The 121,896-nt window shown below is 39.4% G+C and overlaps 1 protein-coding gene across 1 annotated transcript; it reads left to right on the top strand.

Moving 5' to 3' along the window:
* Positions 1-744: 744 nt before the first annotated feature.
* On the top strand, positions 745-83,314 carry Pah (phenylalanine hydroxylase). The gene is made up of 13 exons (XM_020181087.2): positions 745-1,001; positions 5,092-5,199; positions 39,683-39,866; positions 55,546-55,634; positions 65,718-65,785; positions 68,585-68,781; positions 71,010-71,145; positions 71,679-71,748; positions 74,534-74,590; positions 75,932-76,027; positions 76,562-76,695; positions 80,271-80,386; positions 82,405-83,314. The coding sequence occupies exons 1-13, from the start codon at positions 942-944 to the stop codon at positions 82,446-82,448; spliced, it is 1,359 nt and encodes a 452-aa protein (XP_020036676.1). The 5' UTR covers positions 745-941; the 3' UTR covers positions 82,449-83,314.
* The last annotated feature ends 38,582 nt before the right edge of the window (positions 83,315-121,896 follow it).

Here is a 121,896-nt window from a genome sequence, read left to right as displayed (position 1 = left end):
TATTCTCCATAAGTTTTAGCCCTACCTAAATGTATCTATTTCATCTGCCTACTAGAATGGCAGCATGACAGAGAGACAGGGTCTTCTATTTTGTTCCCTGCTGTATCCTCAATGCTTAGAACACCACCAGACACATAATATACGTCCTCAATAACTATCTGTTGTCACATGTATGAGGACAAACTTTTGAAAAATGTCTTCCATTGACTAAGCATTCAACTATGTAGCAAGAACTGTGACAAATGTTTAAGGCCATGCCTCATTCCTATAACATTCATACTTCAAACACCCCTGCAAGGTAGCTCTACTACTCTTTGTTCAGCGTCCCCATCTCAAGAACCGATGGCGTGATTTCAACCCAGGTGGTTCTCATCCTTGCTCCATTTCTGCTGTCCTCAGCTTCACAACATCATCACGTGTGCTTTTCTAAAGACAGTGTGTGCCAAGGCATTGTGCGTTTGTGCTGCTTCTATTGGCGAAGCGGTAATTATTCACATAACTTATTATTAGGTTGTCCCAGGTTGACTCCAATTGCAAAGAGTTCACATGCCAAGCTCCTGAGAGTCCTGGAAGTGCCAAACTTATCTAATTGCCAGAGCGCAGGTGGCCCTGTCCTCTCTGGATTTTTCCCTCTATCCAGGGTGTTCAGGGCAAGCTGCCAAGCATGTACTCCTGTGTCTGCCAAGCATGTACTCCTGTGTCTGCCACATCCTTCCTGACTCCTCTCCTCAGAACAAGCAAGGACAGGTGACCTGGAGCTGGATGCTAGCTGCTCTGGCCCACTGCATCAGGACAACGCCCACTGGAGGCGTGACAGAGCCAGCTACTCTGCAGGAGACACCCTTTGGAACCTCTGCTCCCTGATGCCTGGTTAAAATCTTCAGCCCCATATGCTAGCACCTGCCATCTAGACTGAGAGATCTCACTTGCTGGGTGCCAGCATGTCAGCTGTGATCTTGGAGAACCGAGGTGTGGGCAGAAAATTTTCTGACTGTGGACAGGTGAGCCAGGGTGGGTCTCAGCTACTCAGGAAGATTTGGCTCCCCAGCTCTGAAAGAGATCTGAGAAATACTGACGTTTCCAAGTTTCATAAGCCCAACAAGAAGGCTGAATTTATTTGAAATGATGAGAATGTGCTGGAATCAACAGATAAGATTGTCCTCAGCCAGTGTTTCCAGGTGGAAGCACATCTCTCCTGTGTGTTTTTCAGGGGGCAAGAAACCTACTTAGGGGGTTGAAGATCTGACTTCCAGAGCTACCACCAACTAGCTGTGTATTTTGGATAAATCACTGTCTTTCTGCTATCTGTTTTGTCTTCTATATATTGAAAGGATTGGTCCTTAATGATCTGAGGTGGGAGATGGGGATCCTTCTAGATCTCTTCTGCGATATTTATTCAACACTCTCAGCTGGTTATGGAAATGGCAAACTTGTAAGAAAACTGGATCAGACTTTCTCTTTGGGGAAGAAGATGAGGTATGAATAGAATTGGGAGACTTATTCAGATCTGGGCAGGTAGAAACTAAGCAGAGAGGAAAATAAACAAGAGTCACCCCTAAATGTGCCAGAGGGGAATCCATTCTCCAGGATTTGCTGACCTCTTGAACAGTTGAGGATCACATTCTTTAACTTGATTTATGTACTCATCCAGGGCAGAAAATCATGCTGCTAGACTCTGAAATTCGGACCTTGCAAGTGAGCTAAGTCTGCAGGCACCTGTCAGCTGTAGGACTAGGGAGGCCCTTGTCTGTAGAAAACAGGATGTGTGGAAAGAAGAGAAGAGTTGATGGTAGAGTTAGTATAACTGAAGGGAATACAGAACTCTGGACTGGCTCTTTTTAGATCCTAAGAGAAAGACTTCTGAAAATAGTGTATGTTACTTGGGAGTGAGGAGAACTTCATATTGAAGAGGGGTGGCAGGAGAGGTAGATAGGTTCCAGAACAGATCCTGACTGTATCCTCCATTGAGCTCCTGGCTGCTGGCAATGGGATCCCCACAGCTATGAAATGGGGTCAGGGTGGCAATCTAGTGGGAGTGCCATGGGGGCTGAAAGTTTTATTTATAGAGCACTTAGATGATCGAGAACCCACAAACTGTCATTACCACTGATAGGGTCATGAGTAAAGAGCATTCCTTGGTACAATCTCAGCATCAAAAGCAGAGTATTTCACTTGCAGAGTCTTGGATTTGTTCATTTGCAAAATAGGAATAAAAATATCTATGTCCTAGGGTTGGTATGAGAATTAAATGAAACAATGTCTACAAATACCTTAGTACAGTTCCCGGAGCATCAGTGTATGCCAAGTCAGAACTGATTTGTTTGATCAACAAAATGCATCTCAGACAGAGGCAGGAAGAATGGGCAAGGAGGCGGGGACTATGCCAGATGTGGCCTAGTCATGGAAAGTCTGCTGGACACCTGAGTTTCCATCTTTGATCTACCTAAGCCATATATTGAAAAGTCACTTGATTGGAATGAGGAGGCCTAGTTTGGTATCTGTAAAATTGTAAAATCTTGTATGGTTCCGAAAATAGTGGGCGCCTAGTCAGTGGCAGATCCTAGTGTGGACACTAATAACAACACAGGTAATAAATGTGAATTTGCAAATATCTTTTGGGAAAGTCATAATTTAAAAACATAGACTGCACATTTATCAGTGTTTTTGAAATTTCCTATGGGAAAAATTATCTAGGATAGTTTTGAAAATGCAGAAGGACTTGGCAAGTCTCTGTTAAGGCATGTTTAATACAGACCACTGTGAACAAAAAAAAAAGAACCAGATTTCAAGGTTATCTATGGGGAGGATGGCATTGGACTTGGTGATTGACTAGACACACACAGAAGTGGGGTGACGTTGGGGGTGATGACTGGCTTTCAACTCAGGTGCATTCAGGTTTGAACTGCTCTAGTACAAGGTGGCATCTATTGAGATGTGTTGGGAATTCATTACTTTTCTTGGAGGTCAACAGGAAAAGGAAACTTGCCAAGTGAACTAGAAACAGGGAAATCCTTTGTCATTTCAAGACAACTGGAAAGGGCTAAGGGCTCAATGTTCTCTGGTAGGAAGAAGAGACTAAGGTCAGAGCCTACCATCTCTGGCAGGGTTTAGAAGAGAGAGGGGGAGGGTCTGCAACAGGCTGTGATTTATACCTAGTATACAGGATTTAATGTATGGTTCAGATACTAGCTCCATTACTAACTGCATAATGATGGGCCAGTTACTTTGCCTCTCTATGCCTTAATCTTGTCACCAGTAAAAGGGGGAACTTGGTACATAATAAAACCTGTCTTCTAATTGTTTTCAAAGTTGAATGAGATAATCCAAATCAATACCTAAGACCTTTTAGACTCTTAATAAATGCTACATTAATTTTTAAAAGAAAGATAGCATCATGGTCCAAACAGGGATATATAACAGTTCAATCTTCTAATTTATTAGAAATTCTCTATAATCCCACATGCTGATAAATTTGATTCTTCCCCCATGCTCCTTTTTCATGTGAGATTCTGGGAAAATTTGAATTTTCTGAATTGAAAGAATTTTGTCCTAAAGGTCATCAGTATCATGCAAGGTTTATTAGTTCAAATCACTGATAAGAATCTGTCCAACACAGCTTCTTCTCACGGAGATGATGTAATACCCATTTCATTAATGTCATTCACTTGCTTACAAGAGAGGAATTGTTCTGCAGTTTCTTCTTCCCAGTTTTAGGAATATGATATATACTGGTGGGCACACATATAATTTTATTTTATTTTATTTATTTGCATTTTTAGTCGGTACCTTTGGACCTATGGACCTGACTTTTTTTTTTTTTTTGTGATGAGTGGGGGTACATTGTGGCATTTACGAAAGTTCTTACCATGTATCAAATATATCATAGTTGAATTCATCCCCTCCATCATTCTCCTTTGTTCCCCACTCCCCCATTCCTGGATTAGTTTCATTAGGTATCCTTTTTCTATTTACATACATGTGTACTCAGTATTTGAACTATATTTACCCTACCACACTCTTTCCCCACATCCTCTCCCTACCAACTGAAAACAACCCCCCAGACCGGACATGTTCTGTCCTTTTGTTCTCCAATTTTGTACATTATTTTAAGACATAGGAAATATTTTAGCAAACTCTGGAGTGCCCACCCTAATCCCACCTTAGTTTGCTGTTACATGCATGAGCTATGTGCTAGATCTTTGACATTCTTTACTATTTAGTTAAAGACATCCATCTTCTGATAGGTTATGTGTGTACATTTATATATTTGGAACTCTTTTTCAGCAATTACATATCTCAGGTCCCAGAATATTGGAACAAATTATTTCTTAAGATTTTTTTCCCAAGGTTGAGAGATCATTTGCATACTATTTAAAAATCACTTTTATATACTTTCCTTAACATTCTATTTAATTGCATATTTTTCTTTTCTTATCATCTGACTATTGTTTTGTCAGGGCTTATTATTGGCATGATTTTACAGGTGAGAAGATTAAGAAGGCTAAGTGGTTGGCCCAAAGTGGTGCAGGTGGTAAATGGAAAAGAGGATTCAAACTCAGGTCTTTGGACTCAAAAGCCTTTGGATGTTCTATTGATCTGTTTTTAGTACTTTGAACAGTTTATGTCTCAATGTTCTACTGAGACACTTTTGTACCATATTATATCACCTCAGGATCTTTTGTTTTGTTGTATGTGTGTCTGTTAATTCAGGATTTTGCTTCCTACAGGATAAGGGGCCTTGGCCTATTCATATTTATATCTCTTAAAGATACAATGTGAATAGTGCCTGGCATTTAGTAGGTGCTCATTACAAGATATGAGATCTATAGGGTTGACTGGTGGCTAATCAGTGAATAATTGAAGCTTCTTAAAATTGAAAATTCACCCAGGAGTATCCTTGATCATTTCATTGCCTTTGGCTTACTGATTTTCCACCACATAACCTACATCTATATAGAACTCATGTAACTCATTATATTCCAAGGCTTAATGAGAAGAAAAATTTCATGCTTGCCTCTTTCTTGGACGTTTCATGGGAATGAATTGCTAAACTGAGGGAAAAAATTTACCCAAATGCATGTAATCCTGTAGGAAACAAGCTACATTGAAGATAACGGCAATGAAAATGGTGCTGTCTCCTTGATATTCTCACTCAAAGAAGAAGTTGGTGCACTGGCCAAAGTCTTACGCTTATTTGAGGTAAGTGCTCTGTTAATGTCTGTCTTGGATAATGGCAGAGAAAACTGCTGTGGTGTTTTCTAGTTATATGTAGCAAAAAGAACACAGATCTAGAATTGGAATGATTTAACAAAACTACACAGATCTAGAATTGGAAGACTTGATTTTTTTTCAACCACGGTTCTTACATTAACCAACAGTGTAGCTTTGTTAAGTCATTTAATCTCTCTGAGTTTGGGTTTCTCCATTCGTAATATGCTACTGATGACTCCTGCCTTGTCAGCTTCAGCTGGGCCTTTGTGATGAGATCATGTGTTTTGTAAAATGCTGGGACATGTGTTACGGATGATTACAGTTAAAGACTAGGTTAAAAAAAAAGAAAGTCATTAATTCTTTAATTTGCTAAATTCTATGACTAGACATAAGGTAATAATAATAAGACACCATTGCTTTCTTCAAACAGTTTAACCACAAACTTTGTTCTAGAAAACAGCTAAATTTCTTGAGGATATTGGTAGATGTCTTACGATTAAAGTGGTTCCACGATCAATGTGATAGAGAAACTTGAGGTTGCATCATTTCATGTGATTTCTTTATTTTAGAAATTTTAGTCTATAAAACTCAATGTATAGTAGATCATTCTAAATGGGGAATGTGTGTACTATTTTCCAAGTTTATTACTTTAAACTCCCTTAACTTAAAGAACATTTAGTAGCATCTTCAAATAGAATTTAGGAAATACTGATTTGGGTTTTAGCTAGACATGGTTTTCTAATCCAGATTCCTCCCAAGTCTTTTGCTAATGTTTTAGCCTGGAGCTTGCTGTTTGAGCATGCATTCCTCTATGTTTCCACAATGTCTCCAGCAGATGGGTTGTCATGAGCAACATATTGGCCAGGGTGGCACAAACAAGGTGTTTTTGTTCATGTAATCAACAAATTCAACAAATCTCAAGGATGGGCCTGGGTATAGTGAGATATCTCATGAAAACCTATGATGCACTGGAAGCATGACTGAAGTGGAAGAGTGCTTGCCTTCAAGGCTTTGAGTTCAGTCCTTGGTGCCACCACCAAAAAACCCCAAGCCAAACAAAAATCTATGATGTTCTCAGAACTTGGGAAGGGGTGGGGGAATACACAGAAGTTGTAAGGAAGAGAAGCTGTCTCTTTTAGGATTTAACAGATCTTGTTCTTAGCAACTGTGGAACAGGGGTGGAGCACAGGGAAGTCTCTGAATGATGGTAGACTTATAGACAAGACTCATTTAATCTTATAAAAATAGCATGAGATAGGAGCTGCTTCTGCTTCTGTTCCTGATATTCAGAGAAAAAAAACTGAAGCTTAGAGAAGTTAAGTAACTTTCCCAAGGTCACACAGCTGTACTACTGGAGATACTATTTGAACCCAGCCATTCTGATTCTAGAATCTTTCACATTTAGCTGTTATTCAATACTGCCCCAGACGACACTGGATTTATTTACAATTGGGTGGGGATGAAAAGTGCTGTTAAAAGCACTAAGCTCTAAACCTTTTTTCTTCTGCAGTCTCTCTTGTCTGGTCATGGGGTTTTTGTTGGCTATTTAATTGTCTTTCGTTTTCTCAGGTACTGTGGCCCCCTAGTTGCTGGACTGATAGCCATGTTCCTATCAAGGGTGGCAAGTCCATTTCTCCTTCTATGGTCCTGCTACAGCATCCCACAGAGTGATTCCGCCAAGAGATTGTAACCTCTGGCTGGGGGTTGGAAGAGAAGCTTATGCTTGGCCAAGTCATTCACCAAATCACCTGCTCAATCTGCAGGTGGAGACAGTGCTGGCAGAACCTGGGCCTCCCCACCAACTTCGTGGCCCCTAGTCACAGCTCTGGGAAGATGGTGAGGTGAGCCCAGGGAGAGTGAGGTTAAGTGGGGCCACAGTGCTAGGGAGCTGGGAGCAAGCTCCTTGGACCCCATGCTGAGAAGTGAGAGGGGACAGAAGGTGGGGTTACACAGGACACAGCCAGCACATGCTTCAGCTTTCCATTGGCTTTGGCTTACCAAGCATTAATTCAAAGATACATTATTGAGAATTTCAAGAAGGCTGCAAAGAGCCTTAAAACATACACATTATGAAGTGTGAGCCCCATGGGACTTCACGGAGGTTGTGCATCCAGGAAGCTGGCCTAGTCTCAGACCTCTTGCATCAGGCCTTCCTTGACTGAGTTACTGTCCTCTCTGTTGCTTTTGATAGCAGCAGGACCGACTTGCTTTGCTATGCGTATGTGTTTCTGTTTGGCTGTGAGGATGATTTCTCAGGAAAGGAATTTTGTCTCAGCCATCTTTATATCCTTAGTAGACCCAGAATCTTATATATACCAATTATTCAAGTAAGAATAAAATTACATTTAAATATAAGCAAAGAAAATTAGAATATCTTTACTCTTTTATCCTACATTTTAAGAAGGAATATTTTAAGCCAACTAATTTTTACTCTAAGTTCTTTTCTTTCCCTTTTTCCCTCCCCTCCCCTCCCCTCCTCTCACCTCCCCTCCTCTCCTTTCTTTTCTCAGTGCTAGGTATCACAGCCAGGTCTTATATATGCTAGGCAAGAACTCTACTATTAAGATACAATCCAGCCCTATTACTTCAATTTCATGTTCCTCTAAAATTGTTCTAGAAAATGAAGACTGTTAAAAAAAACTGTTAAACCTGGTTGTCTGGAGTGGTGGTGATGCCGGGTAAATGGATGCCTGAAGGAGAGCAAACAGGGCATGTGCAAAAGATAGACAGTACTTTCTGAGTGACAAACTGCTCCTGAGAAGGAGTGTGTCTATAAAAATGCTCTGCTGCAAATGTTTAGCCTTTGTATTACACAGTTCATCATATTTTGTCCTCGAGAGGTTGCCCCTTGGGCTGAGGTCAGAGTTAATAGATTAAGTAATAGTAAATGAAGGGGATATTTGCAATCTAATAGATAAGCCACAAGTAATACATTAGCAGAACTGGATGGAGAAAGAGAGGGAGATGGAGGAAGGGAGGGAGGGAAGGAGGGAAAAAGGGAGGGAGGAATAGATTGAAAGAGAATTCTTTCAGACATAATCTAAAATCTCAATTGCTCCAGTCATTGAGTGATGTTACTGCATCCATTTTACAAAGAAGGAAACAGAGCTCACCGTACTGGATAATTTGTGAAGGGTTGTTAGCGTGTGTTGTTTTTCCTCTATTTCAGAAGTTGTCCTAGAACTTACATAGGCCAGCACACCTACCCTTGTCAACAGCCTGGCAAAACTCAGGAGTTAAGTTGTAGTCATTCAAAGTGCTGAACAAAAGGAGAAAACAAATTCTAGTATTCGTGGAACCACATCATATGACAAGTCAGGTCCATCAGGTTCTTGATTTGATCCTCACTAAACTCAGTGCAGGAGGCAGTGCTCTTGCTTTTAGGGTGAAGGAACTGAGGTTCTGAGAGGTGAGGTAACTCTCTCAAGAGCCCACAGCTACTATGAAGTGGAGAAGGGTTCTTATCTCTATCACACCCACATCTCTGCCAAATATAGTTGTCCCTGCATTTCTGAATCATGTCTGGAGTTTGTAAAAAAAAAGTTCTTATTCTAGTCATTTCCCCCATTTTTGTGTGTGTTTAAGGGTGTCTATCTACAGATATTCTTTCTTTGAATTGAAAACTGTATCAAAAGTACAAAAGCACTAACTGCCCATATTCTCCCTACTCACCAACAACCACTGTTAACATTTTGACATATTCATTTTCATTTTTTCATGTGTGATCATGATTTCAAAAATTATGTTAACATATTGCTCCTTAAGGAAGGCATTTACAAGACTTTCAGATCTTCCTTCAATTCTGACCATCTAGCATCTTCCTGGCCAAGGCAACGTTGTTATGAGTTTGGTATAGTTCTTTCCAGCCCTTTAAAACATCATGCTGATACTGACAGGTGTCATGGCACTTACTGCTCTCTGACCTCTGAGTCAGCCAAGTGGAGCGACAAGGCTGTGGTTTTGAGAGTCTCTTACCTACTCTGTGTTTCAGTTCCTCATCTGTAAAATGGGAATAGAAATGGTGTCTGTTTAATAGAGTAATTCTGAAATTTAAATGACTTAATGCATATAAAAGCCTCAGAGAGATTACTTATTAACTGTTCAGTAAGAATTACTAGATATATATTTCTGAATGCAATGTTGTTTTACATATATACATGTTATTATGTATATGTGTGTAACATTTTCATAGCAGTTCTGTAACATAGGCTTATTACTACTTTCACTTTAAACCAAGCCACCAAGAGGTTAAATAACTTTCCTATGGCCATTTAGCTCATAGGTGGTATAACTGCTTTTGCATTCAGTTTGGTTCTAAATAGTAAATCCTTAACCCCAGCATTGTTCTACTCAGTATCTCAAACCCAGGCTATCACTGATAGTTTGGAGCTTACGACTCTAAGCCCACTTAAGTTTGGTAGAACATTAATATTAGAAGATATTAAAGGTCTTTCCTAGATAAGGTCACCTGGTCAAATATGTTTGGGAACTGCTGAGTCTGATAATAGTGAATAGGTTTCCCCCTACAGGCTTCTCAGTCGTTAATATGTTCATATGTATGCATGATTGTCTAAAACATAGATATGGAATTGATTCTTGGAATTCTCTGATAAAACACATCCTAACAATGTAGAAGTTGATAGCATATTGTTTAGGAAACACTGCCCTACAATTCAATTTAGATTATTCCATTTGTTTTACCATTTATTTCTTTTGATTTTATTTTATATGGTCCAAAAATTTAGTCAACTACACAACTTAAAGGGTTTTTTTTTTTAGTATTTTCATCTAAATGCTCACTTCCCCATTTGATTTTCACAAAGATACCATGAGAGATATAAACACAAATGCACTCTGACTACCACAATTCCCCAGTTCTACCAAGCTATTTTGTTTCTGATTAATGGCTTCACTTCAACTCCTGGTCACAGCACTTGCCTGTATAAGTGTTCACAAATGATGTAAGTAATTCATTCTAGATTTATACAGTTTCAAAATAATTAAACCAAGGCTTTTGATTCTCCTCTGCCTTCTCACGTCTTTCTCACTTTCATACTTTCACAGATTCCTGACAATACCTTGGATTTAACAGGTCCATTTTAAGGATTGCCCTCTTTACAAAGACACATGTAAAATTATTATCATGTTGTTCTGCTTTTTCATGAAGAATTGATTTTTCTCAGATAAAAATTGTAAACCTGGGGGCTTTAGAATCATGACCTAGACCAATTTCTGAGTTCTACTGCATTAAGTGCTTGCCTCAGGCAAACTTCCTCATCTTTAAAATAAGTCTGATATCTCCTCTGCCCTCAACACAATGCTGAGTATTAAATGTGATTTAACTTCTGTAAAGCAGCGAGCACAGACCCTGATGCACAGCAAGAATCCTTCCTGGGTGAGAGGTTAGAACAGTGGCTCGTTCTCATGACATCAGTTACCAAAGGAATTTTTTTAAAATCAAGGAAAAACATTCCAAAGCCCATGAAATAAATGACTGAAAACACTGATTACATAATAAAATTTAATACTTATATATTTGTGTTCATATATATATATATATATATATATATATATATATATATGTATGTATATATGTGAAAATAGTGCAATGAAGCTCACCAAGCACTGTTTGAAAAAGGGGGAGGAAGAAAGGGCAGTGAAGGAATAGGAGGGTGAACTGGTTCAAAGCACACTGTATGCAGCCATGGAATTATTACAATGAACCCCCCTCATACTATCAATGTATGCTAATTAAAAAGTAAGATAAAATTTTATAAAAGGAGGGAAACAATACAAAAAGAATTTAACATTTCAGTATGACAAAGGATACCATAAACTAAAGTACAATGGAATAGCCTGGGAGAAAATACTTATAACACACATTTCAGCCTACAGAAAATGTCAAAACTCAGAAAGAAAAAGTCAAATATGCATAAGAAAGAAATGACAATCTGAGTGAATAGTCCACAACTTTCAAAAGAAAAAGCTAATGAAATATGAAGAGACACCTTCTTCTCACTAATAATCATGGAAATGAAAATTAAAACAATAAGTATCATATGTAACTGATTATATTATCCAAGAGTAAAATCAATAATAAGCATTCTTAAAGGTACAGAGAAATGAATATTTCTATATTGAACTGGTGGGAGCATAAATTGTTACAGGATATTTGGAGAACAACTTAGTAGCTGGTGTTAAAATTTAAAATACCCTTTCCCTATGATTAGCAAGTTCATTTCTAGATATCAATCCTAGATAAATACTTGCATATTACATATAAAAATAAATGAATAAAAGAACACAATAAGCGCTGCAGAATTTTCTGTGACTACACATGTAGGAAACCTTGTGGAACTCAAAACAAGAGGGCTGACAAGTAAAATATACATACATGTTAAGAACTACGCATCAGAAGTTAAGTTATTAACTCAACATAGGTAATTAGGACAGTGTCTGGCACATAGAAAGATGTCCCTAAATGTTCATTTTAATTATTTCTGTGTATCATATCTTTAGAGGCTCACAGAGTGTCAAGGTCTCTTAAATTCTTGTCCATAGGAAACAATAGTTGAAGGGTAAGTTTTATTTGGCTTGAAGAGGGAAGACTTGGTATGGGGATGTAAAGACCCATCCATCATGGAAGAAGGATCCAAGTCATTTTCTCTAGCTTCAGAGGCAGAAGGTCAATGAATAGAAATTACAGCGAACATATTTCAAATAATTTACAAGCAACTTCTCTACTATAGAAAGGTGCTAGGAGACATTGATTGCAAGCATTACTTCCCTCAAAATAGCCAGCAAATAGCAGGAGAGAATCAAAGCAAAAATTGTGGTATAAATATACATATCTTTTCTTAATAAAGACAAGATAAAAAAAATCCAGATCCTTCAAGATTGGCAATAGGGAGAGAAGCATCACATATGGGGAGAATCACCCATGCCTGTGGTTTTCTTGCTAAAAACTACTACTGCAGCAATTCTATGCTTAATAGCAGGACTATCCATCACCATCCTATTGCAGAGTAGGGACACAATTGGGACATTTAACAAATCCTTACTAAGTGCTCAGAGTAATAAATGATAGATAAACAGTAATGTGAATCTGTATCATCCAGTCCCCTAACCTGACTCCATGTAGTGGAAATTTTCTTAGCCTCTACCTCATAGTAGCATCTAACAAGACATCTGTGTTCCTCAAAGAAAAAGTTAGGTCTGCAATATGTTACTAATAGAACTCTGTTAGTAACTACATAAGAATGCTACACAGTAAGAGTAATATTTACAAAAGAGATATGGGTCACTGTATTTTTACTTGTTGGTTCAGTGGTAGTGGGGATTGAAATAGATATTCTAGTGACTTAAGGCCAGATGACTAGGAATATAACAAAACCCTTATCTACTAATCTGTGAACATCCCCACTACACTCAGTAGATAGTTTTAACTCTTATTTCTGTATGCATTTATTTGAACACATTCCACAGCTCTATATATTTCTGGCCCCTACTAGCTCATGCCCATGCTTTTTGAGGAAAATGGCCTCTCGAGAGTCTTTACTGCAAGAGGCATAGTAATGAGCTGTAAAATTAGAAGCAGGCTCTCCATGAAAGTGGCAAAGAAAAGGTCTCCCTCTTCCAACACTCCACTAATCACTTTCCCACATATTCTCCAGGGAAGGGAACAAGCAAAAAAACAGATATACATACAGAGCTCTGAGTTTGAGGCTATCTCAGAAATACTGCACGTCCTCAATTAGCGCCATTTAAATTGGCAGAGACACAGAGCTTCAGACTATGCAAGCTGCCCAAGTCTAGACACATACAGTTAATAATGGCTTCAAAATTTACCCTCTACTCTCATAGTAGTCTAGTCTTTTGTAAACAAATGGACTGAGCAGAGTCTATAGTCTCTCTACCCAGAGAATCTCTTCCTCCCCTGCCTCAGATATTCAATGACTCCATACTCTTATCTACATATCCAATTAATATCTTTTGAGTATCTGTTGTTGTATGTGATGGTGACACTGGAATAAGCTAGACAGTCATCTTCTGCCCCAGAAGAGCTACTCATAGACTCTACATTAAAAGATATTCTCTGGGCACCGGTGCCTCATGCCTGTAATCCTAGCTACTCAGGAAGCAGAGATCAGGAAGATCACAATTAGAAGTCAGCCCTGGCAAATAGTTCAAGAGACCCTATCTCGAAAATACCCAACATAAAACAGGGCTGGTGAAATGGCTCAAGGTTTTGGCCCTGAGTTCATGCCCTAGTACCACACACGCACACACACACACACACACACAAAGATATTAAAAACAATTACAGTGGAGTATACAATAAATTCGAGGTGGAGTGCAAGGCTCCATGAACATTCTTAATCCAGACCTATGGCAGAAGAGGTCAGGGGAGGTTTCTTGAAGAAACTTTATCTGAAACCTGAAGAGGTTGACCAGGAGAAGGCAGAAGAATGGAGAAACAAATTCCATAATGAAAGAACAACTGACTTAAGGGAGAGAGAATAAACAGGTGGTCAGGTTACAGAACCCTTTGCCATATGCCAAGCCCAGCATTACTGGGGGCAGAAAGGTCATCTGGCTACATAACACTTGCTGCTCTGAGCTTTGGACTTTAAAGACCTACCTATGCTCCCTGGGCTTATTGAGCAGGACTAGATCAAATGTGAATCATGAGGACGGCTTTTATCCCCTGGTCTTGGGTTCAGAGCTGCTATGAGCAGTAAAATGTTTACTGGGAACATTTCTTCTTTAATCAACACAAATTTGAGTTACATGAAGAAAAACATGTTCTAATGACCCAGATGACATTTTCATTTCATGTAAACCCCAAATTATCGGTAATTATGTAAAGAACACCATGTAACTCACCTACTTAAGAAATAAAACTTTGCAGAACCAACTAAGTCCCTGGGTTCCCCTTCCCCATGCACCTCTCTCCCCAGAAATAATTAATCTGAAATTTGGCAAATGCTATCCACATGTATCCTTATGTGGCACATGGCACAGTTTTGTAAGATTTTAATCTTTGTAATATTGGAATCACATTGTAATTCTCCTCCAGTTTTCTGCTTTAGGGAGAGGGTGGTGAATATTGTTTTTGAGATCTGTTTCGCTGCTTTTATTTTGTTTTGAGACAGGGTCTCCCTATGTAGCTCAAGTTGGCCTAGAACTCACTGTGTAGCCCAGGCTGGCCTTGCACTTGAGATCTTCCTGCCTCAGCCTCCCTAATGCCTGGATTATAGGTATAAACCACCACTCCCAGCTATTTCTGAGATTTGTCCATATATATGTATATATATGTACATATACACAAGTATACACACATGCATTTCTTGCTCATTCACTTTCCCCCTGTCTGTATTCATTGTGTGACACTTTATGTATTTCTTGTTGGTGAACATTTAGGTTGTTTGTCTACACAGTGTTGCTCTGAACATTTTGTGCAGTGCTAATGACTTATTTACTGAATAGAAGAATCTCTAATGGAAAATTAGCACTGTTATTAGTTGCTAAACAGTCCATAACTGGGCATATTTGAGACCTAGCAACACAGAGTTTGCTTTTGAAACTTTCATCATGACGTTAGATATTGTGACAGTGTAGACAGTTCTGTGGCCAATTGATGGCAGGCTTGAAGGTTGTGATAGCTCATTGGAACCTTGGATTGAAAACTATAGGTCTTTTTGATCTTCTATATCTTATCACTCTTCTGGCAAGAAAAGTTGTAGAAAGAGGACACAAGGACAAAAGAAAGTTCTTTTCCCTAAATCCTTGAACATAGCCTGGAGAAAGCTGTTACCTGGCTTTCTCAAGAAAGGGTGTCCTCTGAGTGGAGGTGGCTCCAATGACTTGGAAGGAAGGCTCAGGAAGAAATAATCTCAAAACAGAGGGAGAATCCGAGGAGAAGAACAAGTCAAGAAATCACAGAAGAGACCTTCCAAGAGGAAGCCAAAGTGAGATCCCCCCAAAATGGCCTTCAGATGGGAATCCACGGAAGGTCTAGCTTCACCTCTCCAGGGCTCCTCCTAGGTAGAGTGGAGATGGTCATGGGCTGCCTGAGTATGGTACTATTCATACTTTTCTGCATGGTTTGTCTGGTTTAGTTGTCTGTTAATCCCAATGGGTTTAGTTACTAGACCCTTGGTCAACAAGGGCTATTGCTCCTGCCATGGCCCTTCAACAGTCTAGTCTTAAAATAGCTGCTATTTAAAATATGAATTAAGAAAATTCCAAGATGGCGGCTAGAGGGAGGAAGCAGAAAGCGACCCTCCTATAGTGAAATCTTGGAGAGACGCTGGAGACACACTTTGCAGGCATAATCACCGAGAAAAGGCATAACTTTGACTCCTCCACATCTCCAGCCAGCGCAGAGAATCTCCACTTCACGTTAAACGGAGAACCGAGGAGGCCCCCGGGCTGCCAGTGGCCGGCGCCCATACGGCTTGGGAAGACGCGGACCAGGTGAGCTTCGCGGTACCGCGGTTCCCCCACAGACAAGCCTGGGCCAGAGCAGCATAGCCCCCTGGACAGACTGACCTCCACCCGGGAAAAAAAGAGAAACTGAGTACTAAGCAATAAGAACAGTTAAGACACGCTGGAAAGAGGGTGGGGCGCCCTGAGCGCTGAAGATTGGGGGAAGGGAATCCTTCCCGGGACTGTAAATAAACGAGCCGGGCGGGCCGGAGAGGCTCTGGCGGGAGCGGGGCGCGCCAGCAACCAGGAGCGGGGACGCTTGTGAGAGGAGGGAAGACCCACTTCCCACGTGAACTGTAAATAAACACGCAGGCCTGACAACGCGGGGCAGTGTCGCCTTTCCCAGTGCTTGGAAAGGGAAAAGCCTGTGGCAGAGGCCCCCCTCCCCCGCACAGGAGAACTCTGAGCAAACAAAGCCTGTGGGACCAGGTGAGTGCTAGCTCACCCCAGAGATCTGCATAAATAACGCCTCCAGCTACAGGCAGAGAGCAGCAGGCAGGCAAGCCACAGTTGCAGATACCACTCTCAGAACTGGTCCAGACGCTTTTTTTTTCTTTTTCTCCCTACCTTTGATGAGAGAACAACCGCATTACACCTGCAAGCCGAAAAACTTACTGAAACTATTGCATTTGAACTGGGGACACTTGGTGGGGCTTTTTTTTTTTCTTCTGTGTGTGTGTGAATGTAGTTTTGTTCTACTTTATGCATCCCCTTTGATGAGACAACTACAGAACAACATCTGAGGCACCAACTCCAAGACTGGAGATTGAGACGGACATCCAAATTATTAAGACTGAAATTGCATTGCATATAAACTTAGAAGTTTTTTTTTTTGTTTTTTTTGTTTTTTTTAATTTTCTATTTTCCATTTAATTTTAATTCATTTTTATAAATAGATATTACTTTCATATACTTATTTTTTATTTTTTTTATCTTTGATTTTCAATCCTCTCTCTGTCACTCTATTGTCTGTTCAGCTTACTGTCGATTAGTACACTAACACTCCCTGTTTATACCTTTGAAACTCTCTTGTCTGATACCTTGTTCTGCTTTCTCCCTCTTGTCTGTATATTTGTTTTCCCCTTTTCTTTAACTTCTGGCTTTCCATCTCAGCTCACTCTTCCATTCTCAATATTACCATTGTTATTATTACAAGCTAGAAAATACTTAATTACACACAGTACAGGGACAGTAACAACACCAAGGACAATGACTGGAAGACAGAAAAAACAAGGAAACCAGTTTCCCCACAGCAAAAAATTAGTACAGGAACCAGAGGGGAATGAAGAGAACAGAAAAACAGAGCCAGACTCCAACAAAATGAAGATAAACTATGCCAAAGGACCCAATGAAGCCTACAAGAATAATTTAAAAGAAGACATACTACAAGTACTCAATGAGAATTTTATAGAGATGATACTGGATAGGGTCAACCAAAATGTACAGGAGACACTCAAGAAATTCCAAGACAATAAAAATAGAGAATTTGAAAAAGCAAAAGAAGAAATAAAGGAAACCATAGAAGCACTGTATAAACACCAAAATGAAAGAGAGAACACAATGAATAAATGGATAAATGAACTCAGGACAAAAATAGACAACAATAAAGAAGAAAACAGCCAGGATATGGAAAACCTCAGAAAAAAGAACGAAACAGAACTGCAAAACAAAACGGAAGGCCAATCCAGCAGAATAGAACAAACAGAAGACAGAATCTCAGAACTTGAAGATGAAATGGTAATTAAAGGAAAAACTGAAGAACTACTAATTAAACAACTCAAGACCTGTGAAAAGAAAATGCAAGAACTCACCGACTCCATCAAGAGACCAAACTTGAGAATCATGGGCATCGAAGAAGGAGAAGAGGTGCAAGCGAAGGGAATGCATAATATATTCAACAAAATAATAACGGAAAATTTCCCAAATCTAGAGAAAGATATTCCCATACAAATGCAAGAGGCCTCTAGGACACCAAACAGACCAGATCAAAATAGAACTACTCCACGACATATCATCATTAAAACAACAAGTTCAGAAACTAAGGAAAGAATATTGAAGGCTGCAAGAGAGAAAAAACAAGTAACATACAAAGGTAAACCCATCAAAATCACAGCAGACTTCTCAACAGAAACATTAAAAGCAAGAAGAGCGTGGGGTGAGATCTTCCGGGCACTGAATGAAAATAACTTCAACCCCAGGATACTCTACCCAGCAAAGCTATCATTCAAAATAGATGGAGCAATAAAAGTCTTCCATGATAAGCAGAAACTAAAACAATATGTGACCACAAAGCCACCATTACAAAAGATTCTGCAAGGGATCCTGCACACAGAAAGTGACACCCAACTTAACCATGAAAAGGCAGGCAGCACCAAACCACAGGATAAGAAAAAGCAAGACAGTAGAGAGTAACATCAAGTTAGGTACACACAATCAAACCTTCAAACAACTAAGATAACTAAATGGCAGGAATCACCACATACCTATCAGTACTAACACTTAATGTTAATGGACTTAATTCACCCATCAAAAGACACCGTTTGACAAAATGGATTAAAAAAGAAGATCCAACAATTTGTTGCTTACAGGAGACTCATCTCACCGACAGAAATAAGCATATGCTTAGGATGAAAGGCTGGAAGAAGATTTACCAAGCCAATGGCCCCCGAAAACAAGCAGGAGTAGCAATACTTATCTCTGACAAAGTAGACTTCAAACCTACATTGATCAAACGAGATAAAGAAGGACATTCCATACTAATAAAAGGGGAAATAGACCAAAAGGAAATAATAATCATCAATCTGTACGCACCCAATGTCAACGCACCCAATTTCATCAAACATACCCTGAAAGACCTAAAAGCATATATAAACGCCAACACAGTGGTTGTGGGAGACTTTAACACTCCATTATCATCAATAGATAGGTCATCCAAACAAAAACTCAATAAAGAAATCCAAGATCTAAAATATGCAATAGATCAAGTGGACCTAGTAGATGTCTACAGAACATTTCATCCAACCTCTACACAATATACATTCTTCTCAGCAGCCCATGGAACCTTCTCCAAAATAGATCATATCCTAGGGCACAAAGCAAGCCTCAGCAAATATAAGAAAATAGAAATAATACCGTGCATACTATCTGACCACAATGCAGTAAAAGTAGAACTCAACAACAAAAGTAAAGACAAAAAACATGCAAACAGCTGGAAACTAAATAACTCATTACTTAATGAAGAATGGATCATCGATGCAATAAAAGAGGAAATTAAAAAGTTCCTAGAAGTCAATGAAAATGAAAACACAACCTACCAGAACCTATGGGACACAGCTAAGGCAGTCTTGAGAGGAAAGTTTATAGCCATGAGTGCATATATTAAAAAGATTGAAAGATCCCAAATCAATGACCTAATGATACATCTCAAACTCCTAGAAAAACAAGAACAAGCAAATCCCAAAACAAATAGAAGGAGAGAAATAATAAAAATAAGAGCTGAAATCAACGAAATAGAAACCAAAAAAACCATACAAAGAATTAATGAAACAAAAAGTTGGTTCTTTGAAAAAATAAACAAGATCGATAGACCCCTGGCAAACCTGACTAAAATGAGGAGAGAAAAAACCCAAATTAGTAGAATCAGGAATGCAAAAGGGGAGATAACAACAAACACCATGGAAGTCCAGGAAATCATCAGAGACTACTTTGAGAACCTATATTCAAATAAATTTGAAAATCTAAAAGAAATGGACAGATTTCTAGATACATATGATCATCCAAAACTGAACCAAGAGGAAATTAATCACCTGAATAGACCTATAACACAAAATGAAATTGAAGCAGCAATCAAGAGTCTCCCCAAAAAGAAAAGTCCAGGACCTGATGGATTCTCTGCTGAATTCTATCAGACCTTTAAAGAAGAACTGATACCAACCCTCCTTAAACTGTTCCATGAAATAGAAAGGGAAGGAAAACTGCCAAACACATTTTATGAAGCCAGTATTACACTTATCCCAAAACCAGGCAAAGACACCTCCAAAAAGGAGAACTATAGGCCAATCTCCTTAATGAACATTGATGCAAAAATCCTCAACAAAATAATGGCAAATCGAATTCAGCAACACATCAAAAAGATTATTCACCACGACCAAGTAGGCTTCATCCCAGGGATGCAGGGGTGGTTCAACATACGAAAATCAATAAACGTAATAAACCACATTAACAGAAGCAAAGACAAAAACCACTTGATCATCTCAATAGATGCAGAAAAAGCCTTTGATAAGATCCAACATCATTTCATGATAAAAGCTCTAAGAAAACTAGGAATAGAAGGAAAGTTCCTCAACATTATAAAAGCTATATATGACAAACCTACAGCCAGCATTATACTTAACGGAGAAAAATTAAAACCATTCCCTCTAAAATCAGGAACCAGACAAGGATGCCCACTATCTCCACTCCTATTCAACATAGTACTGGAATTCCTAGCCAGAGCAATTAGGCAAGAAGAAGGAATAAAAGGAATACAAATAGGTAAAGAAACTGTCAAAATATCCCTATTTGCAGATGACATGATCCTATACCTTAAAGACCCAAAAAACTCTACTCAGAAGCTTCTAGACATCATCAATAGCTATAGCAAGGTAGCAGGATATAAAATCAACATAGAAAAATCGTTAGCATTTCTATACACTAACAATGAGCAAACAGAAAAAGAATGTATGAAAACAATTCCATTTACAATAGCCTCAAAAAAAATCAAATACCTAGGTGTAAACCTAACAAAAGATGTGAAAGACCTCTACAAGGAAAACTATACACTTCTGAAGAAAGAGATTGAGGAAGACTATAGAAAGTGGAGAGATCTCCCATGCTCATGGATTGGTAGAATCAACATAGTAAAAATGTCTATACTCCCCAAAGTAATCTACATGTTTAATGCAATTCCCATCAAAATTCCAATGACATTCATCAAAGAGATTGAAAAATCTACTGTTAAATTTATATGGAAACACAAGAGGCCACGAATAGCCAAGGCAATACTCAGTCAAAAGAACAATGCAGGAGGTATCACAATACCTGACTTCAAACTATATTACAAAGCAATAATAATAAAAACAGCATGGTACTGGCACAAAAACAGACATGAAGACCAGTGGAACAGAATAGAGGATCCAGATATGAAGCCACACAACTATAAGCAACTTATCTTTGACAAAGGAGCTAAAAATATACGATGGAGAAATAGCAGCCTCTTCAACAAAAACTGCTGGGAAAACTGGTTAGCAGTCTGCAAAAAACTGAAACTAGATCCATGTATATCACCCTATACCAAGATTAACTCAAAATGGATCAAGGATCTTAATATCAGACCCCAAACTCTTAAGTTGATACAAGAAAGAGTAGGAAATACTCTGGAGTTAGTAGGTATAGGTAAGAACTTTCTCAATGAAACCCCAGCAGCACAGCAACTAAGAGATAGCATAGATAAATGGGACCTCATAAAACTAAAAAGCTTCTGTTCATCAAAAGAAATGGTCTCTAAACTGAAGAGAACACCCACAGAGTGGGAGAAAATATTTGCCAACTATACATCAGACAAAGGACTGATAACCAGAATATACAGGGAACTTAAAAAACTAAATTCTCCCAAAACTAATGAACCAATAAAGAAATGGGCAGGTGAACTAAACAGAACTTTCTCAAAAGAAGAAATTCAAATGGCCAGAAAACACATGAAAAAATGCTCACCATCTCTAACAATAAAGGAAATGCAAATTAAAACCACACTAAGATTCCACCTCACCCCTGTTAGAATAGCCATCATCAGCAACACCACCAACAACAGGTGTTGGCGAGGATGCGGGGAAAAAGGAACCCTCTTACACTGTTGGTGGGAATGTAGACTAGTACAACCACTCTGGAAAAAAATTTGGAGGCTACTTAAAAAGCTGGACATCGATCTACCATTTGATCCAGCAATACCACTCTTGGGGATATACCCAAAAGACTGTTACTCCAGAGGCACCTGCACATCCATGTTTATTGCGGCACTATTCACAATAGCCAAGTTATGGAAACAGCCAAGATGCCCCAGCACTGACGAATGGATTAAGAAAATGTGGTACCTATACACAATGGAATTTTATGCAGCCATGAAGAAGAACGAAATGTTATCATTCGCTGGTAAATGGATGGAATTGGAGAACATCATTCTGAGTGAGGTTAGCCTGGCTCAAAAGACCAAAAATCGTATGTTCTCCCTCATATGTGGACATTAGATCAAGGGCAAACACAACAAGGGGATTGGACTATGAGCACATGATAAAAGCGAGAGCACACAAGGGAGGGGTGAGGATAGGTAAGACACCTAAAAAACTAGCTAGCATTTGTTGCCCTTAATGCAGAGAAACTAAAGCAGATACCTTAAAGCAACTGAGGCCAATAGGAAAAGGAGACCAGGAACTAGAGAAAAGGTTAGATTAAAAAGAATTAACCTAGAAGGTAACACCCACGCACAGGAAATCAATGTGAGTCAATGCCCTGTATAGCTATCCTTATTTCAACCAGCAAAACCCCTTGTTCCTTCCTATTATTGCTTATACTCTCTCTACAACAAAATTAGAGATAAGGGCAAAATAGTTTCTGCTGGGTATTGAGGGGAGGAGCGGGAGGGGGTGGAGTGGGTGGTAAGGGAGGGGGTGGGGTCAGGGGGGAGAAATAAACCAAGCCTTGTATGCACATATGAATAATAAAAGAAAAATGAAAAAAAAAAAAATAAATAAAATTCCAGATGAGGAGGAAGTGACAGAAAAAAAAAAAAAAAAGAGGCAAAGGAACAGTTATCTGTAAGTTACTTTTAAATGGAGCACAAATAATAAAGCAAATGTAAATAAAAAAAAAATAAAAAAAAAAAATAAAATATGAATTAAGTTATCTCTCTCTTCTGCCTAATTTCCTCCCATAGGTTTTTACATAACTTAGAGCGAAAATTGGAGATCAGGTAATGACCAACATGGCCTCCCATGTCTTTGCCTGGGTATTTCTTTGCTTGTTACCATTCCTGTTCCTCCCTCACTCCTCCCCAGCCACACTGGCCTCCTTGTTGACTCTCAGTCATATTGACTACCCCAGGACTCTTGTGCTTACTGTTCTCACATGATGTCCTCCCACAATAATCTCAGTTTTATGCTTAAATGTCAACAGTTGATTATTTGTGACTTTCATGACTACATTATTTAAAATATTACCTCCATTGCTCTTCTACTATATCTGATCCCTCTTTTCCACTTTATTTTTCTCCATTGTACTGGTCAACATCTAGAGACTCTAATATTTTAATTATGTGTCATAGTTAACGTTTGTCTCCTCCTTTGAGAATAAAAGCTGCATCAGGGCAGGAATTTTATCTGCTTTGTTCCCTGTTGCACCCCAGCACCCGAGCAGCATTTGTCAACTGGAGATGCTCAATGAAATGAATTAGTGATGACTTGGAACATTCTTTGTACAGGTTTTTGCTGTTGTCCCCAGAAACCTCTGAAAGTGATCAGGATATAACTTAAGTTTACTCCAAGGCAGCAACATGTAGTAAGCAATTCAATTTCTCTGCTTCCGGTCTAAACTTATGTGAAATTCTGCTCAGCATTTTCTTCTGCATTTTGAAGCATGCTCAAAGAAGAACAGCTGAGAATACATTAGAGTAAAACAGATGTTAAAGGATGAAATCACTTAGAAAACATTAATGTGTTCCACCTCCAAGGCAAATGTGAATCTATATCAATTTGAAGAGTCAAAATATGAGAACTAAGCATCTATGTTAGTCATTTTTTCATCACTGTAACAAATACCTGAGAGAAACAACTTTAAAGGAGGAAGAATGTTTTGGCTCACGGTTTCAGAGGTCTATGGGTGGCTTGTTCCATTGCTGTGGGATTGTTTTGAGGGACAGCATCATGGCAGCAAGAGCATGTGGTGAAGCAAAGTTGTTCACTACATGGAGGCCAGGAAGCAGAGAGAGTGATGGAGGGACTAGGGAGAAGGTATATCCTTCCAAAGCCTGTCTCCCATAGTGACCTACTTCCTCCAACTAGGTCCCACCTCCTAAATCTCTGCCACCTCCCAATAACACCATCAAATTTTGATTCTATTGAAGGATTAATCCTTCAATAGAAGGATTCATTGACGAAGTGAGAGCCCTCATGATCCAGTCACCTCCAAAAACCCCCATCAGCTGGCAGCCAAGCCTTTAACACATGAGTCTACAGGGGACATTTCAGATCCAAATCATAACAGTATCCATGAATCAAACCAAAATTGTTCTGGGTGCCTTTCCACTGTTTCATTCCCATTAGGCTGCCAGAAAATGATGTTATATTTATTTTAAACACAAATAAATAGATGTTCAGAACAGCCAATCAGTGTACCCAAAGGTGGTAAGTAGCACAATCAGAATTTGAATGCAGACTAGTTTCAAAGTCCTCACTTTATTTTTTACTCTCTCTATACCAATCTCCTTTTCCCATAGAATCAAATGGAAAAGGAGGGGAGGAAACTCTCATCTCAATTCAATTTAAGATTCATTGAATTATAGAATGACTATAGTTAATAATACTGTAGCAAATATTCCAAAATAGTTAAAAGAGAGGATTTTGGTCTTATCATAAAAATTATAAATATTTGGAGTAACGGTGTGCTAATTAGCCTGATTTAATCATTCCACAATGCACACATGTATGAAAATATCACATCATACCTCACAAACATATATAATAATTTGTTGATTAAAAATATCATAGGACTTAAAGGATTCAAAAAGGCAATCAGTTTCTCACCACTGTGAACTATGTAGTTTCACTTGATTTCAAGTCAAACTTAAGATTTTCCTTAAGATTTTTCTTAAGGTTATGAACAGATAGTGGTTTCTGGTCCATCTTTAGTAAAGTAGACAGTTCATCTCACCTTGTCCTACTCTTTCTGCTCCAGAATCTTGATTAATCAAGCTCTTAAAACTGATATCTTTTATATATACATTAACTCTGACAAATCACAATATTGCTTTTGAAAAGTTTAATTCTAAATCTTTCTTGTCTTTCCCCAGATATCCATTTTTGAGTGATATCAAGAGTTCTTTCTTTGTCCCTTGTCAAAGATATGGTGCTTGTGTTTGGTCAGCTTGTAAACCTGCAGAGAGATTTTGTTTAGCAACAAAAATTCACTACTGAGACTATGACCCTAACCAGGTTTGGAAATTAATTTCAAAAGCCTCTCTTACCGATCAGAATTATTGGTTTCTAAGGAGCTACACTGAGTAGCTGGGTAAACCCCCAGTAAGGAACTTGTAAGCCAACCCAGAGAAGTAATTATTAACAAATTGATTCAAATAGGAAAAAGATAATTTAAAGAATCCAGCTGGATGATTAATGTGTACTTAACCAGAAACTTTTCACAAATAGAACTTTTGGCAAATAAGTAGAAGTTTCACCTGTGTTCACCCATTTTGATGAATTTTTATCCTAGTCTTATTTGAGGGGGGGGTGCTGCATATAATTGTCTTAATGTTTTAATTATCATACACTTATATCCATCATAACCTTTTTCCAAGGGGTTATCATAATCATTTGGGAAATAAGGGTAATGTCTCATAATAAAAGTAACATAAAATGTTTTGAGAAAAATTAGACTATGATAAAGGAAAGAAAATTTTGCCATGTTGCTTTATGAATGCTGTTGTTTCTTGCTTTTTAATAGTTACAGAATCTTTCACCAAGTGATTGGACTACAATCTACTTAATCATTCTCTAATGCCAGAGTTTTCTTAGCTTAGAAACTTTGGTGAAAAGCTATGTGAATTTCTCCCATCAGTTAGACATCCAGCATTAGAAAAATGGAGTCATGGTGTTGCAATTGTATCATGAATATTTCCAAAGCAAGAAGCTTCTCTATGCTAGTGGCTACTCCAAGGGGAGGGTGTGGGCGGTGAGCATTCCTGACCTATGAGTTGCCTTGCAGTGCTTCTGCTACCCAGTGCACACAACCCCTCCTTCCCCCTATCGCCTGCCTTGTGATACTCTTGCACAAGTAAGTGTGCCAGAGGTGTGTCCATTCCTGGTTCTTGACTTTCTAGTGTTTTCTACTCTACACAAGGCAGGAGTTGGTTGCCTTTTCTTTTGAAGTTTCAACATAGGTAAATAACGGGCAGAGTTTACCCATTCTTTTTCTTCCTGAGCCAAGAGAGATGACATTGCTCTTTGCTTTGTATAGGAAGTGATCTCTGCTCTCATTATCAATCTGACCTATCCTCCTCCAGGTTCTCTCTCTTTTCCTTGGGGACATCATGTTGGTTTGCCTAGCCATAGATGTTGGTGGGTTCTCTGTAGCTTGAGCCCATAACTAGTGGCTGCATCCTATGTCCTTGGGAGTAATGGGGAAGAACCAGAAGGAAGTGAACTTGCATGAGATTATTTATAACTCTGTTTTCTGTAGCCAGAGATTTAAATTTTTTTGTGCTTGAATAATATGAAAAATAATGATAAAAGTTGTCATAAAAGTGCTCACTATATCCCTGGTAGGAAAGGCAGTGTTGTTGAAAGACCAATGACTGTAGAATTAGAGAAAATGGACTGCCCTTTCCTGCCCTTTATAGCAAAGCATCTTCATCTCTGGTCTTATTTTTATTTTCTCCTCAAAAGACTATGGCAAAGTTCGCATGAAAGAACTCTAAACTGTAAAGTAATACTCAAATGAGAAAATGTATCATTATTGAGATTACACACATAATTTCAACATCATACCATTTACAATCCAAGAAAAAGATACATGTCTTCAACCACAAGGTTGACAAATTCCATTTTGTTTGAAATTTTTGAGTTAGTTCAATTATTATATTTTCAGTTCATTTACATGTTGGGGTATCTCCTGCTGTTTCCTTTTTGTTCGAATAAAGTATAGAGATACTCCTTGGTTTTCTCCAAAATGGACACCATTACCAGTGAAATCACAGATGTTTTGAATGAGTGGCAAATGATTTGCCAAGCATTTAAATTTGAGAAGAAACTTAAGTAAATGATTCTTTTTTTTGTCTATGATAAAAACCATAGAGCTAAAATACCATTATCTAAACACACTGAAGTTGAGTAGCTATAGTTAAAAGTCATTTTTTTTTGCATTTTTATGGCATTTAATAATGCAGAGTCACAGCTCTCTGCATGGGTACAGATTGGGTACTTTGTAGGATGTTTCCTGCAGTTGAACTGGCTGATGACTGACTAGTGACATCTATATGTTGGGAGTTCAGCATATTTCACTAGATTCCACCAAGTTCTGCTCCTGAGCAGAATTCACGTTTTCATCCATTTCTGCTTCTGAACCAATTTAAAGTCATCAGTTTTTGCAAGAAAACCATAACGTCTCATTATTAGAAATGGGCCCCAGACCACAATCCCCCCTTTTTTTCTCAGAGGGAGACAATTAAGAAGAATGTGAGACTTCTGAGTTATCCAGAATTATGTGTTATAATCATTATTATTGAATACCTTTGGACAAAGTATTCAGCTAGCCTCATGCTTATTTATGCTCTGGTGATTTTGCACCTAGAACTCAGAAGAAGTTTAAACAAACCAATAAAGTCCATGGATCTTGGTTCTAAAATCAGGAAGCTTACTGTACTGGCCAGGGGAAGGCCTGATACTAAGGCAGTGATGAGGAACAAGTTGCCTTTTTTTAAGAACACATTGCAGGTGCATTTTCTGAAATCTCTATGACTTTTATACTTGTCATTTTCCTACATTTTTTGAGAGCATTTAAAAAAATCATTCTTGTGAAAGTATTTAAAAATAGCCAAGGATAATATTAACTTGAGAAAATTATATACAACACAGAGTATAGAGTTGACATCAATATAGAAATAATTATTGCTAATCAGCAAAAACTCACTTTATAATGGGAAAATGATGTGAATTGATACTTCATAAAAGAAAAAATGCAAATGGATACTAACTATAATAGTCCCATCAGTCATTAAATAAAAAATTAAGTAATGAGTTATGAGCTATCTTTACCTATCAAGTCAAGAATAATGAAAATCCTGAAAGCTAATATGGGTAAGAAATGTGGATCCTTTAACAGAAAGGCCTTTCTAGAAGACAATAGATTATCTATCTATCTATCCATCTATCTAATCTCCTTTCACTTTTAGTTTATCCATGTCTTTATTTGTGAGGTGTGTTTCTTATCAACAACAGATTGTTGGACCTTGCTTTTTAATCCAATCAATCTGACTTTCAGTTGGAGAGTTAAATCAGCTTACATTTACAGTTATGATTGAGAAGTATTTACTGATCCTGTGCTTCTATTACTTTTTTTTTCCAGGTTGAGTCTCATGTTATTCTTTACTTTTGGCATTATTCATCTTCAGGTTTTGTTGGTTGAGGGAGTTGATCATGCTTGATACTTTCCTAGCTCTCATGGGTTCATCAATTCTCCCCCACTCTGATCATGCTTGATACTTTCCAAGGTCTCATGGGTTCATTAATTCCTCCCCCCCCCTTTTTTTTTTGCACAACTGGGATTTGAACTCAGGGCCTACAACTTGATCCACACCACCAGCCCTGTTTGGTGGTGGGTTTTTTCACAATAGGGTCTCACAAACTATTTGCCTGGGCTGGCTTGGAACTGTAATCCTCCTGATCTCTGCCTCCTGAGTAGCTAGGATTACAGGCATGGGCCACTGGCTCCTTTTGAGTTTTATTCTTTATGGACCTCTCATGTTTGTGATTGTTTTTCTTCCTCTTCTCTGTGAATTCTTCCCTTGAGTTCTTTTGTAATGTAGACCTGGTTGTCATCTTCACCCTGGAAGATCCTTATTTCTCTGTTGAGGTTGAAGGCCAACTTTGCTGGATATAGCATTCTTGGTTGGCAGTTATTCTCTCTTGGAGCTTGAATTTTATGGTTCCATGCTTTCCTGGGTTTTAGGGTCTGTGCTGAGAGATCTGAGGTGATTCTATTTGTTTACATTTGTATATAAGCTGGCATTTTTCTCTTGAGCTTTCAGTATCTTTTCTTCATTCTCTAGTTTTATCATTTTAATTAGTTGTATGTGTGTGTGTGTTTTCTTTTATTCATATGTGCATACAATGTTTGGGTCATTTCTCCCCCCTTCCCCCTGCCCCTTCCATCTCCCCCACTACCCCCTCATTACCAGGCAGAAACTATTTTGCCTTTATCTTTGATTTTGTTGAAGAGAGAGCATAAGCAATACTAGGAAGGACCAAGGGTTTTTGCTAATTGAGATAAGGATAGCTATACAGGGAGTTGACTCACATTGATTTCTTGTGCATGTGTGTTACCTTCTAGGTTAATTCTTCTCGAACTTACCTTTTCTCTAGTTCCTGGTCCCCTTTTCCTATTGGCCTCAGTTGCTTTAAAGCATCTGCTTTAGTTTCTCTGCATTGAGGGCAACAAATGCTAGCAAATTTTTTAGGTGTCTTACCTATCCTCACCCCTCCCTTGTGTGCTCTCGCTTTATCATGTGATCAAAGTCCGATCCCCTTGTTGTGTTTGCCCTTGATCTAATGTCTGCATATGAGGGAGAACATACGATTTTTGGTCTTTTGGGACAGACTAACCTCGTTCAGAATGATGTTCTCCAGTTCCATCCATTTACTTGAGAATGATAGGATTTCATTCTTCTTCATGGCTGCATAAAATTCCGTTGTGTATAAATACCACATTTTCTTAATCCATTCGTCAGTAGTGGGGCATCTTGGCTGTTTCCATAACTTGGCTATTGTGAATAGTGCTGTAATAAATATGGGTGTGCAGTTGCCTCTGGAGTAACCTGTGTCACGTTCTTTTGGGTATATCCCCAAGAGTGGTATTCTGGATCATATGGTAGATCAATGTTTAGATTTTTAAGTAGCCTCCACATTTTTTTCCAGAGTGGTTGTACTAGTTTGCATTCCCACCAGCAGTGTAAAAGGGTTCCTTTTTCCCGCATTCTCACCACACCTGTTGTTAGTGGTGGTGTTAACGATGGCTATTCTAACAGGGGTAAGGTGGAATCTTAGTGTGGTTTTAATTTGCATTTCCTTTATGGCTGGAGATGGTAAGCATTTTTTCATGTGTTTTTTGGCCATTTGAATTTCTTCTTTTGAGAAAGTTCTATTTAGTTCATTTGCCCATTTCTTTATTGGTTCGTTAATTTTGGTAGAATTTGGTTTTTGAGTTCCCTATATATTCTGGTTATCTGTCCTTTGTCTGATGTGTAGCTGGCAAATATTTTCTCCCACTCAGTGGGTAGTCTCTTCAGTTTAGAGACCATTTTTTTTGTTGAGGAGAAGCTTTTTCGTTTTATGAAGTCCCATTTATCTATGCTATCTCTTAGTTGCTGAGCTGCTGGGGTCCATTGAGAAAGTCCTTGCCTATACCTATTAGTTCCAAAGTATTTCCTACTCTTTCCTGTACCAACTTTGGAGTTTGGGATCTGATATTAAGATCCTTGATCCATTTTGAGTTAAAACTGGTATAGGGTGATAAACATGGATCTAGTTTCAGTGTATATTTTTAGCATCTTTGTCAAAGATAAGTTGGTTATAGTTGTGTGGCTTCATATCCAGGTCCTCTATTCTGTTCCACTGGTCTTCATGTCTGTTTTTGTGCAGTACCATGCTGTTTTTATTGCTGTTGCTTTGTAATATGGTTTAAAATTGGGTGTTGTGATACTGCTAGCATTGTTCTTTTTACTGAGTATTGCCTTGCCTATTCGTGGCCTCTTGTGTTTCTAAATAAATTTAACAGTTGATTTTTCAATCTCTTTGATGAATGTCATTGGGATTTTGATGGGAATTGCATTAAACATGTAGATTACTTTGGGAGTATAGACATTTTTACTATGTTGATTCTACCAATCCATGAGCATGGGAGATCTCTCCACTTTCTATAGTCTTTCTCAATCTCTTTCTTCAGAAATTTGTAGTTTTCCTTGTTGAGGTCATTCACATCCTTTGTTAAGTTTATACCTGGGTATTTGATTTTTTTTGAGGCTATTGTAAATGGAATTGTTTTGATATATACTTTCTCAGTTTGTTCATTATTAGTGTATAGAAATGCTAATGATTTTTCTATGTTGACTTTATATCCTGCTACCTTTCTATAGCTGTTGATGGTGTCTAGGAGCTTTTGAGTAGAGTTTTTTGGGTCTTTAAGATATAGATCATATCATCTGCAAATAGTGATATTTTGACAGTTTCTTTACCTATTTATATTCCTTTTATTCCTTCTTCTTGCCTAATTGCTCTGGCTAGGAATTCCAGTACTATGATGACTAGGAGTGGAGATAGCAGGCATCCTTGTCTTATTCCTGCTTTTAGAGGGAATGGTTTCAGTTTTTCACCATTAAGTATAATGCTGGCTGTAGGTTTCTCATATATAGCATTTATAATGTTGAGGTACTTTCCTTCTATTTCTAGTTTTCTTAGAGTTTTTATCATGAAATGGTGTTGGATTTTATCAAAGGCTTTTTCTGCATCTATTGAGATGATCAAATGGTTTTTGTCTTTGCTTCTCTTAATGCGGTGTATTACATTTATTGATTTCCATATGTTGAACCACCCCTGCATTCCTGGGATGAAGCCTACTTGGTCGTGGTGAATGATCTTTTTGATGTGTTGTTGAATTCGATTTGCCATTATTTTATTGAGGATTTTTGCATCAATTTCATTAAGGAGATTGGTCTATAGTTCTCCTTTTTGAAGGTGTCTTTGCCTGGTTTTGGGATAAGTGTAATACCGGCTTCATAAAATGTGTTCGGCAGTTTTCCCTCCCTTTCTATTTCATGGAACAGTTTAAGGAGGGTTGGTATCAGTTCTTCTTTAAAGGTCTGATAGAATTCAGCAGAGAATCCATCATGTCCTGGACTTTTCTTTTTTGGGAGACTCTTGATTGCTGCTTCAAATTCATTTTGTGTTATGGATCTATTTAGGTGATTAATGTCCTCTTGGTTCAGTTTTGGATGATCCTAAGTATCTAGAAATCTGTCCATTTCTTCAAGATTTTGAAATTTATTTAATTATAGGTTCTCAAAGTAGTCTCTTATGATTTCCTGGACATCCATGTTGTTTGTTGTTATCTCCCTTTTTGCATTCCTGATTTTACTGATTTGGGTTTTTTCTCTCCTCACTTTAGTCAGGTTTGCCAGGGGTCAATCAATCTTGTTTATTTTTTCAAAGAACCAACTTTTTGTTTCATTAATTCTTTGTAAGGTTTTTTTGGTTTCTATTTCGTTGATTTCAGTTCTTATTTTCATTATTTCTCTCCTTCCGCTTGTTTTGGGATTGGCTTGTTCTTGTTTTTCTAGGAGTTTAAGATGTATCATTGGGTCATCGATTTGAGATCTTTCAGCCTTTTTAATATATGCACTCATGGCTATAAACTTTCCTCTCAGGACTGCCTTTGCTGTGTCCCATAGGTTCTGGTAGGTTGTGTTTCATTTTCATTGACTTCCAGGAACCTTTTAATTTCCTCTTGTATTTCATCAATGATCCATTGTTCATTAAGCAATGAGTTATTCAGTCTCCAGCTGTTTGCATGTTTTTTGTCTTTATTTTTGTTGTTGAGTTCTAATTTTATTGCATTGTGATCAGATAGAATGCATGGTATAATTTCTATTTTCTTATATTTGCTGAGGCTTGCTTTGTGCCCTAGGATATGATCTATTTTGGAGAAGGTTCCCTGGGCCACTGAGAAGAATGTATATTGTGTAGAAGTTGGATGAAATGTTCTGTAGACATCAACTAGGTCCATTTGATCTATGGTATGTTTTAGATCTAGGATTTCTTTACTGATTTTTTGTTTGGATGACCTATCTATTGATGACAGTGGGGTGTTAAAGTCTCCCACAACCACTGTGTTGGAGTTAATATATGCTTTTAGGTCCTTCAGGGTATGTTTGATGAAATTGGGTGCTTTGACATTGGGTGCATATAGGTTGATAATTGTTATTTCTTTTTGGTCTATTTTCCCTTTTATTAGTATGAAATGTCCTTCTTTATCTCGTTTGATCAATGTAGGTTTGAAGTCTACTTTGTCTGAGATAAGTATTGCTACTTTTGCCTGTTTTCGGGGGCCATTGGCTTGGTAAGTCTTCTTCCAGCCTTTCATCCTAAGCCTATGCTTATTTCTCTCTATGAGATGGGTCTCCTGTAAGAAACAAATTGTTGGATCTTCCTTTTAATCCAGTTCATCAAACAGTGCCTTTTGATGGGGGAATTAAGTCCATTAACATTAAGTGTTAGTACTGATAGGAATGTGGTGATTCCTGTCATTTAGTTGTCTTGGTTGTTTGCTAAATCGATGTTACTCTCTACTTTCTTGCCTTTTCTTCTCCTGTGGTTTGGTACTGCCTCCCCTTTCATGGTTATGTTGAGTTTCACTTTCTGTGTGCAGAATCCCTTGAAGAATCTTTTGTAGTGGTGGTTTTGTGGTCATCTATTGTTTTAGTTTCTGCTTATCATGGAAGACTTTTATTGCTCCATCTATTTTGAATGATAGTTTTGCTGGGTTGAGTATCCTAGGTTTGAAGTTATTTTCATTCATTATCTGGAAGACCTCATCCCAAGCTCTTCTTGTTTTTAATGTTTCTATTTTGAAGTCTGCTGTGATTTTGATGGGTTTACCTTTGTATGTTATTTGTTTTTTCTCTTTTACAGCCTTCAATATTCTTTCTCAGGTCTCTGTACTTGTTGTTTTAATGATAATATGTCATGGGGTAGTTCTATTTTGGTCAAGTCTGTTTGGTGTTCTGGAGGCTTCCTGTACCTGTATGGGCATAGTTGTCTCTAGATTTGGGAAATTTTCTGTTATTATTTTGTTGAATATATTATGCAGTCCTTTTGTTTGTACCTCTTCTTCTTCTTCAATGCCCATGATTCTCAGGTTTGGTGTTTTGATGGAGTCAATAAGTTCTTGCTTTTTCTTTTCACAGGTCTTGAGTTGTTTAACTAATAGTTGTTTGGTTTTTCTTTAATTACCATTTCATCTTCGAATTCTGAGATTCTGTCTTCTGCTTGTTCTAGTCTGCTGGATTGGCCTTCCATTTTGTTTTGCATTTCTGTTTTCCTCTTTTTTCTGTGGTTTTCCATATCCTTTGTCTCTTCCTCTTTAATATTGTCTGTTTGTCCTGAGTTCATTTATCTCTTTATTTATTGTGTTTTTTGTTTCAGTTTGGTGTTTATACAGTACTTCTATAATTTATTTCATTTGTTCTTGTGCTTTCTCAAATTCTCTATTTTTGTTGTCTTAGAATTTCTTGAGTGTCTCCTGTACATTTTGGTTGACCATATCCAGTATCAGCTCTATAAAATTCGAATTTATTACTTGCAGGATTTCTTCTTTCTGATTGTTCTTGTGGGCTTCATTGGGTTCTTTGGCATAGTTTATCTTCGTTTTGTTGGAGTCTGGATCTGGGTATCTGTTTTCTTCATTTCCTTCTGGTTCCTATACTAATCTATTATTGGGGGAAAAATGGTTTTCCTCTTTTTTCCGTCTTCCCATCATTGCCCTTGCTATTGTTAATGCCCTATACTGTGTGTAATTCAGTTTGTCTGTCTTGCAATAATAACAATGGTGATATCTAGAGTGGAAGGGTGAGAGGAGAGGGAAAGCAAAGAAGGTAAAGAAAAAGGGAAAAAAACAAAACACACACACACACACACACACACACACACACACACAAAACAGAGCCAAAGAAATAAACAGGGAGAGAGTGTACTAATCAATGGTAAGCTAAATAGGCATTAGAGATACAGAGAGAGGATTAAAAAAAAATCCCCAAGTTCAAATGCAATAAAGTTTCACTCTTAATAATTTTGGTGCTTGTCCTTCAGCCTCCAGTCCTGGTGTTGGTGACTGTGAAGTAGTTCTGTCATTATCTCATCAAAGGGGAAAAACCAGAAACAAACAAACAAACAAGCAAGCAAACAAAAATCCCAAGTTCAAATGCAATACAGTTTCGGTTAGTCCTTCAGCATCCAGTCCTAGTTCTGTCCTTGTCTCATCAAAGGAAGAGAGAAAAAAAGTCTGGAGACAGCTTTGTGAATGTCTATCTGAGGCTGTAGCTCACCTGCCACCTACTGTCAGCCAGGTGCTGTTGCAGACTTTATTTATTGTAGATCTCAGGAATGAGCTTTACACTCACCTAGCCTGGCAGGCTTTGTTTATTTAGAGTTCTCCTGGACACATGCCCCTTTTGTTTTCTCCAGTAGACAGCCCTACCGGCAACTGCAGTCTTGTTTTTTATTTAGAGTTCGGGTGGGGAGGTGTCCTCCCCCACTCTCCAGTGGAGCATGCCACACTTTAGCCGCTGTTACAAGCCTTCCCCTCTCGAAGCACACTGGGCGAGGTGGTGCCACACATGCCTTCTCCAGCCAGCTTGTTTATTTAAAGTTCGAGTGGGGAGTGCTCCTCCCCCACTCTACAGAGCTTAGGGTGCCCCGCCCTCTTTGCTACATTTTTTTTTTCTTTTTCCCACTGCTTGTTTATTGCTGAGTTTGGTTTTTTTTCTCTTTTTTCCCTGGGTGGGGGGTCAGTCTGTCCAGCAGGTTAGGAGCTGGTGTCTGGTGGTCCTTGTTTCTCCATTTAACGTGGAGTGGGGATGCTATGCGAGGGCTGGGGTGTGGAGGTGTTGGAGTTTTGCCTCTTCTTGGTGGTTTTTCCTGCAAGGCATATCTCCAGTGTGTCTCCAAGATTTTACTTTAGGAAGCATGCTTTTCTTCCTCCCTCTAGTTGCCGTCTTCCTGATGTGTGTTTTCTTATCATTTTAATTATGATATGATGTTGGGTTGTCCTTCTCTGGCCATCTCTATTTGGAGTTTGAAATGTCTCCTGTACATGGGTGCCTATAAAATTACATAGACTTGGGAAATTTTCCACTATGATTTAATTGAATTCCTATGTTTAGTTTGTATTTCAGCTCCTTTTTCCACAGCATGAATTCTTAGGTTTGACCTTTTGATCATGACTCAGATTTCTTATGCATTGTAATCATATATGTTCATTTTTTCTTTTTGATTGTTTGTGTGCAACGCATCCTCATCCATGGCCTCCATCTCTGATACTCTTTCTTCTGTTTGATCTTGTCTGCTGATAATATGATTCACTGTGTCTTTTTATTTGATTTATTGAGGTTTTCATTTCTAACATTTCTGCTTGGTTATTTTGTATATTTTCCATTTCCTTGCTGAATTTCTCTTCCATATTACCAACTTTCTTGTCTATGTTTTAGATTGATTTCCTAACTTACCTGTTTATTTGAATCCTCTTTGAGATACTGATCATTGTTAACAGAAGCCTTCTTCATTTTCTCTCAAACATTTTGGAAATTCATAATCTTTGGATTCAGATGTTGAGTCCTTATAATGGGGTTCTGGAGGGGAGACATTGGTTTTTCATATTTAAATTTCTATACTGTGATTTGTGCATCTGTTGGTCTAAGTTTCTCTTTTACTTCCTTGCATAGGCAGAGAATCTACTGCAATAACAAGGTTAACAATTCAGCAATAAATAAAGCATTTGAAGGAGAAAGAAACAATTGGAACCCTTATCTGTCTCTCTACTAAGGGTGTATGGGAGCAAAACTCTGGTTTCTAAGGAGATGATCTGGGACCTTAACACTGGTTGAAATGAAATTGAGTAATACAAGGAATGGGTATGGGGGATGGAGGGGAGTGGGAACATAGAAAGAAGAGGAGGCAGGTGCAGGAGATAATAGTGTGAGAGAGCTCTATATATTTATAACAGAGAGACAAAATGGTTTGGAGATAAAGAGAAAAAAAGATTCCAATAATTAGAAATGCATTTTTTTTTAAAAAGGAAAAGAAAATTAATAGCCAAATTAAAGCAAGTTAGATGAAGGGAAAAAAGAAAAATATATATGTTTCTTACTGGAGAGAAGTATTAGTATTCCTGTGTTCTGTCCAAGTTGGTCCTTTTTGCCTTGCTTGTTCTGGGAACAGCTTCAGGAGGGTGGAGATGTATCTCTAGCTTAGGGAAGGGCACTCTGGGAAGGGCAGCTTGGACAGTGTGGTTGACACACTCCAGCAGTCTCCCATGTAGACAACATGGTTCTGAGACCTGGAACTCCTCAGGCTGTGACCCTTTCAATCCCCAAAGTTGCTCAGTTTCAAAGGTCCACTGGCTGTTTGCAGTTTGTAGACATGCTGCTGCTCTAACTTGAGTTCTCAGTCAGTGGGAGTAGGATATTGGTGCTTTTTTTTTTTAATTGACTTTATTTAATAGAGCTGCTGTGGTAGGATTGGTTAGGCCTGACCACTGGGCCTTGTGCTGCTTCCTTTGCTCCTGCCAGGAATCCTCATTTTGCCCAGATTCAACCCTCTCCCTCTCTATGTTTGTGTCTTTGATGGCATGCTTCCACATGGATACTGTGATTGGTAGTCCCAGAACTCTTCAAGCTGTGAATTTTCAAATTCTCCAGAATGCTTGGCCTCAAAACTTGCCTCCCTACAAGGAGCTTCAGAAATCTGATCTCTGCTAGAGAAGGCTAGTGCTTTGTTTTGGAAATTTTCCAGTTTGGTGGGTAGGGAGTGGGGCACTACCAATACTTAGTCTTTCCTTTTCCCAGTTCCCTTTAACTTCTCAGCTCACCACAAGTCAAAGCCTTTTCTTTTCCATGAGCCTCTTGTGGCTGCCCATTCTCTTACACTGTGGCCAAGAATCTCAAGACTCCCTGAGCTGCAATTACTCCTTGTTTTCAAGATCCTCTGAGTGCCTATGTCTTTTTTTTTTTTTTTGATGGTGGAGCTTGAACTCAGGGCTTCATGCTTGCTAAGCAGGAACTCTACTACTTGAGCCACTCCACCAGCCCTGTTTTGTGTAGGGCATTTTCGAGATAGGATCTCAGGAACTACTTACCCAGGGCTGACTTTGAACTGTGATCCTCCTGATCTCTGCTTCCTGAGTAGGAGGATTACTGGTGTGAGCCACCAGCACTCTACCAGTACCTCAGTCATGACTGGGAGGCCCTCTTTGCAGATGGCATCTTGCCACAGCAATGTGAAGTATGGGGAATGAAGGGTTGTCTTGTATGCTGTAGGCCTGTTGTGCTGGGGAAATCACCTTCACGTCATCTCCCTGTGCTGGGATTAGGGTTTGCAGGTAGTGTAGTTTTGGTCTCACAGCTAGGTCTGCCAGTCTGTCAAAGAGGCTGCCTGCTTATCTTGAGGTGTAGGCTTCAACTTCTCCTCCCTCTAGGGGATTTGGGGCTGGAGCAAAGGCTGGAACCACAAACTTACTCTGCTGTCTTTCTGTTTCCCCATATTCTTTAGCTATTCTGTTACTCTTTTGTTGTTCTCAGTGTTCTTCCTCTCTCTTGCTCTTCTGTATTTAGTCTCTTCTTTGCTCTCCAGACTCTTAGTCACAGAGTCAAATGGAGAAAGCTTCTAGTCCTCTGCCATCTCAGAAACTCTATCAGGAATATTTTCTTCATCTTTGCATTACTGTAGTACCTAGCTTGGCCTACAATATTTGATTTAAGAAGATACTCTCCAGGGAGATATGAGGGCCTTATTTGGTGCTTTGTTCTTCTCCTTGGATTTCTGAAATCCTCATTCAGTCACCTAGTGAATCAAAATCAAATCTGAGTTTAGAATGGGATATAATGGACCTGATTTAGATTTGTCACCCACAGATCTTTCTCATGTGCCTTGCTAATTTTGGTCCCTTGAGGAAATTACATAAAGTATCCAGAATATAACCTCTTCTGACTACCTTCACCCTCACTATCTTGGGTACAGCCACCATCATATCCCACCTAGATTTCAACAATGGCTGCCTGGCAAGTTTTGATGGGTCTATTGGATGACTTGTAAAGACTTCTATTTCTTTCAGAATCAAAGCCACATTCCATAACGTAATCTGTATAACTGGCCTCCACCCTTGGGATTGTTTCAACTACTTCTGTTATTTCCTCTAACTTCCTCTTCTCTGGTCATCCTGGCCTCATGACTATCTCTTCAAAAGGAGAGGCACACGGTTACAATAGGACCTTCATGTCTGTGAACTCTTAGTACAGAACAAAAGTCTTATCTTCTCAACAGGCCTCATGTGTCTACCCTATTAAATACTGCTGTGCACTCTCTTCCTAACTCAGGACTCTCTATCCTCTTTACCCTTTTTTGACTTGTGTTTTTCCTTATCCCTTATCACTATAAAATAATACATAAATTAGTTATCCTTTATGTTTGTTGTTCATGTCCCCTCAACTTGAATGTAGTCTTTATAAAGGAAAGCATCTTTATTAGTTTTGGTCATTAATCAACACCAAGCACACATCTGTGGATATATATAGATAAATAAATTGTATCATTTTTGCTGAGTATTTACCCTTGACCTGCATTGTATGTATATGTTTATATAATTTTGTCCAGTGTCCCAAAAGAACCATACAGCAGGTATCATTAAGACTGCCCACTTACAGATTGGAAAACTAAGGAAGTAGAAACATGAATGTAAATCATCTAAAGTCTCATAGCTAACATAATGTAGAACTTAGATGTAAAACCAGTAAGTCTGAATCCTGAGGAAAAGGTCCAAACAAAATATTGCTTCTATATTATTTATTTCTTCTATATTATTTATTTCACTTGAGAAAGGAGCTTTTCCTGTGTTAATATTTTTGGTAACCTCTCTTCTAGATATTTAAATAAAAAGTCTTATGGTGGCAATTCTAGTTCGATACCAGATTTCCATGTGATTAAATTCTGTGACATTTGAATTACTTCTCCCATCTCTTTCCAGTTGGTATTTGTTTTACAGAAGAAAAAGTAAGCAACTTTTTCAAAATTAAGGAACTTTTTCTCTGTCACTTAAGAATAATCCCACTCCTCAGCTCTACATGTTGTTGTGTTGTATGTTTTGTTCTGGTTTTGCATCTTTTGCCTCTGTTAGTCCCAATGACTATTCTCTCTTCTAGGAGAATGACATCAACCTGACTCACATTGAATCTAGACCTTCTCGTTTAAACAAAGATGAGTATGAATTTTTCATCAATCTGGATAAGCATAGTGTGCCTGCTCTGGCCAGCATCATCAAGATCCTGAGGCATGACATCGGTGCCACGGTCCATGAGCTTTCCCGAGATAAGGAGAAAGACACAGGTAAGAACCAGAGGAGTATTATCACACAAGTGACTCTATACTGTCTTTATAAAATATCAGCACAAAGGATATATACTCTGGATGATGGTTGTGGAGATTGAGAAGATATAGATCAGGGGCCTAGAAAGAAGCCCAGCATGTCACAGACATTTAATAAATTGGTTCATTTTTTTTTAATCTTAGTAGTTTTCTTTCTGTTGCTTCGATTTCTATATGTTTATTTCCTTCCAGGGTTATCATACTGCCAATCTTCCATCTCTAGAGGTTGGATGGTTAGGGTGTTATGGTTGTATATAAAGCAACTTTAAGACAAGTTGCCTAATTATCTCCATTCCAGAGGGCTGTGCCAAAGTCCATCTTATAATATCTCAATCTGGACCTGAACGTGCCTGGATCCTTGGTTCTAGAGTTTTTATTATCATCATCCACCTCCTTATCTGATTCTTCTATCCAATTGTGAGCTCTGTGTGGACAGGGAGTTTCTTTTACTTATGTTTATATTCTTTGAGTTAAGTGCAAATATTGTTATATAGCAAATAATTGTGAGTGGATGGTTAACTACAGGAGTTGTCAAGACTTGCTTTGTCCCATTATCTACTTACTGACTACTGACCATTGCTGTCACCTGGAAAGGAGAAGAACAATAGAGTGTAGTGATTCTAAGTATGGGCTTAGGGTTGGATAGACTTGGTTTCAAGTCCTACTTCCTCCATGTATTGACTTTGAGACTTTTGACAAGTTCCTTTAACTGCTCAGACCTCAACTTTTTATACAACTTTTGCTGGGATTAAATAAGAGCATACAAAAATAGTGCTTGGCATATTTAAGGGCTGGCTAAATAAGATGTAGTTATGGTTATGATTATGATTAGCCTAATAAGCATATAGTGAAATAAGAATCCAAAGCTTATTCAGATGATCTATTTTTAGTAGACTTTATTTTTTTAAAGCAGTATTAGGTTTACCAAAAATTGTCAGAAAATACAGAGAATTCCCATATGTCTTTTCTCTCCCCATTCCTGGTTCTCCCTATCAATAACTTGCATTGGGCAGTACATATTTGTAAGTGATGAGCCAATACTCTTTCCTTCTTACAAATGAAAGTACATTGTTTACATTCAAAAGCACTCTTTGTGCTGTACAGTTCTGTTGGGTCTAATGTATAATGTGGTGTGTGCTCCATTGCAGTGTCACACAGAATAATCTCATTGTCTTAAAAATGCCTGGTGCTCTACCTATTCCTCCCTCCTTCACACCCACATTCTTTTCACTCTTTTCAGACACTGATCTTTTCACTGTGTCTGTGTAGTTTTTCCTTTTCCAGAATGTCATGTAGTTTGAATCCATAGCATGCAGCCTTAAAGACTAGCTTCTTTCATGTAGCAGTACACATTTAAGGCTCCTCTGTGTCTTCTCTTGACTTGATGACTCATTTCTTTTAGTGCTAAATAATATTCCATTATGTGCACTTTATAAGAATTTGTTTACCCATTCCCCTAATCTAAGGACATCTTGGTTGCTTCTAATTTTTGGTGACTGACTATGAATAAAACTATTATAAACATTCATGTGCAGCTTTTGATATGGACTAAGTTTTCAGTTCATTTGGGTAAGTGTGAATGCAAAGATGAACTTGTTTTTAAATCGTTTTTCTACTATAAAATCAGAAGTTTCTTTCTAAAACACTGAAGTCAACTTTAGGTTAAGAGGATTTCAAGCACAAATAGCTGAATTGGTCACTGGGCATGAAGTTATCATTAGATAAGAGAATTAAGTCCTAGTGTTCTTTCTACACCCCTGTTTAAGCAAATAAACTTTTAAGGCATAGAAACTAAATACATTTGTACCTTAAGCTGATAGCGTATTACATTCCCAGTACTGGTGTTCTACTGTACAGTAAGTGACTAAATAACAAAAAAATACAATGATATACTTTTCAAAAAAACCTAGAAGAAAAGTTTTGTTTAATGTTTACAGCGTAAAAAAGGGGATCAATGTTTGATGAGATAGATATGCTTACTCTGATTTGAACATTACATGATTTATGCATGAGTGAAAACATCACATGGTACCTTATAAATATATACAGACCTTCCTTCTCCCTCCCTCTCTCTCCTTCCTTCCTTCCTTCCTTTCTCTCTTTCTCTATCATGCTAGTAATTAAACAAAGGACCTTCATCATGCTAACAATAAGTACAGTTCTTATGTGTGGATTAAACATAATTTTAAAAATAACATTTTAACAGGCACAGATGTCTTAAAATGAGACAAGATCCATTTTGTAAAATGGCCACTTAAATGCTTTCTAAAAGGCAGTCCCAAGGTCCTTTTGTCCTATGTAGGTATAATTCAGACAGGGAGCCTACCCTCTGATCTGCCATTGCCTACAGTAGACAGCCATGTAAATGGGCTCAGGTTTTGGGGGGTGGACACTCAGAATTTCTCCTCAGTTCAGTCCCTTCTGCCTTCTTTCCCCTTCAGCCTTCCAGGCGGATTCCCTGATGCCTGTCCTTTCCTGCTTTTCCGGCCACCTGCTCCCAACAGGAGCTGCAGGCCCTCAGGACAAAGGGCCTGCTGGATCCTGGGGATAAGCTGCGCCTCTGGTTGGAGCAGGTGGAGGCCAGGCCAGCTGGGGCTCTGGGATTGGAAATCAAAGCAATTGACAGGCAGGCAGACACCCCTTGGGGAGCAAAGAAGATGTATGTGTACCAGCTGCATGTACGGAGGGCTATAGCCTGAACTGGAGGCTCTAAAAGGAGGTTGTTAGTGGCAATAGTTAAGAGCCCAGTTTCCGGAACCAGGGCGTACCACACTTGGTGTGACTTTGAGCAAATCACTGGCTCCAAAGTCTCCCATTGTATCCACTGGGAGTAACAAGAGCCTCTACCATACAGGATTAATGAAATCATACTCATGTATCAGTAAGAACAGAGCAGAGCATGGATAAGGGCTTAATAGATGTTCTCTATTCTTACTATTATCACCATTGTTATTGTAAATCACCACATGGGTGTAGGAGCCACAAATAGCCAGCCTGTACATAACTACTCTTTCAAAGATTTCAAGAACTGGAATGTGACCTCAGAGGTCATGCAGCCCTACAGACTCCTTAATTTTTCATTGTAAAAACAGAGGCCATGACTTGCCTTAAGGCACAGAGGGAATTCTATGTGGTAATGGGTAAGGTTGTATGATCACCACTCCGTGCTAGCAGCTGGAGAGAGAAAGAGTGGCTGTTCCTAAGGAGCTCATAGGCTGATAAGAGAATAAGACACTCAGGTAAATACAGGAGAAGGACAGATGCTATCAGGGAGACCTCATGAAGCAAAAACAGAGAAAACTTATCTTTTAAAACCACATGTGTTTTGTGTCCCTTACTTCTTGGAATGGTTGGTCACCCATCCTACAATGGCTGCCCCTACCTGACATTAACTTACTTGTAACCAAATAACTGCCAGGGAAACAATGGGTGCTGGGATGACACCTGCCTGAAACCCTTTGGGTTTCAGTGGTAGATTTTGAAGTCTGGGCCCAGAAGGACAGCTTTTGAGGGGAAACAACTGTCCCTTTGCAGAGTTGCTCTTTCTGAAGGACTCAGTGGGAGAATGAACAGAGGAAGAAAAGCATTGGAGTAGGTCGGAACCTTTGATTCTTTCTGTGGACAAAATGCCCTTTTTAATGAGGGGCTCAGATCTCAGGGGCAAGTCTGACAGCAGGTTCAAGTGGGAGATCTGAACCCCTCAAATCAATTAAGCTAAACCACTTTCCACTCTAGTTTTTAAACTATTCAGAAAGCCATGTGGGTGATAGAAAATGAAAGTTTTTCAGTTTCTTAATTGCTAAAGTTCCCCACCTAAAACAGCTTGAAGGAAGGTTAATTATGGTGACATGTTAAAGAAACCCCAACCTTCTCAAATGCCTCCTGGAGAAGCTGATGGGAGTTTAATAGGATTTTAGTCCAGAGAGTCTTTTCAATACTTGAGTCTATTCTGCTACCGTCTCTCCTGATGACCTCAAATCCTTCTTCAACCCTACATGAAAGAGCATTAATATCAGCCAGCAATCAATCCACTAATCCTTTTACCTGTTCCTTTGAGTCTTCTGCATGACATTGCATTGAGTGGGGGATGGAAAATGCCTACATGGAGACAGATTGCAACCAGGGGAAGCAGACGGACAAAGTATCTTGGGTAGACAGAAGTCTAGGGACATCTTTTGATAAATTTTGGGAAATTTATCTTTTTGAAGATATTTTCCAAGAGCAAATGGAAATGTCTATTGGTGATTATAAGGGTCCTTGTGTGAAAGAAAAGTGAATGCAGATTTCTAGTAAAATTGTATATTCTACGCAGAACAGAAAGGATAGCTGGCTATCTGTCCGTCTCTCTATATATTTATGTATCTGTCTATCTGCTTGTTTATCTATGTATTTTTGTGTTTGTATGTATATTTCTGCTTTTATCTATCTGTCTATCGATCTATCTTTTGTCTATGTATCTACTTACCTGTTTGTCTATGTATGTGTGTGTGTGTGTGTGTGTATGGATGTGAGTATGTAACTCTCTGTCATCTCTTTTATATTTATTCGGCCTAGAAACACTTATGATTATTGTGAGAAGATAAAAGCAGCACCTTTTTACTTTTTTCTTCCCTTCCCCCACCAGTATCCTCCTATTTTCTACTTTATATTGTTGCTCTGAAGAATTTTGCTGAAATAAGACTGATGTTTCAAATCATTTTGATTTCTTTTCTTTTTTGGAGGGGGGAGATAGGATTCCTTAAAGGAAAACTCCCTGATATTGTGGCCAAAAAGATGCACATTTGTGTACATGCATATTTTTTAAAAGAGAAGGTTTTTCAAAGGAGACATGGTTGCCAAAGAGTTAAGAATCTTTAGAGAAAAACTACTTAGGGCAGAGGGGTGATTCAGATGGTTGGAGCTTTCACCATTCCTGCCACCTTGCCTTTCTTTCCTCTCTTACTTCCTCTGATTGTGTAGTCTATTTCTGTCTTCCTTGTCCTGTTCTTGGCTCTAAACTTTCTTCTGTGCATTTTGCTTTGTCTTGTATGTGCTGCGCATGGCCATGACGCTAGATGCTTGTGTTCCCAAGTCTGCAGGAGACCACTTATCTGCAGGCTTGTAAAACACACAAGAGAAGGACTTCCATTTTCAGTTTTCACCCAGATGCTCACTGGGCTTGTTGATGTAGCTAGCCCTAGGTCCTGGCAACTAGGGCAGTGGCTTCATTTCATCTGTCCTCCTATTATGATCCTTAACTGGAAGGATAAACCCATTCAAGGGAAAGTGACACCAACTCAGGTGTTAGAAGCACAACCTCTTAGTTTTGTTGGTATCTGCTTTTCCCTGCAGTATGTCAGGGGAAGCTCTATTCATTGGCAAAGAAAATTCTAAGCAAATGCTATTTCAAAAGCCTGTCCAGTTGACCAGGTTACGATACTTCATGCTAAAGATCATAAAATTCTAAACAGGCTCCAGGAAGAATTCCTCACTTATATCCAGTTTTAAAAATAATTCCCATTAGATTGTCTCATTGCCCATAGCTAGAGCCAGCAGATAATATTATTCCTATTTTTAATATTAGGAAATAAGACAGAGGTAAATTTGCAAGGCAGCAAGGATTCTGAAATCTTCATTGCTCCACTTCAGTCTCTGGGATGTAGCTGTTTGACCAAATTGCTTGGTTTCTTTAAGCTTCCCTTTTCCCATCTGAAAATGTAGATATTGGGTACCAGTGTGACTGTGGTTTCTATGATATAATTTGCATAATTTGGCAGGTAGGGTCCATGTTGTCAATAAACTTATCCTTGACTCTTTTCATCAGGATGCACAATGATTCTTATGATTGTGCAGGGTCCACAGTCCCCAAACTCTTGATCTTTTGTTAAAAAAAAAAAAACCACTACTGCATGCTATTTGGGTCAATCTGACCATTGTGAAAGTTAGAAGGAATTAGACTGAGAACACCTTCTCTCTGTGTGACCGGTGTGTCCCTGAAATAAATGAGGTAATAAGAGGGTATGAAATGATTGCAACTGAATGTGAATTTGCTGTTCTTGCTGGATTGAGGAGCATCACCATGACTCAAAAAGAGCAATAAATTTAGAGTCAAGAGCCAAAATTTGAATCCCCACTTTGTACACTGTCAGCTAGGCTTGGATCCTTACTCAGCCCCTTCCATGAACAATTAGCCTTTCTTCCCCACCTGTAACATGGAGCTAAGACCCACCCTCATACTTCTCATTGTTCATGGAAGGGATCATGTGAGATTACCTAGACCTTGGGGCATTTGAAGAACTGAACTGAACTTGCTTGAGTTGAGTAAGTCACTGGTCTCCCATATTCTTAGGCCTCAGCAGCAAGAGATGTGTGGTCCATGACCTCAGCCAATCACAGATCAATCGTCTCCACCAACTCTATGAATATGGACACTAGCAGATGATAATACATAGGTAATTGTTGGCAGCCCTCCCTCTTTGGGGCTAGCATTGCCTAGTAGTCAGGGAGACAACTGCATCTGTGGGATTACTTGAGAGCCCCACAAATATTTTCCATTTCCATGTATTTCTTCCTGTGTGTGATATTATGCAATTAGCTGTGTATCCTATGGGACAGCACTGGCATAACAGATAGTAGAGACAAGAAGCCAACTTCTCATGCAGGTTTTCTTCCTCCCTCCTTTTTTTGTCTTTTCTAGTCTTCTTCCATCCTCTTCCTCTTCCTCCCTCTTTTCTTCCATTTTCTCTTCCTTTCTCTCATATTATCTGATAACACCCATTCTCAAAACGAATAGCCTTTTAAATTTTATTTCCATTCTCCCTGACATTTTTATGACATTTAACACCATAATCTCTCTTTCCTTAGCATTTTAGAAATGCTGTGGTCCTTACTTTTTAAAGTCCTGCCTATTGGATTCTCTTCCTTCTCTCATTACTTCTTTTCAAAATCAGAATCAACTTTTCCACCTTTTCATTTATACCCTAATTCAATTCATTCATTCATGTCATTCAGGGTCAGCCACATAACAAGATGTAGTAGTGAAAAAGACAGGTGTGGTACCTGAACTCAAGTGTCCTATAATATATCATCACTAAATGGCAGTGATGGGGAAGTGTGACATGCCTCAGGAGTATAGTTTGGAAGTGTACCGAGCCCAACTGAACTCAGCTGATGCGAGGAGAGGGAGCAGGGCCAGGCCAGATCTCTGGAGTAAGACCAGCAATATGTGAGTGAAGCTTCAACTCAATGTCAGTAGACAGTAACCCTAATTTTATATGACAGGTCAGTAGATCTCAATGCAGTGTGAGTTCTCAGAAGACAGAATTGGATATTTGGGGATAAGAATGGGCAACCCACCAAAAACATACATTTTAATGAGATATGTGGCATTTTAGAAGGGATATTAGGAGGATAGTTCAGTTTAGGGGGATGACTGAAATAGATAGCCAGCCTGTCACGTCATGCTTTTATTTATTCATAATTTCACTCCTACTCATTTACTCTTTCCATCTACTCATTCAACACATGTCTACTCTTCATGTGCTAGATCTTTCTAGTCATCTGGTTCTCAGATTCTCATTTTACTTGAGAACAGAGAGAAAAGATGGTTTGCCCTGAACCCACCATTCCTGACCGTGATTTTAGCCAAGGGTAATGGCCGTCAGCCAGCCTCTGGCTCATCCATTTTTGCCAAGACCTTCCTAAAGGGTATTCCTTCTCTGGAGAGAATGTAGATGTTCCTTTAAGGGAAAGAAAAGACCCCAAGGTCTTCTCATGCAAGTTGGAACTGTAGGCAGCCAGCCCCTCTCTCTTTGCAGGGGATCCTAGGATCCACACAGTGGCTGCTTCCTTGCAGGACAGGGAGCTTTGGCCTCAGAGGAGACATCCAGGAGCCTGGGAGTTGGCATAAAAAACATCCTTCTATTTTGGGATAAGAAATGGAGGATTTATTGCTCTCTCTGCGACAGGCTGGAGGCAAGCCTGGGTGCCTTGTTGGCTAACTCCTGGGGCTGGTGAATGTCTGGAGGGAGGGGCTTGGATTAGACTCAGCTGGGCCCTTGAATTGCTGTAAATTTAATGGGCCTGCTCTGACCTACCAGCCCGGAAGCAGGCTGCAGCCGGGCCTGTGGGGGCCTTTGGTCAAAAGCACTCCTGAACCAACCACCCCTTGGTGTCTGGGCTGAACAGTTGACCCTGATTTAATGGGACCACAACGTGGGTGTCCAGGGCCAGCTCTCCAGCGGGCTGCTTCCTTTGGAGCCAAATCAATATTTATTAATGATCTGACCCCCCAGTGCCTCTGGCTTCACAGAGAGCCTCTGTTGCACCAGCCAGCCCAGTCATTCATTAACCCCAAGCACAGCAGCCTGCGGAGGGGCTCAGAGAGGCCAGCCCACCACTGAGGTATTTGGCAAGGTCATTAATGAGCTAATCTGATTTAACTTTTCAAAACGAAGGCCTGGGTCACTGGGGTCAGTCTGTATTCCCAGCATTGTGAGTGAGACCCCGGGTGGTTGTGAGGGACTGGCAATCTTCACTAAAGAAGAGAAAGGATATGGCAAATGTAGGTGTTAAAAAGTTACTGCTCCTATCCAGAAGTGGCATGGAAGGTGGAGGGAGAGGTCCAGAGATCTTCTTCAAACCGCTTTGGGCTCTTGTTTTAATTTGTCACCTCCTTTCTATCTCCAGGTGAGAGAACAGATGCCAGCATAACCTGTGAGTGACCTGTGCAGGTGCAGAATTCTCATTTTGACTCAGCAAGCTCGGAGATCTTGAGCAAGACTCTCCTCATCTTAGTTTGCCCATCAGCAAACAGAAATAACAATATCCACCTCCTACAGCAGCTTTGAGGAATAGATGATGGAAGTAAAGTGCTTAGCACTGTATCTGGTGCACAGAAAATTCTCAAAAAATGTAACTTTAGAGGAAAAAAGTAACTATAAGCTTTTAACTGAAAAGCTGGAAGAGCCTGGATGTAGAGGTTGAGGACACAAGAGTAGACTCTGACTCTGCCACCAGTGGCCTGTGTGACTGTATTTACTTAGCCAGACAGGCAACTCTGGGTTTTGTGCTGAGGTTCAAATATAGTTACTGACAACACAGATCCACTTGCTATGGCTCAGTTGCTTCCCACACTACCCAAGGAGGCAGCAAGGGCTCGGTTGTTTCACCCATTTCACAGATGAAAAGCCAGATTCTAGGGAAGCAGGTAATTTGCTCAGATTCAAGTGGTTTGTGGCTGGGAGAGATGAAACTTGAGCTCAGGCCTGCTGGCTTCTGGTCTAGGATGTACAGCCCTGGGCACGGAGAGTGTCAGTACAAAGGAAGTAGATGCTGTTTGTCTGGGGGGTCCTTTGTGAGCTTCCTGACTTCAGCTCCTGGTGTCCTGACACTGCTTGTCCTTCATACTGTACAACCAGAAGCTGAGTGGCCTCACAACCTTGACTCCTCCAGTCCCCTGTTCTCTTTCCTTAAGTCATGTCCCTGTTTTCTAAGGTAACTGTTGATAAACTCTCTTTCTTAATCGACCTGGGATGTCCTTTTATTCCTAATGATACACTGACTATGATCAAGAGCCTTAAAAGCCATGCCTGAGGAGGAGGTGAGGGATTAATTAAAGTAGGGCTGGGCTGCAGCCTGGAGGAAGTGAGTTTGGGCCTGTCACCCTTCATCACTTGGCCTATATGGTAATAACAGCAATGAGAATAATGATACCTACCAATTACTTACAAAGCACTTGCTGTGTGTTAAGCTGTTCTAAGCCCCATTCATTTGTTCATGCACAACCCATTTTAATCTACACCCACCTCTCAAGGTCATATGATTATAGTCATCATGGGAACAAATTGGTTAAGCAATTTGCTCAAAATGCCAAGGTTATAAAGTGGCAGAGTACACTTGGAACCAAAATCTTTGTCACTTCTCCATCCTGGCTTTACTTGGGCCCTTTGGTGGATAATGATGGGGCCCAGAAACTATTAGAAGCCCCTGGACTCAGAAGGACACCCCATGACCTCATAGTGCTGCCTTGGGGTCTCTTATAGGCTCTGGGACAAGGTCCTGAGATCAAAGGCCTGGGGCTTGGTGGGCTTCTTTGGTTTTTGTCTTTTGTAGTCTTTGAAACTCTCTCAAGTTCTCCATTGTTCTTTTTGTTTGTTTGTTTGTTTTCCACCAAGAGGTCTGAACTAAGCCATGTGGCACAACTAGTGTTTTCCTGTTGATGGTGGAAAGCTAGTTTCCCAAAGCTGGGAACGTACTGGCTCTGCTGCCCTCTGGTGTTCACTTGGGAGATGGCTATCGTGGCAATGGACAGCTCAGTCCAGCCAGAGCACAGGGGCTTCAGCCCATGGTGGTATAACATGTGGTTTCTTTGGTGAGAGAAGAAAGGGAAATGCTGGGAGTGATGCATTTTCAGGATGAGAAATGTAGTGACTATATTTCCAGAAAACAAAGGAGGTTGCCACATTGACAGTGGAAGCTTCTTTTCATGGGTCCTTTGGCCAATTCTTCATAGGATTCCAGAGAGCTCAGAATAATAAACCCAAAAGGGACTGCCACAACAAGTGAATCCAATCGAGGTTCACAATCAGAGATCCTGTTAATATCAGTTATCCAGATAACCAGCTTCCCCACTCCAGTGTCTATTCTTTCTGCTTTCCTCCCTTCCTTCTCCTGTCTTATCTTCTGTATCATTAACATCTTTGTTGTGCTCATGGTGGAAACTGATTTAGCATTACAGTGAGTTACTGTGATAAGATATGCCACATTTTCTATAGCATTTAGTTTATCCAATAATATGGAATGATCACTTAATCCATTTTATGGATAAAGAAACTAAGGCTCTGAGTGAGAGAATATAAACCCATGTGCAGTTACACAGCAAAGTAAGTGGCATACATTACAGCTTGTGTGGAATCCCTTGATCTCTGTGCTATAATAAGATCAGAACAGAACAAATACATATATATTGTGTATATATGTATATATATCACTATATATTTGTATATATATTGTGTGTATATATATCACTGTATAGATATTTGTATATATATAATTGTGTATATATATACATAATCATGCAGCACATAAAGATGTTTTAGTCAATAATGAAACAATATATAATGATGATCCCATAAGATTATATCACTTACCCAAACATTGTATGCACATATGAATAAAATAAAAATTTTAAAAAAAGATTATATCACTTAGTCATATTTTAGCCATCTTTGTTCAGTTAGTACCCTCCATGATGTTTGCACAAAGATGAAACTGGTTAACAATGCAATTCTCAGAATGTATTTGTCGTGTGTACACATCTCCATTAGCTTATAGCTGAGCAATTATTATTGTATTTACTACGTGCCATCACTGTTTTCAACAAATCATATCTATTAACTCATTTAAACTCATATTGTTCTCAAAAAAGTAGTGCTTTGTAGTATTAATATTACCACAATTTTTACAGATAGGAAGACAGAGGCATAGGCCATCTGGCTCTATGGTTAGGTTCTTAACCATTACTATTAACCTTGAGGATACTATGCTAAGTGAAATAAGTCCACTATAGAAAAACAAACACTGCATTACCTTACTGATGGATGAGATCTAAAAAGGCCAAATTCACAGTGTCTGAGAGTGGTTGCTAGGGTTGAGAGGAGGGAGAAAATTTTAGTTATAAGATGAATAAGTCCTGGAGATCTAAAGTATAGCATATAATAATAACATATATTTTTGAAATTGCTGAGAGGTCTTGTGTCCTCATCCCCCGCACACACAGTGTGACGTGTTCATTAACTTAATTGTGATAATCATTTATAATATAAATATATATTAAATCACTACATTGTGCCCCTTAAATATATCCAATTTTGTTAATTACATCTCAATGAAGATGGAAAAATTTAATTAAATTTTAAAAATAGCATTCCCATCAGTTCCATCTTACTCTGATTTCTTCTTCTTCAAGAACTTCCCAGAATTAATGGAAATTTAAAGTGATTTATTAGTTATTTCATGCTCCCTCCACTAGAATGTAAGCACCATAGGGTAAAGTCACCCCTCGGTGACTGTAGGAGGTGCTCAGTACATGCTTGTGGACTCTACTTTGTTAGTCTAAGTGTTCCCAGGTCAGATGCAGTGCAATGAGGAGCACTGGCATGTCCTATCTCTGGTGGTAGCTGTTACTGCTGTAACTATGGGTGATTCTCAGGAGAGAGAGAGAGAGAGAGAGAGAGAGAGAGCGATATGGTCAGTGAGCAATGAAGGGGTGGCTTAGAAGTAAGGATGTGGGTTGTCAACAGTGCTTCACATGGAGAAGAAGGCAGGTGGGGGCCATTTGTTGAAGTCCTTGGTGGCAACATTTGGAGACACAAGAAAGGTCTGCCTGGCTACAATGGGGTGCTCTTTTCCAAGCTGAACCTGATGGGGAAACAGACCCTATGTCCAGTGCTAATAACAGAGGTTCATGATACAAGGCAAATGCTGGGCTCAGGAAGAAAGGTGAGCTTGGGGAGAAGTTTGGTTGATGAGGTGGGAAATCAGGTCTCTTGCCAGAGTGTGGTGTTGAGTTGTTGAGAAGGGACTCCAAGGTCTGAGTAATTGGGAGCAAGAGGTCATCAGTAGACTTTCTCCCTGTTCCTCAGTCTCTCCCTCTGTGAAGTGAGGATAATAATACTATTTACCTAATGGTGCCATTGTGAGAATAGAGGAGGTGACATAGATAAAGTGTTGAGGACATGATCTGGCACATAGCAGGTGGTACCACACATCAGCTGAAACTACCATGTATGTATTGTTTCCACTCACACTGAGCCAATCTTGTAGACTGGGCTGGGTCTTAGGGCCATGGAAACATTAGGGTGAGAAACTGTAATGAGCCATTCAGGCAGCCATGCTCCATGGCCAGCCCTCCCAAGCAGGTAGCTCTGTCACCTCTCCAAAGTGGCAGGATGGATTCATGGTCAACGCAGGGACTAGAGAGGCAGCTGGATTGAATCCTGACTCTATTGCTCACTAGTAGTGTATGTACTTGACTTGGCCCTGTTAAACCTGAACTCCTGACACCTAGAGACTGGTTCTAGGATAAGTTCCTCAGCCAGCAGCAACACTGGGAAGTCCTTGGAAAAAATGTCTGCCCAATCTAAAAAAAAATCAGTCTTCTGTTTTTGTTTTTTTTTAAACATAAGTTTATTATTTATTTTACTTTTTCCTTCTTTTTGTTAGCATATAATAGTTGTACAGGGGGGCGCATTGTGACCTTTACATATGTGCTTACAATATATCTTAATTAGATTCACTCCCTCCATATTTTTTCCTCATCCCTCCCTTCTTAGAACAATTTCAGCAAGTTTCATTGTTTTATTTTCAGACTCAAATACAAAATACATCCACCATATTCTGCCTCTTCCACCCTCTCCATTTACCTTTCCCCTCCCGCTGGTACTCACTTCTGGACAGGACCTGTTTTACCTTCCTATCCTTCATTTTTTAAGTGTATATTGATTGTTTAAGGGGGTTTTGCCTTGGTTTTTCAGACATGTAGATATCATGCTTTGATCAGATTAACCCCATCTATTTCTTTTTCTCCATCACCTTGCTCCCCTATTATCCATCAGTACATTATGTTACACTGTCTTCATACACAGATGCATTGTGTTTCGATATCATTCACTCTCTATTTCCTTTCTCACACATATATGTGTGCATGTGTGTGTTTGTATATAAAATCATATACATATTTATGTATACCTTTATCTTTTAAGTCTAACTCCCACACATGAGGGAAACATGTGCCCTTTGTCCTTCTGAGCCTGGCTTAACTTCACTTAACATGATGAGCTCCAGTTTCATCCGTTTACCTGCAAACAGTATAATTCCTTCGTTATGGCTGAATAATATTCCATTGTATACATACAACACATTTTCCTAATCAATTCATCAGTTGTGGGACATCTGGAGAAGGAAGTATACATTATATATATTGATCTTACATTGGCTATAGATAAGAGGGGTAGGATGACAGAGAGCAGGGAAGTAGCAACCATGGCCTCTGGGTTGGTTAGAGCTCTGAGTGTGATGAGGTGGGCATGATAGATTTGAGTTAAATTTTTGCATACATTCAAGAATGTAAAATGGTTTTCTATTCTTTTGACCTTTTGCTTGTTACTAATTAAGTCTCCCATTGTTCTTCCTTTCCTCTTGCCCTCTGGCAATTAAATTTAGGACATCTCAGAGTTTTTTTCCTTATTAGTCACTTATCCTCTGTGTACCTCAGCTTCCTTGTCAGTAATACAGGGACGCTAAGAGTACCCAGCACATAGGAAAAGAATTTAGACCAGCACTCAGTGTTAGTTTGCCTTATTGACATGGGTGGTGGAGAGCTTAAGCAGCTCAGATGTACAGAATCAGGTTCTGAGTTGAGTTTATGAATATGGTCAGGTTAGCTCTCTTTGTCTTCTTGTTTTGGGGGAATGCAGCTGATTCTTATCTTAAGGCTTCTGTTTAGAGCATGGCCAGGTTTAGATCATTTCCCCAGATTGGCCGCTAGATGGAACATGTGTTCTTTTCTGCCACACATGCTGTAGCTATTGCCTGCTTTCTCATTTAGGCCTCAAAGCACACTCCACTAAAAGTGCTAAGCCCAGTGCCTGGCACGTGGCAAGGCTTCCAAAACCATTGGGTATCCTTCCTATTGTTGTCATTCGCACTTTACAGAGAAGGGATTGAGGCACAGAGAGCATAGCAGGCAGGTGAGCCCAGATTCTAAGCTAGACCAGGGCTGGTTGCAGGTCAGCCTCTGTCCCCTGGGCCTCCTTTCAGGGGAAACAGAAGTTGCCTTGGGCATACTGCAAGGGCCTCCATCGTGTCTACGTTTGCTCTCTGAATTCCACTATTTACTCCCTGTTTGATATTAAGCCAATTAATTAGACTTTTAGATTTTCAGAGTCTAGTTTTCTCATCTGTACAATAGGAGTTATACATTGTTCCTGGGACAATTATACCCAGTGTGTCTTCTTTCTAAGCCATAGGAATTTGGGTAGTATCACCCATTTTTCTCCCTGAGGTCCTCTCTCTGCAGGACCCTGTCATTGTAGACTACACAGCTCAGATACCATCTCTTGTCTTCCTGTGAGACTTCAAAAGCAAGTCCACAAATGTTTTAAGTACCACTGGCATCTTCAAATCCCAATTTGCCCAACGCCAACCACTCTGCCTAACATGATTCTATGATTGAGTTTGAGATCAAAAGATTTTTCTGAGGTACCTGGGACACCTGGTGGGAAGGTAGGGTTCTTTTTTTTTTTTTGCAGTAGAACAGCTCTTATCTTATCTAATTTATATTTGGGGGGCTACATGTAATATTTTGCTGCTAGAGAAAATCATCAAAGACAACTGCTATGGAGGGCTTAGGGGATGAGTTTGAGATAATTCAGGAAAATCTCCAGGAAAGAGACTATGTTTGGGATGTATTTGAGAATCAGTTTCCAAGGAAAATGGAATTTAACTTCAATTCCTGTAATTTAATGGTTGTGTGGAATCCAACTTGCTATCACCATCAACTTAACTAATTGGGGTTCATACTGTGCTTTAAACTTTGGCCAGAGAGGCCTTCAGCCACATCTTGCAATCTAATCAGGACTCTGCTCCTTCTGTGTTGCAGTGCCCTGGTTTCCAAGGACCATTCAAGAGCTGGACAGATTTGCCAATCAGATTCTCAGTTATGGAGCTGAACTGGATGCAGACCACCCTGTGAGTCCATGGCCCTTAAAATGAGATTCTTTCATTTCCTCTCCTCCCCTTCCCTCTTCCCCATTGTCAGCTTGGAGAAATATGTTTATTTGTTCAACAAACATTTATTGCGTTTCTACTACGCCAGGGCTGAGGAAGTGAAGATTAACAAGACATCATTGTCGTCATCATTATCACAGTCATTGTTATTGTTGGAGCAAACATAAAGCACTGTCCGGAAACTATTGCCTCTATATAATCATTGGATGTATATACAAACACACATGTAAACCATTTCTATTACTGGCTTGTACATTTATGCAGATTTGAATCAAGTGTATCAACAACTCTGCCAGCTGCAGGGGCTGGTGGAGAATGGTGACATTGGACCTGGACCTTAAAATCTGAGTGGCAGGCACTAGTCAGATGAGGAAAGGGCAAGCATTTGACTGAAAGGATGATATAGGCAAAGACTCAGGGTCCTGCCAGTGTCTGGACACTGTGGGAATGGCTGGTTGGTACTTTAAGTGTGAGGGTGAGAGATACAAGAATGAGGAACTTGACTGGGCCTCATGTCCTGTGGGCAGGACATGGGTCCTTTAACAAGTTGTCAATAGAGGACCATGGTGGGCAATCTTCTCATTCCCTTTTCTCTGGGGCAGAAGGTCCTGGGGAGGAACAGCCCAGGCTGTGGTTCAGGGTGGGTTCTAATGGCCACCTTGGGTGAGAAGTGCACCATTGTGGCCTTGTGTTCTCTGTTTTCTGCCAGACAGATGGTTCCCCCTTGTCTTTAATGACTCAGAAGCTGTTTACATTTGCAGGGGTTTAGTGTAGCTGTAGTTCTGTGCTGGGAAGTGTCTGCATTCCATCAGGAGTCTTTTTTCTCCTCACAACCATGTGGGTCCTAACTGTTGACAAAGCACTTCTCTGTAAGGAAAGCAGAGGTTTCCATCTCACAGACAGATGCACTGAGGCCCAGTGAGGGCAAATGCCTTCTTTAAGGAACCTGGCCAAGCCTTGGCCTTGGCTGTATTGACCTTTTTTTTTTATTGTTGTTGTGGTGCTGAGGATGGTACCCAGGGCCTTGCACATGCTAGGCAAGTGCTTTACCACTAAGCCACACCCTCAGAACCTCCTTTGACTCTTAACCTGGTACTCCTAAAGACACAGTCCTGCTGATGTCAGAAATCTAGGTCCTTGGATAAAAACAAAGGGGGAACTATTTAGTGGACAGGCTGCCCTTGTAACATATGAACAATTCATGCTTATTCAATTCAAACATTATACCCCTGGTAGTGAACTTGAAAGTGCAGAACAGCACAGGGAAGAAAATGAAGGTTCCTTTATATCTTTAGCTATTTCTATTTTTCTGTTCATTCTATCACATATTTTTTTAAATGAGTATTTTATAAACGGAAACAAGGGAATTCCCTCCTGTCCTCCAGACTTCAAAACAGAGAAAATGTCACGTATTGTTATACTCTTCTAAAATAACATTTCTATTTGTGTATGAGAAGGCTCTTGCCTGTGCATCTTCATGTGAACTTCTCATGGCTTCCCTGTCCTTGATTCTTTCTTGTGAATTTAGACTAAGTTATTCTAAACCAAGGGCAGAAATCATATTTAAGGTCCCTAGTATTACTTATAGACTCTGTCTCACCAGGTGTGGTAGCACAAGTCTGTAATCCTAGCTCTGGGAAAACTGAGGCAGGAGGATGGTGAGTTTGAGGTCAGCCCCAGTTACATAGTAATGCCCTGTCTCAAAAACAACAGTAACAACAACCAATAAAAAACTAGCCTCCCACCCCAAACGAAACTAAATCCAAAGGTAATGCTGTAAGGTTTTTGGTTTTTTTTTTAATTATTCATTTATTCACATGTGCATACATCGTTTGGGTCATTTCTCTCCCCTGCCCTCCTCTCCCCACTCTTTCCCCCCCCACCCCCCTCGCTTCCAGGCAGAACCTGTTCTGCCCTTATCTCTAATTTTGTTGAAGAAAAGACATAAGCATAATAAGTAAGACAAAGCATTTTTGCTAGTTGAGTTAAGGACAGCTATACAGAGAGATTCTTAGCATTGCTTTCATGTACACATGTGTTACAACCCATGTTGATTTATCTCTAATTGATCTTTACACTAGTTTGCTGGAAGGTTTTGATTCCCTGTCTATGAGTCAATGATTCCGCCAACTCCAATGGAGCCCAAGGGTAGCAAAAGCCACTATGGTGGAGCTCTGATGTCTGCTCTGACACAGCTCTGCCTGAGGTGCTCAGCTGTTGGTCCTATAAATAAAGCATCTCCAAAGAGTTCTCCTTTCTCAGGAAGGCTTCTGTTCGACCGACCTTGACACAAACATGGGGTCTGCTCATCAGGACCTTTCTTCCTCACCATCCCGAATCTTTCTGTCCTGACCCTCTGTCCCTTACCTTGGCCTCACTCCCTAAGTATTTGGGTCAGTGGGAGAAGCAGCCAGTCCAAAGATAGGGACATTTCCTTCCCTGTATTCTCCTGCTCTCTTAGAGTCAAATTGGCTGACCTTAAATCTCTGGAATTCACTTCTCTTTGCCAACCCACACCACATCTTTGGCTCTCTTGCTTCTCAGTGTCATGAATTTTATCATAAAAATACAACTTATCAGGTACACAGTCCCCTGAAGAAAAGGCGCCAGGCTCTCTCTGTTCCTTGGGATTTTCATCAGATCCTGGGAACAGGGGCCAAGTACAGAGCAAACCTTCCCGGGTGCTTCCCTGCAGCCTTCCAGGCCCCACAGGCCTGGCCTTACTGTGAGAACTGCAAGCAGATACCAGCCCAAAAGCAAAGTGGCTGTTCCTCTCCAAAGGACCCTCTGTTCTGTAATGTCCCTTTGCAGTCACTGTGATCCCTTCCTCCCCTGACCCCTGCCCTTGGCGGGATGCACTGATATTTGACCCAATATCACATACCAGGGCCATCAAAACAGTGACTTTGAGAAATCAGGGAAAGGAAGGATTGATCCTGGAACAGAGGGTAATAGGGTATCTGCCTTTGGGCTTTAGGTAAGTGAGAAAATAAAGCGGAATGGCTATACTTCATTCTGTCTCTCCTGACTACCTCCCTTTGTTACCAGCCTGTTTCTTGCTCCTTCTCTTCTGCCTTTCTTCTTAAGCTAATGACATGCATAGTTTACCCTTCTTGAGCAAGGGCTGTAGGCCAGTGGACTATGCATGCATTTTTAATGTGATTGTTAGTCAGCATCCTGGAGGGTTGTACTTTTCATGTTCAGATGAGGACTCTCAGACAGAAGTGTATGTAAACTCTGCTTTAGGATAGGTAAGGGAAAGGGAGCTAAAGTGATAAAATAAGACACGATTCCTGCCTTCCAGGGACAACCACTAACAGAGTAGAGAGAGAAAGGGTGGTCACTTTTCTCAGAGTGATGCCGGAGGGACCTGGGGTAGCAACTGTGAATTGGGCAGGCAGAATCCAAGTGGTTGTGTATGATTCCAGTTCCAAAATTGACCAGGTTGTGTCCTCTACCTGATAAGTGCTTCCTTACCATCCTACCCATCCTTTCCCCACTGGCAAAAGCTCCTATATCTTGCCTCCCCAGGCTTCAGCTTTTGTGTTGTTGCTGTAGGAAGAACTGCGTGTCCATGTCAATGTTGATAATTATCTCAGTGTGTTTTGTACTTTGAGTACAGAGCCCCGAAACTGTTCTGTGTGTTTCAGATCTCTTGAACTACTTTTTGACCTTTCACGGTGTGGTATTGTTTCCCATTCACCAGCACATTCCCCCAAGAACAGGTCAATGTTTCCCAACACTTCTTTCCTCTTTCTTTTGCCCCCACCTGTGGGGCCAAAGACTGATCTCACTCCAATCAAATTGCTCTATCAAAGAATAATTTTCAAGCACTTAAACACATAACTGCCATGCAGGTATACAATGAACACCTGTCAAAGATCCATTCCATTCATGAATGAGGGAACCCACAATATGACAGAAATGGTCAAAGAAAGATACAAGGGGCCAAAGCATAGACTGAAAAATGAAATGCTGGAATAAGATCACAAAGATGGAAGCACAATTAGTGTCTCCTCAGGCAATGAACCATAATCATGAGTATGTCCCTTCCTACTAGACAGAGACCATTTGCAACATGACCCTGAAATAGTTCATGACTTATCAATCTTCTAAAAGGCAGCACTTACTTTGAAGAATCTTAATTAGTAAGTAGTAAATTCGTGCTTCCCTGGAGCACACAGTAAGCTTGTAAGACAATGATCTATGGTGACATTGAAAAGGTACATGATAATTTCATTTTATCTTTTTTTCCTAAGCTTTGCATAATTTTTTACTAGTTCCTATTCAGAGTATCCTGAGTGTGCTATGCACTGAAAATGCAGTGATAAATAAGACAAACAGGTTTCTGTGCTTTTGTCATTTTTAACAAGTGTGATGACCATCTGACAAGAGAAGATCACAAGGAGCTGAGGGAGTGTGTTAGAGAAGGAAGCCAATGAAATCAAGGAGGGTCTCTAAAATAGCATCTTAACTCAAAATGGAAAGAACTGGTAATAGCTTATTGATTGAAGATGATCCCATCAGAGGGAAGAAAATGTGATGGCCTTGATGTGGAAAAGAACATGGTGTGTTTATGCAATCAGAGAAAGACCAGTACAGTTGGGAGCAGAGTTGCTCATGGTAGAGCTGAACACACATACAGGCCCTTGTGGACTCTCCTAAGGATTTTGGACGTTCTTCTAAAAGTGTGGCAGAGCCATTGAAGTTTTTGAGAAAGAGAATGACCTCATCAGATTTGCATTTTGTTAGTATAGTTGGGCTGAAGTAAAGGGAGACAAGTGGACAACTGGAGAAGGTACTTGGAGGGCCAAAGAAAGCTACTTAGAGAGTAGATATAGAAATCCAGACAGGAAACGATGGCAATAAAAATGAAGTAAGGAGATCAGACAGATATGTGGAAGGTAGAATTGTCAGAAATTGATGACTGGATGTGAAGCAAGAAAGGAGGGGTGAAGTAGAACAATGGTTCCCAGCTTACTGGCTTGGGCAATCAGGTACATAAATCCTTTCCGGAACAGGCTTCTTGGTCTTAGCAGGGCCAGAAACAGAGGGAACTAGGGAAGAGGCGTCCCCTCAGTTAGTGGTTTGCAAATCTTCTCTGGCCAATGTCTGTGGGAGAGGCATGATAAGTACTTAATGAATGCCAGTTTGAACCTCTGGTCTCCTGTATAATGTACCCCCCAGCCCCAGCTGGCATGGGACTTAGAGAATGCTAAAAGCTTCTTGTTAGTTTCCTAAATGAAACACAAGCAGCAAGGTAAGATGGTGTTTAAAAGGCCCAAGTGTTGGTGCTGAGACTCACTGGCCCATTCCAGAGTATATCCTCCTTATGATCTGAGCAAGACGCCTCAGCTTTTGCATTCCCACCATTTTGCATGAACACATCATTTTCTGAGTAGCTGTATGTGTTCGGAACTTTACCTGACACCCTACATAATTGCCTAATTCCAGGCACATGCCTCTGTGAAGTAGGTATGATTAACAATCTCATTTTCCTGATGAGGCACTGAGCACTAAGGGGTAAAGTGCCCAACACAAGGTCATGCTCCTAGTGAATGGATGAGTTAGTATTGCAGCCAGTGATCTGACTTTAAAACCTGTGCTCTTCTTGCTAGCCTGTAGATGGCATTTCTGAGGTTTAATCTCACCTACAATATCAAGAAATGATGAACAAAGTATCTCTGTCTAGAAGAATTTTCAGTAGACTTTTTTTATATAGTTACCCTCTCTCCATAACTCCTCCTACAAAAACCACACACCATCAGCACCCCAAAATAAGAAAACTTCTGAGCTTAAGAAAAGAGATTGCATATAGACTTGGGTACTGTTATAATTTTGTATCTTATAGAATTCTCCCTAATTTTCCCCTCTTCTCCTCCTCCCTGCCCACTTCTCTCACCATTTTTTCACCAGCAATATATTTTCCTGTCAAAACAGACTTGGTTACATGCAGTGCAACCAAAATTACTGCGATTAGCTTAATTGAGATAGGGTGATCAGTCATCACCAACTGCAGCTTAATTCAGAATGCGTTTATGTGGATGGCCTGTGGTCACCTGGCAACCAAAAAGATGCAAGGCTGGGCTTTAAGGCCACAGATCTCTCTGAACACTGGCAACTGAGAGAGCCAAAGTCCCCACAATCTGGTTGGTTGGGACTCCTTACAGGCTGATAATGAACTTCTGGGAAACACAGAGCTGGAAAAGACCATGGTTAGGAACTTTCCCATATGGAAAGTCTACAGACTATGTTATATATATGTGCTCACATTTTTCAGTGTGTGAATCTTGTGCCACTTCCTCAAAATGATTGGAGACAGATTTTAAATATTACGTTTCTTTTTTCCCAAAGTATAAAAGAAATCCACACTCACAGTAGAAAACTTCAAAAGCTTAAATAGTATAGAAGGATAAAACCATTACAATCACCTATTTCCCCCACTACCTATAGGTAACATTTGTCAGAGTTTGGTGTATTTCTTCCAGCATTTCACTTATGTACTTACGTATTCCCACTGACTTAGATGATTGGGACTACATATACAATTTCGAATCAGAAAGCCTCAGTGAAGGTGCTGGTTCTACAGTTAAGGACCCTTCAACAAATGGCCCAGTGGGCTTCACTGTCCACATATCTAGTCTAAAATATAGAAATAGACATCCAAGATGCCTTCAGGTGCAAAAGTCTTCATTTTGTATTTAGAGGCTGGAGAAAGTCATCCTCTATTGTCTGTTAAGACTAGCAAGTAAGGATGATAAATATTCAATTAAATTTCCCTTTTAAACTTATGTGAAGATGTAGATAAATAGTTGTTCTTCATTTAGTTCAACTGACAGATTCTTAAGAAGGAATGTTGGTGCTGCTTAGAAATAAAATCATGCTACCAAATTTTCTTATTGTATCATCCCCAACCTATTTATCCTCAGTGAACATAAGCGATCCTGATAGTAATTCCAAGTTCTTGGGTACCTAAAGCCAGGTACAGTGTCATATTCCTGAAATCCCAGCACTGAGGAGGCTGAGGCAGGAGGATCGCAAGTTCAAGGCCAGCCTGAGACTAACTCGAAAAACAAAGGAGAAAAAACTTCTCCGTGCACTCCATGGTTTTGATTTATTAATGCCATGATCTGGAGGGATGGAGGGACAGAGAAATCTCAGCCGAGGTGGTAGATGTGTGGGTTTGCTGGGAAACACTTAGAGGAAACAAGGCAGAACTCTGCAGTGATGTACCAGGCTCTTGTGTCACAAAAATTCAAATCACAATCAACTTATTATTTTGGAAAATATCCTTTTCATCAATTGGGATCACTTCAAACTCAGGATGTACCCCACCCTGCCCCAAGCACTCAGAGACACACTTGGCCTCTTTTTTATTTTGAAATAGGCTATTTGGGGTTATTGGGAAGAAGCTGCCTGCCAGTCAGCCAGTCAGAAACCATTATCATCCTTTTATGTCCTGGGATGGATTTCTCGGTTGGTTGAACCCCTGCCAGGTCATAAAGGTTGACAGTTACTGAAGTGTCGTAAAAAAAGCAAAGAACTGAGTGATCCAGATCCTGGCTTCCCCTTTACTGCAAGGCCATTTCTCTGAACTGCTATTTATTCTGGAAAGAAGGAAAAAGTCATGCTGGTCTACCTGACAAGCTTATTGTAAGAGTAATAAATAAAATGTTTACCTAGCACACACACACATATACACACAGAGACACACACTGGTATATGGTAGGCACCCAACAAATGATATTTAAAATAATCATTGCATGACCAAGTGTTATGGCACATACCTATAGTCCCAGCACTCTGGAGGTTGAGGCAGGAGGATTACAACTTCCAGCCTGGGGTACATAATGAGTTTGAGGCCAGCTTGGGCTACATAGCAAGACCCTGTCTTAAACAACAGCAACAAATAACCAAAAAAATTACCATACTAGTAAGCATACACCCATTTGTCTATCATGCAGAAAACTATAACTAGATTCCTGTCTCTTACCCTGTACAAATATCAGCTCAAAAGTGGAATAAGGGCCTTAAAATAAGACCTGAAACTTTGAAACAACTACAGGAAGTAATAGGAAATACACTGGAACATAGAGGTATAGGCAACAACTTCTTAGATAGAATGCCAATGGTTCAACAAATTATAGAAAGGATGAACAAATGACACTGCATCAAACTAAAAAGCTTCTACACAGCCAAAGAAACAGTCACTAGTATCAACAGACTGCTCACAGAATGGGAGAAAATCTTTGCCAGGTATTCATCTAATAAGCGCCTAAAAACCAGAATCTACAGGAACTCAAAAACCTTAACCCTCAAAGAATCAACATCCCAATGAAGAAATAGGCACATGAATTGAATAGGCAATTTTCAAAGGAAGAGGTACAAATGGCCAACAAATACATGAAGAAGTGCTCAACTTCCTTGGACATAAAAAAATGCAAGTCAAAACTTCCCCAAGATTTCATCTCACCCCAGTTAGGAAGGCTGTCTTCAAGAGCACAAACAATCACAAACATTGTTGAGGACGTGGCAAAACAGGGATCCTTATATATTGTTGGTGGGAATATAAATTAATACAATTACAAAAAGCAATATGGAGAGTCTTTAAAAAACTAAAAATAGAACTGCCACATGATCTAACGATACCTCTCCTTGGCATATACCTGAAGTAATGTAAGTCAGGATACAATAGAGACACTTGAACACTCAGTTTATTGCAACACTGTTCACAATAGCCAAGCCATGGAAACAACCCAGATGCCCTACAGCTGATGAATGGATTAAGAAAATGTACACATATGTACAATGGAGGGTTATTCAGCCATAAGGAAGAATGAAACTGTGTGGTGTGAAGGTAAATGGATAGAACTGAAGGACATCATGTTAAATAAGCCAGGCTCAGAAAGACAAAGGCCACATGCTTTCTCTCATATGTGGAAGATAGATCCAAAAGATAAATGCATGCATAAAAACAAATTTGATCATGAGCAAACTTAGATGTAGAATATGTTTGTAATAGTGGAACTACTCTATGGAACTCAGGGGAGGAGGGAGAGGAAAAGAGAATGATAGAGCACCAACAATATTGAAATGCATTACATCTGTGCAGATAGAGGATTTAATAATATGTAACAAAAACTGTTGAATAATGGGGGTTTGGGAGGGAAGGGGTAAGGCAGAGTAACAGAGGGGGTTGGACTGGCAAAAGTTAAGTATCGCAGCTGAGACACATTGAAAAACCCCTTTGTACATTGACTTTGGAATTAAAAAGGAAAGACAGGACTGTAAAATAGGTACCGTGTGTGTGGTCCTTGTGGGATGGGTAGGGGGGTTGAAGGAGATGAAGGTGAAGGAATATGGTTGGTGGGCTGTATATATATATATGAAATGAAATGATTAAAGTTCTTGCAATTGCTTTAAGTGGGGTGTGGAGGGAGTTGCAGGTTGCAGGGGGTGGTTAGTGGGGGTGATCTAACCAATGTACAATGAAAGACTATTCAGAATTGTCACAATGAATCCCCCCTACACAATGAATATATATGCTAATGAAATGTCCTTTTTATTTTTGTTTATTTATTTATTTATTGCAGTGCTGGGGTTTGAACTCAGGGCCTCACATTTGCTAGGCAGGCTTTCTACCACTTGAGCCACTCTTCCAGCCCCTTATGCTATAAAATGAAAAAAAAAAAAGAAGTTAGGATGCATTGCAAGACACACACCATTGGATGTAAGGGGATATTGTTAAGTCCTCATCATGGACACCTATCCTACTTGCTTTGCCTAACTCGGCAGGTTTAGAAGTTGGAAACACTGTAGATTTTTTTAAAGACTAGAGTGTACCTATAGACGTTGGAATCCCAATGAATTGAAGGTGCCGCTGGGAATGTGTCACTCACAATGTGGTGAGAGAGCTTGCCGTGAGTTTAACTGAGACTTTATTTTTAGGGTATAATTAGGGGAAGGAGACACATGCAGTCATAGCTCAAGAACTCCTGGCCTCTCCCCCAAGCCTTGAGTCATCAAGTGACTCCTCTCTCCTAGGGTTTTAAAGATCCTGTGTACCGAGCACGACGGAAGCAGTTTGCTGACATAGCCTACAGCTACCGCCAGTAAGTCTCACCCGCTGGGGAGAAAAGAGAAGATACCCCTAGCTCACCATCCATCTCTCTTGCTTCAGGTTGGAAAATGCCAACAGAGAGCATCTTGCCTTGTGTGTGTGTGTGTGTGTGTGTGTGTGTGTGTGTGTGTGTGTGCATGTGAGTGTGCACATGCGTGTGTGTAAATCCTCCTTTTAGTAACACGTGTTTAAAATTGCCATCAGACAAAATGTAATTACCACTGTGCTGGGACCCAGCTCTCTCCCAAGCTTTGTCACTTAGTTATGCAACGTGAAATAATTATAAAAGGCCCAGTCCTGAATGGAACAGCCTCTGGTCTTCTCCACATTAAACCAGAAAGAAGGAAAAGGAGGATAAATGACATTTAAGAGGAGTTATTATTACTAAAATAATGAATCATTGGAGATTCCAAGCCAGCCTAGCTTTGGTGTTCAATTTTTATCTGGTCTGACTCAGCTCTGAACGGCAAGTTTAGGATGGATTTTTGTTTTTCTGTTCACAATTCTATGCTCCTCCCCTCCCCTATTTTAGCCAAAAGAAAATGCAAATATCAAGTATGTTGTTTGGGAACGGAATGGTTTTGGTATTTTGAGTCCTGGGAACTACATAAATCCTGCCATGAGAAACTTAGGCTTTTAAGGACAGCATTGTTCCTAAGTTAAAGGAATAAGAATAGAGACGCACAAGAAGAAACTCAGAAGTTATCCAGAATGCTGAGGCAAAAGCACTTTAACAGCTTTGACAGTGTCAGCAAGATGGAGGAGGCTCTGGGACTGTGCATACTGAACACAAAGCCACCTCCAAAATGCAAAGACCTCCAGAGAAAATGTTCTTTTCCAAATGGCTCCTGGTAGTGGAAGATTCCAGAACTGGGCCTTGGCTTCTGCTGAGCAGGAATCACAGAACATGGCAATCTCTCTGTCTTCACATTTGCCCCATCAAATCAGGCACAGGCAAGAGCCCTTCTCACAGAGGCAACAAGAACACCATATTTATGGCCTTCCTATGTGTTTGGGGCTTGCTAAATGCTTTCTGCAGTGTTACTTTGCTTAGTTTTAATAACTCCTCATTAAAAAAAAACCTAAAGATTAAGTAGGATGAGTAACTTGCTAGATCATATAACTAATAAGTGACACAAACAGGTTTTAAACTTTATCTCCAAAGTTATTCTCAATCACTTCTCTGGTTTTCTGGAGTCAGTGTCTCATTCTCACTCTAGTGTTCTCTGCATTGATCAATTGTGCAATGAGTACTTGTCAGTTCCAATGTTAGGTACTTTATACATAATATTTCATATAATCTTACCTATACCTTGCAAATAGTAACTTCTGATTAGTCCATGAAACAGCTCAGAGAGGTTTGCTAAACTGCTTGAAGCTACACAGTTAGGAAATGGCAGGGTCAAGTGTTGACCAGTCTCCGTCCATTTCCAACACCTTTTTCTTCTCTTCCATCAGCACTTAGTCTGAAATAGGTTCATTCTTAGACAGAGGCTCACCTGATGCACTTTCAAATCCCTGCTGGCCATGGTCTTGCTTTCAGTTCTTAAGCAAAAATATGTCTTTACCCTCCAACCCTGCCCACCTTTCTGTGGAAAATAACAGTCACTTTGCTTTGTTGTCCTTGGATGAGCTACAACTCTGAAAGCTGGAAGGACCTAGCTTGGAACCAGATCCATAATTCTGAGGTAAACAGTCCCACTTTGTCCCAGACTCTGTGTCCCTGGTAAGGGGAACAAGCCTGCATCCCACGAACAGTCACTGGTCTTTGAGGTCAAGTTTTGTTTGGTGCTTATTTGTTTTCACTGTTCAGAACACAGCTCAGGCCCTTTCAAAGTAATGACTCAAACTGCAGTTTGCATCAGTCACCTGAGGAGCTTATTAGAATCCAGATGTCTGGGCCTTCCCCTCCCTAACACATTCAGGATTTATGGGGCAGGGTCCCACATATGTTCTTTGACAAGTCTGGTTCAGGGACATGTATCTTATACCTTAGCATGTGTTTATTTATCCCCATCTCAATATTTATTTACTTATAATTTTTTACCTTTGACCTAGAAATTCTTTGACAAGTACAAAATATATTTATGGTATACAAACATGATGTCTTGATATATATGTATATCATATATATATATATATATATATATATATACACACACACACACACACAAACATGCATATACATATTGTGGAAACTTAGCATGTGTTTAAATACCTTCATAATTTCCCAGACATAGAAACATCAAATCCAGCAAGTGGACACCCAATAAACAAGGGAGTTCTAAACTCATGGCCCACTTATTAAATCAAGCTTAGCCCACAGTTAATTGCTTAAGTGGACATAACACAAGACACTATGCTGCTTTCACTGAACTTGGATGTCTTCATGGAGAAAGAGGATGCATCCTTCCATTGTCTCAGGCCCCATTCTTCTTACTGTACTTGTGTGTTTCTCACCTGGCCCCCTAAATGAGTTTCTACCCTGGGTTACTGATTGGAGTACTCAAAGAGCAGGAAGGCCACATGGTTTACCAGAGAGGGAGCAAATCCTCAGTGCAGCTGGGTGAGGTGAGAGCTTGCATGTTTGATTAACTAAATCTGTCTCTCATGTGGCAACTAAAACAACTGAGCTTCCTGTATCCGGAAGTCGAATTTTCCTCTTTCAAATAACATTCTTCTTAGTGGTTACAGCTCACAAATACTGGTGCCCATTCCCTCTTTGCACCTCACTGTGTTGGGTGCTCAGTTCCTGCCCCACTGGAGACAACTATTTCATCCTGTGTTCTAGTGGGCAGCCCATCCCTCGGGTGGAATATACAGAGGACGAGAAGAAGACATGGGGGACGGTGTTCAGAACTCTGAAGTCCTTGTATAAAACCCACGCTTGCTATGAGCACAATCACATTTTTCCACTTCTGGAAAAGTACTGTGGCTTCAGTGAAGATAACATTCCCCAGCTGGAAGATGTTTCACAGTTCCTGCAGAGTAAGTCCACACCAGGGTCAAGACCCTGCAGGGAGTGGGGAGGGTTGGGGGAGAGGAGAGGGAAGGAGAGGAAAGTACAGGGAGGTGAGTGTGAGTGGTGTGCTTGTGGTAATACATGTAGGCTGTCTCCTAAGAAGAGCTGAATTGCACTATACCTTGTCTTCCCTCTCACCTCCATTGTTAGTCTACAGGAACCCAAGCAAGGGCATCAGTCATGGATTTGGCCACACACCCATGCTTGAAAAGTATTTTCTTCTATTCTCAAAGTCCAGGGTGCCCAGTCAGGATTCTCTTACAGCTCTCACTGTTCTGAGATGGCTATGATGTGAATTTGTGTAAAGAATGTACCCTTTGTAGGGCAGTGTCCGGAGCCCTGACCTCTGAGTTTATGGATCTGGTACGTGTCCTGCCTTTGACCTTCTTTGATTGGGAAAACTTGACTCAGTGTTGTCATCTGTCAAATGGAGATTGTGAGAAAATTGTGAGAATGAAATAAGACATTTGCACATGAAAGCATTGAGCACAGTGCTGCACCTATAGTCATTGCTCAGAGAATTGGGACTGAATTGCAGTCAGAATAGCTACGTGGGTAAATACATTACCTGGGTGCTGGGCCTCTGTACCTCACTTCCAAGAGAGATAGGTGTTTTTCTTTCTGACAAGAAAGTGTTAATTCAGGAAAGGCAAAACAAAATAAGCAATTAATACATGTTCAACACCTCCTGTGCTAGCTACTCTGAAGGCAGAGATCAGGAGGATCGTGGTTCGAAGCCAGCCCAGGCAAATAGTTTGCAAGATCCTATTTCAAAGATACATAAGACAAAAAGGGCTGGTGAGTGGCTCAAGATGTAGGCCCTGAGTTCAAGCCCCAGTACCTTAAAAAAAAAAAAAGAGCACCTACTATGTGCTGGGTAGAATGAGGAAAAGTAGGGAGACAGATCACAGGTTTACAAAAATGAAGACTTTTCTGTGCATCAGAGCCTTGCAGTGAAGGACAACTCTGGGACAAAGACCCAGGAATCCAGATGGCAGGGATGGAATTTGTAACTGGAACGGATTGAGCTAGATTACCTTTTGGGTTCCTTCTCTTTTGAGAATCTTTATTTCTGAGATAAAGAGAAGAGCAAGAGTCCACACAGAGTAGGCTTTGGCCTGAAGATGCAGAGAGCATGAGGCAAGGGACAAGGAGGTCCCAAAGACTTTCTTAGCTAATTACTTCTGATGCTATAGCTAATAATAAGAATAGTAAAACAGCAAGACTAGCAGTTGGGGAGTTATATAATTATAACTAAGAAAACAGACTCTAAAGTCAGACTGCCCATGGTCTATGATCTTGTGCTAGAGCTTTAACTTCTCTGTGGATCAGCTTCCCCATCTGCCTCCCAGAGCTATTGAAAGGATCAGTTAGCACATGTAAAATACTTAGAATAGCGTCTGACGTATGGTAGGCAATACATAGTGTTAGATTTTTTTTTTCATTATTGCTGTCATTATTCTTCTAAGTTCAGAAAAAATCCAGAGACCAATGTAGAGACCATAGAGATGGTGATCAAAATGTTAGCTTTAAGGGAAAGCTACTTAGGGAATTTGGTATAGATAGATGTATGGTCAAAGTGGACTTCCCAATACTTTTTCCCTTGATGAAGGGAAACTTACTGGCCAATTCATAGCGCACAGTCAAGACAGGTCAGAATATGCTCCTCTGGGGGTAGTCAAGAGAGAAGGAGCAATAGAAGAAGGGTTAAGTTGAGAATGTGCCTTTCCTCTTCCCCCGCTCCTCATGGTGTGGACATGACGTACGGTAGAGAAGCTGCAAGTGCTCCTTCCATACTCTTCCCGTAGGAATTGTAGTGAAAAATTTCCTCCCATTCTGAAAACATGAAAAGTAGTTAACAAGTGTTTTATCCAAACAAACAATCATGAAAGGGAAGTTTACTGGTCATTCCAATGAACTAAGTTATGTGATGAATATTTTATCATCATCACTCCTTTGATGTTCGGAATATTCCTAAGTAGTATCTATCTATGTTTTCCTGATGAGAAAACTAAGGCTCAGACACGCGAGTTTACCTGACCCAAATCAGCCAACTAGAAAGTAGAGATTTGAAAGCAAGTCATAGACCACACTACTGGGCATTTGTATGTACTGCTTTCCTACCTAAAGGTCCTTACATCCTCTTGGCTCTGCCACAATGGGCTTTGAGTTTTTGTTCTTCTTTGCTTCCCAGCTTGTACAGGTTTCCGCCTCCGACCTGTGGCTGGTTTGCTGTCTTCTCGAGATTTCTTGGGTGGCCTGGCCTTTCGAGTCTTTCATTGCACACAGTACATCAGACATGGATCCAAGCCCATGTATACACCTGAACCGTGAGTAATGTCCTCCAGGTACCAGTTGCCAGTCATACTTCATACTTCTTGCTCTAAGTATGAAGTTGGTTTTATTGCAGACTGATTCACAAGACTAGTTGCCTGGATTATTTAATGGTAGTACTAAAAGTGAAATTCATCTATTCTGGGATTTTCTCTGTCCAAATAGACCAAATTTGGACACACATTTGGACATCCTGTGAACCAAGGATTCAGATCACCCTGAGCAGTGGGAATGAAAGGTCCCTCCCATTCAAGTTCCAAAGTCAGAGCTATGAACTTCCAAATAGGACAGGACCCTTGGCTTCTGTGTCCTTCCCTCTGCCTGTCCTTTGTTTTTTTCCCCCTTCTTCATTTTCTCTTTTACATTGTCTCAATTGATTTCATGCTCTGCATATCACTTATTCTTAAGAATGAAGTCATAAGCCTAAATGTGTTACTTCCTGTCTTCCTCCTCATTCTTCATGTAGAAAGACTGAGTCTGGCCTGTTTTAACCACCACCCCTCCAAGCTTTGTACTTTCTGTCTTTCAGTGACATCTGCCATGAGCTGTTGGGACATGTGCCCTTGTTTTCAGATCGTAGCTTTGCTCAGTTTTCACAGGTAAGGAATGGATCTTTGTAGCCTTGGTTATAAGGGCTTGCACTGGATTGTTTGAACGAGTTGAGTCTACAGAGGGGCCCTTATATCCTCTGCAAGAATGGAAACCAGGTTCAATTCTATGATCCCATCTAAGAATAGTAGCACAGCTTGGGGTCTTGCTTACTGTTAATTTCACTTATCCTACCACATGTACTTTAAGTGCCTTTTCATCTATGAAAAAGTCACCTCACCTTCTTCCAAGTTCTTCTGGTACTTTCTATCCCCTGCTCTCTTTAGAGACTTTGACACTTACTATGTTGTTAGGCATTTGTTTGTGCATTTTCTTGAATTAGGTGGGAGAATTTTTGCTATGAATTCAATGCCAATGATCTGACTTGTACTTGACAAAATAAATAAATAAATAAACAAACATAAGAAGAGACAAATTTCTCATCACCAGCATCAAAGCAGCAATCTAGACCTTGATTCATGTTTTACAGTAGTGAACAACATTTAAAAAATTCTCTTGAATGAGTTAAAACAATCTTCTAATTCTCTTCAGGCAATGAGAGGCCACCTAAAAAACCTGGTTGGGCAGTTGGGATCCTAGACGATTGGGTTATGGCTCTGATGTACCTATAGTCCCCAACTCTGTCGCTGTGTAATCTAGGGCAAGTTTCCAGGCCACCCTATACCTCTGTTTATACAAGAATGAAGCAGTAAGGAGCCTTCCCTACTAATTTTGTTCTTCACAAGGAAGACTAACAACCAAATGGATAACCCATGAGTAACTGCTGAGAAAGTACACATTCCAGATTCATTGTGGGTGACTCTTACAAGCATTTTCCATCACTTGGAAAGAATATTTCCACTGTTGAATGAAAAGGCTGCCAATTCATGTTTGAAAGAAACAAGTCAAACAAAAAGATAAACTCATTTCTAAGTAAGGGAGAACTGCAATTGTAAGACACAGACTCTCTAAACCAAGAAAAGTACCATGTGAGGTTTTAGGAATTATGGAGCTCGGAGACTGTTGGACTTTTAGAAGTGGGAGTGTTTAGGGATTAGTTGAACTTTAACTGTGGAAGCATCATCACTGATGGTGTAGTTACAGCTCATTCCTGTCTTCCTCCTCATTCTTCATGTAGAACCAAGATGGCCTCGATTACTCAGGATGAGTTTAAAACAGGGACTTATTGTTGTGACCAGAGAATTTTCAGTTTTCTCCACAGAGAATAGGCTTTTTTTGTTTTTACCAAGAGAAGTTATTCTGTTCAGTTATAGATGAAGTGGCAATTCTTCTTAAGCCATTTGCATTTTGGAGAATGCCAGAGAGGAGTGGATAATTGAAGTCAACAGATAGAAACTAGGGGACTCTCAGTGTGATATGGTTCCAACATTGATCTGGACAGTCCTAAGGCAAAGAGTCATTTAAAAAGGTTTTCTGAGGGCTGGGGGTGTGGTCCAAGTGGTAGAGCACCTGCCTAACAAGCATGAAGCCCTGAACTCAAACCCCAGTACTGCCAAAAAGAAAGTTTTCTGAGAACACTTATTTTTTATATAAATCCAAGAATTGCTTCCCACTGCATGAAAGCACCTCTCTGGCTCTGGAATGGGGGTTTCCAGGACACCTCTTTTCTCTATGTCTACCCTTGAACAACACCCCCCCAGTCTATTCTCACACAGCAGTCAGAATGAGTCTTTGATGACATAAATTAGATCTTGTTCCCTTCTATGATCAAAGTCCTGGAATGACTTCCTACTTCACTGAAAGGAAAAATCCAACTCCTAAGAAGTCCAAAAAGGACTTACATGGTTGCTGTCAGGATCTCTCTTTGATATCACCTACACTTCCCGTCACTTCCTCTGCTCCAGTCAGACAAGTCCCTCTCTGTTCATCAAACCAAACTATGTTTCCTTTCCTTAGGGAGCTTTTGCACTGTAGGCTTGGTCTATAGTGTGCTTCCCTCAGACGTGAGTAGAACCAACAACCTCACTCAAGTCCCTGCCAAATATCACCTTTTCAATGATGCTTACCAGGGAACTTTATTTAATATTGCAGCTTTCTCCAGATTCCCTAGAATTCAAAGTGCTCCTTGTCCCTTTCTCCTTCTATTTCTTCTTTCCAAAGAACTTGCCACCTTCATAGATATGTATATACTTATTATTTATTGTCTGTCTCTACTATAAACCACAAGCCAAGGATCTTTATCAATTTTGTGTATTACCTGACACAGAGAAGGCATTCAATAATATTTTTAGAATGAATGAATGTAGTTGTAAAAACACACACACACACACACACACACACACACACACACACACAGCATGCTGGAACATATGCTGTAACAGACAAACCACTAGAGGAATCTGGCTGTTGGGACTTTGACTGTGTATATGTCAAAGAATGTCAACCACTTCTCCACAGTTCTCCTCTGGTATTTTCAAGGTACATGATTAAGACTCATCCCATAGTCCAGGAATGTTCCACTGTGCTGTGGGAGAATAATCACTGGGTTGGAGTCAAGAAATGATGCTTTAGATACTAACCAACTGTGTGACCATGATAGTCACCTCTCTTGTCAGTTTCTTCATTTGTAATACTCAAGGGAGTCAAGACAGGTTTCCCCTGATTTAGAGATCTGTGATGTGTGGCCAGGGAAGACTTGAAAGAACACTAAGGACCTATCTGGGCCCACTGAAGACATCCGGGCACTCATCACCTTCCTTGGTCAAGTACCAGGTTAATGCTGAGGGTACGGTTTAGAAATGGGCTGTGCTAGTGACTATCCTTCTCCACATGCAGGAAATTGGCCTCGCCTCTCTGGGAGCACCTGATGAGTACATTGAGAAACTTGCCACGGTAAGTCTCTTTTCTCCCTGGAGAGATGGCAGGAGCTCTAAGGGCGATGGCCCTCAAGTCTTTGAAGATTTGACATTTCCCTAGAAGTCATGCCATTTGGAAGAATAATCAGAATGTGGCAGTTTACATTTGTACAAATGACACATTGCATTTTGATTTCTCTTTAATAGGGTGATCTTTAAGTCAGTCACATGAAGATGTTTGCACATAATTTAAAACTAAGTGTTCTTGCAAACACCAGTAGCCCTGGAAATCTGTTGGTATAAAGTGTGTTATGAAGTAGAATGGATTCACAGCTTTGAAAAGGAACTAATCACATCTCTGCCTTTGCACTAGTCAGCATTAGCATCTTTCCTTTTTCAGACACAAAGTAGAAATGGGACTGGGCTTTTCATTTTTGTCAAACACTTCCCTCTGTCACGTGACTCTGAGAACACTCATCTGTTCAAGCTATGGAAGCAGAAAATGTGCATAGAATTCTTCATGCCTTTTTCCAATTTCATGCCTTTTTCCAATTTCAGCACATCCCTCCCCAGGTGCTGAGCCATATTTCTAATAAGTTAGAAAAAATAAAATTTATTTTGGAATTAGGGACCACAAATGAATGAAAATCTATCATGAAGTTACATCAGTTTGCAAGTTTATGAATTGAGTTCATCAGAAAGGCTAAATATTTCCAGGTCTTTTCTCACCAGCCATCTGCTCTGAGACTCTAGACAAGTGTCTTTTGTTTCCTCATCTCTAAAAATGGACACAATAGTTTATATTCTGTTCATCTCAAAAGGATATAACAAGATTCTAAAGAGTCAAATTTGTGTCGCATGAATTTTTAAATGTCAGTTGTGGCAGAGGTGCAAAACCCAGCTTTTAAGGAGACTGAAAAGCTGGATAGAATTTCCCAACTCTAGAAATAAATGAACTTGGAACTCAGAACATCATGTTAGCTACCTAAACCCCTCCCACTGCTGTGCCTGATGGAGTTATCTGAATACAGTTTAAAACAGCTTAGGAATAAATATATCACTCTAGTTTATCTTACAGAGGAAAAAGCAAAAGGAATAGAATTTCCATTATAAACAGAGGAATATGTTGGGAGTATTTTTGGGGGGACTTCTTTAGTACCCTGCAGGGCTTTCCATCATACCTTGGATTCCACCATTTTTGATTAAACAGGTGACTGAATAGGGTGAGACACAAGACACAGAGAAATGACCCAAGGTCACATTGATTCAGAGAGCAGATCTGCACAGACTGCATCTGGGGAGTCCTGTCCTTGATCCTCAGGTATCTGCTGCCTTTCCCTTCCTTGGGGTATGCCCTCAGCTTGTCTTTCTATTTCAGATTTACTGGTTCACTGTGGAGTTTGGGCTCTGTAAACAAGGAGACTCCATAAAGGCATATGGTGCTGGGCTCCTGTCATCCTTTGGTGAATTACAGGTATGGTCCTAACAGAAACAAATGATGGCATTAAAAAGCGGTAGGTTCAGAAGACCAGCCTCATTCTCTTGGTAATGCTGAAATCTCAGATGCATACATTTTGAGATATAAGCTAGGGGCTCATCCTCCAACAATTGGTACCTTAGCAGCTATGATTTGATTACAGCTGTGGTGTTAGAGGTAGAAATTCAAATACAATATACAGGGATATAGGGAGGAGGGACCTCCTGATCCCAAGGTAGACCTGTGCATATAGTCTTATACACAGGCCAGAAAATGTGGTTTGCTCCCACAGAGTCTGCCAATCATCTTACTTGAAAATGATTGGAATGCATTATCATTTTCTATCTGGACTGTAGGCTTCATGAAGATGAGCTATGAAGGGTTGAGTTTAGTATGTATAAAATAACTTAGTTTACTGTGTTTGGGCTTGGGTGTGGAAGGAACCAGGGTGAGATGAGAGCAGCTATGTGGATGGTTTGTGGGATGATCACTGAGCATGATTTATTGGAAAACTTTTGTGGGTGCCTACAGTACTGCTTGTCAGACAAACCAAAGCTCCTGCCCCTGGATCTGGAGAAGACAGCCACCCAAGAGTACAGCGTCACAGAGTTCCAACCCTTGTACTATGTGGCTGAGAGTTTCAGTGATGCCAAGGAGAAAGTGAGGTAAGGTGGTACCAAGGTGGGATTTCAGCTCTGTAGGTATCCTGACTCAGGCTAGTGATGCTGATCTGTGGATTTGGGGCCAAAACACTAAATTCTAGTGCCCATGGCAACCTTGTGCAGCAGATAGTGCTTATCCCCCTACCTTTGCCACCCTCGTCCTTTCCTAGTCTCTGTGGGGAGGCTGGCATGCTAACCCCTGCAGACAGTCCTGCCATCTGGTCTCTGAGTTCCCCTGTGTGCAGAGTGACCTCAAGGGTTCCCTGACACCAAATCAGTCAGAGAAGTCTTTCAAACTCTAGAAGTACTTGCATCACTTTATTCTCTCAGACACCTAAATAACTTGCTTCATCATCTCTTTTATATTTTCACCCAAATTTGATCTTTTCTATGTCTTTTTGTAGCCAACATACAGTCATGCATTGCTTAATGACAGGGATATGCCTGAGAAATTTGTCATTAGGTGACTTGGACATTGTGTGAACATATGAATATACATATGCAAATCTAGTGGGGTAGCCTACCACACACTTCACCATTTGGTGCAAATATGGTATAACCTGTTGATCCTAAGGCCATGATGACAAAACAACACATGATTAAATGAAGCACAAGAGAAAATGAGACCTGATAGACATGAGATGTATGAGGCTGCTGACTGCCTAACACAGCCTATTGCTTTACAGTAACATTTCTGCTTTGATAATAGAATGAAAACACTAAAAATCATGAAAAGGTATAATACAGTAAATACAGATGATAGTCATTTATTATCATTATCAAGTCTTCTACACTACATAATTGTATGTACTATACTTTTGTATGAGTGGCAGGATATTAGGTTTTTGACAAGAGCATCAACATAAGCACATAAATGATGTGTTGCACAATGACAGTACAAGGGCTACAGTGTCACTTGGAATAGTAATTTTTCAGTTCCATCATAATCTTATGGGAATACTATCGTATATGTGGTCCATCATTGGCCAAAATGTGGTTATGTGGTATGTGACTATATTTAAAATCTTCACCCATCCCTGCCATCAGCTCTTCTGTGATTTATTTTTCTCCTTAGCACTTATTAACTTCTAATATTTTATATAATTTGAGTTTATTAAGGGTAGGGATTTTTGTCCTTACTGTTCCCCTAGAACAGTACCTGACACAGAGTAAGCCCTCAATAAATAATTGTTGGAGGCACCAGTCTCAGAGGTGGCTCAGCAAGAGACGAACACAGTGGTGTCAGGACTCTGGGATTCTCAGCTCTTTGATCTGATCGACCTGCATGTGCCCTTGCAATTCCTGAATCAGACTCTTGTCCAAACAGGAGATAGGCAGACAGAGGTTCTACTAGGATATGGATGTCCTGATACTCACTGCTACCACTTTTCAAAAATAGCTCGTCTATTATGGATGATAAACATAGGACATGGAGGCCCTGGGTATGTCAGGTTTCAATGCACTTGACTCAATTAGTTTAAGGTAACATGCTGGCCCACAAGTCCCTTTGGTTTGGCCTAAATTGAATTCCTTTCTCCTTCTCTCTCCAGGGCTCTTGGCTTCCTGTTCTACCTTTTTACTTCTTTCCTAGTCCTTCACCCCACTCTGGGAACTTTGCCTTCTCCCACCCCACCCTCCAAAGTTTCCACCATATTCCTAGGACCCATTTAGAATTATGGATTTTAGTACCATTAGTGCATTATTCACAGGGGTAATTAATAATAATAAAAACAACAATAATAAAATAATAGTATTACATGACAAGCACCTATTATGTGCCAAGGACTGTTTGAAATGATTTCCATGTGTTCATTGTTTACTCTTAAAATAAAACTATAATGTTTACAGATAGGGGTACAGAAGCATGGGGTGGGAGTTAAGTAACTCACCAAGTATAAGTTTTTGGCCCAGGATTTGGACATCCCCAGGAGAGCTTGGTGCTCATAAGTGCCCTGTCCTGCTGAGATCACATTTAGATTGTCCCTTCTAGAGACGATTCCCTATCCAGCCAGTGATCAGTACCAGACTAGCAGGGAAGAACTTGCTAGGACACAGTCCTGTCAAGCTTTTGAAGTACCAGTTGTTCTACTGGTGCCCAGGGCCAAGGGGAGATACCATAAAAGCTTTATCCTGCTGACAAGAGGCTCACAGGGTAAAAGAGAATCCTGAAGAAAAAGGTTCAAAACAATGAAGTAGGTCCCTGAGGATTCCCTCAGAGCATCCCTACCAAGAGAAGTCAACTTTGTCTTCAGTTTCAAAGTTCTAATTCTAAGCAGAGATCTGATTGGCCAAACTTAGATCCCACACTATCTCCTGGCCTGAGGATGGCTGGGTCCTGAGACTGACAGCCCAACTGAGATACATCCAGTGGGGTAGAGGGAGATTTTCTAAAGCAAAAATGAGGTGTTCTTTGGGAGGAAAAGGGAAGAGACATAGAACTAGTAAAATCACAGATGTGTATCACTTGGCTCATGTCACCAGCTGGGCTGAGAAAGCTCCTTTCAGAGAAGGGAAGGTAGAGAGATATACTTAATTATTTGTTTGTCATGAGTCTCCAACCACTAATAAAAACAACAGTTAACCCTCATGGAGCACTTACTCCATACTATAACATACCCTTCTGAGGTAAGGACTATTAATGTCCATACTTTTGGAGAGAAATGAAGAAACTGAGGCCCAGAGAAGTGGAGTCCTTTGCTCATGACCACAAGGGCCGTAACTGGCAAGGCATCTTGATTTGGGAACTTGAGATACTACTGTTGCCAAACTTTGGCATGTGTTACTGATAATTGTCTTTTTACTACAGCAGCTTCTACTTTTCACCCGGGGCTAGCTTAGAAATAATGTTTTGATGTCTTTGGAATATCCTATTAATTATATTGTTTGATGTTCCTCATAAAAGCCCTCATGGGCGATTCTGCCTAGAGCCACAAATAATGCATGGGGAAGGCCAACAAAACAAAGCACACAGTCCAGAATCATGCTGCTGGGGTTTATGCCCAGTTTTACAACTTTCTGACAGTAATACCCTTCATAGTCATGGGCCCTAGCTTCCTCACCTATAAGATGGGAATAACAATAGTATTTATTTCCTAAGGTTTTTGTGAAGATTAAATCAGGAAGTTGAGAACAATTAGGATTTAACATGACTCTTGGTAAATAGGAGACACTTAGTCCATGTTAAATTTCATTATTAGCATAGTTTTATTGTACTCTTGAGAGCTGTTTTTTCTTCTTTGCATTGATTGTTAAGTATCCTAGATTTCTTTTTTCCTGCAGCATATTTTGGCTAGATTTGATTTCTTTTTTGATCTTATTGTATTCTGTGCTTTTATTGTAAGCTACTTCTGTATTTTTGGAGCTAGGTGTCTGACTCTGTTCATATGTGTATATGTATATACACATAGACACACACAAAGACTCTCCAAGAAAATCTTATTAAAACTCCATTCACTTTTCAGCCCTGGCTTTGAAAGCACCTGCAGGTTAGCAGTGAAGTGAAATGCCACTGAGAAACCTTTTAGAGTTACTTTTCTCCAAATGGTGCTCTTCACTCAGGCCCTTGATTTTGGTTTCAGAAACTTTGCTGCCACAATTCCTCGACCCTTCTCAATTCACTATGACCCATACACCCAGAGGGTTGAAGTCTTGGGCAGTACCCAGCAGCTGAAGATTTTGGCTGACTCCATCAACAGTAAGTAGCTTACTCCCTGTGAGGTCACTCTCTTTCTCAGAAATAGAGGGGTTTTCTTACCTTTGCTATAGGAACAATAAAAAAATTATTAAATATTGAACTAAAGGGAAAGCTTTCTCACATAAGCCAGAGGTTCAATGGGGAAGAAGAACTGAGTAAAAAGGTCAGAATTGCCTTCAGTGTTCTTTCTCCTTTGACCATCTGAGATTCAATCTCATCTCCTACCACTATACCACCTTTCTACACCTGGTTTGCCACTCTCAGGTTTCCCTTTGCTCTTTCTCTTTCTATACCTTTTCTTCTTAGTGTCAGTTGATACCACTTTGCCTGGTATGAAAATATTCATTTTCCTAAGAGCCAGGTTTTATCTACTTATCAGCCATCCAGTAGATCATCTATTGGCCTCCTACTCTTCCTTATTGATGAATATTATATTATTTTCCTTTAAAAATCACAGAGTTAGATTGTTCACACACAATTCTTTCTTTAGCCCTTGAAATTGTTCTCCAGTAACACTGAAAACCCCTACATCTCATGCCCTCCACAGGCTCCTGGTCTCTGCACATGCAGTTCTTTCAGTTTAAAATATTCTTCCCAGGCCTTTCTAGAGATGCCCAAAGTCAATTCATCTTTAAAGTCTTGAACAGACAACTCTTCTTATAGAAAGACTGGTTTGGATGTCCTTCCCATGTCTTTACATTCTTGTAAATCTGTCTCACAGAGGTTTCATCATATTATAATTGTTTCTTGTCATGTCAGATTCACTATCAATTCCCCAGTACTGAGCCCTGTTCGTAAGAACTACATTACTCATGAGGTATTGAATGAATGGATAAATTTACCAAAAGGGAGAACCTCCAGGGGAGAATTCTGAGCCAGGTAGAAGTCCTTGCCTTGTGTAATACCAATGGAGTCCAACAGGGTAGGTGGGCTTGAAGTGTTCCTGTAAAGTCCCCCCAGCATAGTCTGTGCCATCCTCTGATACATAGAACAGGGCTGATCATTATAATCATTTCATATTAAGTATGGTGACTTATGATCTGCCATTTTGAAAAATCCCAAAGCTTATCTACCTACATAGACTTTATCTTAGACCCTCACCTAGAGAAGATGTGTTTGTTCCCTGAAGAGGCCATCCACATGCCTTAAAGGCTTGAACATAAGACAGGATGAGGCCATATCTGATTTTCCCTCTCATTTTATCTGAAAAGACAAAAATAACTCCATAGGTTATTGTTTTGAAGAGCACAGAATAACAAATTTAAGAACTAAAGGGATCTTGGAGCTGTGACTTTATGTGAAGCTTCCTTATCTCTTTACACTTTCATTTCTTCATGATCAAGAAGGAATGAGCGTTGTCAATCTCCAAGGTCTCTTCCACTTCTTTGAAGAGTCTGTCCTCATGGGGCCCTTTGATGTATGAGAACATGCCATAAATGGAAGTGAATGCATGACACCTGAGTCCAGGAGTCTTACAATCTTGGCTGAGTTATCTGCTTAGACCATGCATTCGCAAAGTACTGTGCATCAGAATCACTTGGAGAACTGGTAAAAATTAATAGTCCAGAATGATAGACTTACACTAAATTTACTAAATTTGTGCTGAGTCTTGGTAGTTTGTATTGGTAATAATACCTCAGGTGATTTTGGCATAGGAGATTTGAATGAACCATGCTTTTATGTTTTACTGATGTAAGCTTCTATGACTGCCCATTTAAAAAAGAAACAGAGCAGCTAGAGACTTGCCTGAGAAACCTATTTCCTAGAGAAATGTGTTAAGTCCTTCTCTGGGAAACAGCCTATGGAAAAAGGAAGCTAATTACTGTAATAACTCTAGCACTTCCTAAAACACAGTACCATCTGCCCCAACCCTATCTTTATAACTAAGTTATAAGCTCCATGAAGTTTGGGGTAACATCTATATTATCCATGCATCCCACTGATTCCCACAGGACTTTGTACCTGAGGTGTTTGCTTATTATATGAGTGGTCCATTTGAATGATGTTCTTCTTTGTAGGTGAAGTTGGAATCCTTTGCAGTGCCCTCCAGAAAATAAAGTGATGTCATCACCAGAACTTGGTCTGTCAACTGAGAATTATCTCATAGAAATTCAACTACTTCTATCTGCAAAGAGAATCTCAAATTGAAATATCAGCTTTAAACCCTTTTTGGAATAAAATGGGGGGGTCACTCAATACATAAAAATAATTGGAAGTGACAGTATATAGATATATACCCCCAAAGCATAGTGGTGGGCCTTTTAGAGTCACCCTTGATTTAAAGACAATAATCTCATACTTTCAATTTAGTTACAACAGTAATATCTCACATTTCTTCAAGGCTAATTAAAGCTTGTGAACATCTATATTAAGCTTCACTTATGCTTATGTTGTTTGCCTTAAAGAACTCCTAACAGTATAGATACTAAATGTAAAAGCATGACTCATTAGAATTGAATCATTTGTTTTAACATAAATCTTAATCTACAAAGTTCAGTTTCTATTTGCACTAACTATAATTCCAATTACTTCTTTGTTACTCTGACTATATAAATCTCATTTAATTTGGAGGCCATTAAAATAGCTACAGACATTAAAGTTTTATAGTATTAAATATTTCACATATTTTATTTTAATATAAGTACCGCTGTGTAAGATATTCCACACCTGGTCCCTACAACTTCCAATGTCATTTTCTGATTACTTGTTAAGTCTATTTTGGGAACATTTTGAAGATTATTATTTTGGCAGATGTTTAACAACAGATGTAATTGGTACATATTCAGTAAATAATCACTGAATAAATAAGTTTCTAAAAGTAAATCCACTACAAAAGAATATTATTTATGTTGGAAAATATTAGTAGTTATAAAAATTTACAGTTTCCAATGCTTCTTAAAATAAAATTTCCTCTCATTGTCTTAGAAATACATTGACTGGATTATTTTGTGACATGAAGAAAAAAATCAGAGATTTATGTGTGTTTCAGCCCATTTGCAGAGTCTCTTTGTGATAAAGTCATGCTTTGGTTTTGTTGATTGCATTCTACATGAATGCAGGAATATCTCAGGTGCAATGGGTTGCACGTTCAATGTCTTCAGCTATGATTTGATATTCTTATATTAATTTACATTTTATTTTGAAAATAGTTGAGTCCTAAGGGATTTGCATAGTGCTTCTTCAAGTGCAGTTCTCAGATCAGCTGTAGCATCAACAGTAAATCCTAGGTACTCTTCCAGCTCTGCCCAATTAGAATCTGTGTAGATAGAGCCCAGAGACCTGAATTTTTAAGTACTGTAGGCTATTCTTTTTTAAATGTTATTTTATTCAAAGATAGATCTACTGAGCACATTGAGTTTGAGGAACCCCGACTTCTGATGGTCAGTCTTTTACTTCTTTTTTTTTTTTTTGGAAGTATGTTTGAACTCAGAACCTACACATTGAGTCACTCCACCAGCCCTTTTTTGTGATGGGTTTTTTTGAGATAGAATCTCACAAACTATTTGCCCAGGCTGGCTTGGAACCTTGATCCTCCTGATCTCTGCTTCCTGAGTAGCTAGGATTATAGGCGTGAGCCACCAGCACCCGATTCAGTTTTCCACTTCTTACCAAAGGGGTCACCTTAGATAAGCTACTTCTTTTCTGTGGACCTTAGGTTTATCCTAACAATGAGAAACTAAACCATATAAATTAAGGTCCTTTCCAGCTTTGAAATATAATTTAATGCTCATATGTATCTTTAAACAGCTGTCTCTGACTCAATAATAGGGTGATGAACCCAGGCCTAAGTATGCCAGCTGGGAGGAAAGAGTAAGTTAGTCTGAATGTGTTTGAGGTTCCATTGCTCTGAAGTTGAGATTTTCATCTCTATTTCTATTTTCTCATGCCTTTTAGAATCCAGTGATTTTAAAAGCAAAAATGAACTTTTTTCTTTAGACACCAAGCATTCTGATAAGGGACTGTTTTTGATGTTTCTTAATTCACCTTAAGAGTTAATGATTGATTCTGAAACCTAAATATAGAGTATTTTAGTCTGAATATTGAGTTGTGGTTTTTAGTCTCAGTAAATATATTTTTTATGTGTTTGAATTTAAAGTTCAGGGCTAAATTGTGGTTTTCATAGAGAGAAATTACATTTTGAAACACTTGTGAGTCAAAGGCAGGATGACGAGTTCTAGGCCAATCTTGGTTACGTCACAAGACTTTCTCCCAAAAAAGAGATTACATACCGAATGAAACTGTGAAGTTTCACTAATGTATTGTTCAGCTCTTAGATTTTTTTTTAATCTGAGTTAAAAAAATCTAGCAGTAGGATTTAATATATATTTTATTCAACATGTTAATATTATTATTTAATTTCTAGCAATGACAGTCTTTTACAGACAATAGTTTTATTTTACTGACAGAGGATTCTGCTGTGTACAAACACAAATATTGCAAATGTGTATGATTGGTGTTAATAAGTTTTTGAAAGGAGGAATCTAGATTTTAATTCTAGGTTTCTATGTTCTATAATTTAGTCATGTTTTAAAGAATCTACCAAAAAAAATGCTAGCTTAATGAAGACAAGGACCTTGGCTTATTTTTCCCCTGAAATCCTTAGCACCTAGCACAAAATGAGAGCTCAATAATTTATATTTTTCAAATTATTTTCATTATTTTGTTTTGTAGATGAAGTCCATCAACCATATTCCCTCACCTTACTCTCTATTGTTCACCTCCCTCCCCTAAGTACCCCCACTCTGTACTTGTTTTACAGTCCTGTCTTTCGTTACTAATTTCTGAGTCAGTGTTCAAAGGAGTTTCTCCATGTATCCCCACTGTGAGTATACTTTACTTTGGTCTATTCAACCCCTTTATTTTTATCTCTGAAGCCCTTAGCACCTAGAACATAGTGGGTGCTCAATAATTTAAAAAAATTCCAAGGGAGCTGTTTCATATGGAATGTAGTGAAGTTTATCTTTCACAAATAAACTATTTTGTAAGAAAATGTTTAGAGACAATTAGCAACAGTATTTGTCTTCTAAAACCTCTGAAAAACCAAATCTCAGTCTAAGTGGTGATATTTTAAAGAAAAATATTACCAATTGTCTCCAGTTTAGATCAGATTGTGCCTACTTTGTATTTATACTGCTTGAACAATAGCCACACTATGAAAAGTGCTTTAAAATGTTTATTTAATGAATAAGGTAAGCAAAACTCCATCAGTGAAATTTCACAGTTGTCCACAGTGGGGCCAAAATGTCCAGAAAGTACTGAGTGACTTTTCTGTAAGTTGGAAAAAGTCACAGAAGACAAGAAATTTTAGAAAGCCTATAAAAGTTGACTTTACACAAGAAAGAGAACAAAATGTGACCAAATCTTCTCTTTCTAGTGGAGTTCTCACCTCCTACACATAAACACACAGTCCTTGCTTTTTAATTGGTTTCTCGTGAAGTTTCAAAATCTATAAATCATAACAGATTTGATATGTGGAAGTAAAGTTGCTAGAGATTTTGTGTTGTGAGTTTTATTCTCATTTATAATCTTACTTTCAACTCTAATATCTTCACAGTGCAGGTTAACTTCTCATTTATAGCAAGTACAACCTCTTTAAAGAATAAGCTCAGCATGATAAACAATTGCAGAGAAAATTGAACACAACCTTCCTGTAAAATGTTATTTATAATTGCTCAGGGATACTCTTTAGCAATATTTGTTTTGTATGTTTCTTCTATGATAACAATCCCTAAATATTAGAAAAATCCATCCAAAAAAGACAAAAAACAAGGAGTGACATTGGCAAGATAGTGAAACAGGAGAGTCAAGCCTTCTTCCTTACACAAACACACATATACACATAAGAAAAGCAACAAATATTTAGGTATGGAAATGGCCTTGAAAAGGATCATGGGTTAATTTAAGAACTTACAGCAACATATTGATTCAAAACATGCAAGAAAAGCACACAGCAAGTGTTTTCAGAATATCAGCATACCTGAGACATCTAGCAATGGCAAGGAATAGAGAGGAGAGAGGGTTGTCAATATTATCCAGGTAGGTGCCATGTGACCGTGGTCCCCAGGGGCCCAATCTGCAGAAGACTCCAGCACCTTTCACCAATGAGATGACCAACAGCCATCATGACTGTCGACCCCCAGAGATGCCTTAATACCTTAAAGAGATGCAAGGATGTGCTTCATACCCTGGCTCCACAGTCAACCATGAGTGCCACACACTGATGTTACTATCAGGATAAGCATGCCCAGAATCTGAAACTGGTGCCAAAGGAATCTCCTTAGCCCTGAGCCACAGCATCCCTGGTGGTAGATAAAGAGCTCAGAAAGATGCCAAAGGTTTTTACCATCAAAGACTTCAACAGCTCTTGCCCCCCAAAGCTTTCCCATTAAGTATCCTTGCAGTGTTCATCAATGTTGACCTGAGCTGACAGAGCTACAGAGACCATGTTGCTGCACCCTCACTGGAGACAGAAGTACTGCTTTCCCGTGAACCAACACCTTCACATCCGCCGATAGGGAAGGGTCTTTCCCCACCAAGCAAGTCCACAAAAGTCTGGAAGAGGTGACTGCTCCATCAAATGCACATATATCAACCCAAAGCAACAAGAAACATGAAAAAATAAGGAAATATAATACCCTAAAAAGAACACAGACCTGGCACAGTGACTCACAACTGCAATCCAGCTACTTGGGAGGTGGAGATCAGGAGGATTGCAGTTTGAGGCCAGCCCAGGTAAAAAGTTAGTGAGACCTCATTTCAACAAAGAAGCTAGGTGAGAAAGTGTACATCTGTAATCTCAGGTACCTGAGAGATATAGGTCAGAGGATTGTGGTCTGAGGCTGGCCTGGAGAAAAAGCATTAGATACTAGATTCTATCAGAAAAATAACTAAAGCAAAAAGGGCTGGGGGAGAGGCTCAAGTGGTAGAGCTCTTACCTAGCAAGCACAAGGCCTTGAGTTAAAAAACATAGTGCCACAAAAAAGAAAAGAAAGAACACAGTAATTGTAATTTTCCAATATCTGACTCCAAAGAAATGGAGAACTATGAATCACCTGACAAAGAATTTAAAAATAATTGAAGAAAGCTGAATGAATGTCAAGAAAATACAGATAATAAGAACTTTAATAAATTGAAATAAAAACAAAACAAAACAAAACACCCAAAATTTCTGGAGTTGAGGAATACAATGAAAGGAAATCATGAAGAGTAGAATTGATCAAGCAAAAGAACCTGTGAACTTGAGAGAGAATAATCAAAAAAATACAGTCAGAGGAGAAAAGAGGAAAAAAATGAAAAGAACAAAGCCTACAGAATTTTTAAGAAACAACATCAAGAATGCTAACAGTCATATCATAGGAACTTACAAAGGAGGAGAGAGAGAAAGAGAGAGAGAGAGCCCTCATTTAAAGAAATAATGGGTGAAAGTTTTCTGAATCTGGGGAAAGATAGAAATATTCAGGTACAGGTAGCTCAAAGGTTGCCAATTAGATTCAACCCATAGAAGTGTATACCAAGATTTCTGTTATAATGAAACCATCAAAAATCAAAGATAAAAAGAGAATTATGAAAGCATCAACAGATAAAAACAAAGAATGTCTACAGGCCATTGGCAGATATCCAAGTAGAAACACTGCAGACCAGGAATGAGTGGGATGACATCTTTAAAAGGCTGCAGTGAAAAAGAAGTACCAGCCAAGAATATTTTACCCAGCATAGTTACCCTTTGAAAATGAAGGAGAGATAAAGACTTTGTTAGGCAAACAAAACTGTGGAAGTTGATTATCACTAGACATACAGGGAGTTCATCAAGCTCAAATGAAACAATGAGTAACATGAAAACTGTCACTAATGAAAGTAAAGTAAGTATAATGGTAGTGTGCAAAGCACTTATCTTTCTATTATAATTGTAAAAGCACAAACAATTAAAAATAACCATGGCAATATTTTTAAGAAACAACAACTGCCCTGCTGCTACTGCTGCTTCTGCTGCCATAGGCCTGATGGTCTCAATCAACCAGGATAACTCCTGATGATGATTCTGCTGTTGTGGGAGCTACCTGTCAGCTGATGCTTTCACTGTCAGCTCTGCTGTCTGGTTGATCCCAGCAACCACTCCCACTGCTGCTGCCACCTCTGCTGTTGCTGCAGCTCCTCTTCTGTTTCTTCATGTTACCAACTTAACTGTTCTACTAATGATGGGAATCAAAAGTCATCAAAAAAAGATGAATCAAGGGAAGACTTCATTGAACCTGTTGTAACATTAGGGGAAGCACAGAAGGATGTTTCCCAGACTCCCATAAAATGAGGTGAGCAGTCTACTTGTAGAGCCAGAAATGTTGGTAAAACGGGTGTCTGCACCAGTTATGGCAGTCCCCTCATGCAAATGAAGGATTGTCTTTGCATCAACTATGGCATAGTCCCCGTCACCAATCATGCCAGTTCTGGTGCAAATGAAGAACTGTTTTTACATCAGTCACAGGTCCTCTGCTGGGTTACCAACAGAAAGAAGTGCTCCTTTTCTAGTCTGGGTGGAAGTGGCTGTTGTGGTGGCAAAATTCTGGTGCAAGCTGCTTTCTGGGGCAATGTGTCATGATTTGAGTTCAAAGTAACCAGCTGCCTAACTATCAGTCCTTCACTCAAGGCACCCTGGGCTCCAGAAAAGGGCTTAGTGGCTGTCAGATAAGGAGTTTAAGCCTCCCTAGACTCTAACATCTCAGTACATTTAAAGTAAAAAAGTCCACGTGGGTGTTCACAACAAAGACTTATCAGAAACAGTATTTTAATAATATTTAAAAGTATTCAAACAATGCTTAACTCCTGTCCTAGTGCTCTAGAGAAGCACTGTTTTGCAGTATATTGCCTGTAAGACACTCACCTTAGCTTTTAGGACACACATGGACTGAAAGTGAAGAACAGAAAGAAGTATTTCATGCGCATGGAAATTCAAAGAGAGCAGGAATCACGATATATAAAATATACTTTTACAGAAAGTGGTAGAGTACTTGTCTGTCAAGGCCCTGGGTTCAATCAATCCTCAACACTGCAAAAAAAAAAAAAAAAAAAAAAACCCTAAAGAAACAAAACCCTTTCTTTTCTGACAGAGAGAAGAAAGAGATTTTAAATAAAAACTAAAAAAAAAAAAAAATACAACAAAGGTCACTGTATAGTGACAAAGGAGTTAATTCTCCAAGAGGTTATAGTCATTATGAATGTATATGCATCAAACATCAGAGCACTTAATTATATTAAAAAAATTCTAACAGATAATGAAGAGAAGATTGGCAGCAATAATAGTAGAGGTCTTCAATACCCTCTTTCAACAATGTATGTATCATTGAGGCATTAAAGCAATAGGAGAAATTGAAGTTGAATTATAGTTTAGGAAAAAAATGGACCTAATAGACATACAGAATACTACATTCAACATTAGAAAAGTACATATGTTTTCAAGTTCTCATGCAACATTCTCTACAGAGCATATATGAGGTCACCAAACAATTGTTACATTTAAGAAAATCAAATCCATATCAAGTGTCTTTTCTGACCACAATGGTATGAATGTAGAAACAAATAATAAAATTTTGCAAAATTCAAAAATATGTAGATTAAACAACATACTCTTAACAGCAGTTAATCAAGGAAGAAATTCTAAGGAAAAATTTAAGACATCTTGAGGCAAATAAAAAGGGAAACACAACAGTTAAAACTTACAAGATAAAATAAAAGCAATTCTAAAATGAAAATTTATAGCAATAAACACATCAAAAGATTATAAATCATAAACATACAAAAACAATATTTCAAGGAACTAGGAAAAGAAGAAAAAGCTAAACCCAACATTAATATAAGGAAGGACATCACAATCAAAGTCAAAATAAATTATCTCTTCTTTTTGAAGAGATAAAATTAGCAAAACTTTAGCTGGGTTAAGAAAACATAGAAAATACTCAAATAAATAAAACCAGAAGTTAAAGAGGAGACATTATAACTGATACCATAAAAATACAAAAGATTATAAAAGACCACAATGACCAATTATAGAACAATTACATATCAAAACTTGAATAAACTAGAAAAAAAATGAATAGATTCCTAGAAACAAGTTCCTACAATGAAACAATTGAGCTTCTACCAAAACTGAATACAGATATTGAAAATCTAAACAAAACAATAATGAGTAAGGAGATTGAATCAGTACTAAAAAAGTTTCTGATCAAAGATAAGTTCAGGAACTAATTGCTTTACTGATGAATTCTATCAAACATTTAGAGAAGAACTTATACCAATCCTCTCAAACTCTTACAAAAACTGAAAAGAAAGCATTACTCTCAAGCTAATTTTATGAGGTCACCATTACTCTGATACCAATGTTAGATGAGGATACTACTAGAAAAAAAATTGCAGGTCAATATTTGTGATGAACCTAAAATCAATAATCTTCAACAAAATGCTATCAAACTGAATTCAACTACACATAAAGAAGATCATTCATCATGATCAAGTCAAATTTATCCTTGGAATTCAAAGATGATTTAACATAAGCAAATCAATAAATGTGATATGCCATGTTAACAGAATGAAGGAAAACAGTGTGTTCATCTCAATAGATATAGGAAAGGCATTTACTAAATTGCACATCCTTTTATGATAATAACTCTTAACAAATTAAGTACAGGAGAAATGTGTATCTCAAGACATTTAAGTTTGTGGCTGACATCATACTCAATGATGAAAAGTTAAAAGTTTTACCTCTGAGATCAGGAATAAGAAAAAGTTGTCTTTCTCACCACTTCTATTAAGCATAAGCAGTACAATTGAATAAAGGAAGAAAAGGCATCCAAATTGGGCAGAAAGTAGTCAAATCATTTCTATTTGCCAAACATATTGTCTTTTATATCAGAAAGTTTTGATGACATCACCAAAAACTGTTAGAACTGATAAATTCAGTCAAATTGCAAGATGCAAATCAACATACAAAAATCAGTAGCATAACTATATCATAATAATAAATATTGCCAAAAATCCCATTTATAAATGTATCCAAAAATTAAAATAAACAGGAACAAATTTAACTGAGGTTGTGAAAGACCTATGCTTGAAAACTATTCAACATCAGTGAAGAAAATTGAAGAAGTCACAAGTAAATGAAAAGATATTCCATATTCACAGACTGGGAGTAGTAATATTATTAAAATGTCCATTGAACCTAAAGCAATCTACACATTCCTTAATCTCTACCAAAAATCTGATGAAATTTTTCACAAATATAGAAAAATCTATCCCAAATAAAGCCACAAAATCCTAAATATCTAGAAGAATCTTAAACAAAAAGAACAAAGCATCATAGTACTTGATCCTAAAATATAATACAAATCTTAGTAACCAAAATAGCATGGTATTGGCATTTTAAAAAAAGACATATCAATTAATGGGACACAATAGAGAGCCTAGAAATAAATCCACACAATCACAGTCAACTTATTTTTGACAAGTGTGCCAAAAATACACAAAGGGGAAAAGTCAGTCTATAGAACTGCCCTATGATCAGCAATTCCATTTCTAGGTGTATATCCAAAGGAAATGAAACCAACCTGTCAATGAGATAACTGCCCTCTCATGTTCATTGTAGCATTATTCATAATAACCAAGATATAATTAACCAGAGTGCACAAAAATGGATGAGGTAGACAAAGAAATATATATGTGCACAATGAAATACTATTTAGCCTTGAAAAGAAGGAAATCCTGTTATTTATCCAGAAGGGGAAAATTTCTACACTTGAAGAAGCATAGTAATCTGTTTATTTTCCAGTCTACTGAGTGGATAACCGGTGAATAACAATGAGCCTAAACTGTGGTCTTTATTTTTCCTTAGGTCATTCTTAGGAAATATGTAATATTCAGAGAAAGGAAGTGGGTCAAATTCACCATTGAAGTTGTTAAATTGGTATATACTTTGGTTGCCTATCGTTTACTCTTCCTGGAAGCAGAAGCAAATTAATCTATTAAAGAAGAAATAGGGATCCAAAATGGTGACTGAGACACAGATGCAGATTGTGTGAGCTCCATGAATCAGGGACCTTGCTGAGATGCTGTAGACACACTTGGCTGAGGTGAAGCACAAGGGAGAGCTGAAACTTCGGCACCCTGAACCCCTAGCCTGTGGAAGGTTTCTCTGTGCCATGATATACTGAAAGAACAGGCAGGCCGCCATCCCCAGGCCGCCACTGCCACCTGCCTGCTGGCCTGCAAGGCTACAGCCCTGCAAGCTACCCACCAGCCTGCCACGTTGCTGCCCCACCTGCCAGCCTGCCAGCTGCCAGCTCCAAATGTGCTTGGGAGACCTTCAGCAAACTGAACAGGATATATTCCTGCTGGAGCCACACTTGGCAAAAAAAAAAAAACAAAAAAACAACAAAAAAAGAGGGCTCCTGCACTGTCAGATGCAGGCTCCAAACCTGGTTGGAAGACACAGACCAACAGGGGAGCAAATAAGCAGACAAACAGGACTGGATGCTAAAGGAGTAACACCAGAACTACTAAGACTGAAATTCTACTGTTCCTGAACCAGGAATTTCATTTTTTTTCTTTTCTTTAAGTGTTTGTTTGTCTTGTCGCTGTTTGATTGTCCACCATCTCTTCCTGTTGATTTCTTTGGTTTTCCATTTTTTTCTTTTCTTTCTTTTTCTTTTTTCTCTTTCTTTCTTGGTTTTGTTAGTTTCACTATTGTAAGTTAGCTAATACAATTTACACATAGACCAGGGACAGAAACAGCACCAAGTGGAATGATGGGAAGATGAAAAAAGGATGAAAACCATTCTCCCCCCAAAATAAATTAGTACAGGATTCAGAGGGAAATGAAGAAAACGGACACCCAGATCCAGACTCCAACAAAACAAAGATAAACTATACCAAGGAGCCCAATGAAGCCCACAAGAACACTCTGAAAGAAGAAATCCTGCAAATAATCAATGAGAATTTCATAGAGATGTTACTAGATATGGTCAACCAAAAAGTACAGGAGGCACTCAAAAAATTCCAAGACAACAAAAATAAAGAATATGAGAAAACATAAAAACAAATAAATGAACCCATAGGAGCCCTAAGTAAACACCAAACTGAAACAGAGAACACCATAAATAGAAAGATAAATGAACTCGGGATGAAAATTGACAATATTAAAGAGTAAGTGACCCATGATATGGAAAACCTCAAAAAAAAGAATGAAACAAAAATGCAAAACAAAATGGAAGGCCACTCCAGCAGACTAGAACAAGCAGAAGACAGAATCTCAGAACTTGAAGATGAAATGGTAATTAAAAGAAAAAATGAAGAACTATTAGTCAAACAACTTAAGACCTGAAAAATGAATATGCAAAGACTCACCAACACCATCAAAAGACCAACCCTGAGAATCATGGGCATTGAAAAAGGAGAAGTGCAAGCAAAAGGAATTCATAATATATTCAACAAAATAATAACAGAAAATTTCCCAGATCTAGAGAAAACTATGCCCATTCAGGTACAGGAAGCCTCCAGAAAACCAAACAGACCTGACCAAAATAGAACTACCCCACAGCATATTATCATTAAAATAACAAGCACAGAGAATAAAGAAAAAATATTGAAGGCTGTAAGAGAGAAAAAACAAGTAACATACAAAGGTAAACCCATCAAAATCACAGCAGATTTCTCAACAGAAACCTTAAAAGCAAAAAGAGCATGGAGTGTGGTCTTCTGGGCATGGAATAAAAATAACTTCAACCCTAGGATACTCTACCTAGCAACACTATCATTCAAAATAGATGGAGCAAAAAAAATTCTTCCATGATAAACAAATAAATTTGAAAATCTTGAAGAAATGGATAGATTTCTACATACTTCTGACCATCCAAAATTGAACCAAGAGGATATTAATCACTTGAATAGATCTATAACACAAAATTGAAGAGCAATAAAGAGTCTCTCAAAAAAGAAAAGTCCAGGACCTGATGGATTCTCTGCTGAATTCTATCAGATGTTTAAAGAACTAATACCAACCCCCTTAAACTGTTGCACAAAATAGAAAGGGAATGAAACTGCCTAACTCATTTTATGAAGCCAATATTACTCTCATCCTAAAACCAGACAGAGACATCTCCAAAAAGGAGAACTATAGGCCAATTTCCTTAATGAACATCAATGCAAAAATCCTCAATAAAATAATGGCAAACCAAATCCAACAACACATCAGAAAGATCATTTACCACAACCAAGTAGGCTTCATCCCAGGGATGCAGGAGTGGTTCAATATACACAAATCTATAAATGTAATACAGCACATTAATAGAAGCAAAGACAAAAACCCCTTGATCATCTCAATAGATGCAGAAAAAGCCTTCGACAAGATCCAACACCACTTCATGATAAAAGCTCTAAGAAAAATAGGAATAGAAGGAATGTAACTCAACATTGTAAAGCCTATATATGACAAACCTACAGCCAACATCATACTTGACGAAGAAAAATTGTAACCATTTCCCCTAAAATCAAGGATGAGACAAGAGTCCCATTATCCCCATTCCTATTCAACATAGTACTGGAATGCCTAGCTAGAGCAATTATGCAAGAAGAAGAAATAAAAGGAATACAAATAGGTAAAGAAACTGTCAAAATATCCATGTTTGCAGAAGATATGATCCTATTCTTTGAAGACTCAAAAAACTCTACCCAAAAACTCCTAGACACCATAAACAGCTATAGCAAGGTGCCAGGATACAAAATAAACTTACAAAAATCATTAGCTTTTCTATACACCAACAACGAACAAACAGAAAGAATATATGGAAACAATTCCATTTACAATAGCGTCAAAAAAAATCAAATACCTGGGAGTAAACTTAACAAAGGATGTGAATGACCTCTACAAGGAGAACTACAAACCCCTGAAGAAAGAGATCAGGGAAAACTACAGAAGATGGAAAGATCTCCAGTGCTCATGGATTGGTAGAATCAACATAGTTAAAATGGCTATACTACCAAGAGCAATCTACATGTTTAATGCAATTCCCATCAAAATCCCAATGACTTTCATAATAGAGATTGAAAAATCTACCCTAAAGTTCATTTGGAAACACAAGAGACCGTGAAGAGCCAAGGCAGTATTCAGCAAAAAGAGCAATGCTGGAGGTATCACAATACCCAATTTCAAACTCTATTACAAAGCAATAGCAATAAAAACAGCATGGTACTGGCACAAAAACAGACATGAAAACCAGTGGAACAGAATAGAGGACCACACAACTATACCCACTTTATTTTTGACAAAGGTGCCAAAAATATACAATGGAGAAAAGACAACCTCTTCAACAAATGTTGCTGGGAAAGGTGGTTATCTGTCTGCAAGAAGACTAGATCCATGTCTATCAAGGACCTTAATATTAGACCTGAAACTCTGAAGTTAGTACAGAAAGGATCAGGAAACACTCTGGAAGTAATAGGTATAGGCAAAGACTTCCTCAGAAGAACCCCAGCAGCTCAGCACCTAAGAGAAAGAATGGACAAATGGGACTTCATAAAATTAAAAAGCTTCTGCACAACAAAAGAAATGGTCTCTAAACTGAAGAGACCACCCACTAAGTAGGAGAAAATATTTGCCAGCTATACATTAGAAAAAGGACTGATAACCAGTATACACAAGGAACTTAAAAAACTAAACTCTCCCAAAATCAAAGAACCAATAAAGAAATGGGCAAGTGAACTAAACAGAACAGTCTCAAAAGAAGAAATTCAAATGGCCAAAAAACACATGAAAAAATACTCACCATCTCTAGCCATAAAGGAAATGCAAACCAAAACTGCACTAAGATTCCACCTCACCCTGTTAGAATAGCCATCATCAAAAACACCACCAACAACAAATATTGGCGAGGATGTGGGGAAAAAGGAAACCTTGTACACTGCTGGTGGGTATGCAAGTTGTGTAACAACTCTGGAAAACATTTGGAGGCTTTTTAAAAATCTAAACATAGATCTGCCATATGATCCAGCAATACCACTCCTGGGGATATACCCAAAGGAATGCAACACAGGTTACTCCAGAGGCACCTGCACACCCATGTTTATTGCAGTGCTATTCACAATAGCCAAGTTATGGAAACAACCAAGATGCCCACTACTGATGAATGGATCAAGGAAACGTAGTATCTATACACAATGGAATTCTATGCAGCCATGAAGAAAAATGAAATCTTATTACTTGCAAGTCAATGGATGGAACTGGAGAACATCATTCTGAGTGAGGTTAGCCAGGCTCAGAAGACCAAAAATCGTATGTTCTGCCTCATATGCAGACTTTAGATCTAGGGCAAATACAGCAATTTGATTGGACTTGGGTCATATGACAAGGGGAGAGCACATACGGGAGGTATAGGGATAGGTAGAAAACCCAAAACATGAAAGTGTTTGATGTCACCACTCCAGAGGAACTAATACAGCAACCTTAAAGTGACAGAGGTCAACACGAAAAGGGGATCAGGAAACAGTGTAAAGATCAGTTAGAGATGGATCAACTTTGGTTGTAACACATTTGTACATGGAAGCAATGCTAGGAATCTCTCTGTATAGCTATTACTAACTCAACTGATAAAAACACTTTTTCTTTCTTATTATGCTTATGTCTTCTCTTCAACAAAATTAGAGATAAGGGCAGAACAGGTTCTGCCTGGAAGCGAGGGGGGGTTGGGGAGAGAAGGTGGGGAGCGAGGGGGGGTTGGGGAGAGAAGGTGGGGGTGGGGGACAGAGGGGAGAAATGACCCAAACAATGTATGCACATGTGAATAAATGAATAAAAAAGAAGAAGAAGAAAGAAACCTAGTCCTCTTGAGGTATCTTTATTTCTAGGGATTCTGAATGAAAAGTTAAATGGATCCCGTCCTTTCCTTCAATTACCTTGCAAATGGTGAGGGCAGTATAACAGAGATGAAGTCCATACTTCCTTGGGAAGAATTTGGGGAAGATGGAGTTAAGTTTAGAAAGAAAGATTTAAGAATGCATCTTCCTTGTGCCTCTGAGTTTCTCCTTCATGTCTCTCTTTTCTAAGGTGTGGCCCTTAGGTTTCTTTGAGAAAATTCATTCAATCACTGCCCCCTCCTTTTCCATGGTCTCTCATAGGCTACAAGAAAGGGCTCAGTGGAGGGCTCCACCAGCAAAGGCAGAGAGCAGTTGGCCCTTTCCCATCTCTGCATGTATTGGGAGAGAACACATTATAAAGCTGGAGAGTCTCCAGCCAGCAACATCTCCTAAAGCAGAGAATCATCCTGGAACAACTTACATTACTTGCAAAGAGTGACTGCCTAGGAAGATTTCTGGGTTCAGACAGTGCACAAACCTGGAGTCTTTTGAACTGGAAGAGCTCCATTTAGTTGGCCTAACAAAATAAGTTAAATTCCAGAGTAGGGAAGGATGAAGCAGAACCTCTCCCAAATTTTCTATTTCCAAAATGCCCTTACAAAGTCACTCAGACAAAATAACATTTTTTTTCAATACAAAAGACAGACTGGAATTAAAAATATGAAATTTTATAACCACAAAGTGTCTCTGAAGACAAGGTACTTGAGGCTGGGATGACTGAGAGTGAATTAGAGAGGAGACACCCAGAACCATGGAGAATACTCCCATCTGGCCCAGGGAGGGGGCAGTAAGCAAGAAAGCTTGTTTTTATTTTATTTCTTTTGCATGACTGCGGATGTGTGAACCCAGGGCCTGTAAATGACAGGCAAGCTTCTTGCCACTAAACTATATCTCAAGCCTATCTTTTATGTAGTCAGAGTTAGCAAGGGGAAAAAGTGGAGTTAGTATAAACATGAGGAAATAAGTCTCTAAGGATTGTTATGCTCATGCAAGTTTTAAATAAATTTGGTCTGAATACAGAGTGGACAGAATAAGGAAGTATGACATTTAATCCCTTGAGAACAATGTCAGATTTTTATAATTCACACACATAAAAACTACTTACCATATTATTCTTAGCAGTACATACCACACAATACTGCTTGAGAACAGAAAATGTATCATCTTTTGGTAAACTGCTCTGGTGATCTCAACTCAAATAGAAGTATTTTTTCCAAGAAGCTAAACCTACTTGGACAGACCCATAATCTCACTGACTCTCAATTGTCCTCATTTTTAAAATGGGGAAGATGTCTGCCTCCCTCATAAGATTATCACAAAGATCAAAAAAACATTCTGGGAATAGAGCTCTCAATCACTTTCATAGCATCTAACAACTTATTATTGTTAAAATAAATTTTATTTAATAAAATTTATTATTCTGATGTAAAGCACAAATAGGATTCCATAAGAATTAGTTTTATTATCCTAGCTATTTTGGTTCAGTAACATGATCCCAATTGGCTCTGCTTTCTAAAAAAGAAACAGATGTAGAGAAACCCTACTTAAAGACTCACTGGCTTCCATTTGAGAAGAGTTCTTTTTTAAAAAGTTATCTTTAAGGTATTTTAAAGAGTGCCTCACTTGACTAAAGCAGAATGTAAACGTTTCAACACAATATATACATATATATTATTGCTCATGTTATGAACAATAAAATAATGAAATTTGCATCAAATGAAGCTAAAATTATATTTTGAAATAAAAACGTCTTCTTTAAATCCAAAAGCTTCTGCCTGGAAGCGAGGGTGTGGGGGGGGGGAGAGGGAGGGGATGGGGGAAAAGGGAGGGAGTGGGGGGAAGGGGGAGTAATGACCCAATCATTGTATGCACATATGAATAAAGGAAATTTTAAAAATAAAGCCAAAAGCAATAGACCTTAAACTCTTCTGCCCTTATTTCTGACATTCACTTGTCATTTTGCATTTTCCTTTTCCTCCTGGAGCTGCAGAGTTAGCCTTACACTTTTAAACCATGATCTCCAAAAAGCCAACATTTGCTTCACTAAAAAAGACACTTCTTTCAGCTGGGAGCATCATCTTGTGCAGGTTTGAGGAAGTGGTTAATATGAACAAAATTGATTTAAAAAGTGAGTCATCCTTCTTTACTAAGGAATCAGAATAAGAAAACATTGCTTCACTTTGCTGCTCAATTTTAAGGTTGCTTGGGGACTCAGAGCTGGAAAATATTGTCTTTCCAGGCACAGGAAGTGAGACCAATTTTTAAAATAAAAGTGGCTGGCACTGTGGTCAAGCCATTTTTGCCTTCTGAGCACCAGCCAGAAAAAGAGCCAATTTAGGAATCTAAATGAGTCTTGCAAAATAGAGTAGGACAAGTAGGGCCCTGAAATATCAACTATAAGAAAGCACTCTCTCCCTTGAGGAGTATTGCTCTGTCTCTGCTCTTAACGGATTGGAGAGTAAAAGTCACCAAAATCTGTCATCAGATGTATAGTAAGATGGGGGCAAGACAGTGTTTATTAATATATAGTATTTAAAATGAAATGTTGCCTTTTCCACATTTAATCCTGCGAGTATTTGAGAGTTTGCTTTGTGTTCACCACAGAAGCAAATGCATTAAATGAGTGCTGCAAGGACAATGCACCTTTGTCGCTACCACACAGAACTGAGTTAGCAAATCTGTGTTTCTGTCTGTGCACCACCCCAGTTCTATACCTCCTTTTCTCTTCCTTCCCCAGGAGCTACAACTCCAAAGAGGATGTCTTCCATGTATCAGCCTTAAGTCAGAATCAGCTCACACACTGCAAACACATACTTCATTTTAAGTTGTCCAAACCTTACTGTTCCAAAAATCCACTTTCTATTCTACAAGCTTAAATGTCCATTCTCTTGACATACAGATGAGGGCAGAATGGGTTTTGACCCAATCCAGCCTCAGTCTGCCCCTTCACTACCAGGGCCTGCCTTGTTGCTTGAGGTTCAAGAGTAGAGCTAGAGTGATATCATTGGACCTGGGTCACACACTAAGGGGAGAACATGTACTGAAGGAATAGGAAAAGGGAAGGAAATACAGTAATCTTAAACTGGCAGAGGCCACTATGGGAAGGGAACTAGGATGTAGTGAAGAAGTCTGGAAAAGATGAACCGATTTGGGTTGTAATACACAAGTGCATGGAAGCAATGCTAGGAATCTCTCTGTATAGCTATCTTTACCTCAAACTAGCAAAAATGCTATCTCTTTCTTATTGTCTCTTTTGTTTTCTCTTTAACAAAATCTGGGAACAAGAAGGAGGAACAGGTTCTGCCTGGGGAGGGGGGGGTAAATAATATATACACATATGAGTAAATGTAAAAATGATAGAAGAAAAAAAAAAGAGTAGAGCTAGAAGTGACCGCGTGGTTGTATAGCCCCTCATCTTACACTTTTCTGTCTAGATGTGGATGTGGGGCAGGGAAGATTGCTGGACAAGAATAATAAATTCCAGGGAGGTGGGGATGAAAGGGTGGGAGACATCAAAATAGTCTTTTAAGTTCAATAGCACTGGGGCAGAACATGGAAAGAAACTTTCAGATTCGCCAGGGCAGTGACTTGCACTGAGGAGAGTGCACAAATGCAGATCTCAGACCTTGTTCTTAGAAGAGTTCATTCAAACCTACACTGGGCATCCCAGACAACTCCCTGCTGTTTATCAGATGTCTGGTTGCCCTGGTCTTAGATACCCACTCACTGAAGCTGCCCAGAACCACGGACAGCTCCCACCCTATGGCCCTTGTACCATCCCTTTTGCTGCGCAGTTTTCAGTTCTACTCCCTGGAAGCTGCGAAGTGTAGTGTCTGTCAGATTGGTATTCCCTTACTCTGTATTCTTCCTACCCACCCCTGAGTGTTTTCTGGACAGCTGGAGTCCAGCCTCAAGTTAGATGCTCCATGAGGTCCCATCGCTGAGAAAGTAGCACCCAAAGAAGACCAAGGTCTGCAGCTCACTGTGAACTCCAATTAGCCAGTGTTCAGAGAGATGACACCTTAACAGGGAGGAGGTCACCCCCTTGTGATGACAGACACAGGTGACTTTGATGTTTCTCAAGGGTGGGGAGGGGTGAGGAGGGTGACTTGTTAAAGGCATGTGAAGTCATTGAAGTATCTTGTTTCCCTTGGGCACCACATTCACTTCCAAGTGAGGAAGGGAGAGAGGCATATCAGAGACCACTGGTCTTTCTCCTCTCTGCCTCATCTTGCTGTCCTTCCTCAGCCTGCTCTCTGTGGGAGAGGGGCTGGCTACATGTGGAATTCCATCTTTGTCTTTCTAGGTGTCTACATTTCACCAAGCACTGGGAGGTCTTTATACCATTCACCATCCCTATGGCCAATTTTCAGGGCATGTGGAAAGAGCCAGGAGGCTTTTTTTTTTAATTACTAGCCCTGACTGGAAAAAATGCAAATCAAGGGCCTGGGAAACCTGTTAGAAGCATCTGGATCGCTTCCAGACAAAAATGTCAGTGTAGACAAGAGCGTTGGAGCTGGAGAAGTAGGACTAGGTCGAGGAGCCTGAAGGTACAGTCTGCATACACTTAGACGGAATAAGATGATGGATTTAGAGGCAGACACCTTGGATTCAACACATTTCAACCAATTAGTAGAAATTCCCATGTGACCAATTCCATTATTTCTCTGTCTTTTTTGTTGACTACAAAATGCCAACAATAATAGTACCACCTTATATGGTGGCTATGATTATGAAATGAATTATAAGCATCCATAAGTGTTAGCCACTACCTATCTTTTGCCCTACAAAAGCAATATGGCCCCAGATGCTACCAGTGACCCATCCATCTCCCATTTCCTTTCCTTTTCAGGGCAGGAGGGTTGACTTCTGACATTTTTTGGTAAAGGTTTATTTGGATGCTCTTATGGTAGGCCCAAAGTACCAGTGAATTAATAAATTCCCATTAGCCCTCTATCAACGACCAGTAAAGGAGTTGGTATGGGCATTTCCCACTGGTTCCCCAAGTTTCATCAGTAGGATTAAGCTCAGTTGCCCATAATAATTTTTGATCAGTAATACTCCACTATTTATTATCACTCTTTCCCTGTCTCTCTCACTTCTCTATCTTCAGTTCCCAAATAAGCAATTTATACTAGCATCTTTTCCTCAGATTCTGCTTCTGGGAGAACCTAATCTAGACAGTTAACAGTGATAGTGATTGTGAAGAGGATGATGACGACGACAGCATGATGGTGAAGTCATGTGTTGCACATACAAACTCTAGCATTGTTTCCTTTCATGATTGGCATCCACAAGCCCTTATCCTATGAAATGATTAATTTTAGTATTCTTTTCTCTCTCTCAATTTACATATCTTCACTTCTCTTTTGTACAGTTCCCTGGTTTCCAAATATAGGATCTGGACAACCACCAGCTGCTGGTAACTAAGTATAAACCCAATTTGAGCCACTACCACCCTGTAAGTACCTTTGTTTGTCTTAATTCAGTTCCATGACTTATTACTTATATACTCCAGCCTCTAAAATGTGATTCTAAGCAAGCTGTTCATCTGCAACCAAAATAAATACCACCAATGTCATGGTAATGCATAAATCTGCCAGGCAGACCCCAATCTTTCCTAGAATAATATAGCTGGAAATATGAATATGGATTTAGGTCTGTATATGTGTTGTATTTCAACCCCAAATATATAGACAAAAGTAATCTGAACACTCCTGTTCATGCATATACTGGAAAGGGTAATTACCAACATGTAATCTGCATCAGAAAGGCTGGGGTTGCGCCCTGGTTCCTCTACTACTGGATGAGTAATATTGGGAGATTTATTTAAATTCCCTAAAGTTTGTTTTCCTCATTCACAAATTAGGTGTAACAATACATACATACACACATATCTCACAGGATTTTTTGCAGGGATTAAATATGTCAACGTATACTAAGAACTTAGCATAATGCTATTCAGCAAATACCCAAGAAACATTAGTCTTTATTATTTTTGTTGATAATAAGAGTAATATCATTCTATAAAGGAAGCATAAGGGATCTCATGACACATATTGAACTTATAAATCTGGAAGCTGAAGCCAGGTACCAGTGGCTCAACCTATAATCCTAGCTACTTAGGAAGCTGAAATTGAGAGAATTGTGATTTCAGGCCATATCTAGCAAAAGCAATGTTTGTAAGACCCCCCCATGTCAATGAAGTCAGGTGAAGTGACATTGCACAAGACACACAATTGATTTCAGCAAACAAATACGGTAATTTCTTACTACATGTTAGACATGATTGTTGGTTCTACAGTTGTTCCTATAGGTACCAAGGCAAAGAAGAGAGCTTGTTGCTGGAAGGCAATAAAGCTGTAAATTAGTGTAAAGCCTATTTATTGCCTTCTATCAGATAGGCACAGGTAACACCAAATACCTGCTGAAAATAAGGAACTATTTATCTTTTCCAGACAAGAATATTGCCATGAATCTATTTGCTTTGGAAAGGGAGGTAAGAATTACTGTGTGCAATTTTCTTGAGTAAAGAGTAGGTTTAATTGGTTAGGACACCTGTGTGGGCATAGATAGAAACAGAGAAGGGGGAAATGGCTTCTGTTTAGATGCTCTCAGTGGGTTATGTCTTGATCATCCAGTTGGTCAGATTTTAGGATAGGATGAATATCTGTAGTGTGAAGGTCACATTAAATAAAGCTGAATTATTTTATGCATTATTGCTTTCTACAGAAACATCATCCTCGTGGCAAAGAATGTTGAACAACTTCATTCTTTACTGAGATCTTTGGAAAGATCATCTAAAGGACGTTTTAATTGTACTCTGCAAATTTCTCTCCTCTCTTTCTCCTGTACTTCCTATTGTTCTCAACCCTACAGCTTCTCTCCTCTTCTTCTCTTCTTCTTCTTCTTCTTCTTCTTCTTCTTCTTCTTCTTCTTCTTCTTCTTCTTCTTCTTCTTCTTCTTCTTCTTCTTCTTCTTCTTCTTTTTCTTCTTCTTTTCTTCTTCCTCTTCCTCTTCCTCTTCTTCTCTTCTCTTTCCTGCTTATTCTGATTTCCTAGTTATACTGATTACATAGTGTTGTGCTTCAGAGAATGGTCTACAGAACCAGGTTGAACTGCCTTGAATCCTACAATGTCACAGTTTGTTTGTAGCCTTGGAAAAGTTGTCTAATACCAGTTGACATATATTGACTTTCACTTCATGCCAGGCAGGTATGAAGTAAGTTGCTAATATAACTAAATTAGTTAGTTGAAGAGCTAGGAGCCTAAGTGGCTTGACTCCAAAGCCTATACTCTTGAAGACTTCATGGTTCTGCTATGCTATGCCCCAGTTTTCTCATCTTTAATATGGGGTAATAATAGTAATAACTCTCACAGCAAGGAAGATAAGTATTGGTGAGTGATAAGGATATAAATGCAATTGTTTCCCCCTGACATCAAATGTTGTTAATGGTTCCACTTTACTGAGTCAACTGAGGTTCAGAGATGTTACTTTCCTATTGTCACACTAGTAAACTGCAGAACCAGCTTGGACTTAAATCCAAATCTATATTATTTCTAGATAAGGCAATCCAATCCATACTCAGCCACCTGTTCCTGGTGTCATATTAAGCATGTTTCTTTGCCTCACTGGGCCTCAGTTTCCTTATCTTTAAATTAAGAGATAATAATACTTGTCCTGCCCACCTTACAAGCTAGGCTGTGGATAATTAAATATGAAAATGCAATATGAAAAGATGATAGACTTTTTAATGTCATGGAAATGTGAGTATGGTGTTATTAAACCATCACTAGAGCTTTCTAGAAACTTTTCCTTAATTATTATGCAGCTGGGGAATGAACCAAATCTGGTGGACACACTAGACCTACCCAAATCACACAAAGACACCACAGATGGCCAATCAGTCTACTGGGAGATCTACCTAGAGAACCTACTGGGGATAAGAGAGAGGGGTAGCTGCCAGGACACCTGAGGACAGAGGTACAGAAAAGGGGAGTTGCCCTGCTGCCTTTGGGGATGGGAGGAGAACCTCTGTTGTACTGGAACAGTATACTTCAGAGAAGCTGCTAACAGGGAAGAAGGAAGCTTCTAGTTGAGAACCCAGGCGCCTATACATCCACTCCTCCTCAATCCCCATCATAACAGAATCACCAGTTTGCCTTCCCTTTGTATTCAGGTTGCCTTGGCCAATAGTTCAATGGCTATTTGTTAAGTATTTATTATGTGACAGACATGATTTCAAAGAACATAGGCAAGATTCCTGTCTTCATGGACCTGAATCCTGAATATATAGAGAGAGGTGGGAGAGGAGATGAAATAAAGAAAAAAAGGAATTCTTTCGTATGGTAGACTATGAAGAAAATGAACATCTGATGATTTATTAAAATAACTTTTAATAATAGATTATAGTATGCTTTTCACAAATAATTTGAAGGTATTGAAAGCATTGAATGGCATTACTATAACAAACTTTGTGTTTCCATTTGCCTTTTTATGTCAGTAAGGCTTCTCAGTACCTGTAACTGTAAAAAATGGTGAAAAACACTCACAAGTAGAAGAAATACTGCTTTTTACATCATTCTAGCAATAAGTAAATTCCATATGAACTATGGTGAAAACCTCTCATCTACTTAATTAAGAAATTCATTTCCAGAAAGTGCATTTTTGGCTAATAGTCATTCATAAGTTGCATGCTAATAATATTTATAAATATTACTCAATCCAAAAGAAATACTTTAACTCTTAGGATCTTAGAGAAAACTTTTAGTTTATATTCATATTATGTTACAAAGATCAGTAAAATGCTTTAAGGAATATATATATAATGCATGCAATAAAATTCTGTGTGAAATGAAATGGAAATAGAATTTCAAGAAAAAAGAAAATTTATAAAATTTGTATGGATTTTTTAAAGTGCTTATCACAATTTTTGACTGATTATCATAAATATCAAGTTGCAATGGAATTCAGATTTCAGTGGATACCTATAGAGGAATGATCTAAGATTGGGATGTAGTTCAGTAGTACAGTGCTTGCCTGGACAGGCCCTGGTTTTAATCCCTAGTTCACACACAAACATGAAGAATTATTTAACAGTTTTAACCCATTGATTAATTACTAATGGTTCATGGCAGTGAGGTTTGAACTCAGGGCCTCGCACTTACTAGGCAGGCATTCTATCACTTGAGCCACACCTCCAGCTAATAGTTTTATTTACTTATTTATTTATTTATTTTTATTGGGACATATTCATTATACAGGGGGGATTCATAGTGACAATTCTGACTAGACTTATATTGTACATTATTTATATTGTCCCCATCATTTCTCCCCCTCAAACTCCTCTCCACCCCGCTTAAAGTAATTGCAAGAGGTTTTTTTTTCAGTTGTTTCATATTGAAGTCCATCAACCATGTACCGTCATCTTAAACTCCTTCTTTCACCTTCCCCCACCACCACTAGTACTACCCCTGCACACACAGTGCATATTTTTCAGTTCTGATTGTTGTTATTAATATTTAAGTTGGCACACAATAGAGTGTTTCAATATATGCCTACTGTGGGTGTGCTTTACTTTGGTCTGTTCAATCCCTTTGAATACTCTCCCTTACCCCTTTACCTACCAACCCCAGTTTTTCAACAGTTTTCAATACACATCCTTATGTCCTCTACCTTTACATCTTTTTTTTTTTTCAGGTATGGCAACTTGCAATCTTTATTTTTTTTTCTTTTATTATTCACATGTGCATACAAGGCTTGGGGCATTTCTCCCCCCTGCCCCCACCCCCTCCCTTACCACCCACTCCGCCCCTTCCCTCTCCCCCCCCACCCCCTCAATACCCAGCAGAAACTATTTTGCCCTTATTTCTAATTTTGTTGTAGAGAGAGTATAAGCAATAATAGGAAGGAACAAGGGTTTTTGCTGGTTGAGATAAGAATAGCTATACAGGGCATTGACTCACATTGATTTCCTGTGTGTGGGTGTTACCTTCTAGGTTAATTCTTTTTGATCTAACCTTTTCTCTAGCTCCTGGTCCCCTTTTCCTATTGGCCTCAGTTGCTTTTAAGGTATCTGGTTTAGTTTCTCTGCTTTAAGGGCAACAAATGCTAGCTAGTTTTTTAGGTGTCTTACCTATCCTCACCCCTCCCATGTGTGCTCTTGCTTTTATCATGTGCTCAAAGTCCAATCCCATTGTTGTGTTTGCCCTTGATCTAATGTCCACATATGAGGGAGAGCATACGATTTTTGGTCTTTTGGGCCAGGCTAACCTCACTCAGAATGAAGTTCTCCAATTCCATCCATTTACCAGTGAATGATAACATTTCATTCTTCTTCATGGCTGCATAAAATTCCATTGTGTATAGATACCACATTTTCTTAATCCATTCGTCAGTGCTGGGGCATCTTGGCTGTTTCCATAACTTGGCTATTGTGAATAGTGCTGCAATAAACATGGGTGTGCAGGTGCCTCTGGAGTAACCTGCGTCACAGTCTTTTGGGCATATCCCCAAGAGTGGTATTGCTGGATCAAATGTCTACCTTTACATCTTATGTTATGCAATATTACTGATGCTCTATCATTCTCTTTTCGTTTTGCTCATTCCCTGAGTTCCATAGAGTAGTTCCACTGTTACAAACATGTTCTACATCTGAGTTTGTATATGCTCATGTTTGTTTTTGTATATATGCTTGTCTTTGGGTCTATCTTCCATGAATGAGAGAAAACATGCAGCTTTTGTCATTCTAATCCTGGCTAACGTCACTTAACATGATGTTCTCCAGTTGTATCCATTTACCTTTAAACCCCATGTCATCATTCCTTGTGGCTAAGTAATACTCCATTGTGCATATGTACCACAATTTCATGATCCATTCATCAGTTGTACGGCACCTGAGTTGTTTCCAAATCTTGGTTGTTGTGAATAGCGCTGCAATGAACATTGGTGTACAGGTGTCTCTACTGCATCCAGTCTTATGTTCTTTTGGGTAGATGCCCAGGAGTGGTATCACTGGATCATATGGCACTTCTATTTCTGGTTTTTTGAAGGATCTCCATACTGCTTTCCATAGTGGTTATACTAACTTGCATTCCCACTAGCACTGTATGAGTGTTCTTGTTTTGCCACATCCTCACCAGCATTTATTGTTGTTATTACCCTTGCCTATGGTCATTCTAACTGGGGTGAGATGAAATCTAAGTGTTGTTTTGATTTGCATCTCTTTGTAACCAGGGAAGTTGAACACTTCTTCATGTATTTACTGGCCATTTGTATCTCTTCCTTTGAGAATTCCCTGTTTAATTCATGTGTCCATTTCTTCATTGGAGTATTGATTCTTTGGGAGTTGAGTTTTTGGAGTTCCCTATAGATTCTGGATATTAGTCCCTTATCATATGAGTAGCTGGCAAAGATTTTCTCTTATTCTGTTCTGCTGTCTCTTGAGTCTGGTGACTGTTTCCTTTGCTGAGCAGAAGCTCTTTAGTTTAATGCACTCCCATTTGTTCATTCTTTCTCTTAGATGCTGAGCCTTTTGAGTTCTGTTTAGGAAGTCTTTCCCTATCTGTTCCAGTGTATTGGAGTTGTTTCAGAGTTTCAGGCCTTATATTAATATCTTTGATCCACTTTGAGTTGATTTTGATGCAGGCTGAAAGACAGGGATCTAGTTTCACTCTTCTACATGCAGACATCCAGTTTTCCCAGCAGCATTTGTTGAAGAGGCTGTCTTTCTCCATTGTGTGTTTTGGGTTCCTTTGTCGAAGATCCTTTGTTGGCTATAGATGCGTGAGTTTATGTCTGGATCTTCTATTCTGATCCATTGGTCAGAAGATCTAGATGAAATGGATAAATTCCTAGATATATATAACAAACCAAAATTGAGCCAAGAAGATATTAACCAGCTAAATAGTCCTATCACATACAATAAAATTGAAGTGGTAATAAACAGTCTCTCTACAAAGAAGATCCCAGGACCTGATGGATTCATGGCTGAATTTTAGCAAACCTTTAAAGAAGAACTTTACTCCTCAAACTTTTCCAAGAAATAGAAAGGAAAGGAATACTATCAAACTAATTCTGTGAAGCCAGCACTACATTCATTCTGAAACAAAAGACATAACCAGAAAAGAGAATTATAGACCATTGGTCTTCCTGTCTGTTTTTGTGCCAATACTATGCTGTTTTTATTGTTATGGCTTTGTAATTTAGTTTGAAGTTGGGTATTATGATGCCTCTAGCGTTGGACTTTTTGCTCAAAATTGCTTTGTCTATTCAAGGTCTTTTATGTTTCTGTATGTATTTCATGAATTTTGATAGGGATTGTGTTGAACATGTAGGTTGTTTTTGGTAGTATGACCGTTTTTGCGATGTTGATTCTACCAATCCACAAGCATGGAAGGTCTTTCCATCTGATGTTTTCTTCTATTTGTCTCTTCAGTGGTTTATAGTTTTTACTAAAAAAGGTCTTGGGTTTCTTTCATTAAATTTATTCCAAGGTACTTTATTGTTTTAGAGGCTATTCTAAATGGGTTTGTTTCCCTGATTTATTTCTCAGTCTGTGCATTGTTGATATATAGACAAGCTACTGATTTCTGTATGTTAATTTTGTATCCTGCTACTTTGCCAAAAGAGTTTATGATTTCTAGTATTTTTGATAGAGTTTTTGGGGTCTGTTAGGTATCAGATAATGTTATCTGCAAATAGAGATAGTTTGACTTCTTTCTTCCCTATTTGAATCCCTTTTATATCATGCTCTTGTCTTATTGCTCTGGCCAGGAACTTTCCAAAACTATATTGAATAGGAGTGGAGAAAGGGGACAGCCCTCTCTTATTCCTAAGGTTAATGGGAATGGTTTCGGTTGTTCTCCATTTAGTATGATGTTGGCTCTAGGTTTGTCATATGTAACCTTTATTGTATTGAGGAACATTCCTTCCATTCCTAGGTTCTTCAGAGATTTTATCATGAAAGGATGTTGGATTTTGTCAAAGGCCTTTTCTGGATCTATTGAGAGGATCATGTGGTTTTTGTTCTTGCTTCTGTTTATATGCTGTATTACATTTAGGGATTTACATATGTTGAGCCAACCTTGCATCCCTGGAATGAAACCAACTTGGACATGGTGTTTGATCTTTTTGTTGAATTCTGTTTGCTAGTATTTTATTGAAAATCTTTGCTTCTATATTCATTAAAGATAACTGGTCTATAATTCTCTTTTCTGGTTATGTCTTCTGTTTCAGAATGAATGTAGTGCTGGCTTCACAGAATTAGTTTGATAGTATTCCTTTCCTTTCTATTTCTTGGAAAAGTTTGAGGAGTAAAGTTCTTCTTTAAAGGTTTGCTAAAATTCAGCCATGAATCCATCAGGTCCTGGGATCTTCTTTGTAGAGAGACTGTTTATTACCACTTCAATTTTATTGTATGTGATAGGACTATTTAGCTGGTTAATATCTTCTTGGCTCAATTTTGGTTTGTTATATATATCTAGGAATTTATCCATTTCATCTAGATTTTCCAGTTTACTTGCATATAAGTGTTCAAAGTATTCTTTAATGGTTCTCTGGATTTTGTTGGTACTTGTGGTTATGTCCCCTTTTTCATATCTGATTTTATTAATTTGGGTCTTCTCCCTCCTCTGTTTTGTTATGTTGGCTGAGGGTTTGTCAATCTTGTTGATCTTTTCAAAGAGCCAACTTTTTGTTCCATTGATTCTTTGTATAGCTTGTTTGGTTTTGACTTCATTTATCTCAGCCCTGATTGTTATTATTTCTCTCTGTCTGCTGGTTTTGGGTTTGGTTTGTTCTCATTTTTCTAGGAGCTTAAGGTGAACCATTAGATTATTTGAGAGGTCTCTGCTTTTTTTTAATGTAGGCACTTTTAGCTATAAACTTTCCCCTTAGCATGGTCTTTTCTGTGTCCCAGAGATTCTGCCATGCTGTATTTTCATTTTCATTGGATTTCAGGAACTTTTTGATTTCTTCCCTTATTACTTTGGTCACCCATTGGTTTTTCAACAGTGTGTTGTTCAGTCTCCATGTGTTTGAATATTTTCTGGGGTTTCTTTTGTTGTTGAGGTCTAGTTTTATTCTGTTGTGGTCTGATATGATGCAGGGGGTTATTTCAGTTTTCTTGAGTTTGTTGAGACTTGTTTTGTGTCCTAAAATATGATTTATTTTGGAGAAGTTCCATGAGCTTCAGAAAAGAATGTATTGCCTAGTTGTTGGGTGAAATACTTTGTAGATATCAACCATGTCTATGTGGTCTAATGTGTGGCATACTTCTGAAGTTTGTTTGTTGATCTTTTGTCTGGATGACCTATCTATTGATGACAGTGGAGTATTCAGGTCTCCCACTATCACTGTGTTAGTGTCTATCTGTGCTCTTAAAAAAAAAACTCTAATTTTTTTTAATGTAGATGGTTGTCCTTATGTTTGGTGCATATATGTTAAGAATTGGTATATCCTCTTGATGAATTGTTCCTTTCATTAATAGGAAGTAACCTTCATTGTCTCTTCTGATTGATTTTAGTCTGAAGACTACTTTGTCAGATATGAGTATGGCTACTACTGCCTGTTTATGTGGTCCATTTGCTTGGAAAACTTTTTCCCAACCTTTGATTCTATACCAGTGTTTATTTTTTCAGTGATATGAGTCTCTTGTGAACAACATATGATTTTTTTTACTCAATTTGCTATTCTGTGTCTCTTGATTAGGACATTGAGGCCATTTATATTCAGTGTTAATATTGAGAGGTGCCTGTTGTTTCCAGTCACTCTTGTTCCCCTATTGCTTAGTTTTACCTATTACTTGTTTACTGGTCTGCTTGCTCAACAGGGCTTATTTGTTCTTGAGTCTTCCTGTCTCACTCTAATTTCTTCTAAATGTAAAAGTCCTTTAAGTATCTTCTATACTGCTGGCTTGGTGGTTGCAAATTTCTTTAGTTTTTTTCCTTGTTGTGGAAGGTTTTAATTTCTCTTTCAATTAGGAAGGTTAGTTTTGCTGGGTAGACTAGTCTAGGTTGACAGTTGCTTTCTTTCAGGGCCTGAATTATATCTTTTCATGACCTTCTTGCATTTAGAATTTGAGTTGAGAAATCTGCTGTTATTCTATTGGGTTCGTCTTTATATTTGACTTGTCTTTTCTCTTTTGCAGATTTCAGTATTCTTTTATTATTCTGTGTGCTGAGTATTTTGATTATGGTGTTTTGGGGGGTGCTTCTTTTTTGGTACTGATGGTTTGGTATTCTGTAAGCTTCCTGCACCTGAGTGACTCTTTCTTGAGGTTAGGGAAGTTTTCTGCTATTATCCAATTGAATAGGTTGTCAATGCCTTTAGTTTGTATCACTTCTCTCTCTTCTACACCCATGATTTATAGGTTTGGTCTTTTCATGATGTCCTGGATATGTTGCATGTTCCATTCATATTTTCTTAGCATTCTTTCATGATCTTTTACTATTTGGTCTAATTCCTCCACTTTGTCTTCCATTCCTGATACTCTAGTTTCAACTTGCTCCACTCTGTTCACCAAGCTTTTGATTTGCAATATTTATTTGGGATGTTGAGTTGTTTATTTTGGATTGATTATTTTTCAGGGTTTCTGTACCTTTATTAATTTCCTCTTTCATATTCTGAATAGTTTTCTTAATTTCATTCACCTGTCTATATTGTCTTTGAGCTCATTTATTATTTATTCACATTCTCTTTGAAGTCAAATACTAACTTTTGTGTTCCTTCTTTGAGGTCATTAATCATTTTTATTATTTTTTTTTTGGAATTCATTATTTGATAACTCTTCCTCTGCACAGGTGTTTGGATCCTTAGTGGTGGAATTGGCTTTTTTGATGGAGAGTGGTTGCCTTGCTGTTTCGTTCTGCATTGAGATTTATGCATCTGGAGTTGTTTTAATTCCTGTGCCTCTGTAGTTGGGGTTTTGAGATTTTTTCTCCTGGGGCTCCAGCACTATTCCCCAGAGAGGGGTATGCTGGATATGTTACCCCTTGCAGGGTTCTTGTTGTGGTGCTGATTACCTTTTTTCTCTCCTCAGTGAGAGGGCTGGAGTTCCCAGTCTTTGATGGGAGCACAGGGGCTCCCCTGCAGTCACAGTGGGGAGTTCTGGGTCCTTGTGCACTGTGGAGGGGCAGGCCTCCTACCACCAGCAGAGTAGCAGATTGCCACTCAATGGAGGAATTGGGATTCCAGCTCTTGGTCTCTTCTGCAGGGAGGTGCGGCATGAAGTGCTGGGCTTCTGTGTGCCTTGGGGGAACAGGGCTTCTGGTGCCACCTGCAGAGTAGCAGGTTATAGCTTTCCTCCCCTCAGTGGGAATCTGGTGTTTTTGCTCTTTGACAGGGGACCTAAGACTCTCTTGCTGTCAGGGACAGTGGGGAGTGCTGGGCCTCCATGCACTGTGGGGAGAGAGGCCTCTTGGTGCCATCAGAACAGCAAAGCCTGGAGCCTGGGGTTCACTTAGGGGTGCGGTGGCAGGCTCCTGGCCCTGAGTAACAAGTTGAAGGTACCCATGGGGCAGCAAAGCCTGCAACCTTGAATTGTCTGGTGCCCACAAGGCAGCAGAGGCCTTGGGTTCTACTTGCATTAGGGCATGGGTTTCCAGGAGCCACGGCAACTGCTGCAGGCACAAGGACCCAAGTTTGCAGGCAGTGTGAGCTCTGAGGCTTACTTGCTGGCACTGGGCTACCTGGAGCCATGGCAACTGCTGCAGGCATAGAGGAACAAAACCTTCAGACAGCAGGAGTTCTGGGGCCTGCTTTCCAGGCACGGGCTCCAGGAGGGTAGTGCAGTCGTGCTGCAAGAGGCAGGGGTCGGGGCAAAGGGTGTGGGAGGCTGTTGGGGGACGGAGGGTGGAACAAGCCTTCAGGCAGCGGGAATCCTTGGGCCTGTTTTCCTGCACAAGCTTCAGAGAGAGCAGTTCAGTTGCTCTGCTGCTGACTGGACTCAGGAGAACCAAGCCTGCAGGCAGCAGGCTTTCTGGGGTCTGATTTCCCACATGGGCCTCAGGGAGCACAGTTCAGTGGCTCTGCTGCCAGCTCAGAAGAACCAAACCTGTGGGCAGCAGGAGTTCTGGGACATGATTTTCTGCATGGGCTTCAAGGAGCAGTTCAGTGGCTTTGCTGCCAACTCACCTTTGGAGAACCAAGCTTGCAGACAGCGGGGGTTCTGGGGCCTGATTTCCCACATAGGTTTCAGAGAGTGCAGTTCTGTGGTGCTGCTTCTGGGGGAACCAAGCCTCCTGTTACCCATGGAGCAGTAGAAGCCATGGGTCCTACTCACACAGGGGTGCCGATTTCCATGGTGTTTCAGGGTAAAGGTAGCAGTTCATGTAATAGGGGGGAGCATGGAGCTCTGAGTTGCTGTGTGTGCCAGGAAGTGGGACTTACCACCAACTAATGGAGCCTGGAGCAGCGTAGACTTCAGGGGTGGGGGATCAGATTGGGAATGTTGAGCTGTGAGTCCTTCTTCCCATTCTTCCTGTGGTTAGTTGCTTCTCTGTGTGCGGATTCAGAGAGGGCTTTGCTTCTCGCTGTTTATGGGACCCCTTGGGTGCCTTTTGTAGTCCTCTAATCTTTCTTTTTCAGGGTAGTTAGTCATAGCTGGGCTGTAGGAATGCCAATAATCTGTCATCTTTACTTCTTCCACCCAGTTTTATTTAAAAGTCAGTATCTTAATACATTAAAAATTATTTTCTTTGAAATATCTGATGACATTTTAGGTGATAATTTAAAAATATGTAAGAGGTATACAGTCTTGTGAAATTGTGAGTATAGATGAGATAAAAGTTGAAGACCCTGTGTGATCTGAGGCCTGCACTATATTTAGTGGCCCCTAGAGGGAGTCTGTCCTCACACATTGTCCCAGTTCCACTTTAAGGACAAGTTAGAAGGGATTGCATTAATTGCCCACAAATTAGGAGAAAAGACTCTAATCGGAAGTTTAACAGGAGGGACGAATGTACGGCATAGTGGAGACAGCACAGGGCGTAGCCTCGGTCCTCGTTCTTCTCTCAGCTAGCTCTTTGGCTTTATGAACCTTGGTTTTTCCATTTGAAATATGTGTGACAGAGTAAAGAACGGAGTCTGGGATTGGACTACATGAGTTCAAATTTCAGCCTTACCCCTTACCATCTGGGTGACCTGATGTATGTTTTTGATATCTGCATGTCATTTTCTTTATCATCTCCATAATGGAAATAATAGAGCCAGCTGAACAGAGCTGCTGTGAGGATTAATTGAATTAACATTTATAAGAAAAGTGGTTTGAGCACAGTGCCTGTCACTATTATTCATTACCTTCTTTTTGCTACTATTACTATTATTGATGTGTTCATTGAGAAAATCAAAGGAGACGGTGCACGGGAAATGCTTGAAACCTGATGGCTGCTATGCAAATAAAGAGAAATGCTAACAGAACTGCAGAGACGGAGCTTCTTTCAGCAGAAAATTACAAAACACACAAACAAAGAAAAACTAAAACAGGCTTAACCCATAAGGAGGTTTATTACTTCCCATAACAGTAAGCCCGCAGATAAGATGTTCATAGCTCCAGTGCCATTGTTCTGGGCTCTGCCTTGGACATGTGTTGTCATCACACTCACACTGCCTTCCCTCTTGCTTATAAAGTAGCTGCTGGAAGAAATGGAGGTCAAGTCTCTCCCATGACTCTTCCATATAATTGGCTAATATCAAAGTATTTTATTTTTACTTTTTGGGAGTACTGGTGTTTGAATACTTCTACCTGCTAGGTAGGTGCTCTACCACTTGAGTCATGCTCCCAGCCCTTTTTGCTTTGGTTTATTGTTCAGATAGGGTCTGACTTTTGCCTGGAGCAATCCTCTGCCTTCATCATAGCTGGGACCACACATATGTTCTATTATGTCTCCCCTGTTTTGTTGAGATGGTATCTTACCAACTTCTTGCCTAGGTTGGACTCACATTGAAATTCTCCAAATCTCTGTATCCCAAATAGCTGAGATTACATGTGTATATCACCAAGCCCAACCTTCTAAAGTATTTTTAATGAAGCACCACACACCAATTGTGTTAATCTTGGGTGTCTGAATTGATTACTTGTATATGGGGCTATTGTGACTAGGCTAAACTAATCAGGATTCAGCCCCTGAAACTGGTGATATTTTAAGGACCCAGAAGAAAGCAGGTGGCATATAAGAACATGAGGGGGACTTAATAAAGTGACTATTTATAAAGTTATGGACAATGTTCAAGGAAGTCAACAAGAGACAGGTCAGCACCCACAGGCTGCCAACAATAGAAATCACGAAGAGTAGGTGGTTGTTATTAGAACATCCACACAAAGATTTGGGTAGAAAGCACTACCCAAGAGAATCTTTGTCCATTCACCTGGAGAGGCTGCCAACCTGCAAGTACCAAGCAAAGGTGGATAATTAATCAACTGCACTCTGAAAATCACAGTGCAAGGGAGCCACAAATAACATACAGACCTGGCACCAGGCACCCAGGCTGGATCAGAGCAGAAAAGGACAAAAGTGCATTTGGAGGATCAAAAGAAATATCGAGCACCAATGGGTTTGAGCACATATTGGTGCAGAGGAGGGGAAAAGATACGTACACAAAATCATGTCTTGTAGGAAAAAGAAAGGGGAAGGCTGAGTAGACAGCTAACAGCATTCACATGTATCCTTGTTCAAAATAAAATTGTTGTTTCCTTTTCAAATATAAAAATTATCTAAAATTGCAGACATCTTTAATTTGTAAGTAAAATTTATTCTCAAGGGAACAACACAAGAAGATAGCAAAAGGCTGAGCCGTCACTGCCTGATGAGGGATTCAGGGAAAGGCAGATGTCCTGACCTTTCAGGGAAAAGTGAAGAAATCCATCCCCTGGAGGGGCTGCAAAGGGAAGTGGCTGTTCCCTGGATAAGGCCAAAGAGGGCAAGCCTAATGAGGTCTAAGCCAGTTACATGGTGTAATTTACTGAGTGGTGTTGGCTGCCTTTCAATGTTTCAACGCAATTTTTTTTTGTAACCCATGATTAGTAGGAAAAAGAGATTTAGATGTTGCCATTTTCCAAAGGAAACTTGACTAGAGTTAGTAATAGAGAAAAATACTCTCCTTGAAAAGTCTCATATTTCTATGCAAAGTAGAGTCCCAAGTCAGAATTTACACAATGTGTTATTGCCTAGCATATGAGGATCATCTAATTAGTTCTGAACTAAATGCCAAGATAAACAAACCCAGACCCTACAGACCTCCAAGAAGCCGTGTGACTAAGGGGCACCACCAAGGGTGAGAGAGTCTACCCCAGTGTTCTCACCATTGGAACTGCCTGAGAGCTTTATAAAAACCTCTGCCCAGACTCTCCACCCCAGAGCAATTAAGTAAGAATCTCTTTCAGTGAGCTGCAGGCCTTGGTGGTTTTTGAAAAGCAGTCCAAGTACTCCTACTATGCTGCCAGGGTGGAGAACCTCTAGTCCATAAAATGACTACATCTCCAATAGATGCAGCATGCCCAAACCCATCAGATGAGGGCTTTGCTGATCCATCAATTTCATCCAAATACCCATCTTGGCATATGGGAACCAGTGGCTCTGTTTTATGGTGACTTTTAGCTAATTAAAAAAATTTTTTTTGAGATAGGGTCTCACTGTGTAACTCAGGTTGCCCTTAAACTCATGATTCACCTGCCTCCATCTCCCAAGTGCTGGGATTATAGATGTGTGCCACTATGCCTAGCTCTTTCACCCAAATTTTGAGGCAATGTGTTACAAGAGTTAAGAATGGAGATCATGTTGCCTGGGATGAATTCTGAGCCCATTTATGGCTATGTGACTTTAGGAAAGTTGCTTAGTCCTTTAGAGGTTTAGTTTCCTCATGTGACAGTGGAGGTGATGGTAGGAATTATAATGTAGATGGCTTTGAGCATTCACTTAGAAAATGTTTATGAAGGTCTTAGTGCAGTGCTCACCAGAGAGTGAACTCTCATTAAATGCAAACATGTGTTTAGATTTAAGGCATCTGGAAGTACCACTAGGGTCCTTACAGTCTTCCCAACTTGTTTGTGGAGTCCTCTGGCATGGGGGTGGATGTTAAATAACTGAATTTTTTTTGCCTCTTCCAACTCAGTGTCTGTGGGTGTATGAGATGGTATGGAATCACTTGGCATAATGGGCAAGGACATTTACAATGAAAACCATTTCTGCAGCTAACTGACACTACCAGTTGAGTGTACCAAGCACCTTGTTAGACACTTTACATCTTCTCTCAATCCCCAGAAGAATTCCACAGAAAGAGGAAATATTCCTTGCTTTACTGATGAGGATTCTTTGGCTCAAAGATGGTTATCAACTTCCCCAAAGTTGTCCACCTCAGGTGTCTCTGGCTTTAGTGCCCATGTTTTGCCAATGTGGTCATGTTGCCTGACTTTGATAACCCTCATCCTCAGGACTGCTCTATCTTCTTCTCTAGGGAAAAGAAAATAATTCTGAGCTAAACAAATGGAGCCATGTCCCAGGGAGTAGGCTTTCTCAGCAAGTCTATTCCTTCTAGGGAAACACAGACTTAGAGTATGGGAGGCTAAGAGTAGACATTGGGGATCGGGCTGGGCTACAGAGTAAACCCCTCATACAGTGTTCTTGGATTCAGAGCTTTCAGAGGAAGGAGAATTATTTTCCCTTGGAAATATTTCCTGGGAAAGAGGACAGTGTCTACTTTTGGTAGCCATCTGAGGCCTGGCTCTCATTGTGTTCAGTAGTGGAGATGATCAGTGGCTATCAGAGCTGCTCACAGCCTGGTTGTCTCTAAGATTTTCACATGAGAACCTGCTACCTACCAACCACTGAACCTTCTCCTAGCTGCAATGGGGATATGTGGTCACACATGAATTTTTCCTAAGTTTGAAAAATTGCTATGATAAACTCTTACAAAGATCACACTTTTAAATCATATTTTATATCCTGTATATATACTTCATATACTGTATATTTAATATTCTTCTTGAAATGAAAAAGTGATGAAATAGTGGCCTAGTTTTATTGAGAGTTTTCTATGTGACCAATTTTACATGTATTAACTTACTTAAACCTTACCATAACCCTATGAAGTGATGACTTGATCTTTCAGCTGAAGAAACTGTATCCCAGAAAGATCAAGTACTTTCCTGACAAATTCTGTAGTAGATCTCTGGGTTTAGGAAGAAACAGAAGGGACACTCAAATGGGGTAAGTAGAAAAGAGTTGAATGTTGGGAGTAGATACAAGGAGTGGGTAAGGTACAAGGACATCCAGAAGGAGAGGCAGTGCCCAGGTCCTAGGTTTAAAGTGAAAGACCCATAAAAGGAGCAATGATTTATTCGGGGGGTGGTGAGGGAGGACTCATGCCCAGCAGAGAGGAAGATGGTAGAATAAATACTCCAATCTTTCTCTTCTTCCCCTCTATCTCCTACAGCCTTCACCATCACCTGACCCCACTAGAATTCAGAAGGCATAGGGCGGTGTGACTTAGTCCACACAGATCGACCTCAATCTGTGTACATACAGCAGAGTAGAAAAGAGTGAAGAAGGGAGGAGAATACGTTTGAAAGATAAAGCAAAAACAATTTCACCTGATCTATTTAGCTAATCAACTCCTTTCTCTGGAATTTGAGACTGGAAGCATAGATACAGAAACTATTATTAGAGAGGGATACTGTAAAAAACACACATTAGAAAGTCTATGAATTTCTGCTGCTAAGAAATTTTGAATTTTTCTGCCCCCAATCCTTCTAGATTATGAGTGTTGGGTTCCCTGGGACCTTTCTGACAGGTGCCCAACTTCTGCTTCACCCAACCATAGGCAGCCACTGTTGCTCAGACCTCAAAGTTCTCGAATTACTCAATGCCCAAGTTTTCTCTCTGTAACCATAGTTTTCTCTTATGCTACTCTGTCTGTATTCCCAACTGTCTTAACCAAAGAGCCCATACTTAATAGTAGAATAATGAAGAGAAAGAGGAAGCAAAGGAAGAGAAGGAGGAGAAAAAGAAGAGGTGATTTCAGAAGCATGGAAAATATGAACTTCTTCGAGGTATTCTAGTTCACAACCATTGCTCCTACTTCTCACTTTTCACTTTACTATTTCAGAGAAAAACTTAGCCAAAGGGTTGTAGGCCTGATAGGACTGGCTGGTGTGGCTAGCCGAATATGCTGGTTAACTGTTCAGCAATGTTGAGTCTCAATTCTCGTTGACATTTTTGTTAAATGTTATGAACTTCCTTTCCTCCCTTAGTGAGTACTGACTCAACCCAGAGGAATGGTGTTCCCAGTGAGAGTACCTGGAATGTTATGTGGACCTGCAAAACAGTTCCTGGAGCTCCTCATCAAGCCAAATTATAGACTCGCCACTCACTTCCATTTTCTGCCTGTCTTTGTTGGGAAACAACCAGCTAGTCATTTATTCTACAAATACTTACTGATCTCTTATTGTGCACCTGTCTGGGCAGTGCTCTAAGCAGCAAATGCAAATGTGCAGATTGTATTTTTGTGGAGTGACTTAGAGCCTTAGTGCTTGCTATTCCCACTGGCTGGCTGTATCTCTAAAGAGATATTCTTAAGTGATTTAAAAACATGTCTTAATAGAAATCTCTTGTTCATTTTTTTCTCTTTCTCACAATTACACCTGTGGAGAGCTTGGCTCTGCAGATTCTAGCTTTATAGTCAAGGTCTTTCTGTCCACCTGGGGGCAGCATATCCTTACACAGAAAATTACCTTGGAGGAAAGGATTTATTTTCTCAGTTCTTAGCTTTCAAACACAAGTTTTTAGAGTAGTGGTTCCCAAATTACTGACCCATAGATATTCTGAAGAATTACAAATAAAAAGAGAGTTCCAAAGTCAGATAACTTTGGAAAACACTGGATTAAACAAAGTTAAACAGGTGTTTAACCTGCAGAACTTCTCAGAATGTTCAATATACATCCACAATACAAAAGAAGAAAGAATTCTTAATGTTTTCACCATAAAGAAACAGTGATTATTTGAAGAGTGACATAAGTTTAACCTGATTTGAACATTACACAGTCTACACATGTGTCAAAAACGAACCTGGCGTCCCACTAATGTGTCTAATGATTTTATGTTTCAGTTAGAAAAGAAATTTAATAATAAGAAATTCAAACCACAGCAAGCCCTCTCTGTGCCTAGCACTGTGCTGTTTCATCTATATTGATTTATCACATCTTCACACTAACCCCATAAGGTAGCCACTAATATCATTCCATGTATTACAAATGAGGAAACAGGCACAGAACTAATAAGTGGTGACTAAGTTTCAAATTCAGGCTATCTAGCTACAGAACTGGAGTGCCGAGCCATGTACTATAGTGGTTTGCAATGACAAACTCTAAGAGGGCATTTCATTTCATATTTCCAAAATTTATTTGGCTTTGGGATGCCTTTGTTCTTTCTAATCAACATTCTGTACTAGTGTTTCACAGAAGGCACTTTGGGAAATGCATCCGCTGAAACTGTAAGTCCACCAACCTATTGTAAAACTGAATGGGTAATTGTTGAATTATGATTTGATGGGAAGTTGCTTGTCACTTTAATCTCTGTTCTCAAAACAAATGCCACTGAACCAAGATTATTCAGCATATTTAAAGTATG

The sequence above is a fragment of the Castor canadensis genome, chromosome 8, assembly GCF_047511655.1.
Source record: "Castor canadensis chromosome 8, mCasCan1.hap1v2, whole genome shotgun sequence".
NCBI lineage: Eukaryota > Metazoa > Chordata > Mammalia > Rodentia > Castoridae > Castor > Castor canadensis.
This window is presented reverse-complemented; position numbering and strand designations above follow the sequence as displayed.

Excerpts from the sequence above, each read along its gene's own strand:
- Pah (XM_020181087.2), top strand. The coding sequence starts at position 942 with ATGTCAGCTGTGATCTTGGAGAACCGAGGTGTGGGCAGAAAATTTTCT. Across the intron at positions 39,867-55,545 it reads AGATAAGGAGAAAGACACAG|TGCCCTGGTTTCCAAGGACC; the intron begins GTAAGAACCAGA and ends TCTGTGTTGCAG. Across the intron at positions 76,696-80,270 it reads GATGCCAAGGAGAAAGTGAG|AAACTTTGCTGCCACAATTC; the intron begins GTAAGGTGGTAC and ends TTTTGGTTTCAG.